Raw genomic sequence first — 121,896 nt, forward strand, 5'->3', positions numbered from 1 at the left:
AACAGACTGGGAGGAGTGTGCAGTGAGTCAGTATCACTGTGTAACAGACTGGGAGGAGTCTGCAGTGAGTCAGTATCACGGTGTAACAGACTGGGGGAGTGTGCGGTGAGTCAGTATCACGGTGTTACTGACTGGGAGGAGTGTGCGGTGAGTCAGTATCGCTGTGTAACAGACTGGGAGGAGTGTGCGGTGAGTCAGTATCGCCGTGTAACACACTAGGAGGAGTGTGCGGTGAGTCAGTATCGCTGTGTAACAGACTGGGAGGAGTGTGCGGTGAGTCAGTATCGCTGTGTAACAGACTGGGAGGAGTGTGCGGTGAGTCAGTATCGCGGTGTAACAGACTGGGAGGAGTGTGCGGTGAGTCAGTATCGCTGTGTAACAGACTGGGAGGAGTGTGCGGTGAGTCAGTATCGCCGTGTAACAGACTGGGAGGAGTGTGCAGTGAGTCAGTATCACTGTGTAACAGACTGGGAGGAGTCTGCAGTGAGTCAGTATCACGGTGTAATTGACTGGGGGAGTGTGCAGTGAGTCAGTATCACGGTGTAACAGACTGGGGGAGTGTGCAGTGAGTCAGTATCGCTGTTTAACAGACTTGGAGGAGTGTGCAGTGAGTCAGTTTCGCAGTGTACCAGACTGAGAGGAGTGTGCAGTGAGTCAGTATCGCTGTGTGACAGACTAGGGGAGTGTGCGGTGAGTCAGTATCACTGTGTAACAGACTGGGAGGAGTCTGCAGTGAGTCAGTATCACTGTGTAACAGACTGGGGGAGTGTGCGGTGAGTCAGTATCGCCGTGTAACAGACTAGGAGGAGTGTGCGGTGAGTCAGTATCGCGGTGTAACAGACTGGGGAGTGTGCGGTGAGTTAGTATCACGGTCTAACAGACTGGGGGAGTGTGCGGTGAGTCAGTATCACGGTGTAACAGACTGGGGGAGCGTGCAGTGAGTCAGTATCGCTGTGTAACAGACTGAGAGGAGTGTGCGGTGAGTCAGTATCACGGTGTAACAGACTGGGTGAGTGCGCGGTGAGTCAGTATCACGGTGTAACAGACTGGGGGAGTGTGCAGTGAGTCAGTATCGCGGTGTAACAGACTGGGGAGTGTGCGGTGAGTCAGTATCACTGTGTAACAGACTGGGAGGAGTGTGCGGGGAGTCAGTATCGCTGTGTAACAGACTGGGAGGAGTCTGCAGTGAGTCAGTATCACGGTGTAACAGACTGGGGGAGTGTGCGGTGAGTCAGTATCGCCGTGTAACAGACTAGGAGGACTGTGCGGTGAGTCAGTATCGCGGTGTAACAGACTGGGGAGTGTGCGGTGAATCAGTATCGCTATGTATCAGACTGGGAGGAGTGTGCGGTGAGTCAGTAACACTGTGTAACAGACTGGGAGGAGTCTGCAGTGAGTCAGTATCACGGTGTAACAGACTGGGGGAGTGTGCGGTGAGTCAGTATCGCCGTGTAACAGACTAGGAGGTGTGTGCGGTGAGTCAGTATCGCGGTGTAACAGACTGGGGAGTGTGCGGTGAGTCAGTATCGCTATGTATCAGACTGGGAGGAGTGTGCGGTGAGTCAGTATCACTGTGTAACAGACTGGGAGGAGTCTGCAGTGAGTCAGTTTCACGGTGTAACAGACTGGGGGAGTGTGCGGTGAGTCAGTATCACGGTGTAACAGACTGCGAGGAGTGTGCAGTGAGTCAGTTTCACTGTGTAACAGACTGGGAGGAGTGTGCGGTGAGTCAGTATCATTGTGTACCAGACTGGGGGAGTGCGCGGTGAGTCAGTATCGCTGTGTAACAGACTGGGAGGAGTGTGCGGTGAGTCAGTATCGCTGTGTAACAGACTGGGAGGAGTGTGCGGTGAATCCGTATCGCTGTGTAACAGACTGGGAGGAGTGTGCGGTGAGTCAGTATCGCGGTGTAACAGACTGGGAGGAGTGTGCGGTGAGTCAGTATCGCTGTGTAACAGACTGGGAGGAGTGTGCGGTGAGTCAGTATCGCCGTGTAACAGACTAGGAGGAGTGTGCAGTGAGTCAGTATCACTGTGTAACCGACTGGGAGGAGTCTGCAGTGAGTCAGTATCACGGTGTAACAGACTCGGGGAGTGTGCGGTGAGTCAGTATCACGGTGTAACAGACTGGGAGGAGTGTGCAGTGAGTCAGTATCACTGTGTAACCGACTGGGAGGAGTGTGCGGTGAGTCAGTATCACGGTGTAACAGACTGGGGGAGTGTGCAGTGAGTCAGTATCGCTGTTTAACAGACTTGGAGGAGTGTGCAGTGAGTCAGTTTCGCTGTGTACCAGACTGAGAGGAGTGTGCAGTGAGTCAGTATCGCTGTGTAACAGACTAGGGAATGTGCGGTGAGTCAGTATCACTGTGTAACAGACTGGGAGGAGTCTGCAGTGAGTCAGTATCACTGTGTAACAGACTGGGGGAGTGTGCGGTGAGTCAGTATCGCCGTGTAACAGACTAGGAGGAGTGTGCGGTGAGTCAGTATCGCGGTGTAACAGACTGGGGAGTGTGCGGTGAGTCAGTATCGCTATGTATCAGACTGGGAGGAGTGTGCGGTGAGTCAGTATCACTGTGTAACAGACTGTGGGAGCGTGCAGTGAGTCAGTATCGCTGTGTAACAGACTGAGAGGAGTGTGCGGTGAGTCAGTATCACGGTGTAACTGACTGGGGGAGTGTGCAGTGAGTCAGTATCACGGTGTAATTGACTGGGGGAGTGTGCGGTGAGTCAGTATCACGGTGTAACAGACTGGGGGAGTGTGCAGTGAGTCAGTATCGCTGTTTAACAGACTTGGAGGAGTGTGCAGTGAGTCAGTTTCGCAGTGTACCAGACTGAGAGGAGTGTGCAGTGAGTCAGTATCGCTGTGTGACAGACTAGGGGAGTGTGCGGTGAGTCAGTATCACTGTGTAACAGACTGGGAGGAGTCTGCAGTGAGTCAGTATCACTGTGTAACAGACTCGGGGAGTGTGCGGTGAGTCAGTATCGCCGTGTAACAGACTAGGAGGAGTGTGCGGTGAGTCAGTATCGCGGTGTAACAGACTGGGGAGTGTGCGGTGAGTCAGTATCACTGTGTAACAGACTGGGGGAGCGTGCAGTGAGTCAGTATCGCTGTGTAACAGACTGAGAGGAGTGTGCGGTGAGTCAGTATCACGGTGTAACAGACTGGGTGAGTGCGCGGTGAGTCAGTATCACGGTGTAACAGACTGGGGGAGTGTGCAGTGAGTCAGTATCGCGGTGTAACAGACTGGGGAGTGTGCGGTGAGTCAGTATCACTGTGTAACAGACTGGGAGGAGTGTGCGGGGAGTCAGTATCGCTGTGTAACAAATTGGAAGAGTCTGCAGTGAGTCAGTATCACGGTGTAACAGACTGGGGGAGTGTGCGGTGAGTCAGTATCGCCGTGTAACAGACTAGGAGGTGTGTGTGGTGAGTCAGTATCGCGGTGTAACAGACTGGGGACTGTGCGGTGAATCAGTATCGCTATGTATCAGACTGGGAGGAGTGTGCGGTGAGTCAGTAACACTGTGTAACAGACTGGGAGGAGTCTGCAGTGAGTCAGTATCACGGTGTAACAGACTGGGGGAGTGTGCGGTGAGTCAGTATCGCCGTGTAACAGACTAGGAGGTGTGTGCGGTGAGTCAGTATCGCGGTGTAACAGACTGGGGAGTGTGCGGTGAGTCAGTATCGCTATGTATCAGACTGGGAGGAGTGTGCGGTGAGTCAGTATCACTGTGTAACAGACTGGGAGGAGTCTGCAGTGAGTCAGTATCACGGTGTAACAGACTGGGGGAGTGTGCGGTGAGTCAGTATCACGGTGTAACAGACTGCGAGGAGTGTGCAGTGAGTCAGTTTCACTGTGTAACAGACTGGGAGGAGTGTGCGGTGAGTCAGTATCATTGTGTACCAGACTGGGGGAGTGCGCGGTGAGTCAGTATCGCTGTGTAACAGACTGGGAGGAGTGTGCGGTGAGTCAGTATCGCTGTGTAACAGACTGGGAGGAGTGTGCGGTGAATCCGTATCGCTGTGTAACAGACTGGGAGGAGTGTGCGGTGAGTCAGTATCGCGGTGTAACAGACTGGGAGGAGTGTGCGGTGAGTCAGTATCGCTGTGTAACAGACTGGGAGGAGTGTGCGGTGAGTCAGTATCGCCGTGTAACAGACTAGGAGGAGTGTGCAGTGAGTCAGTATCACTGTGTAACCGACTGGGAGGAGTCTGCAGTGAGTCAGTATCACGGTGTAACAGACTCGGGGAGTGTGCGGTGAGTCAGTATCACGGTGTAACAGACTGGGAGGAGTGTGCAGTGAGTCAGTATCACTGTGTAACCGACTGGGAGGAGTGTGCGGTGAGTCAGTATCACGGTGTAACAGACTGGGGGAGTGTGCAGTGAGTCAGTATCGCTGTTTAACAGACTTGGAGGAGTGTGCAGTGAGTCAGTTTCGCTGTGTACCAGACTGAGAGGAGTGTGCAGTGAGTCAGTATCGCTGTGTAACAGACTAGGGAATGTGCGGTGAGTCAGTATCACTGTGTAACAGACTGGGAGGAGTCTGCAGTGAGTCAGTATCACTGTGTAACAGACTGGGGGAGTGTGCGGTGAGTCAGTATCGCGGTGTAACAGACTGAGGAGTGTGCGGTGAGTTAGTATCACGGTCTAACAGACTGGGGGAGTGTGCGGTGAGTCAGTATCACGGTGTAACAGACTGTGGGAGCGTGCAGTGAGTCAGTATCGCTGTGTAACAGACTGAGAGGAGTGTGCGGTGAGTCAGTATCACGGTGTAACAGACTGGGTGAGTGCGCGGTGAGTCAGTATCACGGTGTAACTGACTGGGGGAGTGTGCAGTGAGTCAGTATCGCGGTGTAACAGACTGGGGAGTGTGCGGTGAGTCAGTATCACTGTGTAACAGACTGGGAGGAGTGTGCGGTGAGTCAGTATCGCTGTGTAACAGACTGGGAGGAGTCTGCGGTGAGTCAGTATCACGGTGTAACAGACTGGGGGAGTGTGCGGTGAGTCAGTATCGCCGTGTAACAGACTAGGAGGTGTGTGTGGTGAGTCAGTATCGCGGTGTAACAGACTGGGGAGTGTGCGGTGAGTCAGTATCACTGTGTAACAGACTGGGAGGAGTCTGCAGTGAGTCAGTTTCACTGTGTAACAGACTGGGAGGAGTGTGCGGTGAGTCAGTATCATTGTGTACCAGACTGGGGGAGTGCGGGGTGAGTCAGTATCGCTGTGTAACAGACTGGGAGGAGTGTGTGGTGAGTCAGTATCACTGTGTAACAGACTGGGAGGAGTCTGCAGTGAGTCAGTATCACGGTGTAACAGACTGGGGGAGTGTGCGGTGAGTCATTATCGCCGTGTAACAGACTAGGAGGTGTGTGCGGTGAGTCAGTATCGCGGTGTAACAGACTGGGGAGTGTGCGGTGAGTCAGTATCGCTATGTATCAGACTGGGAGGAGTGTGCGGTGAGTCAGTATCACTGTGTAACAGACTGGGAGGAGTGTGCAGTGAGTCAGTATCACTGTGTAACAGACTGGGAGGAGTCTGCAGTGAGTCAGTATCACGGTGTAACAGACTGGGGGAGTGTGCGGTGAGTCAGTATCACGGTGTAACAGACTGGGAGGAGTGTGCAGTGAGTCAGTTTTACTGTGTAACAGACTGGGAGGAGTATGCGGTGAGTCAGTATCGCTGTGTAACAGACTGGGAGGAGTGTGCGGTGAGTCAGTATCGCTGTGTAACAGACTGGGAGGAGTGTGCGGTGAGTCAGTATCACGGTGTAACAGACTGGGAGGAGTGTGCGGTGAGTCAGTATCGCTGTGTAACAGACTGGGAGGAGTGTGCGGTGAGTCAGTATCGCGGTGTAACAGACTGGGAGGAGTGTGCGGTGAGTCAGTATCGCTGTGTAACAGACTGGGAGGAGTGTGCGGTGAGTCAGTATCGCCGTGTAACAGACTAGGAGGAGTGTGCGGTGAGTCAGTATCACAGTGTAACAGACTGGGAGGAGTCTGCAGTGAGTCAGTATCACGGTGTAACAGACTGGGGGAGTGTGCGGTGAGTCAGTATCACGGTGTAACAGACTGGGGGAGTGTGCAGTGAGTCAGTATCGCTGTTTAACAGAGTTGGAGGAGTGTGCAGTGAGTCAGTTTCGCTGTGTACCAGACTGAGAGGAGTCTGCAGTGAGTCAGTATCACTGTGTGACAGACTGGGGGAGTGTGCGGTGAGTCAGTATCACTATGTAACAGACTGGGGGAGTGTGCAGTGAGTCAGTATCGCTGTTTAACAGACTTGGAGGAGTGTGCAGTGAGTCAGTTTCGCTGTGTACCAGACTGAGATGACTGTGCAGTGAGTCAGTATCGCTGTGTGACAGACTAGGGGAGTGTGCGGTGAGTCAGTATCACTGTGTAACAGACTGGGAGGAGTCTGCAGTGAGTCAGTATCACTGTGTAACAGACTGGGGGAGTGTGCGGTGAGTCAGTATCGCCGTGTAACAGACTAGGAGGAGTGTGCGGTGAGTCAGTATCGCGGTGTAACAGACTGGGGAGTGTGCGGTGAGTTAGTATCATGGTCTAACAGACTGGGGGAGTGTGCGGTGAGTCAGTATCACGGTGTAACAGACTGGGGGAGCGTGCAGTGAGTCAGTATCGCTGTGTAACAGACTGAGAGGAGCGTGCGGTGAGTCAGTATCACGGTTTAACAGACTGGGTGAGTGCGCGGTGAGTCAGTATCACGGTGTAACAGACTGGGGGAGTGTGCAGTGAGTCAGTATCACTGTGTAACAGACTGGGAGGAGTGTGCGGTGAGTCAGTATCGCTGTGTAACAGACTGGCAGGAGTCTGCAGTGAGTCAGTATCACGGTGTAACAGACTGGGGGAGTGTGCGGTGAGTCAGTATCGCCGTGTAACAGACTAGGAGGTGTGTGTGGTGAGTCAGTATCGCGGTGTAACAGACTGGGGAGTATGCGGTGAGTCAGTATCGCTATGTATCAGACTGGGAGGAGTGTGCGGTGAGTCAGTATCACTGTGTAACAGACTGGGAGGAGTGTGCAGTGAGTCAGTATCACTGTGTAACAGACTGGGAGGAGTCTGCAGTGAGTCAGTGTCACTGTGTAACAGACTGGGAGGAGAGTGCAGTGAGTCAGTATCACGGTGTAACAGACTGGGGGAGTGTGCGGTGAGTCAGAATCACGGTGTAACAGACTGGGAGGAGTGTGCAGTGAGTCAGTTTCACTGTGTAACAGACTGGGAGGAGTGTGCAGTGAGTCAGTATCATTGTGTACCAGACTGGGGGAGTGCGCGGTGAGTCAGTATCGCTGTGTAACAGACTGGGAGGAGTGTGCGGTGAGTCAGTATCGCTGTGTAACAGACTGGGAGGAGTGTGCGGTGAGTCAGTATCGCTGTGTAACAGACTGGGAGGAGTGTGCGGTGAGTCAGTATCGCCGTGTAACAGACTGGGAGGAGTGTGCGGTGAGTCAGTATCGCTGTGTAACAGACTGGGAGGAGTGTGCGGTGAGTCAGTATCGCCGTGTAACAGACTAGGAGGAGTGTGCGGTGAGTCAGTATCGCTGTGTAACAGACTGGGAGGAGTGTGCGGTGAGTCAGTATCGCCGTGTAACAGACTAGGAGGAGTGTGCGGTGAGTCAGTATCGCTATGTAACAGACTGGGGGAGTGTGCGGTGAGTCAGTATCGCCGTGTAACAGACTAGGAGGAGTGTGCGGTGAGTCAGTATCGCGGTGTAACAGACTGAGGAGTGTGCGGTGAGTTAGTATCACGGTCTAACAGACTGGGGGAGTGTGCGGTGAGTCAGTATCACGGTGTAACAGACTGGGGGAGCGTGCAGTGAGTCAGTATCGCTGTGTAACAGACTGAGAGGAGCGTGCGGTGAGTCAGTATCACGGTTTAACAGACTGGGTGAGTGCGCGGTGAGTCAGTATCACGGTGTAACAGACTGGGGGAGTGTGCAGTGAGTCAGTATCACTGTGTAACAGACTGGGAGGAGTGTGCGGTGAGTCAGTATCGCTGTGTAACAGACTGGCAGGAGTCTGCAGTGAGTCAGTATCACGGTGTAACAGACTGGGGGAGTGTGCGGTGAGTCAGTATCGCCGTGTAACAGACTAGGAGGTGTGTGTGGTGAGTCAGTATCGCGGTGTAACAGACTGGGGAGTATGCGGTGAGTCAGTATCGCTATGTATCAGACTGGGAGGAGTGTGCGGTGAGTCAGTATCACTGTGTAACAGACTGGGAGGAGTGTGCAGTGAGTCAGTATCACTGTGTAACAGACTGGGAGGAGTCTGCAGTGAGTCAGTGTCACTGTGTAACAGACTGGGAGGAGAGTGCAGTGAGTCAGTATCACGGTGTAACAGACTGGGGGAGTGTGCGGTGAGTCAGAATCACGGTGTAACAGACTGGGAGGAGTGTGCAGTGAGTCAGTTTCACTGTGTAACAGACTGGGAGGAGTGTGCAGTGAGTCAGTATCATTGTGTACCAGACTGGGGGAGTGCGCGGTGAGTCAGTATCGCTGTGTAACAGACTGGGAGGAGTGTGCGGTGAGTCAGTATCGCTGTGTAACAGACTGGGAGGAGTGTGCGGTGAGTCAGTATCGCTGTGTAACAGACTGGGAGGAGTGTGCGGTGAGTCAGTATCGCCGTGTAACAGACTGGGAGGAGTGTGCGGTGAGTCAGTATCGCTGTGTAACAGACTGGGAGGAGTGTGCGGTGAGTCAGTATCGCCGTGTAACAGACTAGGAGGAGTGTGCGGTGAGTCAGTATCGCTGTGTAACAGACTGGGAGGAGTGTGCGGTGAGTCAGTATCGCCGTGTAACAGACTAGGAGGAGTGTGCGGTGAGTCAGTATCGCTATGTAACAGACTGGGGGAGTGTGCAGTGAGTCAGTATCGCTGTTTAACAGACTTGGAGGAGTGTGCAGTGAGTCAGTTTCGCTGTGTACCAGACTGAGATGACTGTGCAGTGAGTCAGTATCGCTGTGTAACAGACTAGGGGAGTGTGCGGTGAGTCAGTATCACTGTGGAACAGACTGGGAGGAGTCTGCAGTGAGTCAGTATCACTGTGTAACAGACTGGGGGAGTGTGCGGTGAGTCAGTATCGCCGTGTAACAGACTAGGAGGAGTGTGCGGTGAGTCAGTATCGCGGTGTAACAGACTGGGGAGTGTGCGGTGAGTTAGTATCATGGTCTAACAGACTGGGGGAGTGTGCGGTGAGTCAGTATCACGGTGTAACAGACTGGGGGAGCGTGCAGTGAGTCAGTATCGCTGCGTAACAGACTGAGAGGAGTGTGCGGTGAGTCAGTATCACGGTTTAACAGACTGGGTGAGTGCGCGGTGAGTCAGTATCACGGTGTTACAGACTGGGGGAGTGTGCAGTGAGTCAGTATCACTGTGTAACAGACTGGGAGGAGTCTGCAGTGAGTCAGTATCACGGTGTAACAGACTGGGGGAGTGTGCGGTGAGTCAGTATCGCCGTGTAACAGACTAGGAGGTGTGTGTGGTGAGTCAGTATCGCGGTGTAACAGACTGGGGAGTAAGCGGTGAGTCAGTATCGCTATGTATCAGACTGGGAGGAGTGTGCGGTGAGTCAGTATCACTGTGTAACAGACTGGGAGGAGTGTGCAGTGAGTCAGTATCACTGTGTAACAGACTGGGAGGAGTCTGCAGTGAGTCAGTGTCACTGTGTAACAGACTGGGAGGAGTCTGCAGTGAGTCAGTATCACGGTGTAACAGACTGGGGAGTGTGCGGTGAGTCAGTATCGCTATGTATCAGACTGGGAGGAGTGTGCGGTGAGTCAGTATCACTGTGTAACAGACTGGGAGGAGTCTGCAGTGAGTCAGTATCACGGTGTAACAGACTGGGGGAGTGTGCGGTGAGTCAGTATCACGGTGTAACAGACTGCGAGGAGTGTGCAGTGAGTCAGTTTCACTGTGTAACAGACTGGGAGGAGTGTGCGGTGAGTCAGTATCATTGTGTACCAGACTGGGGGAGTGTGCGGTGAGTCAGTATCGCTGTGTAACAGACTGGGAGGAGTGTGCGGTGAATCCGTATCGCTGTGTAACAGACTGGGAGGAGTGTGCGGTGAGTCAGTATCGCGGTGTAACAGACTGGGAGGAGTGTGCGGTGAGTCAGTATCGCTGTGTAACAGACTGGGAGGAGTGTGCGGTGAGTCAGTATCGCTGTGTAACAGACTGGGAGGAGTGTGCGGTGAATCCGTATCGCTGTGTAACAGACTGGGAGGAGTGTGCGGTGAGTCAGTATCGCGGTGTAACAGACTGGGAGGAGTGTGCGGTGAGTCAGTATCGCTGTGTAACAGACTGGGAGGAGTGTGCGGTGAGTCAGTATCGCCGTGTAACAGACTAGGAGGAGTGTGCAGTGAGTCAGTATCACTGTGTAACCGACTGGGAGGAGTCTGCAGTGAGTCAGTATCACGGTGTAACAGACTCGGGGAGTGTGCGGTGAGTCAGTATCACGGTGTAACAGACTGGGAGGAGTGTGCAGTGAGTCAGTATCACTGTGTAACCGACTGGGAGGAGTGTGCGGTGAGTCAGTATCACGGTGTAACAGACTGGGGGAGTGTGCAGTGAGTCAGTATCGCTGTTTAACAGACTTGGAGGAGTGTGCAGTGAGTCAGTTTCGCTGTGTACCAGACTGAGAGGAGTGTGCAGTGAGTCAGTATCGCTGTGTAACAGACTAGGGAATGTGCGGTGAGTCAGTATCACTGTGTAACAGACTGGGAGGAGTCTGCAGTGAGTCAGTATCACTGTGTAACAGACTGGGGGAGTGTGCGGTGAGTCAGTATCGCCGTGTAACAGACTAGGAGGAGTGTGCGGTGAGTCAGTATCGCGGTGTAACAGACTGAGGAGTGTGCGGTGAGTTAGTATCACGGTCTAACAGACTGGGGGAGTGTGCGGTGAGTCAGTATCACGGTGTAACAGACTGTGGGAGCGTGCAGTGAGTCAGTATCGCTGTGTAACAGACTGAGAGGAGTGTGCGGTGAGTCAGTATCACGGTGTAACTGACTGGGGGAGTGTGCAGTGAGTCAGTATCACGGTGTAATTGACTGGGGGAGTGTGCGGTGAGTCAGTATCACGGTGTAACAGACTGGGGGAGTGTGCAGTGAGTCAGTATCGCTGTTTAACAGACTTGGAGGAGTGTGCAGTGAGTCAGTTTCGCAGTGTACCAGACTGAGAGGAGTGTGCAGTGAGTCAGTATCGCTGTGTGACAGACTAGGGGAGTGTGCGGTGAGTCAGTATCACTGTGTAACAGACTGGGAGGAGTCTGCAGTGAGTCAGTATCACTGTGTAACAGACTGGGGGAGTGTGCGGTGAGTCAGTATCGCCGTGTAACAGACTAGGAGGAGTGTGCGGTGAGTCAGTATCGCGGTGTAACAGACTGGGGAGTGTGCGGTGAGTTAGTATCACGGTCTAACAGACTGGGGGAGTGTGCGGTGAGTCAGTATCACGGTGTAACAGACTGGGGGAGCGTGCAGTGAGTCAGTATCGCTGTGTAACAGACTGAGAGGAGTGTGCGGTGAGTCAGTATCACGGTGTAACAGACTGGGTGAGTGCGCGGTGAGTCAGTATCACGGTGTAACAGACTGGGGGAGTGTGCAGTGAGTCAGTATCGCGGTGTAACAGACTGGGGAGTGTGCGGTGAGTCAGTATCACTGTGTAACAGACTGGGAGGAGTGTGCGGGGAGTCAGTATCGCTGTGTAACAGACTGGGAGGAGTCTGCAGTGAGTCAGTATCACGGTGTAACAGACTGGGGGAGTGTGCGGTGAGTCAGTATCGCCGTGTAACAGACTAGGAGGTGTGTGTGGTGAGTCAGTATCGCGGTGTAACAGACTGGGGAGTGTGCGGTGAATCAGTATCGCTATGTATCAGACTGGGAGGAGTGTGCGGTGAGTCAGTAACACTGTGTAACAGACTGGGAGGAGTCTGCAGTGAGTCAGTATCACGGTGTAACAGACTGGGGGAGTGTGCGGTGAGTCAGTATCGCCGTGTAACAGACTAGGAGGTGTGTGCGGTGAGTCAGTATCACGGTGTAACAGACTGGGGAGTGTGCGGTGAGTCAGTATCGCTATGTATCAGACTGGGAGGAGTGTGCGGTGAGTCAGTATCACTGTGTAACAGACTGGGAGGAGTCTGCAGTGAGTCAGTATCACGGTGTAACAGACTGGGGGAGTGTGCGGTGAGTCAGTATCACGGTGTAACAGATTGCGAGGAGTGTGCAGTGAGTCAGTTTCACTGTGTAACAGACTGGGAGGAGTGTGCGGTGAGTCAGTATCATTGTGTACCAGACTGGGGGAGTGCGCGGTGAGTCAGTATCGCTGTGTAACAGACTGGGAGGAGTGTGCGGTGAATCCGTATCGCTGTGTAACAGACTGGGAGGAGTGTGCGGTGAGTCAGTATCGCGGTGTAACAGACTGGGAGGAGTGTGCGGTGAGTCAGTATCGCTGTGTAACAGACTGGGAGGAGTGTGCGGTGAGTCAGTATCGCCGTGTAACAGACTAGGAGGAGTGTGCAGTGAGTCAGTATCACTGTGTAACCGACTGGGAGGAGTCTGCAGTGAGTCAGTATCACGGTGTAACAGACTCGGGGAGTGTGCGGTGAGTCAGTATCACGGTGTAACAGACTGGGAGGAGTGTGCAGTGAGTCAGTATCACTGTGTAACCGACTGGGAGGAGTGTGCGGTGAGTCAGTATCACGGTGTAACAGACTGGGGGAGTGTGCAGTGAGTCAGTATCGCTGTTTAACAGACTTGGAGGAGTGTGCAGTGAGTCAGTTTCGCTGTGTACCAGACTGAGAGGAGTGTGCAGTGAGTCAGTATCGCTGTGTAACAGACTAGGGAATGTGCGGTGAGTCAGTATCACTGTGTAACAGACTGGGAGGAGTCTGCAGTGAGTCAGTATCACTGTGTAACAGACTGGGGGAGTGTGCGGTGAGTCAGTATCGCCGTGTAACAGACTAGGAGGAGTGTGCAGTGAGTCAGTATCGCGGTGTAACAGACTGAGGAGTGTGCGGTGAGTTAGTATCACGGTCTAACAGACTGGGGGAGTGTGCGGTGAGTCAGTATCACGGTGTAACAGACTGTGGGAGCGTGCAGTGAGTCAGTATCGCTGTGTAACAGACTGAGAGGAGTGTGCGGTGAGTCAGTATCACGGTGTAACAGACTGGGTGAGTGCGCGGTGAGTCAGTATCACGGTGTAACTGACTGGGGGAGTGTGCAGTGAGTCAGTATCGCGGTGTAACAGACTGGGGAGTGTGCGGTGAGTCAGTATCACTGTGTAACAGACTGGGAGGAGTGTGCGGTGAGTCAGTATCGCTGTGTAACAGACTGGGAGGAGTCTGCGGTGAGTCAGTATCACGGTGTAACAGACTGGGGGAGTGTGCGGTGAGTCAGTATCGCCGTGTAACAGACTAGGAGGTGTGTGTGGTGAGTCAGTATCGCGGTTTAACAGACTGGGGAGTGTGCGGTGAGTCAGTATCACTGTGTAACAGACTGGGAGGAGTCTGCAGTGAGTCAGTATCACGGTGTAACAGACTGGGGGAGTGTGCGGTGAGTCATTATCGCCGTGTAACAGACTAGGAGGTGTGTGCGGTGAGTCAGTATCGCGGTGTAACAGACTGGGGAGTGTGCGGTGAGTCAGTATCGCTATGTGTCAGACTGGGAGGAGTGTGCGGTGAGTCAGTATCACTGTGTAACAGACTGGGAGGAGTGTGCAGTGAGTCAGTATCACTGTGTAACAGACTGGGAGGAGTCTGCAGTGAGTCAGTATCACGGTGTAACAGACTGGGGGAGTGTGCGGTGAGTCAGTATCACGGTGTTACAGACTGGGAGGAGTGTGCAGTGAGTCAGTTTCACTGTGTAGCAGACTGGGAGGAGTGTGCGGTGAGTCAGTATCATTGTGTACCAGACTGGGGGAGTGCGGGGTGAGTCAGTATCGCTGTGTAACAGACTGGGAGGAGTGTGCGGTGAGTCAGTATCGCCGTGTAACAGACTAGGAGGTGTGTGCGGTGAGTCAGTATCGCTGTGTAACAGACTGGGAGGAGTGTGTGGTGAGTCAGTATCACTGTGTAACAGACTGGGAGGAGTCTGCAGTGAGTCAGTATCACGGTGTAACAGACTGGGGGAGTGTGCGGTGAGTCATTATCGCCGTGTAACAGACTAGGAGGTGTGTGCGGTGAGTCAGTATCGCGGTGTAACAGACTGGGGAGTGTGCGGTGAGTCAGTATCGCTATGTATCAGACTGGGAGGAGTGTGCGGTGAGTCAGTATCACTGTGTAACAGACTGGGAGGAGTGTGCAGTGAGTCAGTATCACTGTGTAACAGACTGGGAGGAGTCTGCAGTGAGTCAGTATCACGGTGTAACAGACTGGGGGAGTGTGCGGTGAGTCAGTATCGCTGTGTAACAGACTGGGAGGAGTGTGCGGTGAGTCAGTATCGCCGTGTAACAGACTAGGAGGAGTGTGCGGTGAGTCAGTATCACAGTGTAACAGACTGGGAGGAGTCTGCAGTGAGTCAGTATCACGGTGTAACAGACTGGGGGAGTGTGCGGTGAGTCAGTATCACGGTGTAACAGACTGGGGGAGTGTGCAGTGAGTCAGTATCGCTGTTTAACAGACTTGGAGGAGTGTGCAGTGAGTCAGTTTCGCTGTGTACCAGACTGAGAGGAGTCTGCAGTGAGTCAGTATCACTGTGTAACAGACTGGGGGAGTGTGCGGTGAGTCAGTATCACTATGTAACAGACTGGGGGAGTGTGCAGTGAGTCAGTATCGCTGTTTAACAGACTTGGAGGAGTGTGCAGTGAGTCAGTTTCGCTGTGTACCAGACTGAGATGACTGTGCAGTGAGTCAGTATCGCTGTGTAACAGACTAGGGGAGTGTGCGGTGAGTCAGTATCACTGTGTAACAGACTGGGAGGAGTCTGCAGTGAGTCAGTATCACTGTGTAACAGACTGGGGGAGTGTGCGGTGAGTCAGTATCGCCGTGTAACAGACTAGGAGGAGTGTGCGGTGAGTCAGTATCGCGGTGTAACAGACTGGGGAGTGTGCGGTGAGTTAGTATCATGGTCTAACAGACTGGGGGAGTGTGCGGTGAGTCAGTATCACGGTGTAACAGACTGGGGGAGCGTGCAGTGAGTCAGTATCGCTGTGTAACAGACTGAGAGGAGTGTGCGGTGAGTCAGTATCACGGTTTAACAGACTGGGTGAGTGCGCGGTGAGTCAGTATCACGGTGTAACAGACTGGGGGAGTGTGCAGTGAGTCAGTATCACTGTGTAACAGACTGGGAGGAGTGTGCGGTGAGTCAGTATCGCTGTGTAACAGACTGGGAGGAGTCTGCAGTGAGTCAGTATCACGGTGTAACAGACTGGGGGAGTGTGCGGTGAGTCAGTATCGCCGTGTAACAGACTAGGAGGTGTGTGTGGTGAGTCAGTATCGCGGTGTAACAGACTGGGGAGTATGCGGTGAGTCAGTATCGCTATGTATCAGACTGGGAGGAGTGTGCGGTGAGTCAGTATCACTGTGTAACAGACTGGGAGGAGTGTGCAGTGAGTCAGTATCACTGTGTAACAGACTGGGAGGAGTCTGCAGTGAGTCAGTGTCACTGTGTAACAGACTGGGAGGAGAGTGCAGTGAGTCAGTATCACGGTGTAACAGACTGGGGGAGTGTGCGGTGAGTCAGAATCACGGTGTAACAGACTGGGAGGAGTGTGCAGTGAGTCAGTTTCACTGTGTAACAGACTGGGAGGAGTGTGCGGTGAGTCAGTATCATTGTGTACCAGACTGGGGGAGTGCGCGGTGAGTCAGTATCGCTGTGTAACAGACTGGGAGGAGTGTGCGGTGAGTCAGTATCGCTGTGTAACAGACTGGGAGGAGTGTGCGGTGAGTCAGTATCGCTGTGTAACAGACTGGGAGGAGTGTGCGGTGAGTCAGTATCGCCGTGTAACAGACTGGGAGGAGTGTGCGGTGAGTCAGTATCGCTGTGTAACAGACTGGGAGGAGTGTGCGGTGAGTCAGTATCGCCGTGTAACAGACTAGGAGGAGTGTGCGGTGAGTCAGTATCGCTGTGTAACAGACTGGGAGGAGTGTGCGGTGAGTCAGTATCGCCGTGTAACAGACTAGGAGGAGTGTGCGGTGAGTCAGTATCGCTATGTAACAGACTGGGGGAGTGTGCAGTGAGTCAGTATCGCTGTTTAACAGACTTGGAGGAGTGTGCAGTGAGTCAGTTTCGCTGTGTACCAGACTGAGATGACTGTGCAGTGAGTCAGTATCGCTGTGTAACAGACTAGGGGAGTGTGCGGTGAGTCAGTATCACTGTGGAACAGACTGGGGGAGTGTGCGGTGAGTCAGTATCGCCGTGTAACAGACTAGGAGGAGTGTGCGGTGAGTCAGTATCGCTATGTAACAGACTGGAGGAGTCTGCAGTGAGTCAGTATCACTGTGTAACAGACTGGGGGAGTGTGCGGTGAGTCAGTATCGCCGTGTAACAGACTAGGAGGAGTGTGCGGTGAGTCAGTATCGCGGTGTAACAGACTGGGGAGTGTGCGGTGAGTTAGTATCATGGTCTAACAGACTGGGGGAGTGTGCGGTGAGTCAGTATCACGGTGTAACAGACTGGGGGAGCGTGCAGTGAGTCAGTATCGCTGTGTAACAGACTGAGAGGAGTGTGCGGTGAGTCAGTATCACGGTTTAACAGACTGGGTGAGTGCGCGGTGAGTCAGTATCACTGTGTAACAGACTGGGAGGAGTGTGCGGTGAGTCAGTATCGCTGTGTAACAGACTGGGAGGAGTCTGCAGTGAGTCAGTATCACGGTGTAACAGACTGGGGGAGTGTGCGGTGAGTCAGTATCGACGTGTAACAGACTAGGAGGTGTGTGTGGTGAGTCAGTATCGCGGTGTAACAGACTGGGGAGTATGCGGTGAGTCAGTATCGCTATGTATCAGACTGGGAGGAGTGTGCGGTGAGTCAGTATCACTGTGTAACAGACTGGGAGGAGTGTGCAGTGAGTCAGTATCACGGTGTAACAGACTGGGGAGTATGCGGTGAGTCAGTATCGCTATGTATCAGACTGGGAGGAGTGTGCGGTGAGTCAGTATCACTGTGTAACAGACTGGGAGGAGTGTGCAGTGAGTCAGTATCGCGGTGTAACAGACTGGGGAGTATGCGGTGAGTCAGTATCGCTATGTATCAGACTGGGAGGAGTGTGCGGTGAGTCAGTATCACTGTGTAACAGACTGGGAGGAGTCTGCAGTGAGTCAGTGTCACTGTGTAACAGACTGGGAGGAGTCTGCAGTGAGTCAGTATCACGGTGTAACAGACTGGGGGAGTGTGCGGTGAGTCAGAATCACGGTGTAACAGACTGGGAGGAGTGTGCAGTGAGTCAGTATCATTGTGTACCAGACTGGGGGAGTGCGCGGTGAGTCAGTATCGCTGTGTAACAGACTGGGAGGAGTGTGCGGTGAGTCAGTATCGCTGTGTAACAGACTGGGAGGAGTGTGCGGTGAGTCAGTATCGCTGTGTAACAGACTGGGAGGAGTGTGCGGTGAGTCAGTATCGCCGTGTAACAGACTGGGAGGAGTGTGCGGTGAGTCAGTATCGCTGTGTAACAGACTGGGAGGAGTGTGCGGTGAGTCAGTATCGCCGTGTACCAGACTGGGAGGAGTGTGCGGTGAGTCAGTATCGCCGTGTAACAGACTAGGAGGAGTGTGCGGTGAGTCAGTATCGCCGTGTAACAGACTGGGAGGAGTGTGCGGTGAGTCAGTATCGCTGTGTAACAGACTGGGAGGAGTGTGCGGTGAGTCAGTATCGCCGTGTACCAGACTGGGAGGAGTGTGCGGTGAGTCAGTATCGCCGTGTAACAGACTAGGAGGAGTGTGCGGTGAGTCAGTATCGCTGTGTAACAGACTGGGAGGAGTGTGCGGTGAGTCAGTATCGCCGTGTAACAGACTAGGAGGAGTGTGCGGTGAGTCAGTATCACGGTGTAACAGATTGGGGGAGTGTGCGGTGAGTCAGTATCACGGTGTAACAGACTGGGGGAGTGTGCAGTGAGTCAGTATCGCTGTTTAACAGACTTGGAGGAGTGTGCAGTGAGTCAGTTTCGCAGTGTACCAGACTGAGAGGAGTGTGCAGTGAGTCAGTATCGCTGTGTAACAGACTAGCGGAGTGTGCGGTGAGTCAGTATCACTGTGTAACAGACTGGGAGGAGTCTGCAGTGAGTCAGTATCACTGTGTAACAGACTGGGGGAGTGTGCGGTGAGTCAGTATCGCCGTGTAACAGACTGGGAGGAGTGTGCGTTGAGTCCGTATCGTGGTGTAACAGACTGGGGAGTGTGCGGTGAGTCAGTATCACGGTGTAACAGACTGGGGGAGCGTGCAGTGAGTCAGTATCGCTGTGTAACAGACTGGGTGAGTGCGCGGTGAGTCAGTATCACGGTGTAACAGACTGGGGGAGTGTGCAGTGAGTCAGTATCGCGGTGTAACAGACTGGGTGAGTGCGCGGTGAGTCAGTATCACGGTGTAACAGACTGGGGGAGTGTGCAGTGAGTCAGTATCGCGGTGTAACAGACTGGGGAGTGTGCGGTGAGTCAGTATCACTGTGTAACAGACTGGGAGGAGTGTGCGGGGAGTCAGTATCGCTGTGTAACAGACTGGGAGGAGTCTGCAGTGAGTCAGTATCACGGTGTAACAGACTGGGGGAGTGTGCGGTGAGTCAGTATCGCCGTGTAACAGACTAGGAGGTGTGTGTGGTGAGTCAGTATCGCGGTGTAACAGACTGGGGAGTGTGCGGTGAATCAGTATCGCTATGTATCAGACTGGGAGGAGTGTGCGGTGAGTCAGTATCACTGTGTAACAGACTGGGAGGAGTCTGCAGTGAGTCAGTATCACGGTGTAACAGACTGGGGGAGTGTGCGGTGAGTCAGTATCGCCGTGTAACAGACTAGGAGGTGTGTGCGGTGAGTCAGTATCGCGGTGTAACAGACTGGGGAGTGTGCGGTGAGTCAGTATCGCTATGTATCAGACTGGGAGGAGTGTGCGGTGAGTCAGTATCACTGTGTAACAGACTGGGAGGAGTCTGCAGTGAGTCAGTATCACGGTGTAACAGACTGGGGGAGTGTGCGGTGAGTCAGTATCACGGTGTAACAGACTGGGAGGAGTGTGCAGTGAGTCAGTTTCACTGTGTAACAGACTGGGAGGAGTGTGCGGTGAGTCAGTATCATTGTGTACCAGACTGGGGGAGTGTGCGGTGAGTCAGTATCGCTGTGTAACAGACTGGGAGGAGTGTGCGGTGAGTCAGTATCGCTGTGTAACAGACTGGGAGGAGTGTGCGGTGAGTCAGTATCGCTGTGTAACAGACTGGGAGGAGTGTGCGGTGAGTCAGTATCGCGGTGTAACAGACTGGGAGGAGTGTGCGGTGAGTCAGTATCGCTGTGTAACAGACTGGGAGGAGTGTGCGGTGAGTCAGTATCGCCGTGTAACAGACTAGGAGGAGTGTGCAGTGAGTCAGTATCGCTGTGTAACCGACTGGGAGGAGTCTGCAGTGAGTCAGTATCACGGTGTAACAGACTGGGGGAGTGTGCGGTGAGTCAGTATCGCTATGTAACAGACTGGGAGGTGTGTGCAGTGAGTCAGTATCACTGTGTAACAGACAGGGGGAGTGTGCGGTGAGTCAGTATCACGGTGTAACAGACTGGGGGAGTGTGCAGTGAGTCAGTATCGCTGTTTAACAGACTTGGAGGAGTGTGCGGTGAGTCAGTATCATTGTGTACCAGACTGGGGGAGTGCGGGGTGAGTCAGTATCGCTGTGTAACAGACTGGGAGGAGTGTGCGGTGAGTCAGTATCTCTGTGTAACAGACTGGGAGGAGTGTGCGGTGAGTCAGTATCGCTGTGTAACAGACTGGGAGGAGTGTGCGGTGAGTCAGTATCGCGGTGTAACAGACTGGGAGGAGTGTGCGGTGAGTCAGTATCGCTGTGTACCAGACTGGGAGGAGTGTGCGGTGAGTCAGTATCGCCGTGTAACAGACTGGGAGGAGTCTGCAGTGAGTCAGTATCACGGTGTAACAGACTGGGAGGAGTCTGCAGTGAGTCAGTATCACGGTGTAACAGACTGGGAGGAGTCTGCGGTGAGTCAGTATCACGGTGTAACAGACTGGGGGAGTGTGCAGTGAGTCAGTATCGCTGTTTAACAGACTTGGAGGAGTGTGCAGTGAGTCAGTTTCGCTGTGTACCAGACTGAGAGGAGTCTGCAGTGAGTCAGTATCACTGTGTAACAGACTGGGGGAGTGTGCGGTGAGTCAGTATCACGGTGTAACAGACTGGGGGAGTGTGCAGTGAGTCAGTATCGCTGTTTAACAGACTTGGAGGAGTGTGCAGTGAGTCAGTTTCGCTGTGTACCAGACTGAGATGAGTGTGCAGTGAGTCAGTATCGCTGTGTAACAGACTCGGGGAGTGTGCGGTGAGTCAGTATCACTGTGTAACAGACTGGGAGGAGTCTGCAGTGAGTCAGTATCACTGTGTAACAGACTGGGGGAGTGTGCGGTGAGTCAGTATCGCCGTGTAACAGACTAGGAGGAGTGTGCGGTGAGTCAGTATCGCGGTGTAACAGACTGGGGAGTGTGCGGTGAGTTAGTATCATGGTCTAACAGACTGGGGGAGCGTGCAGTGAGTCAGTATCGCTGTGTAACAGACTGGGGGAGTGTGCGGTGAGTCAGTATCACGGTGTAACAGACTGGGGGAGCGTGCAGTGAGTCAGTATCGCTGTGTAACAGACTGAGAGGAGTGTGCGGTGAGTCAGTATCACGGTTTAACAGACTGGGTGAGTGCGCGGTGAGTCAGTATCACGGTGTAACAGACTGGGGGAGTGTGCAGTGAGTCAGTATCGCGGTGTAACAGACTGGGGAGTGTGCGGTGAGTCAGTATCACTGTGTAACAGACTGGGAGGAGTGTGCGGGGAGTCAGTATCGCTGTGTAACAGACTGGGAGGAGTCTGCAGTGAGTCAGTATCACGGTGTAACAGACTGGGGGAGTGTGCGGTGAGTCAGTATCGCCGTGTAACAGACTAGGAGGTGTGTGTGGTGAGTCAGTATCGCGGTGTAACAGACTGGGGAGTATGCGGTGAGTCAGTATCGCTATGTATCAGACTGGGAGGAGTGTGCGGTGAGTCAGTATCACTGTGTAACAGACTGGGAGGAGTGTGCAGTGAGTCAGTATCACTGTGTAACAGACTGGGAGGAGTCTGCAGTGAGTCAGTATCACGGTGTAACAGACTGGGGGAGTGTGCGGTGAGTCAGAATCACGGTGTAACAGACTGGGAGGAGTGTGCAGTGAGTCAGTTTCACTGTGTAACAGACTGGGAGGAGTGTGCGGTGAGTCAGTATCATTGTGTACCAGACTGGGGGAGTGCGCGGCGAGTCAGTATCGCTGTGTAACAGACTGGGAGGAGTGTGCGGTGAGTCAGTATCGCTGTGTAACAGACTGGGAGGAGTGTGCGGTGAGTCAGTATCGCTGTGTAACAGACTGGGAGGAGTGTGCGGTGAGTCAGTATCGCCGTGTAACAGACTAGGAGGAGTGTGCGGTGAGTCAGTATCGCTATGTAACAGACTGGGAGGAGTGTGCAGTGAGTCAGTATCGCCGTGTAACAGACTGGGAGGAGTGTGCGGTGAGTCAGTATCGCTGTGTAACAGACTGGGAGGAGTGTGCGGTGAGTCAGTATCGCTGTGTAACAGACTGGGAGGAGTGTGCGGTGAGTCAGTATCGCTGTGTAACAGACTGGGAGGAGTGTGCGGTGAGTCAGTATCGCCGTGTAACAGACTAGGAGGATTGTGCGGTGAGTCAGTATCGCTATGTAACAGACTGGGAGGAGTGTGCAGTGAGTCAGTATCACTGTGTAACAGACTGGGAGGAGTCTGCAGTGAGTCAGTATCACGGTGTAACAGACTTGGGGAGTGTGCGGTGAGTCAGTATCACGGTGTAACAGACTGGGGGAGTGTGCAGTGAGTCAGTATCGCTGTTTAACAGACTTGGAGGAGTGTGCAGTGAGTCAGTTTCGCTGTGTACCAGAATGAGAGGAGTGTGCAGTGAGTCAGTATCGCTGTGTAACAGACTGGGAGGAGTCTGCAGTGAGTCAGTATCACTGTGTAACAGACTGGGAGGAGTCTGCAGTGAGTCAGTATCACTGTGTAACAGACTGGGGGAGTGTGCGATGAGTCAGTATCGCCGTGTAACAGACTGGGAGGAGTGTGCGGTGAGTCCGTATCGCGGTGTAACAGACTGGGGAGTGTGCGGTGAGTTAGTATCACGGTCTAACAGACTGGGGGAGTGTGCGGTGAGTCAGTATCACGGTGTAACAGACTGGGGGAGCGTGCAGTGAGTCAGTATCGCTGTGTAACAGACTGAGAGGAGTGTGCGGTGAGTCAGTATCACGGTGTAACAGACTGGGTGAGTGCGCGGTGAGTCAGTATCACGGTGTAACAGACTGGGGGAGTGTGCAGTGAGTCAGTATCGCAGTGTAACAGACTGGGGAGTGTGCGGTGAGTCAGTATCACTGTGTAACAAACTGGGAGGAGTGTGCGGGGAGTCAGTATCGCTGTGTAACAGACTGGGAGGAGTCTGCAGTGAGTCAGTATCACGGTGTAACAGACTGGGGGAGTGTGCGGTGAGTCAGTATCGCCGTGTAACAGACTAGGAGGTGTGTGTCGTGAGTCAGTATCGCGGTGTAACAGACTGGGGAGTGTGCGGTGAGTCAGTATCGCTATGTATCAGACTGGGAGGAGTGTGCGGTGAGTCAGTATCACTGTGTAACAGACTGGGAGGAGTCTGCAGTGAGTCAGTATCACGGTGTAACAGACTGGGGGAGTGTGCGGTGAGTCAGTATCGCCGTGTAACAGACTAGGAGGTGTGTGCGGTGAGTCAGTATCGCTATGTAACAGACTGGGGAGTGTGCGGTGAGTCAGTATCGCTATGTATCAGACTGGGAGGAGTGTGCGGTGAGTCAGTATCACTGTGTAACAGACTGGGAGGAGTGTGCAGTGAGTCAGTATCACGGTGTAACAGACTGGGGAGTGTGCGGTGAGTCAGTATCGCCGTGTAACAGACTAGGAGGTGTGTGCGGTGAGTCAGTATCGCTATGTAACAGACTGGGGAGTGTGCGGTGAGTCAGTATCGCTATGTATCAGACTGGGAGGAGTGTGCGGTGAGTCAGTATCACTGTGTAACAGACTGGGAGGAGTGTGCAGTGAGTCAGTATCACGGTGTAACAGACTGGGGAGTGTGCGGTGAGTTTGTATCGCGGTGTAACAGACTGGGGAGTGTGCGGTGAGTCAGTATCACTGTGTAACAGACTGGGGGAGTGTGCGGTGAGTCAGTATCACGGTGTAACAGACTGGGGGAGTGTGCGGTGAGTCAGTATCACGGTGTAACAGACTGAGAGGATTGTGCAGTGAGTCAGTATCGCTGTGTAACAGACAGAGGAGTGTGCGGTGAGTCAGTATCACGGTGTAACAGACTGGGAGAGTGCGCGGTGAGTCAGTATCACGGTGTAACAGACTGGCGGAGTGTGCAGTGAGTCAGTATCGCTGTTTAACAGACTGGGAGGAGTGTGCAGTGAGTCAGTTTCGCGGTGTAACAGACTGAGAGGAGTGTGCAGTGAGTCAGTGTCGCTCTGTAACAGACTAGGGGAGTGTGCGGTGAGTCAGTATCACTGTGTAACAGACTGAGAGGATTGTGCAGTGAGTCAGTATCGCTGTGTAACAGACAGAGGAGTGTGCGGTGAGTCAGTATCATGGTGTAACAGACTGGGAGAGTGCGCGCTGAGTCAGTATCACTGTGTAACAGACTGGGGGAGTGTGCAGTGAGTCAGTATCGCGGTGTAACAGAATGGGGAGTGTGCGATGAGTCAGTATCGCCGTGTAACAGACTGGGAGGAGTGTGCGGTGAGTCCGTATCGCGGTGTAACAGACTGGGGAGTGTGCGGTGAGTTAGTATCACGGTCTAACAGACTGGGGGAGTGTGCGGTGAGTCAGTATCACGGTGTAACAGACTGGGGGAGCGTGCAGTGAGTCAGTATCGCTGTGTAACAGACTGAGAGGAGTGTGCGGTGAGTCAGTATCACGGTGTAACAGACTGGGGGAGTGTGCGGTGAGTCAGTATCACTGTGTAACAGACTGGGAGGAGTGTGCGGGGAGTCAGTATCGCTGTGTAACAGACTGGGAGGAGTCTGCAGTGAGTCAGTATCACGGTGTAACAGACTGGGGGAGTGTGCGGTGAGTCAGTATCGCCGTGTAACAGACTAGGAGGTGTGTGTCGTGAGTCAGTATCGCGGTGTAACAGACTGGGGAGTGTGCGGTGAGTCAGTATCGCTATGTATCAGACTGGGAGGAGTGTGCGGTGAGTCAGTATCACTGTGTAACAGACTGGGAGGAGTCTGCAGTGAGTCAGTATCACGGTGTAACAGACTGGGGGAGTGTGCGGTGAGTCAGTATCGCCGTGTAACAGACTAGGAGGTGTGTGCGGTGAGTCAGTATCGCGGTGTAACAGACTGGGGAGTGTGCGGTGAGTCAGTATCGCTATGTATCAGACTGGGAGGAGTGTGCGGTGAGTCAGTATCACTGTGTAACAGACTGGGAGGAGTGTGCAGTGAGTCAGTATCACGGTGTAACAGACTGGGGAGTGTGCGGTGAGTTTGTATCGCGGTGTAACAGACTGGGGAGTGTGCGGTGAGTCAGTATCACTGTGTAACAGACTGGGGGAGTGTGCGGTGAGTCAGTATCACGGTGTAACAGACTGGGGGAGTGTGCGGTGAGTCAGTATCACGGTGTAACAGACTGAGAGGATTGTGCAGTGAGTCAGTATCGCTGTGTAACAGACAGAGGAGTGTGCGGTGAGTCAGTATCACGGTGTAACAGACTGGGAGAGTGCGCGGTGAGTCAGTATCACGGTGTAACAGACTGGCGGAGTGTGCAGTGAGTCAGTATCGCTGTTTAACAGACTGGGAGGAGTGTGCAGTGAGTCAGTTTCGCGGTGTAACAGACTGAGAGGAGTGTGCAGTGAGTCAGTGTCGCTCTGTAACAGACTAGGGGAGTGTGCGGTGAGTCAGTATCACTGTGTAACAGACTGAGAGGATTGTGCAGTGAGTCAGTATCGCTGTGTAACAGACAGAGGAGTGTGCGGTGAGTCAGTATCATGGTGTAACAGACTGGGAGAGTGCGCGCTGAGTCAGTATCACTGTGTAACAGACTGGGGGAGTGTGCAGTGAGTCAGTATCGCGGTGTAACAGAATGGGGAGTGTGCGGTGAGTCAGTATCACTGTGTAACAGACTGGGAGGAGTGTGCGGTGAGTCATTATCGCTATGTAACAGACTGGGAGGAGTGTGCAGTGAGTCAGTATCGCTGTGTAACAGACTGGGAGGAGTGTGCAGTGAGTCAGTATCACTGTGTAACAGACTGGGAGGAGTCTGCAGTGAGTCAGTCTCACGGTGTAACAGACTGGGGAGTGTGCGGTGAGTCAGTATCACGGTGTAACAGACTGGGGGAGTGTGCGGTGAGTCAGTATCACGGTGTAACAGACTGGAGGAGTGTGCAGTGAGTCAGTATCACGGTGTTACAGACTGGGAGGAGTGGGCGATGAGTCTGTATCGCTGTGAAACAGACTGGGTGGAGTATGCGGTGAGTCAGTATCACGGTGTAACAGACTGGGTGGAGTGTGCGGTGAGTCAGTATCACTGTGTAACAGACTGGGAGGAGTGTGCGGTGAGTCAGTATCGCTGTGTAACAGACTGGGAGGAGTGTGTGGTGAGTCAGTATCGCTGTGTAACAGACTGGGAGGAGTGTGTGGTGAGTCAGTATCGCTGTGTAACAGACTGGGAGGAGTGTGCGGTGAGTCAGTATCACGGTGTAACAGACTAGGTGGAGTGGGCGGTGAGTCAGTATCGCTGTGTAACAGACTGGGAGGAGTTATCGGTGAGTCAATATCACGGTGTAACAGACTGGGGGAGTGTGCGGTGAGTCAGTATCGCTGTGTAACAGACTGGGAGGAGTGTGCAGTGAGTCAGTTTCACTGTGTAACAGACTGGGAGGAGTGTGCGGTGAGTCAGTATCATTGTGTAACAGACTGGGGGAGTGCGCGGTGAGTCAGTATCGCTGTGTAACAGACTGGGAGGAGTGTGCGGTGAGTCAGTATCGCTGTGTAACAGACTGGGAGGAGTGTGCGGTGAGTCAGTATCGCTGTGTAACAGACTGGGAGGAGTGTGCGGTGAGTCAGTATCGCTGTGTAACAGACTGGGAGGAGTGTGCGGTGAGTCAGTATCGCTGCTAACAGACTGGGAGGAGTGTGCAGTGAGTCAGTATCACGGTGTAACAGACTGGGGGAGTGTGCGGTGAGTCAGTATCGCTGTGTAACAGACTGGGAGGAGTGTGCAGTGAGTCAGTATCGCTGTGTAACAGACTGGGGGAGTGTGCAGTGTGTCAGTATCGCCGTGTAACAGACTGGCAGGAGTGTGCGGTGAGTCAGTATCACTTTGTAACAAACTGGGGGAGTGTGCGGTGAGTCAGTATCACGGTGTAGCAGACTGGGGGAGTGTGCGGTGAGTCAGTATCACGGTGTAACAGACTGGGAGGAGTGTGCGGTGAGTCAGAATCGCTGTGTAACAGACTGGGAGGTGTGTGCAGTGAGTCAGTATCACGGTGTAACAGACTGGGGGAGTGTGCGGTGAGTCAGTATCGCCGTGTAACGGACTGGGAGGAGTGTGCGGTGAGTCAGTATCACGGTGTAACAGACTGGGGGAGTGTGCGGTGAGTCAGTATCACGGTGTAGCAGACTGGGGGAGTGTGCAGTGAGTCAGTATCGCGGTGTAACAGACTGGGGAGTGTGCGGTGAGTCAGTATCACTGTGTAACAGACTGGGGAAGTGTGCGGTGAGTCAGTATCGCCGTGTAACAGACTGGGAGGAGTGTCCGGTGAGTTAGTATCGCGGTGTAACAGACTGGGGAGTGTGCGGTGAGTCAGTATCACTGTGTAACAGACTGGGGGAGTGTGCGGTGAGTCTATCGCTGTGTAACAGACTGAGAGGAGTGTGCGGTGAGTCAGTATCACGGTGTAACAGACTGGGAGGATTGTGCGGTGAGTTAGTATCGCTGTGTAACAGACTGAGTGGAGTGTGCGGTGAGTCAGCATCACTGTGTAACAGACTGGGAGGAATGTGCAGTGAGTCAGTATCACTGTGTAACAGAATGGAAGGAGTGTGCAGTGAGTCAGTATCACTGTGTAACAGACTGGAAGGAGTGTGCAGTGAGTCAGTATCACTGTGCGACAGGCTGGGAGGTGTGTGCAGTGAGTCAGTATCACTAACAGACTGGAAGGATTGTGTAGTGAGTCAGTATCGCTGTGTAACAGACTGGGAGGAGTGTGCAGTGAGTCAGTATCACTGTGTAACAGAATGGAAGGAGTGTGCAGTGAGTCAGTATCGCTGTGTAACAGACTGGGAGGAGTGTGCGGTGAGTCAGTATCACGGTGTAACAGACTGGAAGGAGTGTGCAGTGAGTCAGTATCACTGTGTAACAGACTGGGAGGAGTGTGCGGTGAGTCAGTATCACTGTGTAACAGACTGGAAGGAGTGTGCAGTGAGTCAGTATCACTGTGTAACAGACTGGAAGGAGTGTGCAGTGAGTCAGTATCACTGTGCGACAGGCTGGGAGGTGTGTGCAGTGAGTCAGTATCACTAACAGACTGGAAGGATTGTGTAGTGAGTCAGTATCACTGTGTAACAGACTGGAAGGAGTGTGCAGTGAGTTAGTATCACTACCAGACTCGGGGGAGTGTACAATGTGTTAGCATTGCTGTGAAACAGACTGAGCATGAAGGAGCTTGTGTTTCTGTCGTGAGATAAGCAATGTCATAACAAGCAGAGGAGAAAATGGAGTCAGTAGCTTCTGAAACAACCTGCAGCACAGATCAACAGTTTCCTAGAATGGACTTATGTCCGAAGGTCATTATAAGGCACACTCATTTAAAACTGAGGATGTGAATTAATCTCTTCTTCCAGACGGTCATGGAAGTTTGGAATTCCCTAGCCCAGAGTGTTGTGGGGGCTAGATCACTGGAGGTATTTACAGAGAGGATAGATCGATTTTCTGAAGTACCAGGGGATGGCTGTGCTGAAAGAGGAATTGGAGTCTGCAGCAAATCAGGTGTGATCTTGTTAAATGGCAGGACAGTTTTGAGGGGCCAAATAACCTACTCCTTCTTTTTTTCATGTCTTTATAATCTTACATCATTTAAGTTCAAAAATCAAAGATGATGGAAACAGGATATGTAAAAAAGCCTTAACATATGAAGGTAAAGAGAGTCTGCCAACATCTTGCACTTAGGGCAGCTCGATGATGATGGAAATAAACTTATTTTTCTACAGAGACATAGGTTACTAGCTGTTACCTCCAAACCCCACCAAGAGAGTTTCTACCCATTCCTATCTATAGAACACAAGTGAATCCCCAATTAATGCCCACCACTTGAATACAATTTAATACCCAATTTATACACAATTTTCAAATTTACAATCTGGCGTACCCCATCTGTACATGAAAGCAGAGGCAGATGGGGCATAACGGATACAAAAGTTTATCCTTTTGTCTTTGGGAGTTTTACCTTCTCACCAAATGATTCATTAGCTTCCCCAGCTCTGAAGTGATAATGGTTTCTATTCCTGTCACTTCCCAGGACAGGGTTTGAAGGACAGTTCCTTCTCGAGGTACAACTTACATTGATTCACTTTGAACCGCCTGTGAACTGAAACTTTTTATGTAATCATGCTGCTCAAGAAGACAGAAAAGCAAGTTACATCATTGAAGTAATATCAGGCACTTTACCGATGAATGAATACAGGCACACAGTCCAACACTGTACAAATTACACATAATTTTCTTTATTACAGCATTGCTTACAAACAGATCACTTATCCTAGTGTGAGTAGTCAAAGAACATGCTATTGCCTATGCAGTAATCTGTACATCTATTTGGTTGATTGTGTGATGGGAAGATTGTTGTATTTAGCAATCAATGATCTAAGTTAATTCTTTCATTGAGGTGATGCTTTTGATAAATCACTGTATTCTTCTTCATTTGTCCATCCATTGAGAAATTGCTGTAGATTTTATTTATTTTATTGACCGCAATAGTTTTGATTTTCTGATAAATGCAGATGTTGCTTTGGTACTAGATTAGATATAATATGGTGATTTTCTTGCTACATATTTTGTGATAGTCTCAAATGCAGCTCTTTCAAGCATTTTCTTGAATGTTACGAGTTCCCTCAGTATTACTTTCATTATTATATAAGGTGGGATATTTCTGAACTTGAGAAAAATTATTTTCTGCATAAACACTTGTGCGTTTTACAGGTTTGGTTTCACAGTGCACTATGTATAAAATATATGTAGCTAGCCTAACAATTATATTGTATATTTAGGGTCATAGCGCTTCAATGACAACAATATGTTGTGGTTCTGTTCGCTGAGCTGGGAATTTGTGTTGCAGACATTTCGTCCCCTGTCTAGGTGACATCCTCAGTGCTTGAGAGCCTCCTGTGAAGCGCTTCTGTGATGTTTCCTCCGGCATTTATCGTGGTTTGTCTCTGCCGCTTCCGGTTGTCAGTTCCAGCTGTCCGTTGCAGTGGTCGGTATATTGGGTCCAGGTCGATGTGTTTGTTGATAGAATCTGTGGATGAGTGCCATGCCTCTAGGAATTCCCTAGCTGTTCTCTGTTTGGCTTGTCCTATAATAGTAGTGTTGTCCCAGTCGAACTCATGTTGCTTGTCATCTGTGTGTGTGGCTACTAAGGATAGCTGGTCGTGTCGCTTTGTGGCTAGTTAGTGTTCGTGGATGCGGATCGTAAACTGTCTTCCTGTTTGTCCTATGTAGTGTTTTGTGCAGTCCTTGTATGGGATTTTGTACACTACATTGGTTTTGCTCATGCTGGGTATCAGGTCCTTTGTCCTGGTGAGTTGTTGTCTGAGGGTGGCTGTTGGTTTGTGTGCTGTTATGAGTCCTAGTGGTCGCAGTAGTCTGGCTGTCAGTTCAGAAATGTTTTTGATGTATGGTAATGTGGCTAGTCCTTTGGATTGCGGCATGTCCTCATTCCGTTGTCTTTCCCTTAGGCATCTGTTGATGAAATTGCACGGGTATCCGTTTTTGGCAAATACATTGTATAGGTGTTCTTCTTCCTCTTTTTGCAGTTCTGGTGTGCTGCAGTGTGTTGTGGCCCTTTTGAATAGTGTCTTGATGCAACTTCTTTTGTGTGTGTTGGGGTGGTTGCTTTCGTAGTTTAGGACTTGGTCTGTGTGTGTGGCTTTCCTGTATACCTTTGTGGTGAATTCTCCGTTCGGTGTTCTCTGCACCATCACGTCTAGAAATGGGAGTTGGTTGTCCTTTTCTTCCTCTCTCGTGAATCGGATTCCTGTGAGTGTGGCGTTGATGATCTGGTGTGTGTTCTCTATTTCTGTGTTTTTAATTATTACAAAGGTGTCATCAACATATCTGACCCAGACTTTGGGTTGAATTTGCGGTAAGACTGTTTGTTCTAATCTTTGCATTGCAGCTTCTGCTATGAGTCCAGAGATGGGTGAGCCCATGGGTGTGCCGTTGATTTGTTCATATATTTGGTTGTTGAATGTGAAGTGTGTTGTGAGGCACAGGTCCAGTAGTTTGAGTATGCCGTCTTTGTTGATAAGGTTCCCCGTCTGGTTGTCTGTTCTGTATGTCCAGCAGGTTGGCTATCGTTTCTCTGGGTAGGGTTTTGTCGATAGAGGTGAACAGTGCCATGACATCGAATTAGACCATGGTTTCTTCTTGTCTATGTGCATATTTCTGATGATGTCCAAGAATTCCTGTGTTGACTGTATAGAGTGTCTGGATCCGCTGATCAGGTGTTTCAGTTTCTGTTGTAGTTCTTTAGCCAGTTTGTGTGATGGTGTCCCTGGTAGCGATACACCTGGAGAGGTAACGAGTTAAATGGATAGGAATGTATGAAAGCTCAGAACTAATGGGATCACTCTGCAAAGTGTACCCTTTATTCCTTTCTATCCTCTGTGAACCACCAATGTGCACTGGAAATGTAAAATGGCTGCCAACACACCTGGAGCAGATGGAGAAAATGTGTTTTTTTCCCCTGTTTGAGCACACAGTCTCTACTTGTGAGTGATAGGAGGACCTTCGAGGGGCAATTGCATTAGTCAGTACACAATACAGGATGAAGACATCTGTAATCATAGTAACCTGCATGTGAAATGCATACAGCATCTAACTGCATGTGGGACACAAATCCTGGTCACAAACAGTCTTGACACATTGACAGATTGATCACAGTTATCTCTGTGAAGCAAACGTAATCACAGGTGCCTTGGGCCACAATTCACAAAGACAATCCAAGGTCTCTGAAGACCTGGAGCTGATTTCCTCTCTCCATGAACTGTAAGTATTTTCCAATTGCTCTACCTGCCATGTTGCCATTTTTGGGTGATGGGGGGAGGGGAGAGGGATGGGAGTTGGGCGGGTGGAGGTGCAAGGTATCAGCCATCTGACCACATTTACAATCTCTTCCTGTATTTCTAAGAAATTGCTTGTGCTTCTTATATCAGAATAAAAGTCTACTCTGTCTGAGGTCCAGTGGGCCAAGATGTTGCTTTCTGTCACCTAACTATTTCCAATCCCCTTTCCCACTTGGCTCAGCCTTGTATATCTTGGTATCACAAGTGAACATCTAAATACTCCTTAAATATGATGAGGGGTTTCTGCCCCGAGCAGCCTTATAGGCAGTGAGTTGCAGATTCCCACCCTTCTCCAGTGAAAAGATTTTCCACATATCTCCTGTAAACCTCCTGCCCCTTCCCCTGGTCATCGATTCCCCCATCAAGGGGAAAGGTTTCTTTTTAACTGCCCATCTATTTCCCTCATAATTTCAATCCCGCCGCCTCTCAATCTCCCAAGGTGGAAGATGAGGTGTTCTTCTCCAGTCGTCGGCTGGCCAACTTGCAGAACGTTTCAGGAAACACCTGCGGGACACACACACACCAAACAACCCCACCACCCTGTGGCTGACCACTTCAACTCCCCCTTCCATTTCACCAATGACATGCAAGTTCTGGGTCTCCTCCACCCCCAAATCCAAACCACCCGATGCCTGGAGGAAGAATGCCTCATCTTCCACCTTGGGACTCTCCAACCACACGGCATCAACGTTGATTTCACCAGTTTCCTCATCTCCCGTCTCCTCACCTCATCCCAGATCCAACCTTCCAACTCGGCACCGCCCACTTGAACTGTCCTACCTGTCCACTTTCCTTCTCACCTATCCGCTCCACCCTCCACTCTGACCTATCACCTTCACCATCCCCCTGCACCCATCTATTGCCTTCCCAGCTACCTTCCCTCCAGCCCCATCCTCATCCTTCTATTTATCTCACAGCCCCCTTAGCTGCCCGCCACCGCGACATTCCTGATGCCCGAAATGTTGACTCTCCTGCTCCTCGGATGCTTCCTGACCTTCTGTGCTTTTCCAGCGCCACAATTTTGACTCTAAGGAAAACAACCCCAGTCTGTCCAATCTCTCTTCATCACCGAAACTCTCCAGTCCAGACAACACCCTGGTAAATCTCCCCTGCCCCCTCTCCAGTGCCATCACATCTTTCATATAATGTGGATTCCAAAACTGCACACAGTACTCTCGCTGGGACCTAACCACCATTTTGTACCTTTCCAGCCTTGCCTCCCTGCTCTCAAACTCTATGCCTCACTGAATAAAGACAAGCATTCCATATACTTTCTTAATCACTTTATTTATCTGTCCCACTACCTTAAAGGATAGGCATGCATGCACACTGAGCTTCGTCTGATCCTTGCTGCTTCCCAGAGTCAGTATAGATGAATGTTTAATTCACGTAACATCCCACCTTCCAAAAGGATTCAGTCATCAGTAAATGTGGCAGCAGTACTTGGCAACAGAGGCCACTCTGAGTTCTCGTCATTATGATTTACTTATTCCAAACCCAAGCAGTGTGGTCTAAGCTCATTGCTGTAATCCCTGGACTAGATGTCATAGCATGCCATGAAAATAAAAGCTGAACTAAAAATATGTTGAATACTCCAGTTAGAGGAAGCTCATAAAATACATGTATTTCAAAGTGCAATTTCTAAAGTGAAATATTTCCTGTACATTTTCTTTTCTCTTTTGGAGGAGTTATATCCTGTAATGGAGACACCAACACATTGCCAATGAAAGCTGGCTGCAATTTATTGGATGGATGCGGAGAGAAATTTAAAATAAAGAGTATCATATGAAGTGGGAGTGAAACAGCAGAAATACATTGAAAGAAAATGGGAGAAAGAGGCACATGAGGACTGTTCTTTAAGCTTTCTGACTCAGACTCAGAAAGCACAGACATTGCGAGTTATCTAAGACCAGGTGTAATGACTGAGTCAATTCCAGATGTCAGCAGTTTTATTTCTAATGCAACCAACTGAAACCCTCCTTTACTGAACACAGCTGTTAAGGTCTACAACGGACTGTTAGCCAGTGATGGCCTTCTGTCAGACGTTTGGCGGGACCTCAGCCAAACAGCAGGTGGCATAAGTCAGAGGTCATCTGTTTATTACACAGTAGTGTCAACTCCAATTATCCTTTTTGTATCACAAACCCTCACTTAACAAAGCCTGAGGAATAATTTCTTTCCAAACCACATGTCAGCTCCTTTGTCATTACACATAAGGCTTAAGCATTAAGCTTTTGTTGAACAGTCAAGTGTTTGTGTTTTAAAATAGGACAATCCCAGGAAACTACATTTTAAAAATCAGATGAATTATTTAACCCTTGATGAGCTGTGTTTCATTTTAATAAAAACCAACACAAGCAGATTTCCTACTGCTTTAATTGTGAGTATTAAGGTAAACTCTCCTCTATACTTATCCCATCTACTTTCTTTTCTGCAGGTGAAAAGGTGGTGAGAAACCTCGACAGAGATTTTCTGTTGATTCAGTTTCACTGCTGTGATTAATCAGTGTGGAAGACATTTCAAATATCTAGTAGCAAACTGGCCAGGAAACAAGTGGACAGGTTATCCTCAACCCCTCAGCACCGTGGGCAGTGCTGGGTCCATTGGGAAGCAATGGCAAGGGGCAAATGTTAGGTGTCCTGAAGATGAAATTTCAGTGTGTGGTCAGCCTATCCAGAGTGTGCCTCAATACCTCAGTGTGCTATGATACACACAAATGAGCAGGAAAACAGGGGGATGTGAGGGATGCTAAAGAGCTGGGAGGCTTCTAGGGAGGACGGTAAGGACATTGGAGGAACATCACCTTCCCCTTGATTCAGTGCTGCAGCATTGGGTGCTACCTGCCAGACAGGGCCTGATTGATACTTGGTTTGGGGAGTCCAAAACTAGAGGGCATAGGTTTAGGGTGAGAGGGGAAACATTTAAAAGGGACCTAAGGGGCAACTTTTTCACATAGAAGGTGGTTTGTGTATGGAATGAGCTGCAAGAGGTGGAGACTGGTACAATTACAGCCTTTAAGGGGCATCTGGATGGGTATATGCAGGGTTTAGAGGGATATGGGCCAGGTGCTAGCAAATGAGACTAGATTAATTTAGGATATCAGGTTGGCAATATATTTATTGATATGGTATTCTATTTACAATGCCATCTATGTGCCCTCTGAGGCATTCTTTTATTGTTTCCCTTGTACCACGTTCACTGTAAAGGGCTATTCCTGGCTGGCAGCATTTAACCTGGCACACAGCTGGACCGTAACAATGGTGCCGGAAACACGGAAAGTCCTGCAAAGGTGAGGAGAGTGTAAGAGAACATGAGAATGGCACTAAGAGCTGTGATGTACACAGGGTGATGTCAGAAATAACTTCCTAGATCTCATGGGGAGAGACTTTCAGTGATGCACCCTGCAATTGACACTTAGTTGGTTTTTGGGAAAATGGGCTAAGGGATAAATAAATATATAGTTAAACTGCAGAAATAATTTTATGCGTTAATTCTCCATATGCTCCCACATCTCGAATACTGTTTGTAGTTTTGGTTTATTTATTTGAGAGAATGTAAATGTGCTGGAGGAGGTTTTTCTGGAACGAGCTGGTTGTCTTTTGAGGTTGGGTAGGCTGGCTTTGTTTCCATGACAGTTTTGAAGAGTGGGGGATGATTTAATTGAAGGATATAAGATCCTAAATGGTCCTGAAAAGGTGGAATAGAAAGAATATCTCTTCTTGAGGCTAAGTTCAAAACTAGGGGGGCACTGTTTGGAAATGAAGGTTTGTCTGTTTACAACAGAGAGAAGGTGAGGTTTTTAATGTCAGTGGGTTGTGTGACTCTGCCTCAGAAGACAGTGAAGATGGGTCACTGAGTAGTTTTGAGATGAAAGTGGATAGATTATTGTTAAACAAGGACTATCAGGAGAAGGATGAGAATGTGGAGCTTGAAACACAAACCTCATAACCATGATCCTATTGAAACGTAGAGCCTGTAATTTGTAAGTCTGTAGGTAATGGGTAAAGCTCTGAACTGGGAACACAAAGTCAGGTATTTATAACTTTAAAAATATCTTTAATTAACCTGTTCAAACACATCTCTGAGCAAGGTGGGCACTGAATCTGGACCCCAAGAGCCCCTCAATATTTATGACACCGAGATAAAGCTTTGGCAGTTTGATCTTTATTTAAGGAGCACAGGTGGTCTTCTTTAGAGGTAGATTCCACTGCATTCCTCAAAGTGAAACATTCTGGAAGCTGAGAAAATAAACTGCTGTTGGAAGAATTCATTCTATCCTTCAACAATATTTTGAAACGTACCATAACTAAGAGGTTGGATTACAGGATCACTTTATCTATCTCTCCATGAGTTTTTTTTTTAACAAGGGAAAAATAACGCTCAAAGACTTTAGGAAAAGAAAGAACTGCTAAATTAAACCTAGACCGAAGTTCAACTGATCAGTTACCGAATGGAGAACTGCTGTAGCAGAAGGCAACATGACATCATCAGCAAATACCCCAAAAAAGAGACGTTATTTCCCCAACTTTAGAGTTGAATTCTAATGATTAGACTTTGTGTCACTTTGTCAACATTTTTGACTCACAATGATCCTGCAAAATATGTTTGTCCCTTCAGTCCTGTCCATTGTAAATGTGGATGAACACCTGTGTGGTTGGATTGAAAGCAATGATAGTTTAAGTTTGCATATTTGTAATTCATCTATTTTTGCTGCATGATGGAGGATAATTTGTTACAATAAATACCTTTATTTTATTTGTTGATGAGAGCTGGTGTGAGTTTCTTTCTCATGGATAGTGGTCAGAGTCAGGCATTAACCAATCCTAGAGATGACATTGGTCTGATTTTACATTTGGGATGACTCAGGAGCAGTGGGCATGATTTTGTGTACGCTATCCCCAGCAAGACCCTTTAAGGGCATCATGACTGTCACCCTTTCACCGTCCGGCAGTTTCCAGGATCCACCTGAGATTTGTGTGATCTGTCGATATGCGTCTCATGGATACATCGAGGAGGTGACCAATGCAATATTCGAGAAGGGTTTGGCCATTCTGTGTTACCAATTGTGACAGTTAGCTGTCAGGGTACAGCAGACTACAATGACGTTGGCATGTAGTGCAACACTCCATTTAACTGATCCCTTAAGTGGGACCTGAATTCAACAATCCTGATGGTCTGTTCTGTCACTGCCCACACTGAGGCATGGCCTGTACTATATTCTGCTCTCCTGGATTTTAAGACTATTCCTCATTTGTTCAGTTGGTGCTACACTGTTGAGCTCAGCTCTGAGAATAAACACTTGCTGTTTTGTAGTAATATAGAGCCTGTTCTCAAATGAATTTAATCTGTAATTTTCCTCCTTCATTTTGGCACGCAATCCTTGCTTCTATTTCATAAAATTAAATTCAGTAAATGAAAGCTTTCAGAAATCTCTGTCCAGGCAAAGGGTTTAACCCAAAATGTTGACCTCTTGATGCTGCCTGACTTGCTGTGATCTTCCAGCCTCCTGTCTGTCTACCTTGGAATCCAGCATCTGCAGGTTTTTTTGACTCTAACCAGGAATAACAATGAGCAACAATTCTAGCTGTGCAGCTAAGAACTCTTCCTTCCTCAATCTTCAACCTACCTTGTTTGTTTTAACACTGTGAAATGGACAAGACCTTTGTTCAAGTTAAGCAGCCTTTTGGTATTTTGTAGAGGCACAAAACAGAAGTTGCTGGAAAAGTTCAGCAAATCTGGCAGTATCTGAGGAGAGAAATCAGAGTTAACGTCTTGGATCGAGCGATTAGGTAGCAGTTTACTGTGTTGTACTGTATAAAGTGAGCGATATAGAGGGCTGGGAATAGTGACAGAGAAAAAATTTAAAATACCATATTGGGAAATGCAATTCCTTTCATGGAATTCAGTTCAAACTAAATATGATCCAAATGTGACCACCAACCTTTGCTGACTTGAGAGATTTTTTCAGGGTGTTGATAGAAATTAACGTTTACTCAGCTATTTCATGCACACGGCACTCAGTGCCAAAGACAACTCCTGTAAGGAAATCCATGTTGCTGGTGGACCAGAGTGAGATTTTATATGTTCACCATCTGGTAACACAGGTCATCCACAGAGCGACCTGAATGTCACAAGAATTGATATAAACCTTCTTAAATACTTCCGTCCTTTAGACAGCAGAAAATGAAACATTGTTCTATTTAATTTATTTACTCCAATTTATCGAAAAATATTATTAAAAATGCAAAGTTGACTGTTGAAGAAAATCAAAATAGTCATCTTGCCATGACAACGGAAATGTTCAGCTTGGTGCACCTTTGCTCAAATAATGGCAAGTCTGAAGCAGTCTGGCAATGCCCATAGATAGACCCTGGTATAGTGTTACATGCATTAGGTTTGAAGGCAGATGTCTTCAGGGGTGACCTCCACCATCTTCCCACCAACGAGACAGCTTGCTTGATAAAGCTGTGATCAAGCACTTCAGAGCTGAGCTCAACAGTGAAGGCCAGAGATTATACAGAAAATTAGGATTGAAGGAAGAGATAGAAATTATGGTGTGTGGTGAGAGCAGGGCTGAGGCTAATTTAAAATGGAACAAATTGGGTTGTTACTTGATTGTGTGCAATGATCTGCAGCCACTGTGATGATTTCTTGGTGAGAGAATAAACACTTGCTGTTTTGTAGTAATATAGAGCCTGTTCTCATAGCTGTAGTAGTTGATTCATACAATCCTAAAGTGTGGGAGCAGGCCATTCAGCCCATTGAGTCCACAGCAACCCTCCAAAGAGCATCTCACCCAGACCCACCACCCTGCCCTATCCCTGTAGCTCTGCATTTACCATGGTTAAGCCACCTAGCATGCACATCCCTGGACACTGTGGGCAACTTAACGTGGTCAATTCACCTAACCAGCACATCTTTGGACTGTGGGAGGAAACCGGAGAACCCAGAAAAAGCCCACGCAGACAAACTCCACACAGACAGTCACCCGAGGCTGGAATCGAACCCACATCCCCAGTGCTGTAAAGTAGCAGTGAACTACTGTGCCACCCTTGAAGGGCTGCAATAAGCTACATCTTCTATACTCTATAACACCCCTCTCATTAGACCAAAAGGCAAACACCCGTGCACACTTTAATTCATGTAAGCTCCTAAAACCTCCATAGATGTGGAAGCTCCGGATGACAGAACATACAACGTGGTGATCAGCGTGAGATCCGAACATTTAATTTAGCAGCATCAATCCCAACAAGGCAATAGGCTGGTAGCCCAGAAAACTTCAAAGAAAGATCACTGCTGATTTATGGAGACAGCAAGCATTACAAAAAACTGACAGCAACACTCAATGCTGAAGAAAACTTCAAAGAATGACAGAAGGAGCTTCAGACACTATAGCACACTGATACTATAAGATACTATAAGATACCATAAGATGCAGCAACAATGAAGGAACAAGGTTAATAAAGGAACTGACAAAATCTGGGAGCAGAGAGTTCAGGAAGTTGCAAACTCAGTCTTTTAAACCATATAAACACTGAGTGACTTAAAGAAGTGAGCAATTCTGGTCTAAGACCGAAATATTTTTGGGAATCCTCCATTATATTGGTGAAAGATGAGAAATCTTGCAAGATAGCAAGAGGCAAACACCAACATTAAAGCTGCAAAAGCAGGAAATTACTCCAGAAAAGTGCAGGAGAGCTAGTAATACCAAAAACTGAAAGTATTTAAAGAAAGTAAAATACCAAATCACATCAGGAAACCACGGCATCAGAAAAAGTATTGCCAGGAGGATTTAATTTCAGAGACGGGCCAAATAGAATAGAAAATTTGACATCCTGGAGAAAACAATTCTTGAGATATGGAATTGCCTCTGAGCTGGATATGAGGCTAGAAGTTGAACAAATAAATGCACTTTTGAATTGTGCATAATTATGAGCAGAGAAAATTATGTTACTGTTCACCAAGGGTCAAAGAAGCATCAGGCACATTTGAAAATATACTGAATACTTCTGATAATTATTTAAGCTCAGAACGAATAAAACTCTTGAAACAGCAAGATCTTACAAAAGAATAAAGAGTTCAAGGACTTTGAATGTATTCAAGAGGCGGTTAGGTATAACAATTGGGACGAATGAAATCAAAGGTGATGGGATGAAAACAAGATTAGGCTATTGAGTTGGACAATCGGCCATGATCGTGATGAATGGCACAGCAGGCTTGAAGGGCTGAATGGCCTCCTCCTGCTCCTATCTTCGATGTTTTTATGTTCAGGAAATTCGATAGGAGACTTTCCACTGACGAGTAGAAAGATAAAACTAAGGTGTTTTAAAGCTGGAGTTCGTACAAGATCAAATTGATCTAACCAATCTGCTCAGAGTTGTTATTACATATCCCTGGAGCAGGTGAGACTTGAACCAGGGTATCCTGGGCCAGAGTTAGGAATGCCACCACTCTACCACAAGAACTCCTCCCAAACACTTAGAAGATACACGTGGAGCACGTGCAGTTAGAACAGAGAACATTGAGCAATGTTGTGCTGACCTTTTATCCTACTCTGCGATCAGACTAACCGATATACCCTTCATTTTACTATCATCCATGTGCCTATCCAAGAGTTGTTTAAATGTCTCTAATGTCTCTGACTCTATAACCACCGCTGGCAGTGCATTCCACACAGCCACCACTCTTTGTGAAAAGTACTTAACTCTGACTCTCCCCTAAACCTTCCTCCAATCATCTTAAAATTATGTCCCCCAATGATTACTGCCCTGGGAAAAAGTCTGTGGCCATCCACTCTATCTATGCCTCTCACCATCTTTTACCTCTAGCAAGCCACCTCACAACCTTCTTTGCTCCAAAGAAAAAAGCCCTAGCTCCCTCAACCTTTCTTCATAAGACATGCCCTCCAATCCAGGCAACATCCTGGTAAATCTCCTCTGCACTCTCTCTAAAGCTTCCACATCCTTCCTATAATAAGGTGACCAGAATTGAACACAGTATTCCAAGTATGGTCTAACCAGGGCTCTATAGAGCTGCAGCATAACCTCACGGCTCTTAAACTCAATCCCCCTGTTAATGAAAGTCAACACACCATGTGCCTTCTGGACAACCCTATCAACCTGGGTGGCAACTTTGAGGGATCTATGAATGTGGACCTCAAGCCTAAGAGTGGTGGGCCTGTGGAATTCATTGTCACAGAGCGCAGTGGAGGCTGGGACATTAAATGTCTTCAAGGCGGAGATTGACAAATTCTTGATCTCGCAAGGAATTAAGGGAAACAGGGAGAATGTGGGTAAGTGGCATTCAAATGCCCATCAGCCATGGTTGAATAGCGGAGTGGACTCAATGGGCCGAATGGCCTTACTTCCACTACTATGTCTTATGGTCTTACTCCAGTGCACAGTGAGAGCGCAAAGAATATCACCAAAGGCGCAACAATCTCTTGCCTCACTTCCTGTTATGACTTAGGGTATATCCTGTCTGACCCAGGGGATTTATCTATCTTCATGTTATTCAAAACTTCCAGCACATCCTCCTACTTAACATCAATCTGTTCAAGCATATCAGTCTGTTTCACGCTGTCTTCACTAGTGAATACTGACCTCCCCTATCTCTCCAATTCCAGGCACAAGTTCCATCCACTATCCCTGATTGGCCCTACTCTCACTCTGAAAATGTGTTGCTGGAAAAGCGCAGCAGGTCAGGCAGCATCCAAGGAACAGGAGAATCGACGTTTCGGGCATAAGCCCTTCTTCAGGAATGAGGAAAATGTGTCCTGCAGGCTAAGATAAAAGGTAGGGAGGAGGGACTTGGGGGAGGGGCGTTGGAAATGCGATAGGTGGAAGGAGGTCAAGGTGAGGGTGATAGGCCGGAGTGGGGTGGGGGCGGAGAGGTCAGGAAGAAGATTGCAGGTTAGGAAGGCGGTGCTGAGTTCGAGGGATTTGACTGAGACAGGGTGGGGGGAGGGGAAATGAGGAAACTGGAGAAATCTGAGTTCTTCCCTTGTGGTTGGAGGGTTCCTAGGCGGAAGATGAGGCACTCTTCCTCCAATCGTCGTGTTGCTATGGTCCAGCGATGGAGGAGTCCAAGGACCTGCATGTCCTTGGTGGAGTGGGAAGGGGAGTTGAAGTGTTGAGCCATGGGGTGGTTGGGTTGGTTGGTCCGGGAGTCCCAGAGGTGTTCTCTGAACCGTTCCGCAAGTAGGCGGCCTGTCTCCCCAATATAGAGGAGGCCACATCGGGTGCAGCGGGTGCAATAGATGATGTGTGTGGAGGTGCAGGTGAATTTGTGGCGGTTATGGAAGTATCCCTTGGGGCCTTGGAGGGAAGTAAGGGGGAGGTGTGGGCGCAAGTTTTGCATTTCTTGCGTTTGCAGGGGAAGGTGCCGGGAGTGGAGGTTGGGTTGGTGGGGGGGTGTGGACCTAACGAGGAAGTCACGGAGGGAGTGGTCTTTTCGGAACAATGATAGGGGAGGGGAGGGAAATATATCCCTGGTGGTGGGGTCCGTTTGGAGGTGGCGGAAATGACGGCGGATGATCCGTTGTACATGGAGGTTGGTGGGGTGGTAGGTGAGGACCAGTGGGGTTCTGTCCTGGTGGCGGTTGGAGGGGCGGGGCTCAAGGACGGAGGAGCAGGAAGTGGAAGAGATGCGGTGGAGGGCATCGTCGACCACGTCTGGGGGGAAATTGCGGTCCTTGAAGAAGGAGGCCATCTGGGTTGTACAGATTTGGAACTGGTCCTCCTGGGAGCAGATGCGGCGGAGACGAAGGAATTGGGAATATGGGATGGCGTTTTTACCCGGGGCAGGGTGGGAGGAGGTGTAGTCTCGGTAGCTGTGGGAGTCGGTCGGTTTATAGTAAATGTCCGTGTTGATTCGGTCGCCTGAGATAGAAATAGAGAGGTCTAGGAAGGGGAGGGAGGAGTCTGAGACGGTCCAGGTAAACTTGAGGTCGGGGTGGAAGGTGTTGGTAAAGTGGATGAACTGTTCAACTTCCTCGTGGGAGCACGAGGCAGCGCCGATACAGTCATCGATGTAGCGGAGGAAAAGGTGGGGGGTGGTGCCAGTGTAAAAACGCCATCCCATATTCCCAATTCCTTCGTCTCCGCCGCATCTGCTCCCAGGAGGACACTGGCACCACCCCCCACCTTTTCCTCCGCTACATCGAAGACTGTATCGGCGCGACCTCGTGCTCCCACGAGGAAGTTGAACAGTTCATCCATTTTACCAACACCTTCCACCCCGACCTCAAATTCACCTGGACCGTCTCAGACTCCTCCCTCCCCTTCCTAGACCTCTCCATTTCTATCTCAGGCGACCGAATCAACACGGACATCTACTACAAACCGACCGAGTCCCACAGCTACCTAGACCACACCTCCTCCCACCCTGCCCCCTGTAAAAACGCCATCCCATATTCCCAATTCCTTCGTCTCCGCCGCATCTGCTCCCAGGAGGACCAGTTCCAAATCTGTACAACCCAGATGACCTCCTTCTTCAAGGACCGCAATTTCCCCCCAGACGTGGTCGACGATGCCCTCCACCGCATCTCTTCCACTTCCTGCTCCTCCACCCTTGAGCCCTGCCCCTCCAACCGCCACCAGGTCAGAACCCCACTGGTCCTCACCTACCACCCCACCAACCTCCATGTACAGCAGATCATCCGCCGTCATTTCTGCCACCTCCAAACGGACCCCACCACCAGGGATATATTTCCCTCCCCTCCCCTATCAGCGTTCCGAAAAGACCACTGCCTCTGTGACTCCCTCGTCAGGTCCACACCCCCCACCAACACAACCTCCACTCCCGGCACCTTCCCCTGCAACCGCAAGAAATGCAAAACTTGCGCCCACACCTCCCCCCTTACTTCCCTCCAAGGCCCCAAGGGATACTTCCATATTCGCCACACCTTCACCTGCACCTCCACACACATCATCTATTGCATCCGCTGCACCCGATGTGGCCTCCTCTATATTGGGGAGACAGGCCACCTACTTGCGGAACAGAGAACACCTCTGCGACACCCGGACCAACTAACCCAACCACCCCGTGGCTCAACACTTCAACTCCCCCTCCCACTCCACCAAGGACATGCAAGTCCTTGGACTCCTCCTTTGCTAGACCATAGCAACACGACGGTTGGAGGAAGAGCGCCTCATCTTCCGCCTAGGAACCCTCCAACCACAAGGGATGAACTCAGATTTCTCCAGTTTCCTCATTTCCCCTCTCCCCACCTTGTCTCAGTCAAATCCCTTGAACTTAGCACCGCCTTCCTAACCTGCAATCTTCTTCCTGACCTCTCCGCCCCCACCCCACTCCGGCCTATTACCCTCACCTTGACCTCCTTCCACCTATCGCATTTCCAACGCCCCTCCCCCAAGTCCCTCCTCCCTACCTTTTATCTTAGCCTGCTGGACACACTTTCCTCATTCCTGAAGAAGGGCTTATGCCCGAAACGTCGATTCTCCTGTTCCCTGGATGCTGCCTGACCTGCTGCGCTTTTCCAGCAACACATTTTCAGCTCTGATCTCCAGCATCTGCAGCCCTCACTTCCTACTCTCACTCTGGCCATTCTCATGTTCCTCATATAAGTGTAGAGCACCTTAGAGTTTTCCTTAATCCTACCCACTAAAGCTTTTTCATGCCCCCATCTAGATCTCCTAAGTCCATTCTTCAGTTCCTTGGCTACCTTGTAACCCTCTAAAGCTCTGTCTGATCCTTGCCTCCTCAACCTTAAGTCAACTTTCTTCTTCCTTCTGATTAAATGGTCCACATGTCCTGTTATCCAAGGTTCCTTCACCCTGCCATCCCTTTCTTGCCTCAGTGGGATAAACCTATCCAGCACTCACAGCAAGTGCTCCCTCAACAACCTCCATATTTCTGTCGTGCATTTCCCTGAGAATATCTATTCCCAATTTATGCTCTATAATTCCTGCCTAATAGCATTGTAATTCCCCCTACTCCAATTAAATATTTTCCCATACTGTCTGCTCCTATCCCTCTCCACGACTATAGCAAAGGTCAGGGAGTAGTGATCACTATTACTGGAATGCTCTCCCACCGAGAGATCTGACACCTGACCTGGTTCGTTGCCAAGCACCAAATCCAATATGGCCTCCTCTCTAGTCAACCTATCTACATATTGAGTCAGGAATCCTGTTACTTCTGCACCTTTCCAAAATCTGTCTCCCAATCTGCTCCTCCGTGTCTCTGTTGCTATTGGGGGGGGGGTTATAGAAATCTCCCAACAAAGTGACTGCCCCTTTCCTGTTTCTGACTTCCACCCAGACTGACTCAGTAGACAAACCCTGCTCGACGACCTCCCTTTCTGCAGCTATGATACTATCCTTGATTAGCAATTCCACTCCCCCACCTCTGTTATTCCCCTCCTATTCCTTTTGAAACATCTAAACCCCAGAACATCCAACAACCATTCCTACCCCTGTGATATCCAAATCTCCATCATGGCCACAACACCATAGCTCCAAGTACTGATCCATGTTCTAAGATCATCACCTTTGTTCTGACTCTTATTGCGTTAAAATGGACACACTTCAACCTGAAACACTGCAACATTTCCCTATCAACTGTCTATCCTTCCTCACAGACTCTCTGCATGCTGTATCTGCCTGTTCACCAGTTACCCCATCCTCTGATCCGTAGCTCCGGTTCCCATCCCCTTTAAACCCTTCCGAAGAGCTCTAGCAAACCTCTGTCCAAGAATATTGATGTCCCTCCAGCTCAGGTGCAACCCGTCCTTCTTGTATAGCTCCCACCTTCCCCAATTGTGAGAGGCTTTAATGAAACATTTTGAATCTATAACTTGTTTAATGAGACCTGAATATAATAAGAACATTCATTCCAAGTTAGTTCACTAATGAGAAGCACAAAGCAGCATCAGACAATGAACTGGAGCCTTGTTACACTATTTGAATTCTGTCAGTAAATAGATGTAGTTTTCACTTTTACAGAGTTGGGTCATTTCACTTTTGAAACACTGTCTTCACACCACAACTGTTCGCATTAAAAGAAACATATCTAAATGTTTCTGTCATTTTGATCTTCGTGTTTTTAAAATTAAAATCCTTTATTTATTGACAAAAATCTCCAGTTCCGTTATTCACAGTGAAGTCAAATGTTCACACTCTACTGCTCTTCATTAAAATATGCAAATTAAAATGATCCATTTCTGTGGTGAGATCACTGTAGACTCAGTCCAATTTTCAGATATTCATATGTTACATAGCAACAAACCACAAACAGCAATTCAGAATGAGATCACCCTAAGCAATGCTTAAGTTCTGAATCAAAAGTATTTTCCTAAAGGTGGCTCCTATTTTAGATTTTGATTTTGCAATTTACTCGAAACCAGGAGTAGCTGAATTAAATAGAGTGCCTAATGTTGAAGAGGGGCCAGTTGTTCACTTAACAAATTAATCAGTAACCCTTGCTTCTCCAGCAAATAAGTGAAGCAGTGGACTTTTGCAAGTGTCTGCCAGATGATCCCCTTTTCACCTTGGTAACTGACTTCCATCTGGTGTCTGATTTAAACAAAGATTCCTATTGTGACAGATGGAGGAGGACATCAAGCTGTCTTCATTTATCAAGCTCCACCACATGGTGCTCTGGATCTGCTTTGGTCTATTTCAGCTGGTTTTATTAATGTGTTAATTCTCAGCTTTTGATTCCTTCAGAACATCAGTTCTCAGCCTATTGCCATTCTCGCTGTCGGTCTTTTTACACACCTAGCAGGATAAAAGTTGTATTCTGGAGAATTCTGACAAATAAACACAGATTTACCTGCATGGCAGTTTCTCTGTGGACTGGTGAACAATAAAAGCCCATTGTTTAACTCGCAGGTCGCCAGTGAATTTGGTCATTTCCTGGCCTGGAGCAAGTTGTCTGGTTCATGAATATTACAGAGGAGACACATTTTTCGGGGGTGATCTAACTTCCTCACACGCTCTCTATTTTCATTGCTCACCATCTCTAAATGGCACGTGCTTGGAGCAGTTTGAAAATTTTGTTGTCGGCACAATTTTATGTTTCTAGCAACAATCCTAACCTGCTGACATGGTTTGTTACAAAACTTTGATGAAATATTAACTCTGTTTCCTTTCTCCACAGATGCTGCCAGACCTACTGAGTTTCTCCAGCAATTTCTGACTTTGTTTTTAATTTCTAACATCTACAGTTCTTTGGTTTTTCTGAACAAGTCGTGCTGGTCTTGGAAGGTAGGGTTGAATCTTACATTGTTTTAACTAAAGTGTGAGTTTCGTTCAGTTATCTGTAGGGATTCTCACCATGATGCCTAGTTTGTCTTCTTTCTAAATCTTATCAAACTGACTTCATTAACTACTTATTCTCTGATTCTATCCCCATCTTTACCACACAGCGTTTTCTGAAGAACTGCCCACTGCTGGGACAGGCCAGAACTCCCCCTTTCTGAGGCCACTGAGCACTTGGACAACACTGTCAATCCTGCACAATTCCTCACATTGTCTTGAAAATGGCAGATAGGGTGTATTGGTGCCCCACTGTGTGGGCAGGGATCTGGGGGTCTGTTAGAGGGGGTGTATAGATCTGAAGGGGAGAACACCACAATACCAGTCTCTGTCAGTCTGGCTGAGGTTTCCATCAGCATCAGTGTGGTCTCTGCCACTTGGAGAAAGAAGGTCAAAGTTCTTCTCCATTGTGCCAGTGAATGTGCCACCATCTTCTCTCAGGTACCTCACTCTATCTCTGCTCCTATACCCACCTTCCCCTCTAGGCCTCATGCTCTATCACTCTCACCATTGCCTGTGACATCTTCCCTCACTCACCCTCGCCCATGCCAACCCAGTCACATACCCTTGTGCTGCCTACTCACTCACTCAGGACAGCTCGCCACCCACTTGCGTCTCTTGGAATGAAAGCGGTCTGCAATGGGGCAGAGGAAGGGTCATCAATCAGCTTCTGATCCCGCATGAGGAGAGCATCCTGACAGGGACCACTCTGAGTGGTTTGCTGACTGTGCCCTTGCCTCACTGGGCTGGGAACCCCTGAGTGAAGGCTATCCCCTCTTGACTGTACTGAAGCACTCAGCAAACCATGGCCGGCATCCTAGCTTTGAATCTGCACAAGATGGAAGGATATGAGCCCAGTATCTCTGGCTGAGAGGGAAAAACTCAAAAAGAGAAGGCAGAGCAATGCCAGGAAAGTTCACACCCAGTCACACAGTCATACAGCACAGAAAGTTCACACCCAGTCACACAGTCAGTCACACAGTCATACAGCACAGAAAGTTCACAGTCAGTCACACAGTCATACAGCAGAGAAAGTTCACAGTCAGTCACACAGTCATACAGCACAGAAAGTTCACAGTCAGTCACACAGTCATACAGCAGAGAAAGTTCACAGTCAGTCACACAGTCATACAGCAGAGAAAGTTCACAGTCAGTCACACAGTCATACAGCACAGAAAGTTCACAGTCAGTCACACAGTCATACAGCAGAGAAAGTTCACAGTCAGTCACACAGTCATACAGCAGAGAAAGTTCACAGTCAGTCACACAGTAATACAGCAGAGAAAGAGCCCTTCCGATCCAATTCATCCATGTCAACCAGTTTTTCCAAATTGAACTACATGTGGCCCATATCCCTCTAAAGCTTTCACTATCACCTGATGAAGGAGCAATGCTCCGAAAGCTAGTGTGCTTCCAATTATACCTGTTGGACTATAACCTGGTGTTGTGTGATTTTTAACTTTGTACACCCCAGTCCAACACCGACATCTCCAAATCATAAATATTTCCTGTTCATGTACATGTCTCTTAAATGTTTTAACTGTATCTGCATCTATCACTTCCTCTGACAGCTAGTTCCATACAAGGACCACCCCTCTGTGTAAACAGGTTACCCCTTAGGTCTCCTTTAAATCTTTCCCCTCTCACCTTAAACCTATGCCCCTCCAGTTCTGGATTCCCCTACCCTGGGGAAAAGACCCTAGCTATTCACCATATCCATGTCCCTCATGATTTTATAAACCTCTATAAGGTCACCCCATCAGTACCCAGGCTCCAAGGATAAAAGGCCCCAGCCTATCCAGCCCCTCCCTGACCCTCCCATTCCAGTAACATCCTTGTAAATCTTTTTTGCACCCTTTCCAGTTTAATATCATCCTTCCTGTAGTAGGGCAACCAGAATTGTACGTAGTATACCAAATGTGGCATTGTAAATATCCTGTACAGCTGTAACATGACATCCCAACTCCTATACTCAATACACTGAGTGAAGAAGGCAATCAGTGCTGTGAGAGCAAGCAAAGAACTCAGAGATACAGCCTGGGGCTGTAGCATTGCAGTGAGAGTTACTGGGGCATCGCATGGGGCAGCACTGAAGTGCAGAAACATCCTGTAAGTGGATGTTAGATGTCCATGTGGATTTGTAGGGATTGGCACATGTAATGCCAATGCCTGTGAATGTGGGCTTTGTGTGCCAGTGCCTGATATATTGGTGCCTGGTGTCCAACGTGAAAGTCACAAGGTAGCAGGGAGGTGATAGCCTACTGGTATTTTCAATAGACCATTAATCCGGAGACTGAGGTAATACTTGGGGGTCCTGGAATTGAATCCCACCACAGCAGATAGAGGAATTTAAACTCAATAATAAAAGATCTGGAATTAAGAATTCACTGTTAGCCACAAACTATTGTGGATTATTGGGAAAACCCATCTGGTTCACTCTTTCAGGGTAGTAAACCTGTCACCATTACCTGGTCTGGCCTATGTGTGATTTCAGACCTTCAGTAATGTGGTTTACTCTAAACTGCCCTTTGAAAGGGCCTAGCAAACCATTCACTTGTTTCAATCAGTATAAAGTATCAATGAAGAAATGAAACTGGACTGATCACCTCACATTGACCTAGGCACCAGAAAAGACCACAGAAACAGCCCCGTCAACCCCTGACTAACCCTCACTAACATCTGGGGTCTCATGCCAAACTTGGGAGGGGTGTCTCACAGACAAGCCAAGCAACAGCCTGACATAGTCTTCGTCACAAAATCATACCTTACAGGCAATGTCCCGGACACCATCATCACCATCCCTGGATATGTCCTGACACACTGGCTGAGGTGGCTGCACCATGGGATACAGTTGGGAGGGAGTTCCTTGACAGCCCTTAACATTGACTCCAACGAAGTCTCTTGGCTTCAAGTTAAACATGGGTAAGGAAACCTCCGGCTGATTATCCTGTACCATCCTTCCTTGACTGATGAATCTGTACTCCTCCATGTTGAACAGCACTTGAAGGATGTCCTGAGGATTGCAAGGACACAGAATGTATTCTGGATGGGGGACTTCAATTGAGCTGGTCTTGTCCTAAAGGACATAGCTGCTAGTCTGGGTCTGCAAAAGGTGATGAGGGAACCAACAAGAGGGAAAAACACACTTGACCTCATCCTCACCAATCTGCCAACTGCAGATGCATCTGTCCATGACAGTATCAATATGAGTGACCACTGCACAGTCTTCATGGAGACAAAGTCCTGCTTTCACATTGAGAATACCCTCCATCGTGTTGTGTGGCACTATCACCATGTTAAATGGGACAGACTTCAAACAGATCGAGCAACTCAAGGCTGGGCATCCATGAGGCGCTGTGGGCCATCAACAGCAGCAGAACTGTACTCCAGCACAATCTGTAACCTCATGGCCTGGTATCCCCTACTCAACCATTACTTTCAAGCCTGGGGTTCACTGGAGAGTGCAGGAGGGCATGCCAGGAGCAGCACCAGGCAGACCTGAAGATGAGATGTCAACCTGGTGAAGCTACCAACTTGGAGAAAGTGAGGACTGCAGATGCTGGAGATCAGAGCTGAAAATGTGTTGCTGGAAATGTGTTGCTGGAATTCCTGAAGAAGGGCTCATGCCCGAAACGTTGACTCTCCTGCTCCTTGGATGCTGCCTGACCTGCTGCGCTTTTCCAGAAGCTACCAACATGCCAAACAATATAAACAGCAAGTGACAGAGGTAAGCAATCCCATAACCAGCAGATCAGATTTAAGCTCTGCAGTCCTGTCACATCCAGTTATGAATGGTGGGTGGGCAATTAAACAACTCACTGGAGGAGGAAGAAGCTTCACAAATATCCCCATCCTCAATGATGGAAGAGCCCAACACATCAGTGCAAAAGATAAGGCTGAAGTTTTCAAAGCAATCTTCAGCCAAACGTGCTGAGTCGATGATCCATTTCAGCCTCCTGTAGCAGTCCTCAGCATTACAGATATCAGTCTTCAGCCAATTTGATTCACTCCAAGTGATATCAGAAACGGCTGGAGACACTGGATACTGCAAAGGCTACGGGCCCTGACAACATTCCGACAATAATACTGAAGACTTGTGCTCCAAAACTTGCTGCTTCCTTGACAAGCTGTTCCAGTACAGGCATCTATCTGAAGTGTTAACTTCACTTTTTCTCCACAGTTGCTCATAGACCTGCTGAGTTTCCCCAGAAATTTCTGTTCTTGTTTCTAATCTTCAATATTCACATTTCTTTGTTTTATTCTGCGTACATTATGCACATTGGAACTCCCCATTCCCAGGTTGGCTTCGTTTATCCAGAGTGTACATATTAATACATAACAACTTAAGAAAGAGGAGCAGAAGTAAGCCATTTTGCCCCTTGACTCTGTTCCACCATTTGATATGATCATAACTGATCTCATCTCAGCCTCAACTCCACTTTCCACTTTTCATAATCCTTCAACCTGTTATGAATTGAAAATATGTTTATCTCCTCCTTAAATTTACTCAATGTCCCAGCAACCACTGCACTCCTGGGAATGAATTCCACAGATTCATGACTGGCTGAGAGAAGTAATTTCTCCCCATCTCGGTTTTAAATCTGCCCTTTATCCTAAAACTATGACCTCTCATTCCAGATTGTTCCACGTGAAGAAACATCCTCTCGACGTCTACTTTGTCAATCCCCTTTAGCATCTTCTTAACCTCAATTCGATCTCCTCTCATTCTTCTAAACTCTGGGGAAATCGGCCTAATCTGATCAATCTTTCTTGAAAAGCCCTTCATCTCTGGAATCAATCTAGTGAATGGAAACATCAGATTTGTTGACTTAAATTATAATTTATTTCATGAATAATTTTATTACCTTTATATATACAGGTCCTTGACAAAACTCTTTTACCGAAAGAAGTCCCAATATTGGTTGAAATCTGAAACATCAGGCCACATAGTGCTAATTAGAATATAGAATATCCTTTATTGTCATATGTATCCAATGTGAAACGTACTGTCATTGTCTATAGGCACCATTCACATTAATTTACAATAAAATTTTAAAAATAATTTAAACAGAGCCAAACTTTTACTTCTCCACTGCTGCAACGTGCTGCACCCAGAGTCCCCTTCTGGCATTCCCATCCCCACCATACCCCACAGAGAGAGTGTCCCGCTCCCGCATTCCCACCCCCACCATACCCCACAGAGAGAGTGTCCCGCTCCCACATTCCCACCCCCACCATGCCCCACAGAGAGAGTGTCCCGCTCCCGCATTCCCACCCACACCATGCCCCACAGAGAGAGTGTCCCGCTCCCGCATTCCCACCCACACCATGCCCCACAGAGAGAGTGTCCCGCTCCTGCATTCCCACCCACACCATGCCCCACAGAGAGAGTGTCCCGCTCCTGCATTCCCACCCCCACCATGCCCCACAGAGAGACTGCCCTCCCCCGGCATTCCCACCCCCACCATGCCCCACAGAGAGAGTGTCCCGCTCCCGCATTCTCACCCCCACCATGCTCCACAGAAAGACTGCCCTCCCCCGGCATTCCCACCCCCACCATGCCCCACAGAGAGAGTGTCCCGCTCCGGTATTCCTTCTCACACCATACCCCACAGAGAGAGTGTCCCGTTCCCGCATTCCCACCCCCACCATACCCCACAGAGAGAGTGTCCCGCTCCCGCATTCCCACCCACACCATGCCCCACAGAGAGAGTGTCCCGCTCCCGCATTCCCACCCCCACCATGCTCCACAGAGAGAGTGTCCCGCTCCGGTATTCCTTCTCACACCATACCCCACAGAGAGAGTGTCCCGCTCCCGCATTCCCACCCACACCATGCTCCACAGAGAGAGTGTCCCGCTCCCGCATTCCCACCCCCACCATACCCCACAGAGAGAGTGTCCCGCTCCGGTATTTCTACCCACACCATACCCCACAGAGAGAGTGCCCTCCCCCGGCATTCCCACCCACACCATACCCCACAGAGAGAGTGTCCCACTCCGGTATTCCTACCCCCACCATGCTCCACAGAGAGAGTGTCCCACTCCGGTATTCCTACCCACACCATGCTCCACAGAGAGAGTGTCCCACTCCGGCATTCCCACCCCCACCATACCCCACAGAGAGAGTGTCCCACTCCGGTATTCCTACCCACACCATGCTCCACAGAGAGAGTGTCCCGCTCCGGCATTCCCACCCACACCATGCTCCACAGAAAGACTGCCCTCCCCCGGCATTCCCACCCCCACCATACCCCACAGAGAGAGTGTCCCGCTCCGCTATTCCTACCCACACCATGCTCCACAGAGAGAGTGTCCCGCTCCCGCATTCCTACCCACACCATACCCCACAGAGAGAGTGTCCCACTCCGGTATTCCTACCCACACCATACTGCACAGAGAGAGTGTCCCACTCCAGCATTCCCACTCACACTATGCTCCACAGAGAGAGTGCCCTCCCCTGGCATTCCCACCCAAACCATAGCCCACAGGGAGAGTGTCCCACTCTGGTATTCCTACCCACACCAGGCCCCACAGAGGGAGTGTCCCGGTCTAACCACCGCACTCTGGGGTAGTGAATTCCACAGGAATGAAATGTGTTAAGCAAACTATAAAAGGAAGAATTTGCACTCCTTTGGTGCCTTTCATCACCTCTCTAAGACCCAAAGCTTTTCCAGACAATTCAAAATGTAATCACTATTTAATACAGTGAAACACAACATGAATTTGTGCAATGTCCCATAAACAAAACGAAAGAAATAAATAACTAGGAAAGATGTTTTAGTGGTAACGAATAAGGGATGACTGTTGGTTAGGATACCAAACCGATTGTAGAATCTTTTAGATCCACTTGGGGTCTCAGTGTCTAAAAGATTGTCCGTCTGACGGTGAAGAATTATGAAAAGTCAATCAAGTCCCAAAGTCCCAGAGGTGAACCTTGAAATCATGACATTCTGACTCAGATGCTCAAAAATACATCAACCTCATGTACATTTTTTGTAAGATGCTTCAATATTTTTCTCAACTCTTCCTTTTATGTAAAGGTTTGCAATATGCACTTGCCTCAATAAAGTGTATTGAGTGACTTGTATATTATATTCCTTATCTAAACTGTCTCCGTCAATTAACTTTATTTTCACATTCAGAAAACCTACAGTTAAATCAATACTTTCTACATTGTATTGTTAATAGCTCATGAACAGTTCCATGGAGAGAAGTCTGGGAACAGATCACTTTCTTGGTTGATAGTATTAAATATGTCACCATTAAGTAAAGGAAAACTAAGGAAATTTACAGGAAAACAACAATATTGAAATCAATATCTAGACTTTCTTGGGTGTGAATTAACACAGATCTTTGTTTTTTTTGTAATACTAAACATATTTTAAGACGATAAACTCATCCATTAATTTGTACACCAAGCTGTTGATTAAATAACTTTTAAGAAGCTATGCCAAAACCCACAGCATGATGTGAGGCAGATTGACAGGCAGCAGCTGAATCTTTCCATTAAGGTAACGGACTGGCTGAACAATAGGTCACTCAAATGCATCACTTTACGGTACATATAACTGCTTTTCACTTGTCCATAAGTAACCATATGTGATCTTCTCATTCAAAAAAGCCACAATTTAAATACTGAATCTGAACAGAGTAACATTTGGCCTCTTTGTTTGAACTTGCCAAATTTAAACGTATGACCAAAATAAACTCGCTGACATGGGAAGTGCTGGGGTTTTGTAAGATCCTCCTCATTGTCTGATTGCACCAGTTTTCCAACCATGGTTTGTTATTCATTTACATCATTTAAATTCACTTAGTCTTTCTTTTACATTGAATTAGAAGTTAATGGTCACTTTATTTCCTAGGGAGAGAGAGGATTCTGACCCATTGACAATTGGGAACATTTCTATTCTTAAAATCATAAATACGGCATTTATGTGAACAAAGTGAGTTAAATGTTTTATTAAACTGTAATCATGTGACATTAGAACTGATCTAAAATATAATTTAATTAAGTTTGATTCACTATTAAGCAATAGATTAATAATTATTAAACTGCAATTCTTTTACCTTATATTGTACCCTTTGAATGAAAATTCTTACAGCCAGTTTGATATTCCTGTCTGTTACATTACATATTTTACAATAATTCATGTCTCATGAGTCATTCATTTACAGGGAGATTACTAATTTATTGGAGGGAAGTACGTAATTCTTTTAAGTATGGAATACTTTTGTCAAGTTTTAAATAACTTTTTTTCTGCGTAATAGATATTTACAATATCAAATAATATGTGGCTTAGACATAAGAGAAAAGTAATCATTACAGTGTAATCCCAATTAATGTTTAAGGTTAGGCAATGCTTGGTAGATAAATTTCGAAATAGGTTCTACCCTACAGTTGTTCGAATACTGAATGGACTCAAACTCTTAACATTCGCCTGTACCTGTGTTTTTGTTTTTGCCATTGTTTACCTATTATTTACTACCTATGCTACTTAACTCTGTGATCTGCCTGTATTGCTCGCAAGACAAAGCTTTTCACTGTGCCTCGGTACATGTGACAATAAATTCAATTCAATACATCACAAAGACAGAGAATAAAGCAGTACTTCTGTCTCTTTTTCATATTTTGACAGAGGGCACAATATCCAAAACCAAATCACCTATTTCAGGGTTAAGCATAACATTGTTGAAATGTTTTGCCAATATTTCAGTGACACCCACCTCCTTGATAGTGCCATGTAAGTTCAACTCTAACTTATTTGCCAATTCCAACAGTCTAATGTTAGTTACTTCCTGTAAACCCAAGAAGGATACCTGTTCCAATTGCAGGATGGTTTCCTACTTATATTGGTGTCAGGATTCACATATATTTGGAAAGGCAAGGACTGATTAGGGATAGTTAACATGGCTTTGTGCATGCAAAATTGTGTCTCACTCACTTGTTTGAGTATTTTTGATGTGGAGGTGCTGGTGTTGGATTGGGGTGGACACTATAACCTGGTGTTGTGTGATTTTTTACAGAGTTTTTTGAAGAAGTTATAGTCATAGAGATGTACAGCATGGAAACAGACTCTTCGGTCCAATCCGTCCCTGCCGCCCAGACACTCCAACCCAATCTAGTGCCACCTGCCAGCACCTGGCTCATATTCCTCCAAACCCTTCCTATTCATATACCCATCCAAATGCCTTTTAAATGTTGCAAATATACCAGCGTCCACCACTTCCTGTGGCAGCTCATTCCATACACAAGAAGTGATAAAGAATATTGATGAAGTAGAGCAGGAGACGTTGTCTATGTGGACTTACAGTAAGGCATTCAACAAGGTTCCACATGGTAGACTGGTTAGCAATGTTAGATCACATGGAATCCCAGGAGACCTAGCCATTTTGATACAAAATTGGCTTGAAAATAGGTGACAGAGGGAATGGAGGGTTGTTTTTCAGACTGGAGGCCTGTCACCAGCTGTGTACCGCAAGGATCAGTGCTGGGTGCACTGCTTTCTGCCATGTCTATCAATGATTTGGATGCAAATAAAGGTGGTATTAGTAAGTTTGCAGATGACACCAAAATAGGTGATATAGTGAACAATAAAGGCGATTATCTCAAAGTACAACAAGACCATGATCAGATGGGCCGTGGAGTGGCAGATGGAATTTAATTTGAATAAATGTGAAGTATTGCATTTTGATAAGGTAAATGAGGACAGGACTTATACACATAATTTCAGGGTCCTGAGTGTGTTGCCAAAGAAAGAGATCTTGGGACACAGGTTCATAGTTCTTTTGAAAGTGGAGTCACAGGTAGACAGGGTCACAGGTAGACAGGGTAGTGAAGGAGATATTTGGTACACATGCCTTTATTGTTTAGCGCTTGGAGTATACGAGTTGGGATGTCATGTTGCAGCTGTACAGGAAATTGGTGAGACCACATTTGGAATATCACATTTAATTCTGATCTCCCTGCTATACAAAAGAGCTCAGAAAAGATTTACAAGGATGCTGCTGGGGTTTGAGCTATGGGGAGAGTCTGATTAGGCTGGGCTTATTTTCCCTGGAGCATCTGAGGCTGAGGGGTGGCCTTATAGAGGTTTATAAAATCATGAGGAGCATGGATAGGATAAATAGCCAATGTCTTTTTCACAGGGTAGGAGAGTCCAAAACATAGGTTTGAGGTGAGAGGAGAAAGATTTAAAACAGACCTAAGGGACAACTTTGTCTACAGAGGGTGGTGTGTGTATGGAATGAGCTGCTAGAGGAAGTAGCAGCATCTGGTACAGTTACAACATTTAAAAAGTGCCTGGTGGGTAAATGAATAGGAAGGGTTTAGAGGGATAGAGACCAAATGTTGGCAAATGGAACTAGATTCATTTAGGATATCTGGTAGCCATGGACAAGTTGGACCAAAGGGTCTGTTTCCATGCTGTACAACTCTAACTCTAATTAACCTAGAGTGATGAACTAAAAACAAATGAATAACCAAGAGAAACCAGTTCCTTCTTCCTCATCTGGGAGTTTAACAATTTCCCATCTAACAAATTGGGATCCTTGCCAAAAACTGGTCATAACAATTACACTTACGTAGTGTCAAATTTGAACCATTATGTCATACACCTATAGAAATTTTTTTTAATAAAGTATTATTTTGGAAGAAACCCGAAGTCATTAAAACTAGTTATGCCTTCACTATACATGTCAAAATAAAGAAATTCAAGTGAGATCAGGAAATAAATCTGGAAATTTCTGGTCTGTGGTTAATTTCAGACAGAAGTGATGGCTCAAGCTGTAAGTTTTAAAATGATTTAACATTAGCTCCAGTTTTGTAATCTATTTAGAGTCATAGAGATGTACAGCATGGAAACAGACCCTTCAGTCCAACCTGTCCACACCGACCAGATATCCCAACCCAATCTAGTTCCACCTGCCAGCACCCGGCCCATATCCCTCCAAACCCTTCCTATTCATATACCCATCCAAATGCCTCTTAAATGTTGCAATTGTACCAGCCTCCACCACACCCTCTGGCAGCTCATTCCATACACATACCACCATCTGCGTGAAAAAGTTGCCCTGTAGGTCTCTTTTAGATTTTCTTGCACTTTTTTGATTGACCACAGCTGGAAACAGTAATGTGGTGAGGATGGCAATGGACAAGTTATTCAGACACCCAGGCCAAAGTTCTGGGGATATAGGTTTGAATTCCATCAAAATAAATGGTGAAATTTGAATTCAAACACAATCGAGGATAAAATTGAGATGTAACCACTGCAGATTATTGTAAAAAAAAATGCACTGGATTCACTAATACATTTCCTTTAGGGAAAGAACGCTGCCATCCGTACCTAGTCTGCCCTACAGGTGGCACCAGACTCTCATAACATGGCTGACAGGTAATGGTCTTCTGGGCAATGAGGGATAGGCAAACATTGCTGGCCTATTACACATCCTGGCATTAAACTGAAAACACCATGCTCAATTTGACTTTTTACATGGCCGATTGTTCGGCTGTCACTTAATTTTTTAAATTTATACACAGGACGCAGGCATCACTGGCCAGGCCACCATTTATTGCCCATTCCTAATTGGCCAGAGGCCAGTTAAAAATCAACCACATTGCTGAGAGTCTGGAGTTAAATATAGGCCACACTGGATAAGGATGGCAGCTCCCCTCCCTTTATTGGCATTAGGGAACCAGACGGGTACCTCACTGTCAAGTCCAGTAAAATGAAATTTCCCTTTAAATGGTAAAAATCCAGTCGAATAATTGCAGTAGATATGGAACCTGTTTGATTCTCAGAGGGGGAAGCCCTCATGTGATTAGTGAATCAGCACTGGGTCCGTGATCTCATCACTAACAGTTTAATTACATTCCTTTTGTGCTGATTGCAGCTATTTTTCAGTTCATTTTTCTTGAAATAAAGCTTTAAATCAGAAACACAACTACATGATAGCACAGAGCAATTTAATTTGACAACATAAATATGTTCTACATGGACAGTTGGTGCTCCACTTTTTGATCCTGGCAAGGAAAGAACAAGCACCAGTACAATAAAATACATGTGACAGATCACTGCAGAAGCTTAACCCAGATGGCAGTATAATGGCATAACTAAACAACCATTCAGTATTTATGCAGCATTGTGAATAATGCAAGACTGATAATCAAAATTGTATTACGTAAATCTGTAGAGACTACACAAATCAGAGCAACTGCAGGATTTATACAACTGCTACATGTATGACATTCAACACTTCAACCCTGCAGAAACAAAACCAGCTAAAGAAAACAAAAATTAAAAAAAAACAAAAAAAAACCTTCAAAAAGTGTCCAATTAAAATGTGCTTAGCCAACACAGCATGCAAGATAGAACCTTCACACATAAAATAGCTGTTAAATGTTACAGAATCACTGTTTCCATCATACAAACTATGTACATTCTATACACAGTGCATCAGATGCTCCCTTGTCCATCTCTCATTAGCAGCAAGCATACCCTGCTATTACACATAGCAGTATGACTCAGGAGAGGAAAGTGTCTAAATATTTTATAGCTATTTAAGAACTATGTACTTTTTTTTACATGTCAGTGCTACATTTCCATGCACACATTTTTACTCTGCAGATCCACATAACTAAAACCTTTCTACAAAGAAAAACATACACACATTTCTTTAAAGTAAAAGTGCAAATATCTTCAGATTAGGCAAGTTGAAGCCAATGTTTTACATCCGCATGAAATCAAAAGTTCTTAGATTTGGGAAATCATTTATTTAACATTCAGTAGGTCTAATACAATTTATTTCTCTCTTCAGATATTTTTAAGATTAGGTGGTTTAGCTTTATGCTTATCTTTTTAAAAAGTATACAAACTGATTTTTAAAAAAATGATACTGAGCTTGAATGGCAGGTGTTTTTGCCCTCCAATTTGCTGCAATATGGTTAGACTATGAATTGAGTTTAGAAAATATAAGCTTTATGGAGATGACTGGTCATTATAGCTGCATGACTACAATAAGGGGAGGCAATATGAACATATAACTTAAAATTAATAGAAAAGGGCAATTTAACTAGCTTTGTAAAAGCATGCAAAAGATAATTAAAATGAATTGATCTGATATTGAATTCAGCAGACAATCTTTTATCGCTGAAGTTGTAGCACAGTATAGACTGGAAACTAGTTAATGTGTCGTTCAGTATAATTCATAAATTCACTTTTAGCACATGGATTTCATGGCTCCCAAGAGAGGCAAATATTTATTCAAAACTTCCTTTTGTTAGTTGAAAATAAAGCTCTTATTAACATGGTTCAGCTATAATGCAATTTGATTTTTTGGACTCCAATATTCACAATATAACTGACCACCCAATATTGAATTTTACTACTGCTTTAAAGTTGCTAAAAAGCTTCCCTCTCACCACAATTTATAAACATATGATGCATTGAGAATTAGATCATTATGCCATGAAAATATTAATCAGACGTGATGTTATGAAAAGAAAAATAACTAACAATTTTTCATAAATTGTAGATTGCAATTGTAGTTAATGCTTCTTGTATTAAATAGAACATCTTTGCTTAAAGTACATTTATGGAAGCATATATATATTTTATGAAAACTGGTTAAACATATGAATTGCAATATTAAGGTGCAACTGACTAATAATGGAATTGCATGCAATATCTTGCTAAAAAAAAACATGAACAGCAGACCAGATCAAGAACAAAACATTTCATGTCCTTTGGTTGTTTAGTCAATTCTCAATTTAACAAGCTAGCATTTGTGCACATCCATTATTGATGAAACATATAAGTGCAGAATATAAATGATATTGCAATTGTGGCTAGGTTTGGAAGTGGAATGGTATTATTTATATTTACAGAGGCAGGATATGCTACTGTAAAATGCTTAAGATGCAAGTTGTGCACAGTTGGCATTCTGCTTCAGCCACCTCTCCTGGAAGCTATGATGAGGAGTGGGGTAGCAATGCAAGAGTAGTTTTAAACAGGAGCATTAATCAGCAGTTACCTTATGCAAAGAAAGATGAGGAAAGTTTTCTTTCCTCTGCCCATGTCTTGGATCCAAGTACTCAATGGAATAAGGAGACAACTGAAAGTGAATACCAGCTCCTACCCCTCAATAAACCAGTCCACTTTAAATGGTTATACCTCAAGATATTTGCATTTCTTTTAAGTATCTAAATATGAAGAAAATTCATCTAATAAGTGTGCATTTTTTGGAATTTGTGACGAATAGAAATCTTTTCTTATAAACAGGAATCAACATTGTCTCCCAGGTGCTCGATCCATACACATAAATACTATTAAGCTGAAAATAATTTAAGAAAATGTACACTTTCCTCCCAATTAATAACTTTTCCCTGCTTCTACATACAATACATTCAAGACGCTACCTCACGTTTCAGAAACTTATGTTAAATACTGGTATTTCACTAAAGTGAAATAAAAAAGAATTCTTCATCCTGTCTACATACATTATAAAAACACTTGGTCTTATGCTTCACTTACATTTATTTGATCATATATTAACATATGCTCAAAATAAAGCATACCATACAACAGGAAATTATCTTAGTTTCGTCAATTGCCAAATATCTGATATCAGTTGGTTTAATTTTTAATGCTTGATTCCAAGCAACAAATCCTAATTGGTCAATATATTTGGTTAAGAATTTGGATCAGTTGCAAAAATATAACTACATGACAATTACCCATTATATGGCATTATATCCATCAATAGCATTTAGTCTGTTCTTTTTACAGCATATTCAAGACAAAAGAGTGCAACTCAAGACAGTACTCATCTCCACCTTTCCATCCATTGTGTTTCATTTGGCTTTAAATATAAGCACACATTACATTTAGCAAAAGCAGCTTCATTTTAGTTTTGGTTAGCTTTTTTTTAAGAAAAAATGTCAGAATTTTTAACCAACTTAAGCCTCTTGACAGAAATCATGCCTTAGGTGGGTTAGGAGTTAGGTTTACGATTAAACACTTCCGCTCCAAATAATCTGGATCATTTTTAGTGTAAATTGATAGGGCTCCTTCAGCAGTGAGCAGTTATAGGATCAGGCTCCTGCTTGTGTTGCTGCCATTAAATGCATTCAGGTATCTCCGAGCCTGTTCAGTCATTATCAGCTGATCTTCCGTCTTCCCACAAGCTACAGCTTCCCATTCACTGCTCATCTGTGTATCATACAAAATAAAATGCATCATAAATAAGAAAAATATCCTCAAAGTTCCTCCAAAGTAATACTAGAGACTTGTGGTAATTACAAAGAAAGCAGAGTAGTCATCAATTAACTTGCTTATTAATTTTCTTCCAATACTACCTTATAGCTTTTGAAAAACTTGATTCAAATGTCTCCAGAACATTCCACCCTCATAAAACTTGTCAAGGCACAGATTCCATTCTTGAGGGATAGATGATCGTCATTTAGTTACAAATGTTTGCTCATGTTGAGAGGAACCAGTACCTTCCTTAAGTGGATCCCACAAGCTTTGAATTTGGGAATGGACGGAGTCCTGATATCTATATATGTGTACAGATTGCGTTAACAAGATTTTAACCACAAAGTTTGAACTAATAGCAGAGAAATTTAAATTTTTACCATGAATGTTTGAAGATTTGTATTCAAAAAAGAAGAACGGCTTACATTCATACAACATTTTTCAAAAGCACTGGATGTTTTGAAGTGCTTTAAAGCCACCGAAACATTTCTAAACTTTGGTGGCTGTTGTAAGGAGAAGATGATGCAATGATAATGTCACTCTGGTAATCTAGAGCCACAGGCAATACTCTCAGGACATCAGTGGATGAGAGTTTTATTTTTATAATCATTCACTCAATCGGAGCCAGACCACAAAAAAACCTCAAAATTCTAATAAACCCTGAACAAATCTCTAAAGCTCATTTGCTGTTTTGTACACCAGCTTATATCAACCTATACACCTACCACTCTGATAACTTTTGAGACTAGATGATTCCATTGTTCTTTTTGCTGACCTCCCAGTCACCTTAAAGACCTATTAGTTGAAACCTCAGCAGCTTGTGTTCTAGTGCTTAAGCAACCCTTATTTGCTCATCACCCAATCATCAATGGCCAATGATGGTTTTCTTTTCCCATTATTAAGTTTCTCTTTTTTAAATAAAAGTTTCTATCACCCCCAACTATCTTTAATTTATGTACACTACCAATGATGGCCAAATAGTCTACAAATGGTCTAACTAATTCAATCTCAAATATTTTGAAGTTGTCACAACTGGATCCAGAGTAACTTTACTGCAAGATAACCATTCCACAGAGGTGAATTTGTGTGACATTCTTGCTCAGAGGCCATGCTAATTTACTCTATTGTTCCAAGTGAAACATTCTGTCACATGACTTTAATTAGTGTCCCAAATGGTATCAGTAACTTTTTAGCTACCGTATACACTCATGTAAAAGTCAAATTTTTAAAAATATTTTTAAAGGTTCAATTTATATGATTGACTAATAAACGGCCACTAGCTTGAAGGAGCTGAAATTCATGCTGCAGTTCAAAATATCGTATTATCAGCAGAAGTCAATTTGGTCGCCCAACTAATCCCAGGTAAAGAAGATAAACACAATGGTAAAGATAAAGGTAATTACTACATAAAAGGAAGAAAAACATGAATGAATTACTGGTGGTAAAATTTTATTTATACATAACAGTACAAAAATTTAACATGACAAAGACTAATTGAAATCCTTGTTCAACATCATTATGGCCTGGTATAACGGCATACTTAAAATGAAACATTTATTAAATTCTGAATGTGTAAACATCTTGAACTTTCCTGCCAAATTCTTCCATTTCCCTCCCATTTACTTTCATATGAAATGAACCTTAGTAGTATTAACAAATTTGTCAAAGAATTAAAGATATATGTAGCTAATACACCTTACTTTTATTCAGATATAATGGCACAATTAAAATGATTAACTTTTTAATAATATTAACTTTTCGATGTATAGTGAACAAAGTGCAATAAGTGCCGATAGACTTAGTACTGACAGACTTAGTACAGTCTGAATGAATGAATCAAAACGTGCTGTCGTAAAGTGGGCTAAGTAGAGTTATAACTGAATGAATAGAGACATAATATAGTAAATAAAGAGTGATGAGTAGAGTTACTGGTATGAATGAATGAATGCAAACGGGAACGTACAGTTTCCTTTGTAAGAGGTTGGCTTTTACACGAGTATATATGGTATTGGCTTGTTTAATATACATTAGAAAATGACATTTGTCACAAGTATTCAGAGCTCAGGGTCCTTTTTAATTGGGTTGCATGTGTCCACTGCTGTCCGACATTGATTGGTCCATCATTATAATAGCATAAGTCAGCTAGGCAAAAGTGAGGACTGCAGATGCTGGAGATTAGAGTCAAGGTTAGAGTAGTGCTGGAAACGCACAGCAGGTCAGGCAGCATCCGAGGATCAGGAAAATCGATGTTCTGGGCAGGAACCTTTCATCAGGAGCCGCAGGAAAATCCATGTTTTGAGCAGGAGCCCTACATCCTGATGAACGGCTTTTGCCCGAAATGTCGATTTTCCTGCTCCTCGGACGCTGCCTGACCTGCTGTGCATTTCCAGCACCACTCTAACCTTGCTCCAGAGTACACACCTGCTGTTGCTAAGCATGTAGGCTCAAATATTGTACCGTTAAGATCCAAATAATTTTATTCTTCCCTCTCCAATACCAATAAAAGACTAAACAAAAGCATCGTGTCCCAATTCCTTTAATAAATTATTAAAATTTGAGATTCATTTACACTTTGTACCTCCTCATTTTCAATTTGTTTGTTTCAAGCTATTCAGGTAATTAATGATGATATTATTCTCCTACTGACCTCCCATGGTAAATAAACAGTTATGGCTGATTCCCCTCACCGGCCCATAAGGACAAACCCTCATTTTAACGGAGTCCCCTATTTCTGCACATGTCAATAAGTGGAAACATCATTTCCATGTTCAGTTTGTCAAGACCATTCAGGGTCTTATCAACTTCAAACAAATTTCCTTTCACAATTGAGCTCTAGGAAAATAAGCCCTGCCTGTCCAATCTTTCCTCATAAGAGAACCTGCTCATTCTTGGTGTCAATCGAGTAAGCTTCCTCTGAACCGCTTCCAATGCATTTCCATCCTTCCTCAAAAGAAACCAACACTGATCTCCCCAATACCCTGCATAACAGAAGTGTAACATTCTTAATGTTGAGTTCCTCACATAATAAAGGCTAACATCCAATTAGCTTTCTTGATTATCCACTGTACTGCATGCTAACCTTTTGTGACTTCCGTATGAGAACACTTAGATCTTTCTGTACCTCAGATTAAGAACATAATAAATATGAACAGGTGTAAGCCATTCAGCCCTTCAAACCTGCCCCAGCATTCGACAAGATTTTGCCCCAGGCCTCAAATCCTCTTTCATGCCAGCTCAGTGGTCAACTTTAAAATCTCTCTCACTCCTCTAAATTCTTCCAGTGATCTAGCCTCCACGGATCCATGGTAAAGAATTCCAGACATTCATTACTCTCAAGCTAAGAGATTCCTTTGCATCTCAGTTTTTAATAAGTGTCCCCTTATTTTATAACTAACTTTGCCATTTGAGAGCCCCCATTAGCGGAAAGATCACTGTCATTCTTCTAAACTCTAATCAATAAAGGCCTAATCTGTTTCACTAATCACATGAAGTCAATCACTACATTCAAGAATCAGCCTATTGAACCGCTTTTGAATGCCTCCAATGCTGATATAGTCTTTCTTAAATACAGAGACCAAATCTGTACACAGTACCCCTGACATGACCTCAAAGCTTACATAATCATATCAAGACTTCCCTTTTCTCCTTGAACTGCCTCCAATGCTGTTATATATAAAGCAGAAGATACCTAGCAAAATAACCCAGGTCAAATGTGGTATCAGGGTATGCAGCCTGCCTCCAGCACAGGGCTTCCACATCACTGTCATCTAAAGCACAGCACTCACAAACACCCCCAAATAAAAACACAAGACAGACACTGAAGGGCCATCACAGGTGTTGTGTAATCCATCTGTCAAAGGTAAGATACAGCTGCAGTCTCTTACTCTCCAGCATAATCCTCTGATTCTCATTCTTATCCAGCCAAGTGCCCTTTGGACCACCCTGCCAATAATCCCGTTCATCGATGTAGCCCTTGCAACTATTAAACCACACCTGCTGTGTAAAATACCAAGAAATTAGCAATGTAATTGTCGCAAGGCTTTGAGAATTGGCCCAGTATGGAAGACAAGCAAACTTCTCACTTTCAGGTTTGCTTGCCATTGTCATATTGGGATAAAGCATAATATTGTTAATGTTCGACTCAACATCATTTCCCAATTTATTTTAGATTGTGAGGACAGTCCCTCTCTTCTTAAATACCAAATGCCGCCTGCTATAGGCATGTTGGATCCAAGTAGCTAGAATGAAAACTATGTGGAATTAAACTGTAGTTTTACAGAAAGATTAAAAACGATAAATGCTATTTCTGATTCATAAAATCTATAGAGTGTGGAAACAGGCCATTCGGCCCAACGAGTCCACACCAACTCTCCGAAGAGATCTCATTCAGACCCACCCCCCCCAACCTATCCCTGTAAACCTGCATTTCCCATGACTAATGCACCTAATCTACACATCCCTGAACACTATGGGTAATTTAGCATGGCCAATCCGTACAATTTATACATGTCTGGACTGTGGAAGAAAACCAGAGCACTCAGCAGAAACTCACGCAGACATGGGGAGAATGTGCAAACTCCAGACAGTTTCCCAAGGATGGAATCTAACCCAGGTCCCTGGTGCTGTGAGGCTGCAGTGCCAACCACTGAGCCACTGTGCCGCTTCCCCATCACCTGCCTCTGCCTTTCAAGTTAGTGAGCAAGCAACCATGGATGTAAAAAATTGAAAGTTACACTCATGAATCAATTCATCAACAAGCAGGTGACATGGCAGGAACAGAAGGTGTTGTCAAAAATGAAAATTTAAGCCAAGAGTTAAATCAGATTATCTCATTTGTTCTGTTTGATTATTGCTGTGAAAAGTGAATAATGTTAAATTAATAATTTTTATTTATCATACAATGGAAACTTTCAAAAAGACCAATGCCACAGCTTACCTGAATTGGAGTTTCAAATCGTACAGCTTTTGAAGTATTTCGTTGCTTTATCTCGGAAAAGACAACATTTCTGCTCCATGTACTTGTGGCGATGTCTGATTTTTCAGGCAAAAATGTCCTCAGTAATGAGCTGGTCAACAGGCTTTCAGACTGTAACACAGAGGCAATTTATTTCCCGGATTTATATTTTCTCCTTTTATTCTTACATTCTCTTTCTTAACAAAAAGGGCATGTAAGCAAGCAACTTGTATCCTCACACAATGGCTGAAGTCAACTACCAGCAGGCATACAAGGCCAATCTAGACAGGCCAACCAAATTTTTTTTACCGTCCCTTTGAAAAGCAAGTGACCTCAAACTGCAAGACTTAAAATATGCATATTTTGACTAGAACAATACTTACTTTGATAATTTTATCCTTTACCACTTTAAAAAAAAAAATCATTCTCTCCTGAAGGTGTTGGCTCTTGCTAGATGCCAAAAGGCCACACATACAAACATGAGTCACTTGACATGAGTCAAGCAAGTGTCATTAATAAACTACGAAAAGCAACCTTACCCGACTTTCCCTCTCACTATATGTAGGAACAAGGTCTAGTCAGACGATGTATGCCAAATTTCTTTCAAAGAAAAGTATAGCCTGCTTAATATGCACAAAACATTCTGCAATTTATGTATACCATCATTATCTTGCTGTTTTCCTTTGGCTCTTTCCTTTAAATTTTGCAAATAAATTTGGTAATTAATTTAATCAAACCCATGTTTCATGCATTTTTAATTTCTCCAATCAGGTTTTTGTACTTGCTACATCACTAAATCTACCTTTCTTAAAAAGGTCACAAATACCTTCATTGGTGTTCATACCTCCTCAAATTCACTGCCTCAAAAATACTATCCTTTTCCAATGCTTCGACTTTGTTGTCCAGTTCAGTGGAATGTCCTACCTCACACATCTACAGCACCTTCCAGATGGTGTCCTATTGCTATTGGAATTTCTCCAACCCCACTGCATCTGGAACAGCAGTGGGAGTCGCTGTGGAGCATCAATATGCTGACAACTTTGTGGGATAGCACAGGCTGTGAAGCTATCACACCACTGATAAAGAGTACACAGGCAAAGGAAACGTATGATCACCAGAGTAAAAACTCTTGGCTGCATCTGTAGGCATTGTTTTTACCAAGATAGTACAGAAATCACTGGGCCCATTGCCCTCTCAGTAACACTCGATACTCCTGGGACAATTTCAATGGATTGGAGGATGGCAAATGTAGCCCTACTATTTAAGAAAAAAGCAGCATTGAGAAGGAAAGGAATTACAGATTAATTCGCTAAAATCAGTAGAAAGCAAAAGGCAGGAATCTATTCCAAAAGAATGAGATAATGGGGCACAACGGGATTAGACATGGATCTATGAAAAGGAAGTCATGCTTCATAAGCCTACTAGAGTTTTTTTTTTTAATAGTATCACTAGTAGAATAGTGAAGGCAGAACCAGTGGATATGGTGTATTTGGATTTTAAGAAAACCTTCGATAAAGTCCCAATAAGAGTTGGTATGCAAATTAAAGCACATGGGGTTACGGGTGATATCCAAGCATGGATTCAGAGCTGATTAGCAGGTAAGGAGAACAAAGGAGTAGGAATAACTAGGTCTCTTTGGAGTGAAAGGTGCTGGCTAGTGGGGAATGACAAAGGTCTGAGCTTGGGTCCCAGCTATTTACAATATATACCAACAATTTGAATGAGGAAATCAAATGTAATATTTCCATGTTTGCGGACGACACAAACTAGGCAGGACTATGAGCACTGAGGAGAATATAAAAAGGCTCCTAGGCAATTTAGACAAGTTGAATGGTGGGCAAATATATGGCTGTCACAGTATAACATGGATAAGTGTGAAGTTACTAACATTGGTTTGTAAACCAAAACAGCATAGTATTACTTAATTGGCAAGGGAGTGTGAAATGTTGATGTACGAAGGGACCTGGATATCCTTATACATTAGTCACTGAAAGCAAGTATGCAAGTGTAGTAAGCAAAGGGGAAGTGACTGTTAATCCAGAGACCCAGGGAATGTTCTGAGGACTTGGGTTCGAATCCCACCATAGCAGATGGTGAAATTTGAATTCAATAAAAATCTGGAATTAAGATGGCAACAGTGAATCTATTATCAATTGTTGGGAAAACCATCTAGTTCACTAATGCTCCTTTTAGGGAAATAAACTGCCATCCTTTATCTGATCTAGTCTACATATGACTCCAGAATCACAGCAATGTGATTGACTCTTAAGACCATAAGACATAGGAGCGGAAGTAAGGCCATTCGGCCCATCGAGTCCACTCCGCCATTCAATCATGGCTGATGGGCATTTCAACCCCACTTACCCGCATTCTCCCCGTAGCCCTTAATTCCTTGTGACATCAATTTATGCCTTGAAGACATTTAGCGTCCCAGCTTCCACTGCACACTGCGGCAATGAATTCCACAGGCCCACCACTCTCTGGCTGAAGAAATGTCTCCGCATTTCTGTTCTGAATTTACCCCCTCTAATTCTAAGGCTGTGTCCACGGGTCCTAGTCTCCTCGCCTAATGGAAACAATTTCCTAGCGTCCACCCTCTCCAAGCCATGTATTATCTTGTAAGTTTCTATTAGATCTCCCCTTAATCTTCTAAACTTCAATGAATACAATCCCAGGATCCTCAGCCGTTCCTCATATGTTAGACCTACCATTCCAGGGATCATCCGTGTGAATCTCCGCTGGACACGCTCCAGTGCCAGTATGTCCTTCCTGAGGTGTGGGGACCAAAACTGGACACAGTACTCCAAATGGGGCCTAACCAGAGCTTTATAAAGTCTCAGTAGCACAACGGTGCTTTTACATTCCAACCCTCTTGAGATAAATGACAACATTGCATTCGCTTTCTTAATCACGGACTCAACCTGCATGTTTACCTTTAGAGAATCCTCGACTAGCACTCCCAGATCCCTTTGTATTTTGGCTTTACAAATATTCTCACCGTTTAGAAAGTAGTCCATGCTTGTATTCTTTTTTCTAAAGTGCAAGACCTCGTATTTGCTCACATTGAATTCCATCAGCCATTTCCTGGACCACTCCTCCAAACTGTCGAGATCCTTCTGCAGCCTCCCCACTTCCTCAGTACTACCTGCCTGTCCACCTAACTTTGTATCATCGGCAAACTTCGCTAGAATGCCCCCAGTCGCTTCATCCAGATCATTAATATACAATGTGAAAGGCTGCGGCCCCAACACTGAACCCTGCGGGACACCACTTGTCACAGGCTGCCATTCTGAAAAAGAACCTTTTATCCCAACTCTCTGCCTTCTGTCAGACAGCCAATCCTCAATCCATACCAGTAGCTCACCTCGAACACCATGGGCCCTCACCTTGCTCAGCAGCCTCCCATGTGGCACCTTATCAAAGGCCTTTTGGAAGTCTAGGTAGACCACATCCACTGGGTTTCCCCGGTCTAACCTACTTGTCACCTTTTCAAAGAACTCCAACAGGTTTGTCAGGCACGACCTCCCCATACTAAATCCATGTTGACTTGTTCTAATCCGACCCTGCTCTTCCAAGAATTTAGAAACCTCATCCTTAATGATGGATTCTAGAATTTTACCAACAACCGAAGTTAGGCTAATTGGCCTATAATTTTCCATCTTTTGTCTTGATCCTTTCTTGAACAAGGGGGTTACAACAGCGATCTTCCAATCATCCGGGACTTTCCCTGACTCCAGTGACTTAATGGCAATAAGTGCAGGCCTAGCTGGCAATGCCCATGTGGTCAACTCTTAACTGCCCTCTGGGATAGGCAATAAGTGCTGGCCTAGTTGGTGATGCCTCAACCCATTAATGAATAAATTTTTTTAAAAAGTTGAGTACAGGAGCAATGATGTACAGGGCCTTGGTGAGACCTACACAGAGTATTGTGTGCACTTTGGTCTCCTTACCCAAGAAAGCATATATTTGTCATAGAGGGTGTGCAGCAAAAGTTCATCAGACTGAGAGGATTGTCATACAAGGAGAGCTTGAGTCAACTAGGCCTGGATTCAGTAGAGGTCAGAAAAGGGGATATCGTTGAAAGGTTTAAAATTCTGACAGACCTGAACAGATTGGATGCAGGGATGATGTTGTCCTGTCTATGGATCTAGAATAAGGGGTTACAGATACAGAATAAGCCAGTTAGGACTGAGCTGAAGGGAAATTTCTTCACTTAGAGGATAGTGAACCTGTGGTGGGCAAGTTATTGAATATATTTAAGAAAGAAATACAGATTTCTGGACATAAAGCGTCAAGGATTATGGGGAGAGTGTCTATGATGTTGAGGTAGAGGATCAGCCATGATCACATTAAATGATGGAGCAGGATCAAAAGGTCAAATGGCCTGTTCCTATATTCTGTGTCTAAGTAAGTTTTTTTTAATTTTGTACTATCACTCCCATATAGCGTACAGTTGTTCAGAACAAAGAGCATGTAAAGTAACAATTACAATGGTCACATACTGGGTGAAAAACTTTAAAAAGAGAAAAGTGAGCTGTTCCATTTGTCTGGAGTAGCTGAGTTAAACAGTTAGTCTCTAAATAAAAAACAATTTACTACTGGAAGTAAGTTAAACTCTACTATGATACTAGATGTGAGTAAACTTCTTCAAAAATAATTTATTGTAAAAAACAGAAACTTACTTTCAGCTCCACGACAAAGTAATATTACAGTACGTAATATCAAATTTTTCAATAGTTGTTGAAACTGTTATTTTTCATGATATTCCAGATACTGAGAACTTGATCATAAATATTTCATTCTGATAGCTCAGCTAATTCTAAATCACATTGTAATCAATGTTAATATAAAAAATAACTAAATCAGGTGCAGGAAGTACAAATATTATAAGTTGTTTTTATAAATTCTGAGCAGACCCAGTTAAATTTAGTTAAATATAAACAAAGCTTCAGTTCACTGTTCTGCACCAAATCCAATGCTCTAATCCATACTGTGCACAAGGAGGTCTGGAAGTGATTAATAAGATCAATGACTGGTTGTCCTGTTTTTGACAGCATTCTTAAAAGAAAAAATATTTCCTGAACCACTGGGAAAATTCAATGCTTTTTTCAAATTACATAGATCTTTTATGTTTAAAGAGAGAACATCTAATCTGAAAGCTAGCTCCTCTCAGGAGAAATGAACTTCCTTCCATGTAGTAAATGTCTGAGAGTCTATAAGCAGCATCCTCTCAGAACTGTGCAAAAACAATCAGCTTAGTTCATATGGACTATCCCTAATCAGTCCTTGCCTTTCCAAACACGTGCAAATCCTGTCCCTCAGGATTCCCTTTAACAACTTACCCAACACCGATGTCAAGCTCACCAGTCTATAGTTCCCTGGCTTGTCCTTACCATCTTTCTTAAATAGTGGCACCACATTAGCCAACCTCCAGTCTTTCAGCAACTCATCTGTGACTATCGATGATACAAATATTCCAGCAAGGGGCCCAGCAATCACTTCCCTAGCTTCCCACAGAGTTCTAGGGTAAACCTGATCAGGTCCTGGGAATTTATCCACCTTTATGCGTTTCAAGACATCCAGCACTTCCTCCTCTGTAATATGGACATTTTTCAAGATGTCATCATGTATTTCCCCACATTCTACATCTTCCATGTCCTTCTCCACAGTAACCACTGATGCAAAATACTTGCTTAGTATCTCTAAAGTAGTAAAGCAGCAATCCTAAAGAATCTAATTCAGAAACCAAGTTCTGAAGAAGGGCCACTGACCCAAAACTGACTTCTCTCCACAGATGCCTTCAGACTTGTTGAGTTTACCCAGCAATGTTTGTTTTTGTTTGAGAACAAATGCTTGTTTACACAGAACCATACAGGAGGAGCAATGCCAATAAACTCTGAAGCTTTTTGCAATAAGCTTTCATACTAATTCTTTCTTAGATACACTCATATACACAATTAATTTGCTTCTAAAAATGACTACTTTGCAAAGTTTCCAATAAGCATTGATGAACTCACCTGTACATCTGAAACAGAGGTCTGTGTGAACTTTTGAGTACCAATTTCATCCTTAATCCATGTGTCTAAAACAAGAGATTTTCGTACTTTCTTGAATGGAACAGTGTGCTGCAATTTGTTAGGTTTGGGGAAAACGAACAGAAGAGGCATACCACAAAATTACACAGCAGTCAGAATCACCGTAATCAGAACTATTCAGGTTAAAAGAACAAGGAGAAACTTTATTAGCACCTCTTGCTCACAGATTTTGAAGATGGGATCCATTCCTTCCCCAAGTAATATGTCAGTACCAGTCTCTTTCTTTAAGACCTCTCGAATATCCTCTTCTAAGTGTGCAAGTGACTGAGGCTAGGATGACAAAGAAATGATTACATTTTCTGCAATTCAAAATGATATGTTATATTTATACTTAATGTTAACTGAAGGGAGAAACAACAACTGAAGGGGGAATTAACAACTATTTGGACATTCCCTGGTTTGAAATGTATTTTATCAAGTGAATTCTTGGAGCCAAAGCCACCAGCTGAGGTGGCGAGGGTCGAGTGTCAAGTTCCTAGGAGTGACAATAACTGAAATCTGTTCTAGATCTCCTACTTCGTTGCAACAAATCCTCTTCCTCAGATGTCTTAAGAAATTCGGCATGTCCATAAGAACCCTCACCAACTTCTACAGATGCTCCACTGAAAGCATTTGATCTGGGTGCATAACTTCCTGGTATGGAAACTGCTCCGCCCAGGACATTAAGAAACTTGAAAAGGTTGTGGGTACAGCCCAGACCATCACAGAATCTATTTACACTTCTAACTGTTGCTGAAAGGCTGCCATCAAAGACCCCTCCCACCTCTTCCGTCAGGCAGAAGATATAGAAGCTTGAACATACGCACCGACAGATTCAAGAACAGCTACTTCTTTACCATTATTAAACTGCTGAATGGACCTCTCTAACTTCAAATAATGTTGACCTTGCTAATGTTGATCTTGTTTTGTGCAACTCCTGTGCAGCCATAACTTTGTACTAATGCCTTGCTCTAAGTGCTCCATGATTTGCACGTCTTTGTTTGCTATGATCTGCCTCTACTGCTTGCAAAACAAAGCTTTTCACTGTACTTAGCAATAAATCAAATCAAAAAATCAGTTTAATGTGTACTGTGGATTACTTGTTTGATTACCGTAAATCAAGTGACTGGAGAAATAGCCAAGCAAAGCTTTCGAGGAAAGAGAAGAGATGGGGGTTCAGTGATTTAATTATTAAACAATACCTGTTTTTTGACAGGACTAGGGGCCCTACACTAATGGTTGCCCACAACAGTCTTTGAACGTAGGATTCTGTTGTATAGTAGCTGAAATCAGTACAGTAAAGATAATGTTCCTGGAGCTAAACGACTCTCTTCTGAAATTCTGATTCTTAGAAGTTGTTCTTGGAAACCTGACAGATGGAAATACTGGTCAAACTGAAGGAATGACCAATTATCAAAGACTAGAACTAAAATTGATTGCAAACATAACTGGAAATTGATCAATTTATGGTTGTCAGTAATTTGACTTTGTCAACAAGAAAAAGTGGACAAGAAGAATATATTATGTCTTGTTTTCAGCCCCTTGACCCACAGGTGTTGTTGCCCTTTTGTCTTTCTTTAAACAAAAACATTTTTGCAGAAACTTGTCTTTTTATATTGTGTGAAGGTGTGTGAGGGATTAAGAGGACACCTTTAATTTTAGATCATAGCTTTGGTGTTAACGAGAGTGTGCCACTTGTTTCAAGAATAAGTTTTGTTCATAATGAAATAAAATTTATTAAACAAGGCTGGTGGATGCTTCTTTAATTTCTGACAGTAACGGTAAAGTAACCACAGCCCCAAAGTACCACAGGCTGTTCTCTCATTAGAGAGAGAGATGACGAGTGATGAGTTTAACTGGAGGCGGGTGTGAGGTTGAGGAGGACGACATTAGTTGTTACCTTAGCCAACTGGGGAAACTGACCCTGCATTGCTGGTGTCATTCTGCATTGCAAATCAGCCATCCAGCTAACTGAGCTAACCTACCCCAAAGTTTCTGCTAGTAGTTGTAAACAGGAGCATTTGGCCATTATGGTAAATTATCAACATGTGTTTGTACTGATGACGTGATGATGGAGTAGGGGGACTTGCTCTCAGTGCAATCCTCCTATCATTGTTGTAACAGCAGACATTTGAATTTTTTTAAACTATTTGGAACTATAGTTTAGAATAATTTTAAAACTTCATTTTATATGTTAAAATTCACTGATTTCTTGATAAAAGATAATTCTTGTTGTAAAAATTAATTTCAAGTTTAACAATTTTAACAATGCAAGTTCTCAAAAGCCAATTATTTTGGAAACATCCGCAGCTCCACAGAATCATTATTTGGAAGATAAATTCAGCAATGAGCCAAACTAAAGAAATTGGCAGGAAAATAGCTAAACTCTCATTCCATGTCTTTGTTACCTCAAGATTTATTTATTCCAATAAATATTTATCCAGCCTCCCATATTCCATATGCTGCTAACCAGGGGCATCCAAATCCTGCTATTCATGTGCTTACTTGCACCAAATTTCAGGCAACTATCATCCCTGTTCTTAGTGACCTACAACTGCCACCTGGTTAAGCAATGCTTCAATTCGTTCTGAGAATGGCAAAAGACTGGAAAGTTATATAATTATTTCACTTTTTATGGTGTGAGGCAAATGCAAATGTTTTTAGGCCAGGGTCTTTCAAGCCTGGCTCAAGAGCAGCTCAGGAGGGCATGCCAGGAGCAGCACTAGGCATGAGGTGTCAACTTAGTGAAGCTGCAATACATGATGACATACATGCCAAACTATGCCATACAGGTGTTTTTGTTGGTGGGATTTAGAACTAGGGAACAAAGTCTCAGAATAAAAGACAAACCATTTTGGACTGAAAGCAGCAGGAACATCTTCACTTTGTGGTGATAGAACTTTGGAATTCTCTACCCCACTGGGTTGTGGAGGCTTCGTCATTAGGTTCAACACAGATTGATTTCTAGTTACTAATAACATAAAACAATATGGGGATAGCAAGGGATAGATATGAGGGAGACATCAGCTATAACCTAGAACGATGGAATAATTTTAAAGAGCTGACAGACTTGTCCTTGCTCTTATGTTCCTATACCACTAACAACAGGTTAGATCAAAGCTCTCCAGTCCAGCTACATGAATTATCGTCCTACATTCACAATTCAAGCAACTCACCGAGGAAATGGCGCCACAAATATCCCCATTCTCAACAATTAGATTACATTACAGTGTGGAAACAGGGCCTTCGACCCAACAAGTCCACACCGACCCGCCGAAGCGAAACCCACCCATACCCCTACATTTACCCCTTACCTAACACTACGGGCAATTTACCATGGCCAATTCACCTGACCCTGCACATCTTTGGACTGTGGGAGGAAACCGGAGCACCCGGAGGAAACCCACGCAGACATGGGGAGAACGTGCAAACTCCACACAGTCAGTTGCCTGAGGCGGGAATTGAACCCGGGTCTCAGGCGCTGTGAGGCAGCAGTGCTAACCACTGTGCCACCGTGCCGCCCACAATGAAGGAGCCCAGAATATTAGTGCAAAAGACAAGACTGAAGCATTTGCGACACTTTTCAGCCAGAGGTGTCAACTAGGTGTCAGTCTCATTCTGAAGTCCCTACTCCTCAAATGTCAGTCTTTAGCCAATTTAATTCACTCCAACCAATATACCACCAGACACCGCAAACGCTACAGGCTCTGACAATAGTCCAGCAACTGTAACAAAGACATGTCCGAGGCTGCAGGCTCTCCTAGCCAAGCTGCAGCACTGGTATATACCTAGCAGTGTGGAAAGTTATCTAGGTATGTCCTGCACACAAAAAACAGCCAATTACCATCCCATCAGTCGACTGTTGATCATCAGTAAAGTGATCAAAGGGTCATAAAAACTGCTATCAAGCTACATCTGTTTAAGAGGACCTGCTCACTAACACTCATTTTGGGTTCTTCCAGATTTACTCAGCTCTTGACCTCATTATAGCCATGGTTCAAATATAGACAAAATGGATGAATTCCAGAGGCATGGCAAAGGGAGAAATTCTCACTGGTTCAAGCTATACCAAGCACAAAGGAAGATGGTTGTGGCTGCTGCAAGTTAGTCATCTAAGCTGCAGGACATCATTGCAGGAGTTCCTCCAGTGGAATAAACTAGGCACAACAATCATCAGGTGGCCGACATTTCTGCCACCTCCAAACGGACCTCACCACCAAGGATATATTTCCCTCCTCACCCCTTTCCACCTTCCGCAAAGACCGTTCCCTCCGTGACTACCTGGTCAGGTCCATGCCCCCCCAAACAACCCACCCTCCCGTCCTGGCACCTTCCCCTGCCACCGCAGACATTGCAAAACCTGTGCCCACACCTCCTCCCTCAGCTCCATCCAAGGCCCCAAAGGAGCCTTTCACATCCAAAGTTTTACCTGCACATTCACCAATATCATTTATTGTATCTGTTGCTCCCGATGCGGTCTCCTCTACATTGGGGAGACTGGACCCCTCCTAGCACAGCGCTTTAGGGAACATCTCCGGGACACCCGCACCAATCTACCACACCGCCCTGTGGCTCAACATTTCAACTCCCCTTCCCACTCTGCCAAGGATATGGAGGTCCTGGGCCTCCTTCACCGCCGCTCCCTCACCACCAGACGCCTGGAGGAAGAACGCCTCATCTTCCACCTCGGAACACTTCAACCCCAGGGCATCAATGTGGACTTCAACAGTTTCCTCATTGCCCCTCCCTCCACCTCACCCCAGTTCCAAACTTCCAGCTCAGCACTGTCTCCATGACTTGTCCTACCTGCCTATCTTCTTTTCCACCTATCCACTCCACCCTCCCCCTGACCTATCACCTTCATCCCCTCCCCCACTCACCTATTGTACTCTATGCTACTTTCTCCCCACCCCCACCCTCCTCTCATTTATCTCACCACCCTTCAGGCTCTCTGCCTGTATTCCTGATGAAGGGCTTTTGCCCGAAATGTCAATTTTACTGCTCCTCGGACGCTGACTGAACTGCTGTGCTTTTCCAGCACCACTCTAATCACAACCATCATCATCTGCTTCATCAATGACTTTTCCTCCAGGGAAAGGTCAGAAGTGGGAATGTTCATTGTGCAATCATCACTGTTCAGCTCTGTTTGCACCGCCTCAGAAAACGAAGCAGTCTATCAAGCTTGGACTTATTCCTGAAGAAGGGCTTATGCCCGAAACATCGATTCTCCTGCTCCTTGGATGCTGCCTGACCTGCTGCGCTTTTCCAGCAACACAATTTTCAGCTCTAGACAACTATCAGGCTTGGACTGTCAAGCAACATTTGGGTTATGCAATGGCTATCTCCAAAATGGAGAAACCTTATTGGGGATGGGTATGTATCAAGGGTAGCATATCCATGGTGAAGAGGAGGCAGTGGGACTAAGATTCTGGACATTTTGATAACTGTTGAATCTTGTTAGTCAAGAATCTGACTATCTTGGTCTTAAAAATATTCAATGACTGCCTTCATCGTTGTCTGAGGTGAAGAGTTCGCAAAACTCAAGCCTCTGCAAGAAAACAATTCTCCTCTTTTCTATGTTAAATGGCACCTTCTTATTTTTAAACTCTGTCCTCACATTTTAATCCCTCCCATAAGAGGAAATACCTTTTCTGCACCCACCCTGTGAAATCCCCACAAAATCCTATGTATTTCAATTAGGTCATCTATCATTTTTTCAAACACCAATGGATGCAAAATCAATGTGTCAAACCTGCTTTTCCACAAGATAATCACCCTACCTCCCCATTCCAAATATAAACAAAACACCAATAAAGCAGCAGTATGTAGTTAAAATTTGCATATATTAGATCAGTATATAATCATAATAATATTAATCTGATGTGTTCTGCCCTGATTCACGTCCTTAGGTGAATGTCCAGTGCTGCTTTTGACCTGGGTTTGTCTTCCTTGTAGTTTCTGTTAATGGTGGTTTACTGCTGCCTTCCAGTCTCTGGGATAGGGCAAGAAAGTAGGTTCCAAAGTTTACCTCAGTTGGAACAGGACCAAAACTGGCTGGTCATATTCTAAACTACCCACCTCATTCAGTAATCTCTCTTGCTAATCATCTAGCCAATTGGTCCCAACATATAACACATTATGAAAGTTTGAAAAACTGTGTTTTAAAATTATTTGATAGAAGTTTTCTTTTATATAATGAGATTTCAGGCAAATCTCTACATTTGCCCTGGTGACAGAAGACTAAGTAAAACCTCTCTTCCATACTCCCCCATTTCTGTACACATATATTGCAACATATAACCCTCTTTGCAACTCTGCTTCCCTCTTACACACTTCACAGCCCCTCATCCCAAATCCCCAGGCACACACTAACCCAGCAAGCCCCTCTCCGACCCCATACACGCAACAATCCCACATTCCAAACTGAGGCACAGTCTCATTCAACAAGCCATGTCCCCAAACCCTCACAAGCTCACAAGACAGCTTCTCAAATGCTCACACATTCAGCAGCACTCCATGCTCAACCATCATACTGTCCACTTACTAGCAGCCCTTCTGTCCAAACCCACCTCATTCAGTAACCTCTCTTGCTAATCACGCAATCCCATTCCCCCTATGTGGGCGAGTGTTTAATTGGCTCAATGTTCCTGTGAAGTGTCTTGAGACATCTTATTACATTAAAAACATTAACTGATAAAGTGGCTGCTCTGAACCAGTTGAAACAAACAGCAAACAATATACTGACCAAATCATTAAGTGCAGTTTTCAGTTATCCATATATAATTTATACTATATAATATATACTATATAACATATGTATACACAATTATAAACATACAAACAAGAAAGATGAGTAGGCCACTTTCTTTTAAGCCTACTCTGCCATTTATGATGATCATGGCTGATCTGATTTTAACTTCAACTCCCCATATCCTCAACAATGTGTCATTCCTCTTGGTAATCAAGAGTCTACTTACCTTTGCCTTAAAAATCTTTAATATTAAAGTTCTAAATTTACTTTGAAGGAAATAGTTTTAGCTGCTGTATCTTGTCATAATTACTGAGGTTGATAGGGTTTGTGCTGTATTCCAATTGATGATGGTCATATTGGACAGACCCAAGGATGCTAATATTCAGACATATACACAAAGATGCTCCATGAAGTGGATAAAAATGGACAGCAGAATGGAACAACAAAAGACAAAAATCTCAAGACAGACAAACTGTTGCCCAGAATTAAGCCAGCAACCCCTGATATGCAATACTGCACTTACCACCATTTTCAGAGGCCCATATTTCTTTTCTTGAGCAGCCAGTGCATTCTTAAAGGGTGTAGGCGTCCTTGGTGTGCTGTCCAAAACCGTTCGTCTTATTGTGGGAGTCCTGAAACTACAAGAAACAAAGTACAGTGTGAAGTATGGAGCAAAATTCAGTAGGATATTTGATTTTATTTCTAATCAAATAAGAACAATCATACACCTTCTCCCCCCTCCTCCTAAGCAGTGTCCAAATATTGCTCTATGTCTGCTCAAGGGAGAACCCACTAAAGCCTCCATCTACATTATAAATGAAACACAATGTGTTGGTCCCAATCCCTATAGCAAAAATAAAACCTTAGGCTGATACTCCAATGCAGTACTGAGGGAATGGCTCACTTGCCGATATTGCAAGGGTCCATTGCCTGCAGTTAATTATTTATTTTGAAAGGATAATTAGATTTTCTAATGATAACATCAAGCATCTTATACATTGCTGGTAATTATTTCCACTTCAGCAGAACATATTACTTTAAAACCAACAATACAAACAAAAAAAAACTATATATATATCCTGGTCCAGAGGTGGGGACACTGGAAATGTGACAACTGCATCATTCTACAATTTTACCAAGAGTTTACATGTATTAATTACACCTAATCAGATGGATTAAATTTCTCCCCAGTTGGTGGGTTTTTAATCAGGATAATGTTGAGGCCCAATGTAAAACCCTAGTAATGCATGACAATTCTTTCCCAGAACACTTCCTGGTAATGTAGGCGGTTTGGAGATTGCTGATCTCAAAAAGTAAGGTTAAGGTTTAGCATAAACAATATTTGCTTCTCGCAGCTGAGAAAAATTGGAGCACAGAGAAATTGAGTGGAAGATTATGTGAAGCTGGCTGTTGATAAAAGCTGAAATTGGATAGGTAATTAGATGTTTGGGAGCAGATTCAGCAGTCCTGGTGATCTCTCTCCAGGGAACAGATTGCACTACCAAGATGTTGAGGCAATCAAGTCAGTGAGGCTTTGGGGGCTTTCCAAGGCTATATCATCGAAAGTAAAAAATAGGAATCCTTTGCCTCCTTTGGAGGGATTTGGTAACCCAAATGTTAACAATCCAGCTGGAAACTGTCTTGATCACATCAGCTATTTACAATGCAGTTAACCCATTAGCTGAAAGATATTTGCCTCCAGTTAAATCCTGAATGTTAGAGTCTAAGTGATTACATATGTAAATAAAAGGATGAGAGAGCAAGAGCTTGCGTGAGAGCAGTAAAGTTAATTTTTTGGATGCTTCAAGTTAACCCTGGAATTGTTCATCCACGCACTCCAATCCTCAGAAGATAATCAAACCGGATCATAAAGAACCAACTTTTATCAGTATTCTCATAACCAGGGATCATATCCTTGAATATTATTCATATGTTCTAAAGATCATATGATTACTTATATACAGCATTAAACTACGATTGCAAGGTTTTACAGAAGACTGTTTGATGTAGACATAACCTTTAACAGGTATAGTTTTCCCAAATATTACTTATTTATTTGGAAGAGGGATAGACTGTAACCACTCACCCTGCATTTTCCTTTTGAACCCGAGGTGTTTGGTCTTTGCGTAGCGGAGTTGTGACCAGAACTTTTTGTCCACAGACGGGAGTTGAAGTAAGTGCTGGATTATCAAGACTCAGATGATCATTGCCGGAGCAGATGTTAAAAAACTGTTTTCAGAGCAGGAAATAAAACAATAAATTTGATACAGAGGTTTAGTGATTTAATATTTACAAAATGCCCCAATTATGACACAATTACAGATTAAAATCAGGAACAAATGCTGGAAGTGTGCAGCAGTTAAATCAGGATCTATGAATATTAAAACAGGTTTATTAACAAAGTTAAAGTTTCCAGTTTAAATGTTTCCAGTGCAGAAGTATTTCCAGAAATTTTTATTTTTTTAAATTGCAATAAAATCAAGTTTCAAGTAAAAGGATATCTAGCCTACAGGCTTTTTGAATTAATGTTGCAGTCAAAAGTCACAAATTCATTTTCTAAAGCCTTTGACCTGATAACATTCATCTAGTTCTTTTTGCAAAATTCTGAAGATTAAACATTCATTACATCTGACAGCAATCTCTCAAGTATTAGTAAACATGCATAATCTTTTTTCCTTACTTGGCTAAAGATTTCCTAATCTTAAAAGCTGCCTCTGCATAACAAGAACAATGCAAAAAAAACTAAAACAACAAAAAAGGTTGGTGGATATAGATATACATCGCAAAAGGATATGGCAGCAACGCAGGGCAGCTGTTGAATAATGAGATCCAAAGTGTGGCAGGAACTGATACAGAATATGAACATAGAGAAACAGCAGTAATAAGGATCAAAAGTGGTTAAGAAAAAGCAAATTAAATTTCTTTTCCCTGAAATGCACCTAGTATTCGGAACAAAATAAACAAAATGTATCATTGGCACAAATAACGAATATTAGGTGTAATCTCACAGCCATTAGAGACATGGTTCCAAGGAGATCAAAGCTGGGAAATAAATATTCAGGGGTATTAAACTTCAAAAAGACAGACAGTGTTTAGCAGAAAAGATGGTTGATTAACACTCGCAGACATTTAAAAGAATAGTTCATTGCTCATAACAAAGACATATCCCAGTGAGGAAGAAGGATTCTTGGAAGGCTTCAAACAAATCATGGTTAACCAAGAAAGTTAAGGATAGAATCAATTTGAGGAAACTAAGAAAAAATGTACTGGTATTGGAAACAATGCAGAAGGTTCACTAGATTGATCCTGGGTATGGAGGGATTTTATGAGGAGGAGTTGAGTAGGTTGGGCCTTTGCTTACTTGAGTCTAAAAGAATGAGGGGAAAACTTACTGAAAGAAGCAAGATTCTTAGGGGGCTTGACAGGCTGGATGCTGAGTGGTTGTTTCCCTTTGCGGGTAAATCTAGGACCAGAGGACATAATTTCAAAGTAAACAGTCCCACATTTAGGACAGGAGTTTCTTCTCTCAGAATAGTGAATCTGTAGAATTCTTTACCGCAGAAAGCTTAAGAAGCTGGGCGGTTAGGTTTACCCAAGGCTGAGCTAGACAGATTTTTAATACAGTGAAGGAACCAATGGTTATGGAGAAAAGACAAGGAAGCGGAGTTGGTGATTAGCAAATTAGCCATGAGCGTACTGAAAGATAGAGGAGACTTGGCAAGTCAAATGGCTTACTTCTATTCCTACTTCTCATATTAAGATAATTTCTGCTTAGTAAAATAGTTCTGAGATTTTTACCTGAGAAGGAGAAAAGGGCAGTGTTTTTACTGGAGTACTTTTTGGGCTTGTTGTGCTATTGTCCATGAAAGAAACACTGTTACAGTCACTGGACGGAGATGGGCCAAGCCGAAGTCTCCTTTTCCTCCTCAGTATGGTTGGTGGTGTACTGAATTTAGCAACGATAGGGGATGTTATCGGAATGAGTTCACCCTGCCCACTGCTGTTACTGCAGGTACTTCTGCTCAGATCTGAAATGGCATGGCCATCAAAGCGATAACCTATTCCACTTCTGTGCTGTAAACGTTCAAATTTAGCTGGAGTCTGCTTAGCAGGTGTCTTTTCATTTGCTTCAGAGAAGTCAAAGTTTGTTAACTCATTCCACACTACAGAATCCTGAAAGAAAGGGAAAACGAACTTGTTACTAGCAAAATTTACAATAAAAGAAATCATTATAATTCAAGTGTAGACATCAGCACTATGATGATCAAATATGGTGCAGGATATACAATCTTTATTTAGTTAGCATTCCTAAAACCTACAACTTTATGGATCAGCCAAGTCCTTTTATTGGTAGATGTGAACTGGAGAGAAAGAAGGTTGATGCAGTTTGAATACAAGTAGATTGATGTCATCATATTCTATTGTTATGGTTACAGTAGTTGTTTAGTTCTACATTAGTACTGAAGACGGAAGTCTGTTGGTGATAAAATAAAGTTAAAGTCAGTATATCCAAATTTAGAATCTTCAGGTTGCATATACAATTGATCACAACAATAAAACTCTTAAAAGGAAAATAGAAGTACAATAAAGCAAGTATAAAATTTATTTCCGAAAAGAAGTGTCAGTCATTGGAGTTTAATATATATGAACGGCAACAAGATTACACCTTTATTTGAATCTATTGCTGTGATAGCCAGCTTACCTACTTTAAAATGAGTGCTTATCGGACACTGTAAATGGTTCAATCTTTATTTCACAGTTTGCCTCATACTTTTCTAACATTAGTGTAATTTTAGTTTTTCAGGTGTAAGACCAGCAGGAGGTAGGGGAGCAAGGGAAACAGTTGCCCGAGTGAATGAATTTGTCAGAAACAAACACACAGGATGCTGGAGAAACCTCAGCAGGTCTGGCAACATTTGTGGAATGAGAAACAGTTAAATCCAGTCCAACTCTTATTCAGAGCCAAAATAGACTCAAGGGACACAAAATGTTAACTCTTATTCTTTCTGTAGAGGCTTCTTGCCAACTAGGTTTCTCCAGCATTCTCAGTTTGGTTCAGATTTCCAATATTTGGAGTTATTTTGATTTCGTTCGACTGAATTAATCAGGTTTCTCATGAATTGCATGCATCAGCTAGGCTGGCAGTATTAAAATTTCCTCTTGTAGGCCAATCACGAGATGAGAAATCTGGCACTTCTGCAAGAGAAGATTCTGCAGCAACTTAAATGGGCAAGTCTCATTTGTGTTGAACCAGTAAAACTGCAGTTATCTAGGGGAATCAAGAAGAATTCCATCGATGGTGACAGAGTAATTTCATGACAAAATGACTTCTTTCCCTCTTGTAAAGTGGTTTTAAAGAAATCATGGTAAGAAATGGTACAACATATGAATGAACAGAATTCTTACAGCTTTTCAGAATTTTTGGCAGCTATGCATCAGAAAATGTAACTCTCTCAACAACCGAGTTAAGACAAATTCTCCTTTACAGCTCATTGTTCCTGCACTGGAAGGAGCCTTCACTTATCGCCAAGTAATCATCACCCCTCCCTTCCCTAGTTTCTTTAGTTTCTATCGGTTTGAAACAGGTTGTCACTACATCTCTTCACTCAGCTGCTGCCACCTCTCCGTGGCTACAATTGTGGTTTCATCCCATCATCAGGTATCCGAGGAACTGACTTCTAAATTCTTAGGATTCAAATCCTTGCCTAGTTCATGCAATAACCTGGTCACTCTTGTTGCTTGTACACAATAACCAGCACAAAATGCCTTGTCACTTTAGAAAACCTCACTTTTACTGAAGAGATCGCCATTGACATAATAGGAACACACAAAGCTGCCAATATTGGCAGTGATACAATAATGGCTATAACTTCTCTGGCTGTAACTTTAAAGCTTCTACTAAACTAATTCAGGCTATAAGATTGTTCATAAAATACCATAAAAAGAAGATTAGCAAGTAAACACCCCAACCTCAAGAATACAGAAAACAATGAAAACTAAACATAAAATACAATTAAAAAAAAACTCTAAATGAAGAAAATTTTGAAGAAAGATTTAAGTAGATAGTGCTATTTTAATGCAGACATGGGAACTAAAAAAAATCTACACAAGCTAAACAATCTATGCATTATGTATATGGAAATGGTAAATTAAAACTTAAATGGGCAAACCATTGATAAGTACCATTATTAATTATATACCAAAGTGAATTTTTTTTTAGTACATGTAATGATAAGAGGTGACAAACTTACCGCTTCAATTAGCTCAAACGTCTTAGTAAAGTCAGGAATTGAATGCAGTGTATTGAGGACTGAATTCTCCTCCTGTACAAGAAAACGGTTCAGGGATGCCTGTTGTACAGGTGTGCTAGTCTCCTGGAGCTGCTCCTTCGTACAGATTTCACTTGCTTTATCCTCCAGGCTACTCAACGTACTAGATAAACTTTCATCACCAAAAAGACTTCTTGACCAGCAGGTGAAATCAGCAGTTTCTTGTGACTAAAAACAATTAAACAAAAAGCAGTTTACTCTAAAGTAAACACACTGAAGTTCAGAACCCTATTTAAACCAAATTGCTCTTAGATTTTGTAGAAACAGTTATTGATGTATTATGGCCAAGTCACCAAAATAGATTTCATCACGCCAAAATACTCCATATTTAATAGAGTTAAAAACAGCCATCAAAATCTGACAGATTAATGACACACTGTTGATAGAATTAATGCAAATCCTAAACACTTCTATTTCATTACAAAGCACGGTTTTGCTCACAAATATTTAGTTAGAATGACCACTGAAACCATAAAGCTGAATTTCAATAAATATAATTTGAATGTGATACAGTTGAACATAAACTATTTTAAGTCCTTAACAGCTGCCTCCATGACATTTGAAATGTTCTAATGTTTCGCTGGTCACAATTTCAGACAGACCTGTAGAAATATTAAACATACACTGAAATAATTTTTAAAGCCACATGAACCTCTCCTTTCATAACAATTTTTTCTTAAATTAAAGACGAAAAATTTCTTAACTGAGATTTTAACTGTGTAATATAGCTTGACGACAATTCTAATATTCAGGCACAATGATTGGTTCCAATTTCCCAAGTTTGAATTGAAAACTAATAAATAAACAAACTCTACACATTCATTTCAGGATAAACCAAAATGATCTTTTAAGCACATCTAACAAATCTCCAAAAGCAGCTATCAAATATACAGGATAAAATTGCCAATAAATACTAACAAGCATTGTATAATATTTTGTCTTATTCTTTTTGTAGTATAGAGTGTCAGAGTCCTTCATGAGCATTCCTCATTGATTCATATAACATCAACCAGCCTTGCCAAGGGTGCAGTTGCCAAGTGTAATCTTTGAAGAGTCATCTGCATTTCCACAAATGTGTGAAAGATGCAACACTTGGCATACGCTGTTTTTCAGTTTTACATTCAAATTATAACATCTGAAAGCAGGCACTTTTAAGTGGCCACTTAGCTGATTATCAAAAGACAATCAGTTTCTAAAAAGCATCTGTAATTACAGCAAGTTCAATCTTACGTGAAGACCTGTACATCCAATTACATAATGTGAACATATTGATATGATGTCCAAATCGTAAATCTGTCATTTTTCCCCTTTGAATTACTTACTTCAGAATTTAGAACATACAATTTGTTTAAGTAATCATCATCACTACTAGCAAACAGCATGTAACTATGACAAAGGTTAATTTGCCTCCCTCCTCCTCCTCCACTTGGCTGTAGTCTTTAATATGACTGACCACACCATACTCCACCACTGACTTCTCTACCATCATCCAGCAAGATGGGACTGCACATACCTGGTTCTAACAACAGTAGTCAGAGTATCATCTGCAATGGTTTGTTTGTCCTGCACTCAATTGAGATTTTAATTGTACAATATGGCTTGACTACTATTCTAATATTTAGGCACAATGAATGAAGGTTCCAATTTCCCAAGTTTGAATCTTGGTCCCCCAAGATTCCATCATTGATCCCTTCTATTTCCCACCAAATGCTGCCCCTCATCAACATTATCAAAACCCAAATTTTCACATGTTTGACATTCTGCTCTATCTCACCAACTCCATTGCTTCTCCAGCATCCAGTACTGGATGAGCTGAAATTTCCTCCAATTTTTTTGTCTTCAGCCTCCACTAAAAATGCCACATATGTCATTCTTTCAGTTGTTTTAAAATAAATTCTTGGATAGGCTGTGGGCATTGCTTGCAGAGGCAGCAAATTGCTGCCTGTCACAATGAATTTCTGTCTTCTGGTGATCCAACACTATCCTCGTCCTAGTTCACAATATTTGCATCTATTAAAATTGTGCCTGCCCCATCAAGTCAATAATACAGTTCAAGAAAAGCAGTTTTCCGAGTATAGAATCCTGAGGAACCCATTGCCTACCTTCCTCCAGTTGGAAAAACAAATCATTCACTATTACCCATTTTCTTGTATCATAGCTAACATCACTACCACACTGCCACTATCCTTCTTTTGGTAACTTTAAATCTATAAATATAGCCTAACTCTATCACATCATCTCTACCACATTTTAGCCCATTCAGTAATCTCAACAAACTACCACCTCATTTTGATTTTGGCAACATCTTGCTCCTTGGTAATGAAAGATGATTCCACAATAGCTCCCCTCATTTATTCCTAAACAGCACAGCCCTGCTATTACTGCCCTTTTAATCTCTATACATCTATATAAGACATGCATTTCCTTTTATGTTAGTTGTCAGTATTAAGACATCATCACTTTTCTCACATCCCAACAGAACTTCCGACATTGAGCCCATGGTTCTCTTTGGCTTATTTACTGAACATCTGTGGAATACACTATTTTTTAGCTCCATCTTGCTCAACATCTCTTTTAGCATTCACGGAGCTCGAGCTTTGGTTTCCTACATTTTCCCCTTGTTGGGACATTCCCTGACTGCATCAACTTCATCACTGTCAACTTCTTAAAGGCAGCACATAATTCCATCATAGCTCTGCCTAACGATCTCCAATTTCAATTTACGAGAGACGGATCAGTTCTTACTAGAAATTGGAGCTCCAATAATTCAGTATTTTTCCTTGTACTTTTTCATCACTAAACTAACCATGTAATTATGATTACTGTTTCCTAAATGCTTTGCTTACTATCACTTGATCCAATCATTTCCCCAGATTCAGAATGGGCAATGTTTCTTTACTCATTAGGCTGGAAATATACTAATTAAGAATATTCTCCTGAACACATTAGAAAGTCTTTCCCCTTTCTGCCCTTTACATTGGTACTATCCCAGTCTACATTAGAATAGTTGAATATAACTATGCAGTTCTAATGTTGGGTATTACATTTTTGTAACTTTCCTGCAAATTTGTTCCTAAACAATAAGACATACGAGCAGAATTAGGCCATTCAGTCCATTGAGTCTGTATTGTCAATCAATCAGATCATGGCTGACCTGATAATCCTCAACTCCACTTTCCTGCCTTTTCCCCATAAACTTTCATTCTCTTACTAATTAAAAATTTGTCTAGCTCAACCTTGAATATACTCAAAAACACAGCCTCAAAAGCCCTCTATGATAAAGAATTCCACAGATTCACAATACTTATAAGAAATTCCTCATCAGTCTCTTAAATGTGAGATTCCTTAGTCTGAGGTTATGCCCTCTGGTCCTTGACCGACCCACAAGGGGAAACAACCTTTCCACATCTACTCTGTGAAGTTTTCAAAGAACGCTGTATGCTTCAATTAGATACCCTCTCATTCTTCTATATTCCAAATAAAGGCCCAATCTACTCAACCTCTCTTCATAAGATACTCCCTGGTATCAACCTAGTGAACCTTTTCTGGACTGCCTCCAAAGCAAATATATGTCTTTCCTTAGACGATTGTTCACAGTATTCCAAAACTATTCACAGCATTCCAGCTGTGGTTCTACTAGCGCTTTGTATGGCTTTATCAAAACCTCCCTGCTTTTGTATTCCATTCCCTTCAGAATAAATGCCAACATTCCATTTGTCTTCCCTATGACCGGCTGAACTTGGATGCTAGCTTTGACAGATTCATGGACTCCCAAATCCCTCTCTTCAATAGTTTTCTGCAGGCATTCTCCATTTAAATAATATTCAGTTCCTCTATTCTTCCTGCCAAAATGCAAATGTCATACTTCACCACATTACATTCCATCTGACGAGTGTTTTGGCTACGCACTTAACCTATCTATATCCCTCTGCAGACTATGTCATCTTTACCACTTGCCTTTCCACCTATCTTTGTGTCATCCTCAAACTTGGTTTTAGTAAATTTACTTTCCTCATCCATGTCATTAGTACATATTACAAATAATTGTGGTCTAAGAAAATGATCCTTATGATAAAGTACTAATAATAGGTTGCCAGGCTGTAAATGCTCTCCTTATCCCAACTCAGTCTTTTATTCGTAGCCAACCTTCTAATTGTGCTAACACAACCTACAACACCTTGGACCGATCTTATGAAGCAGCCTGATATGTGTTACCTTATCAAACACCTTCTGAAAATCCAAACATATTACACTCACTGCTTCCCCCTCAACTATCCAGCTTGTTACCTCCAAGAACTTTAGTAAATTTGTCATGTTGACATCGCTTGATCAGACTATTTATTTCTAAATGTTCTGCTATTAAATCCTTTCGAATAGATTCTAACATTTTCCCCAATAACAGATGTGGGCCTAACTGGCCTACAGTTACCCATTCTCTTTGTCTACATTTCTTTTTAGTGAAAGATATTACTTTGGCACTGACAGTATTCCAATTCTCTGGAACTTCTCCACACCCTAAGGATTCCTGGAAGATTACTACCAGTGTATCCTCTACCTCTGTAACTTCTTTGTTTAATATCTTAGGATGCATTCCACCAGGTTCAGGGAACTTATTGGTCTTTAGTCCTTTTAGCTTCTCTTGCACTTTTTCTCCAGTATTAGTTGTTATCGTATTTATTTCCTGTCCTTTTGTCACTTGAATGTTCAGCAATTTTGGGATGCTGTGAAGACTGATGCAAAGTATTGAATCAATTCCTCTGCCATTTCCTGGTGCCCCATTATTATTTCCCCAGCCTCATTTTCTCAGGGGCCAATTTCACTTCAGCTTCTCCCTTTTTTTTTCCAATCTGATGCTATCATTAACTTCCCTGGTTTCTCTATACCTTTCCCACTCATTGGTGGTGTTAAGACGCATGCAGTAGTGTAATGGCGCCTTCAAGTGTTCCTTAACTTTCATCAAATTGATTATGACCCTGAGCACTCAAGGACAACCACCTTTTCCAAAATGAGGATGGTCTTTAGTCAATAACATAATTTTCTTCTTCCTTCTTTCCTGAACACTTCACACTCACATTTAGTACACAGTATGAAGCCGCACAGTGACCCAGTGGTTTCCACTGCTGCCTCACAGCACCAGGGAGTCGGGTTAGATTTCAGCCTCGGGCGACTGCCTATGTGGAATTTACACATTCTCCATGCGTCCGTGTGAGTTTCTTCTGGGTGCTTCGGTTTCTTCCCACAGTCCAAAGATGTGCAGATTAGAGGAATTGGCCACATTAAATTGCCAATTGTTTCCAGGACGTTAAGGTTAGGTGGATTAGCCACGGAAAATTCAGGGTTGCAAGGATAGGATGGGCAGTGAGTGCTCTTCAGAGGGTTGGTATGGACTAGATGGGCCAAGTAGCCCGCTTCCACATGGTAGAGAGTCAATGAGTCTATTCTATGATTCTGTATTTTTTTTAAATTGTACTCTGTCTCAGGTTTCATCACATCAAATTTCAATATGGATGCTTAGTTATATTTTAAAGATGCTGCTGTGGTACCCTTCCTCCATTCTCAAATCAAAAAGTTAACTTCCAGAGCTCAAGAACAAATTACCTTAACCTCCAAACATGCATTTTTCTCAGCATCGGCATAACCAAGAAATTGGACTGAGCATTGTTTAATTAAAAAACATATTGTTTTCAAGCAATACAAGTCAATAGGAACTCTCAAACTCAATTCAAATAATTTTAGAAAAATTAAGCCACTTCAGTTAAAGAAACCTGCACTGAATCATAAATCCTAAAGGATGTATATTTATCAAAACAAAAAGCTTCTAACTGCATTATGGCATAAATATGCTATTTTTCGAAGTATGCTAATTTCTAAAATATGACTCTAGATGTTAGTGGAATCATAGCAGCACAATGAAAAGCTAAAATAAAAAAAAAGCAGAGATGGAATGGCAAGTCTAAGATGAAAAAGCTAAGCAATCTAAAAGTTGTCAGTGCACAGAATCCTTACAGCTCCTGCTCGTTTTCTTCTGACTTCACTCTCGGCTGACATTAGGAGGAGTTCAAGTTCCCTTATTCTTTGTTCTTTATCAGGATCGTCATCAACATATGGTTGCTGAAATGAACATGTAACAGGAGAACAAAAAAAGGAAAAGAACAAAACAAGGAGTGACAGGAAAAGAGACACGAAGATATGAGGTTTACTCTTTCATTCAAGTGCATGAACTATTGCAAGGTTATCAATGATAACACACCTGTTAAATTCTGGTATCACACATGAACACAATTTTTTAACATGATTAACCAATCAAATGGCAATAAAATATTTTTTACTGTGGACATTTATTTCAATTATTGGACAGCCTCAGTGCCCCGCTCAACAAAACAGCAACAGCAACATTGTGCAGATGCAAATTATTTTGATCATTAAAAGAAACCAGAAATCGCAAAATGTTCCAGGTTGATAGAAGTGTAATTAAAGCAGATGCTGAGTTTTTCCAGCACGTTTTGTTCTTATTTCAGATCTCTAGTATCCTCAGTAAATTGCTTATATGAAAGTAGAAAAAGTGAGCTTTGAAAATACATTTCTGAATTCATAAACATAGCATGAGTTATCATGGATAACCAATACAGAACAGGATACAATTTGAATAGATAAAGCACAATGCATTGTTACATGACAAACAGAACAGAAATATATTTTTTTAAAATGTCTAAGGTTAAATCATAGAATATGTTTTGACAATGCCTGAATACCGACAGAAGTACACAAACTAAGTACCAGACAGCTCCAAAAGTATGTATTCTTGAACCTCATTTAGATCACATGAAAGAAAAAAGTCAGTTTCTTACTTGAGTAAAACCTGTTGTGGTATTTTCTGTGCAAGATTCTTCTGTACCTAAGTACTGGTGTCTAAGGGCCTTAACAAAGACAATATATCTCAATTTCAAGTCTATTCAAGAATCAAAATTAAAGCCAGCATTAAATAATACCATTTAATTTGAATAGATTTATTGCTCAAGTTTATAAAAAAAAAATTACTTGTGTAGACACAGGAATGAAAAACTGGTTCTGGAACTGCACTGTGTTCAGAGGTGTCCGAGATGCTACTTTCTGTTGCTGGATGCTTGGAAGCAAGTCACATTTGGGTGCCTCCTGCAGGTATCCTTCCTGCTCAACTTTCCTTCGCATTGTGGAATTCCAATGGTTCTTGATTGAATTATCTGTCCTACACAATACAAAGCTGAACTTGTGATACTGAACAAAATATTCAATGTGGGGGGACAAAAAAACTTTAAAATATAAAGATCTTCTTGGGAATGATTTTTGAGCATTAATCCTAAATACTTTTAAAATGATAGTTCATCAGGTGTTTGTGATTTATTGTTGTCACAGGTACCTAAGTATAGTGAAAAGTTTTGTTTTGCATGCAGATCATACCATACAAAGTGCATAAGGGTAACAGAACAGAATGAGGAATACAATGTTACGGCTATAGAGAGAGTGCACAAAGAACAAGATCAACATTAAATTTAAAGTTTGAGAACTCCATTCAGAAGTCTAATAATAGAAAGGAAGATGTTCTTCAATCTGTTCATATGTGTGTTTAACTTCTGTATCTTCTGACAGAAGAGGGCAGATGAGAGTTTAACTAGGGTGAGGGTAGGGGTGTCTGATTATGTTGGCTGCCTTCTCGAGGCAACGAGAAGAGTAGATGGAGTCAGTGGATTGAAGGTTGATTTGCATGATGAATCACTTTATTGCAGATATTCTGCACAAGCTATTAACTAGCAGTCATTTGTTGAAATGATACTCATGCTTTAGGCCACTAGCATTTTTAGAAGGCAGGGACAAGCACGGCAGCATACGGAAAACTCAGTAAACAACAGCCACGGATACGATGGGTGAAGGGCTTCTGACTGTGCTGTAAAAATGTTATGATTCTAAGAAAAGGCCATGATGATGTAATCAGAAGGGTCTCATTTAAACATACTGCAATCTCTTAAACAACTTGGCCAGCAGGTGAGATTGCAAACAAATGGTAGAATTTAGTTAGTTGAGGAAAGGAAGGGATGAGATGGGACACATGTGGAATTCCCTGCCATAGAAAGCAGTTGAGGCCAACACAATAAATGTTTTCAAGAGAAAGTTAGATATAGCTGTTAGGGCTAAAGCAATTAGATAGCATGGGGAGAAAGGAGAAACGGCGGACTCAGTTGGATGATCAGCCAGTCCCCATTCAATATGATTTTTATTGAATTGTGGAGTTGGCTCGAAGGGCTGAATGGCCTACTCCTGCTCCATGGGTGGGGAAGGTGAGACAGAAGGTTTCAATTGAAGGATGTTTAAAAATAATTCAAAAATAAACAGAGAGCAGAGGTAGTAAAGACAGAAGCAATAATCAAAGTGTAATTGAAGGGGTAGAAAATATATGCAGAAGATTGCAGCAGACATTTGGGCTAGAGGTAGTAATAATGGTTATAAAAAATTCAAAGCTTAAGGCCTTTGACCTGAATGCACATAGAATTTGTAGCAAGATACATGACTTGACAGAACCAAATGAAATAAATGAATATGACTTGATGACTAATACAGGGACGCAGTCACCAAGGCTGGTAACTTAATATTCAAAAAGGTATTTGATATCCCAGAAGAATAGGTAAAAAGAAAAAGGAGGTGGGTGACTTTGTTAATAAAAGATGTCCATGAGTGCTCTGGTGAATAATGATACAGGCACAATAGATCATAATGTGGAATCAGGAATTCCAAGGGAAAGACTGATGGGTGAGAATCATGTACAGACTCCCAAAGAGTTGCCACACTATAGGATAAAGTATAAGTCAGCAAATAATGTAAGAAGAGCATAACAATGGTCATAGGTGATTTTTATCTGCATATTGACTGGACAATTCATATGTGTAAGGGTGGCGTCAAAGTCAAATTTCTAGTCTCAGGGATTGCTTCTTAGAGAATATATTGCAGAAGCTAACCAGGAACAGGATATTTTAGATCCACTAATGTATAATGAGATATAATGTGGTAGAACTATTAAGAGATCTTATAGTTAAGGATTCTCCAGACAATAGCGTTCACAACATCACACAATTTCAAAAGCAGTTTGAGGAAGATTAACTCTAATCTCAAACCAATGTTCTCAACTAAAATAGAGGCCATTACAGAGGTATGAAGGAAGAGTTGTCCAAAACAGGCTAAAAGAATAACTAAGGGGAAAGTCAGTGGCTGACCAATGGCAGACAATTGAGCAGATATTTCATAAAGCTCAGTAAAAATTTATTCCAGTCAAAAAAAAAAAGGATGAACCACCTGTGGTTAATAAAAGGTGGTCAAGAAAAGTATCCGAACCAAAACTAATGTATGAAGTAGCAAAAACGCATGGTAGGCCAGAGGATTGGGAATATTTTAGGATCCAGCAGCAGGTGACTAAAAAGCCTATAAAGCTAGAATTAAATTGATAATAAAAGTAAATTGGCAAGAAATAAAAACAAACAATAAGAGCTTCAACAGTAAACCAGAGAGAGAGAGAGAGAGAGAGAGTAGCTGACCTTGTCAAAAATATTCTATAAGTATTTGATTCCAGTCAAAAATATTGCATTCTTCAGCTCATTTACATCACCAATGTAAAAAGAAAAATAATTTCATTAAATTCTGCCAAAATAAGGAATTTAAAAATTGTAAAATGTAGATTAAACATACCTTCCAGGAAGTAACTTTGCAATCTCAGCCCAGCGATTTCCCAAACGCTTATGTGCTTCATAAATGATCTTGTCTTCCTCTTCTGTCCAAGATGATTTTTTAACTTCGGGATTTAAATGATTGTGCCATCTTTCCCGGCATTGTTTACCAATCCTGCCTTTCAGGTATTTGGCAATTAGAGACCATCGCTTTGGACCATATTTCTGAACTAACTCAATTACCTATGTGAGATGGCAGAGAAAATCAATTCAAAACTTTTAACACTTCACAAGTATCTGATTCCTTATGTCATTCACTAAATGTTTAAAAAAAGCCAATTAGTCCTTGCAAAAATCCTAGTACTTGTGCAAAAAAAATTGGAGGTCAACCTAATGATTGGTCGCCAACTCAAAATGTGAACTCTCTGTCTTCACAGGCGCTGCCTGATCTGTTGAGTATTTTCAAAATTTTCTGCTTTCACTACACAGTAATGTATGATGATACTATGATTTTAAGAGGTGTATTTTGACCTTTTTTTGACATAGGTTTAAGACAGAGATGGTGAGCTGACTCTACAAAACCAATAAATTAAACTAAACAGTTTGAGAGGGCCTGGGGTTCAGATTTTAAAAAGTTAGAATAATAGAAGCAGCATGGATGGGTGACATCAGGGTTAAGTTTAGATTTCAGCAGTTGTTGATGTTTTGAAATTGGTTGTGCAAGCTGTTATACTTTTTTTTATTAATCATCCACCATTTGGGCAGCATGTTGGCTCAGTGGTGAGCTCAGTGCTGCCTCACATGCCAGGAACCCTGGGTTTGTGTGTCAGTGTCTGTCTGTGTGTAGCTTGCACATTCTCTGCATGTCTGTGTGAGTTTCCTCCAGGTACTCTGGTTTTCTCCCACAGTCCACAGATGTGCAGGCCAAGTGGATTAGCCATGCTAAATTGCCCATAGTGTCCAGGGGATGCGCAGGCTAGGAGAATTGGTCATGGGAAATGCAAGATTACAGGGATAAGGTGTGGGAGATGATCTTCGGAGGGTCAGTGTGGACTCGATAGGCCGAATGCTTCCACATTGTAGGGACTCTACAATTCTCAGCTTCTTACAATGTAATAACGAGAGTTCAGAGACAGTATGTTCGTGTTAGTGTAAAGGGCAAGGCTGGAATGCATGAGGAATGCTAGATGACTAGAGAAATTGAGGGTCTGGTCAAGACAAAGGAGGAGGCATACATCAGGTGCAGATAGCTAGGATTGAGTGAATGTCTAGAACACCAAAAGGGCAGAATGAGTATTCTTAAGAGGGAAATCAGAAGGGCAAAAATGGGATACGAGATATCTTTGGCAAATAGAGTGAAGGAGAATCCAAAGAGATTCTATAAGTACATTAAGGGTAAAGGAGTAACTAGGGAGAGAACAGGTCCCCTTAAAGATCAACGTGGCCATCCATGTGCGGAGCCACAGGAGATGGATTCTATATAAACATTTTGATCAGTATTTACAGAGAAGGACATGGAAGCTACAGAACATGGAGGAAATATGAAAATTGTTCATATACAGAATAGAAGCTGATGAAGGTCTTAAAATACACAAAGGTAGATAAACCACCTGACCTGATCGGGTACTTTCGAGAACCTTGTGAGAAGCCAGGGAAGAGATTGCTGGGGCCCTCGCTGAGATATTTGTATCAGTGACGGCTAGGGGTGAGGTGCCGGAAACTAGAGGTTGGCTAATATGAAATTATTTATGAACGGTTGTAAGGAAAATCCAGGGAACTATAGATCGGTGAATCTTACATTAGTGCTGGGTAGGTTATTGGAGGGGATTCTAAGGGATAGGATTTACACGCAATTGGAAAGGCAAGGTCTGGTTAGGGACAGTCAACATGGCTTTGTGCATGGGAAATTTTGTCTCACTAACCCAACTGAGTTTTTTTTTAAGAGGTTACAAAGAAGATTGATGCAGGCAGAGTGGTGGATGTCATCTATATGGACTTATGCTAAGAAGTTGACAAAGTCAGATCACATGGGATTGAGGAGAGCTAGCAAATTGGATACAAAATTGGCTTGAAGGTAAGATACGGAGTGTGATGGTAGAGAGTAGCTTTTCATACTGGAGAGCCAAGACCAGTAGTGTGTGCCACAAGATCAATTGTCCACTGCTTTTTGTCATTTATATAAATGATTTGGATGTGAATATAGGAGGTGTGGTTAGTAAGTTTGCATCAAAGTAGGTGGTGCATTGGACGGTAAAAGTGGTTATCTCAGAGTACAACGGGACTGAGAGTAGATGGGCCGAGTGGGAGATGAAATTTAATTTAGATAAATGTGAAGTGTTGCATTTTGACAAGGCAAATGAGGACAGGACCTATACACTCAATGGTAGGGTCATGGTGACTGTTGCTGAACAAAGAGACCTTAGGGAGCAGGTGCATAGCTCCTGGAAAGTAGAGTCGCAGGTAGACAGGGTGGGAAAGGTTGCGTTAGGCACACTTGCCTTCAGTGGTCAGACCATTGAGTATAAGCTGCATGACTGCATGAAACAGTTACTCCTCAGGTCCTTTTTAGTTCTTTCCCCTTTCACTGTAAAGCTAGGCCCTCTAGTTTTGGACTCTGCCTCCCTGGGGAAAAAGACATTGGCTATTCACCCTATCCACATCCTCTATGATTTTCTAAATCTCTATAAAGTAATCCCTCAGGCTGAATAGGTTGGGGCTATTTTCCCTGGAGCATGGTAGGCTGAGGGGTGACCTTATAGAGGTTTATAAAATCATGGATAGGGTTCTTTTTCTTACCAAGAATCTTTTCCCAGGGTAGGGGAGCCCAGAACTCAAGGGTATAGGTTTAAGGTGAGAGGGAAAGATTTAAAAGGGAGCTATGGAGCAACGTTTTCGCACAAGGAGCGGTGGTGTGTGGAATGAGCTGTCAAAGGAAGTGGTGGAGGCTGGTGCAATTACAACATTTAAAAGGCATCTGGATGGGTACAGTAATAGGAAGGGTTTAGAGGGATTTGAGCCAAATGCTAGCAAGTGGGACTAGATTAATTTAGGATATCTAGTCAGCATGGATGAGTTGGACAAAAGGGTCTATTTCTGTGCTGTACAACTCTATTTCAATTTTGTGTGCTTGGTTTCCATTCAATTCAATAGAAAAGATATAAACATGTTTATAATAAAGAATCAGATTTTAATATTTTGTTTTTTTTAAAAAGTTTATTATTACTAACAGCATTTTGTAAAAACGTTTTGGGTTATTATCTTACCTTTTGATCTTCCTCCTTAGTCCATGGTCCTTTTATTAGCTCTGGATTCAAAACTTTTTGCCACCTATGCTGGCATTGAACATCTGTTCGGTTCTGCAATATTTCAAAAGTTCTTGATTAGCAATATTGTCGGAGAAATGTGCTGAATTAGAAGTTTCATTAACCAAGAGGTTTCCTCAATGTTTTGCAGCTAGAAATCCAATTCACTAAAGCATAATGGAATTCAACAACATACTCGTGGAACTCTTGTGGAATTGTTGCCTCCATGGCTTCTTCCTCCCCATCTCGGTCATCCTCCCCAGTCCCAGAACCCTTCGCTATTTCTGGTACCCAGTGCATCTCTACTACTCTAATATTGGTGACAACATCTTCTGATGCCAGCAGATCTCAATCTCTCTCTCTCTCTCACTTTTCTTTTTGAAGGTACCACTGAAAACCTACTTTAACAATGCCCATATAGACCAATAATCTAAAAAGAAAGGAATCCCCAAACCATACTTATTAAAGGAACCAACGGACAAAATTTCACTTTTTAAAAGTTTACTGGAACAGAAAAGCTCGATTCATTGGTGGTAATCTCCTGGATGCTGGCAGCAGAACAAGCCAGAAAAACTGCTCCAGCTCATGCAATCAGTTTCCCTCTCTTTCCTCCTCCTACCCACTCAGGAACAGATTGTCTCTCTGGTAGAGCAGTAAGAGCAGGTGGCAGGGAACCTGTAACTGGAGGAGCCAATGCTACCAGTACCAGGAACAGAATCAGAGATTGGAGGAGCAGCTCTATTACTCCCGAACTGACTGTTCCCCCAATTACAGCTGAGGTCTGAAAATGACTGACAAAAGAGCTGCAACTCTTTTTTTAAAAGCTTTCTAACAACCCAAACATAGGAATGAATGTTTAAAATGGTAGATTTCTGAAATGCCAATGTTGGAAATCTGCCAAACAGCAGAAATATTTTATTGCTGCAGAAGTCTAACACCTCAGTTAAGAATTTTGATTATCCCTTTTTATAGAACTCTCGTTTTACTTTCGTGGTCATGTTTTGTTTTGTAATGTTTCTGTTAAGCTCCTATGAATATTTAATTACGACAATGTTTTCCTTAGTTCTAGACTTCTCCTACAACCCAGGCAGGACAGAGATCCTTCCTGATTCTCTCTTGTGCTTTACAACCTGTTTTTGCTGTTGATTTTGGGGTTTAAAACAAAATGGCAGGCACTGCCAGATGTGTACTGCCCATCATATTGGGAAAGGACCAGGGAGAGGCATCCTCCACTCGAATTAAAAATCAACCTTATGTTCATTACCAATATCCAAGTCAGGTCTTTGCTTCAACAGTGAGTGTAACCCATGACGCAGCAAGCACTAGCTGCCTCAGAAAATTAACTCTAAACATAGCTTTTTGAAAGAAAAATGAAGTACTTCACAGTATCACAGGATTGTTATAGGCTAAGAGAAGGCCATGTGACCATCATGCCTGCACAAGATTTCTGAATGAGCATCATAACTTTGTGCCAGTCTCCTACCTTTTCTCCCCACAATCCTGAATATTGTTTCTCTTTAAGTGATCTTCTAATACTCTTCTCAAATGCCTCAATTGAACACCCACTTCCAGACGCGTTCTAGGCCTTAACTATTTGTGGTTTGAAACAATAGTTTCTCTCATTGCATTTGCTTCCTTTTGCAAATTACCTTTAGGGACCTCTCATTCTTGATCCTTTTAAGGGGAACAGCTCTCTCTATCTACTCTGTCAAACTTCCTCATGATTTTGAAAACTTCGATCAAATCTCCTCTTATCCTTGCCTTTCTAACAAAAACAAAATACCAATTTCTCCGTGACTAAGGATTTTCTTCCCTGGAACTATTCTCAGAAACATCTTTTGCAGTAAGGCGTTCACATCCTTCCTAAGATGTGACAACCAGAATAGTACAGAATACTCCTGGTGAGGTACAGCTAGTGTCTTCTACAATTTTATCATCAATTTTAGTACAATTTCAGCTACCCCTAGTCCCAATCTTCCTTTTGACTTCGACACTGCCCTCCAATCTGCGATGACTCTTCACTGACAATTCAGCTGCCCTTGATTGTTAAAACAATTTAAGTTCCTCAGACATTCGATAATTCTTTCAGAAAGCATTCCTAGCCCCGAAACAGCACTGTCAAGTCCATAAAACTGCTCATCAGTTAACCATTGCACTAGCTGCAGCACAAACAAGATCTGATGTTGCTTCCAAACTTTGCAGTGGCTTCACAATGAAATTTGACCTCACATATCCAACATCACCATTTGTGAGCAGGTTAAGAAGCTATCTGAAGTTTGTGCTTCCAAATTGAACACCTTCATACGTAAAAGAATGGTCATAATTTCTTGTCAAACTAAAGGCGAATTTAATACACCATTACGAGTGTGCAAATTACCCAACAAGTTGTGGTAAGGAAGGATTAAACCATGAGTTGGATAACTTTAATTGCTGCTAGCTCAATGTCAACTTTCCTTAGAGTTTTAAGGAATTAGATTTGTGCATTAAGTATCAATGGAGACGTCATTTCATCTTTAATAACTGGCTTCACCAATCAGAAATATGCAGTTTTCAACGCAGAAAACATAAAATATCTTTTTCTCCCACTTACAAGAAAATGACTAGCAATGAAATTCCAATCTTCTGTACCATGTTCCTCTACCAACTTCTTTAACTTCTCATCCTGTATAGTACAAACAAGAGAAAATACACAGCATTCGTGTTAGTCGATTAAAACTGCAAAGGTCTTAACTGAAACTAACAGTCAAACATTTTAACTTATTTGGCCAAAAACATCCATTAATTGGCTCATCCATGAAAATATAAATGATTATCACATTAAAACTTTTAGTACCTCAATGATTTATCTTGACTGTAAAATTAGATTTGAACAAATAAATTATTTCTATTGGAAGTTTGATCCTATAATTAAACATGACCATCATATTTAGCATTGAGTGAGTTAAATGGGATATCATAAAAGAAAGTACAGTGCTCATATTCTGAAAGGACCATTCAGATTTACCTCATCAGGTATCCATTTAACTTTGTTACAGAGCTTCTTTGTACCTTTCTGTTGAGGCATATCATAGTCACGATCTTGGAACAGATGTTCATCATCATCATCTTCACTGTTTTCAAAAGATAGATGTTTTTGCATTATTATTTTACACATTGTTATTAGAACATTCAAGCCTATTCAGGTGCGTATTAACAATAATTAAAATTAAAAGTACTCAGTTTCACCTTCCATCCCAAAAACTGTATTTATAAAAGAAGAAAAATGTGAATAAAAAAAGTCTTCAAAAAAAATCTTCATAAAAAGGTTTAACACAAAATCGTTCAAGATTTTTGTCTAAGCCACGCAAGTATGTGCCTTAAAGCCAGGTATAACGTTTACATCCCTGACTCTATTAATTTGCAAATATCTTAACTCCCTGATACTAAATATGTGTTAATTTAGGTTTTATCCATAAACAATGCAAACTGTGAAATCTTTCTAACCTCCAGTCAAATACAATTCAAATAGGACAAACTAGGAAATAAGAAATCAATATAATCTACTCAAGAAAAAAAATGCTTCGTTCAAATTATCCACATTATGCACTAAATTCTTTCCTAACATTGCTTACTTCAGATGCCTAGATAATTCACTTATGTGAGGCACAGAAAGAACTGAACTGTTAGTAGTAGATCGTAAATAAAGTTTCTTAGAGCGCAATTTTCCACTTTTGAAACTGTGCAGGGACAGCCATACTAAGTGGCAAGTAACACATCATCCCCATTGTCAGCGGAAGCTAACCTACTGAGCAGCAATCGACTTGTTAAGGGTTGACAGGCAGAATTTAGGTATATTTCTCTACTATAGGCCTCAACATTGGGATGCTGGATTGCCAGAAGCTGCAATCTGGAGGCTAATCAAAGCTCACAAAAGGAGTAAGTGACAAAAAAAGTAAGCATTTTTTTTCCCCATGTCGCAGAGTCAGAGGTCACCCCTTGCCTGCCATCTGTGCCTCCGATAACCTTCACATTGGGATAAATGAAGTACTTCCCCAACTCCCAAGTCAGGTCATCCTAACAGAAAACTAGTCATCTTTCTGAGCTGCCAGGAAGGTAACCGGAAAGGTCACAAGATGAGGCAGTTAAGTAGCTATTCATTAACCACAAGGGTCTTACTTTGTGGTGGGACTTTATCACTTATTCAGTCCATCAAATCCACACTGACCTTCTGAACAGCATCCCATCCAGACCCACCCCAGCAATACCCTGTCCCTGTAACCCTGCATTAACCATGGCCAATCCATCTAACCTACACATCATTGGACTATGGGACACAGGGAGAATGTGCAAACTCCACACAGTCACCCAAGGTGGAATCAAACCCAGGTCCCTGACGCTGAGGCAGCAGTGTTAATCACTGAGCTGCCAAGCCTGATGGCACAGTGTCAGGGTATAACTGCAGACTGAGATTTGGCTGGCAAACAAATCTTTCACAGGAATGACAAATCAAGTTTATCCAACCTACCCTCATAAATTTCAACTGATCAATCCACTCTGCAATTCCCTTATAAACCTAGTTCCTAAAGTGCTTTGCTTGAAACTGAAAGTGTTACGCCAGGGGCAGCATGTTGGCCCAGTGGTTAGCACTGCTGCCTCACAGCACCAGGGTCTCAGGTTCGATTCCAGCCTTGGGTGACATTCTCCCAGTGCCTGCGTGGATTTCCTCCCAAAGTCCAAAGATGTGCAGGTCAGGTGAATTGGCCATATTAAGTTGCCCATAACGTTTGGTGCATTAGTCAGAGGGAAATGGGTCTGGGAAGGTTACTCTTCGGAGGGTCGGTGTGGACTTGTTGGGCCACAGGGCCTGTTTCCACACTGTAGGGAATCTAATCAAATAGATGGGGACAAAACAGCATAACTAGAGCATAACACATTTGTATTCCAGCCTTCTTGAAATTAATGTCAGCCTTTATTAGCTTTGCAATTTGTCCGCCAGGACAACTAAAACTCTGCTCCTGCATGGTTCTCAATTCCTTTCCATTAAGAGCATATGTTGAACTCCATGTCATAATTTTAACTTTGGAATCAAAATATATCCCTTTGGAATTCCTAGTTCCAATCTACACAACTTGTTGTGCCTCCAAATTAGTGCTACTGACAAACTTGGACAAGCAACTCCTTATTCCTTCTACCAAGTCATTAATACACATTATGAGAAATGAAGGCTCCAACTTGTAACCCCAGGGAATAATGACTGTTCACACCATTCAGGGAATACTTTTTTCACCCCCATTCAGTTTCCATATTATATATTTTTAAAATACACAGAGCAATCTCCAGGCGCAGTCTACCCTACACAGCGTAAAAGATCGGTGGGCACGTGATAACATCTGGGCACTTGTCTTATTTGCATGTTGAGCTCTTAAGAGATACCATTCAAAGGTGATAACACAACATCAACTCCCAACCCCCCTACAAAAAGATAGTTGTTGTATGCTATAGGTGGAAATACAACCATTGGGTAATAGCAAAATTAGAGTTAGAGATAGCAAAATTTACAAGTACAGGAATCTCAGTTCATAAATTATTTCAATGCTCTGACAACTCCTCCAGATTGTGTAACCTTCTGGATATGTGGATTTGCTTCTTGGCTTGCAGATGTTTCACCAGTAGATTGTTCGATGTCCTGATATTCCATCTCATTATCATCTGGGTTTGTTCTTGTGCGATCTCAATGCACAGATCAGTATATTGTACACTTCCCTTAGATGGCTACTGTTCTTCCATTGCTGTTTGATAGTGACTTTGTATGACCTGACCACTCTATGCATATGAGGAACCTCTGCAAATAACTATACCCCCATTATGGGGTATGTCACTCTGACGTATTGTCCTATGCAAAGTTGAAGTGGTTCTGCATTGCCTGCCAGTCATGCACCAACCTCCCTTCATCGAGCAGGATGTCCTGCACCTCAAGAGAATTTGAATAAGTGATGCTTTCACTTATCCTCTGAACAAGATCTCTGCTGATGAAAGTAACTCTACATCCAGAGGTGTAGCTCTGAGGTGTAATGAGACAACGTAAGTCTTAGTTTAACTGTCCTACACTTCAATAAAAGTGATTTAACAACACAAACCATTTGCTGCTTGATCAAGGATAACAATTTTAATAGGGAGAGCCCATGATTCACACCCCATCTAGTGCACCTATTCCTGAAAAGGTCTTTATTATGCTGAGGTGCATTGTCAGAAGTTATTTCTCTAGGTGCACCAAACAGACTGAATTGGCTGCCATAGACATGACTGAAGTGCTCCTTACCTGTCTGAAAATTGGAAATGTGGAGAGATAATCAGTGTCTAAAATTATGTTGTCCCCATTTATGGTAAATAGGTCAGTCGCTACTTTGGAATCAGGAACTGATGGAATCTCACAACTTGTGGAGGTTCTCCATATTACTGCGGCTAGTGTCTGTGACTTGCCTCACAGTTAAAGATTTCTTGTATGTGAACACTGCATCTTCTGAGGTACAATAAAGCGTCACCTTTGAAATTTCCTTTGGCATACCTGGAAGGGTTCAGGTACAATCCTGGATAAACGAAATGCATGTATTCTTAGTCTCTTCTGCTGCCACCAAGTGATCTAATAGACGATCACCAAGATGAAATTGTGACTTGGTCGTCCTGCCTCTGCTGATCCACTTCTGACTACCAGTTCAAGTATGTTATTTTAATGCCAAATTGCCATGACTGCATTACATCGGTACACTAACAATTCAAGGAATTGATCACACATTGTAGACAATTATCGGTTTTATCTATGAGTTCCAATAGCATTGCTGCACATTTGCCAGAATTTGTACTGGTAGGATATTTACTGTCGTACCAATCTTGGTTTTGAGCGTGGATTTGCCAATTTACTTTGGGCAAGTAATGTTGAATGTGGCAAAAGTTTCCAGTTGGTTGACTTTGTCCATTATTCATAATGTGGAAAGCCTGATCATCTGGTTGGAAGTTGCTCCACTCTGGGTTTTGACTTGGGTCTGGATTTCTTTTCTGTGAATTGTATGTATCAGCTTATCTTTATATAGGTCTGCGGTGCATTCCATGCTCCTACTATGATACCACCGTGTCAGTCTTATGTTTGGTTGTACCCTGTAGCAGGCTCAAGTTGCATCTTTAGACCCAAGTCAAAACCCAGAGTGGAGCAACTTCCAACCAGGTGATCAGGCTTTCCACATTATGAATAATGGACAAAGTCAACCAACTGGAAACTTTTGCCACATTCAACATTACTTGCCCAAAGTAAATTGGCAAATGCACGCTCAAAACCAAGATTGGTACGACAGTAAATATCCTACCAGTACAAACTCTGCTATCCAATGTTCTTGTAAGTGGAATGCCTTGCCTGGAATGCAGGAAAGCTTTGCGATGGGTGCAATAGACCGCACTTGTCACACAATTTACTTGTTTTGTACATCTGGACTGCAATAATCAATAATGTGTGCAGTACCCAAGTGTTGCAAGTGTTGTTTTCTGACTATGATGGCTTCAAATTTCATGCCATCTGCTTGCATTGAATCATTGCAATTACCTTTCTACTACTTTTTGGTCCTTTTAGAAGTATGAGGTATCAGATTTGTTCTGTTTTCTGTGCACAGGACAAATCTGGGCAATTTACCGTTGTTGGATAGATGCCAGTGTTGTAGCTCTATTGGAACAGCTCCGACAGAGGCATGGCTAGGTCTGAGCACATGCCTTCAATAGTATTGCTGGAACAGTCTCAGCCACTTCAGCATCAGCCCAGGCCTTGTTTGTTTATAAAAACCCACATGTATGCATGGCATATTTTATTTTTAATTTATTTTTCAACAATCCTTATCATAGAATTTGATCCAACTTACTAAATACTGTATACCATCTAAAGTTCAAAATGGCTACTGTTATTGCAGTTTATGCTAATTGTGAGGAAAAGATAAAAAAAACCCAGACTTTCTGGATAGCAGTGCAGCAGATACACCACCACTGACAGACTTACACTGCATTCTTATGAAAACAACTTCACAGACGCTGGTGAACAGCCCTTGACTTTAGTATTGCCTCTTCAGAGTCAGCTATCAGAGTGCCATTATACTTGCCTTTTACAATGAGGCATTTTCATCTTCCAGTCTTAACTCCAGCAGGGATCCAACTAACACCAAGCATGTCTCATTGCCAGGGAGTGACTATGGCTCTGGAGTTCTTGGACATATCAGTCACTACTTTAAGCTGGATGCCTGTCAGGAAAAGACCTCACAGGAATTTCTTCATGTGAACTGGGCATCACTGATTGGGTCAGCACTTGTTGCTCATCCCCTGGTAAGTGGTAGTGAGCTACCTTCTTAAAGTCCAAAGTGTAAAGCCATATATTCTCACTGGATTAGAGAATTATAGAACAATCTTGGCAAGGTTAAACTAACTATCAGATATTAAAATTTCCCGTATAGACATTACACAAGGAGGCTTCCTAATAATCCCAAAAGTGAAATAAGTTATTTGCCATCTTCCATGTCAGAAAAGTCTGGCAAATATTTCAATTATAAGAACAGATTTCATTACCCATTTATGTGGTAAGTTTCGAAAATAAGTCATCACATAACTATTTGTATTACAGAATGCATTCTCTAAGCATAGCCTGTTCACTTACATACTTCAACTAAACAGGATGCATGCTGTCTGCCAAAAAAACCTGGCAACACTGAATAACATGGCACGAAGCACTTTTCATCCTAAAAAGTGAGAAGAAAAAATTCTTTATTTTTCGCCAATTACTTGTCTTCAAAGAAAATCAAAATTTTCCAAATTATTATAAAAATTAAAAATTTGATAAAAATAACTGCCAGCCTCTGTATGAATGCTATACACTGAAAATGAGGTTACAGTTTACACATTGTGACATTGAAACATTTTTTCTACAAGTAGCAGTGTCTTCCAAACAAGCAGTGCAAGTATCCAGCACATCCAAGAACAGGAGGCTAACCAAATTTCAATAGGCAGGGATCATTAACATAAAACAGAATCATAGAAATGTACATCACGGAAACACATTCTTCAATCTAACTTGTCCATGCCGACCAGATATCCGAAATTAATCTAGTCCCATTTGCCAGCACTCGGCCCATATCCCTCTAAACCCTTCCTAATTATATACACATCCAGGTGCCTTTTAAATGTTGTAATTGTCCCAGCCCCCACCACTTCCTCTGCCAGCTGATTCCATACATGCATCAAGCTCTGCATGACAAAGTTACCCCGCAGCTCCCTTTTAAATCTTTCGCCTCTCATCCTAAGTCTAGTTCTGGAATCCCACCCCAGGGAAAGACCTGGTCTATCCATGCCCCTCATGCTTTTACAAACCTCTATAAGGTCCCCCCTTCAGCCTCTGACACTCAAGGGAAAACAGCCCAGCCTATTCAATCTCTCCCTATAGCTCAAACCTTCCAACCCTGGCACCATCCTTGTAAGTCTTTTCTGAACCCTTTCAAGTTTCACAACATCCTTCCGAGAGGAGGGAGACCAGAATTGCACACAGTATTCCAAAAGTGGCCTAACCAATGCCCTATACTGCAGCCAGACCGTCTGCTGCAAACAGCAGAAATTCAGCAAGTCTACAGGTTGCTGTCTTTGTTCCAAGGTAAAAAGGTGGGAAAAGGCCAGGCATGGTTGATTTGAACTGCACTTGCTAACTCTACAGGAGCACTCCTGTTCCTGTTAGCCCCACAAAGCTTGCTTGTCAGTAGTCTGGCTAGGTCATTGTGAGAATGTGTATAGGGTATAAGCAAGTAGGGAAAGAGTTAAGTTCTGAGTTTTGTGAAACAGGAGGTTCAGCTGAGCATGACTCAGATCAGATAAGAATGTGCAGTTAACAATGGGGTGCTGGAGGCAAGGATAATGGGTTAACAAGGTGGACAAGCATTAATTATGTAGAAGTATTTAACAATATTGGAATCATTCAGTATGTAAGGTCAGTTTAACAAGGTTGAAAAGTATTAATTATGTGAAGCCAGTTAAGGTTAAGAACATTCATTGTGCAACAGCAGATGATTTAAACTTTACGACTGACACTCGCTGATTGTAATGGTCACCCAATCAATATGCATGTTGCCTTATCTGGATGCTCCGCCCTGTAAAATGACTATATAATTCATTACGAATCTGCTGTTCCAGAGAAGACTGAGAATTCACGTCTTTGTGGACAGGGCAATTGTTGTCTCTCCCTCCAGGGCCTGGAATAAAGATGAAGGAGGTAAAACTTTACTGTGTCTCTGAGCGTTTTGCTTAGACTGAGGTGGGATCGGGATGACAATTGTAATTAGGACAATTTTGACAGTTGTGACACTGCTTTCCTGGTTAAAATATAAACATAGTTTCATGGCTAAATAGGAGCAGGAATAGGTCGATTTGCCCTGAAAGCTGTGTATCATGGCTGATTTTGACTGTGGCTTGACCTCTACTTTCCTGCTTATTTCCATGTAACCGTTTAACTTCTCATGAGGGAACAACTAGTTATCACCTACTGTCAAGTTCCCTCAGAATCATCATTAGATCACCTTTCAGGCTTCTAAACTCTAATGGGCACAGGCTAAATCTGTTTCAAAAGTCAAAAAAAAGACATCCCTTCATCCCCGGAGTCATTCCAATGAACTTTCTCTGAACTGCCTTAATACAAATAATCTCACCTCAAGTATAGAGACCAAACTTACACACAATACTCCAAGTGCAGTTTCACCAACATCCTGTCAAGTTGGAGCAAGATGCCCTCTTGCAAAAGAGAGCAAACAATCCAATTGCCTTCCTAATTACGTGCACGCTATCTTTTTGAAATTCTTTCACAGGGACACCCAGATCTGTTGATACTACAAAATTATGCAGTCTTTTTCATTTAAAGAATATTTCTATTTTTTTCTGCAAAAGTGGATAAGATCATATCTTCCCAATATGACAAAATTTTCAACTATTCATTGATACTACTTATTATCCCTAACTGGATCATTTTTAGTCCCCTCATGACTTGCTTTCCTATGGATCTTTGTATCAGCAGCAAATTTGGCTAAAATACAATCAGTCCCTTCACCAAGTCATCAATGTAGATTATAAATAGATGAGGTCCAAGTACTGAACCCTCTGGAACAGCATGAGATTTGCCTACCTGAAAATGAGTGTGGTGCTGGAAAAGCACAGCCGGTCAGGCATCAGAGGAGCAGGAATCTTCATGATGAAGAACTTATGCTTGAAATGCCGACTCTCCTGCTTTTCCAGCACCACAGTCTTCGACTCTGATCTCCAGCATCTGCAGTCCTCACTTTCTCCTATCTGAAAATGTCCCATTTATTCCAAATGTCAATCTTCTATCTGTACTAAATTATCCCCAACACCATGAATTTTTGTTGTGCCATATGCAAGGTATGACATGAAATGAAATGCCTTTTGGAAATCCTAATACAGTACATCTATTGATTTCCCACCTTGCTCATAACACATCCTCAAGGATGAAATTGGTCAAATGATATTTCACTTTCAGAATATCATGCTGATTTTGCTGTATTGCATTATGATTTTCTAAACATCTTGTTATTTCCTTAATTTTAGTTACTGATAAATAATTTGATAATCACTTCCTTAATAACTGATTCTAGCATTTTCCTGATAACTGATGGTCAGGATAAGTGACTTGTAGTTTCCTGCATTCTGTTTGTTCTATTATTCAAGAAAATCAAAGAACAAAGAAAGTTTACAGCCCAGGAACAGGCCCTTCGGCCCTCCAAGCCTGAGCCGATCCAAATGTACCGTCACTACTAAATATAATGATGCTATATTTGCAGTTTCCAATCCAATGGAACTTTCACAGATCTACAGAATTTAGGAAACTTACAACTAATACATCAACACACACTGCAATAATTTATCTTAAGGTCACAAGTTCAGACCGTCAGGCCCAGGCAACTTGTCAGCCTCTAGTTCCATTAGTTTTTCCCAAGTACTTATTTTCCAGTGATCATTGTTTTAAAATGCCTGCTCCCCTGTTGCCTATTGATTTTCTATTAATAAGGATATCTTGGGTGTCTTCTACAGTGAAATCAGATACAAAATACATTTTCTATTGTAATCCCCTAGTTTCATCTTCTAAGGGACTAACGTCCATTCAGCTACTCTTTTCGTTTTTATGCACTTGTTTGCTAGTTGTCCCTCATACTCCAATTTTCTACTGTACATCATTTATTTCAAATTCATACTATTGTTAATTTCTTTAGTTAGCTAAAGGGATAATAAATCCATTTTGAAGGGTCTATTTCCTTGCTCAGCATTATAAAATAACTCCTTAAGAATTTGTCATTGCTCTGTACCAGGCTTGTCCAGCAGGGACAACAGTCCTGTTGGTCCAGACTGCCCCACCGAGGAATGCTACACAGACTGCGAATGCTTCCAAGTGAGGTCATGTGGAAAATTTTGCAAAGTGATGCTCCACCAATTAAAGGCCATTTCACACTCACATTTGCTGCTGACAGGTTCACTGTGCAAATATCCTGGCCTTCATTCAGTCTGAGGCCTGAGAATGGCAGCGAGTCTGTGGGACGAGAGAGGGAAGACTGTTAGGGACAGCATGCCTCATGGGACGGCGATGGGTCAGGGAACACTGATGCAAGTGGGAGGCAATGAGCAAGCATCTATTCATTCATGAAGGAATCAGTAAACATGCGTGCATGCACAAACGGGCAGGCATGCCTGAGGAAGTAAGAACAGTGTGCACTCATGGGGCTGGATTACGCAACCTGCAAGTGCATGGGGAGGTATCAGTGTTGTACATATAGAGGGCAGTGGTTGCACACATGGCGTGGGAGGAAAGGAAATGAAGTGTAGGCAGGAAGGACAGATCCAAAAGGGCCCATATGTGGGAGGGGGAAGCAGGTGTGAATATAGGCGTTAGGGAGAGGAGGAGAAGTGAAAGCAACATTTGCTTGAGGGACGAAGGGAAGAAGAGTGGTATACAAAGAAATGAGAGGGGTGGGAGCCATTGAGGGCGCAAGTTCCTGGGCAAGGGAGGAGAGGGCAGAGAGGATATGTGTAGTCGTGCCATTGTGCCAGGGATGGAAGGAGGAGAAGACTGCAGCAGAGATGGGGGTGGGAGGGGTGTGCATGAACAAGAGGAGGGGATGATGAGTATGGACATGTCGGAAAGGTGGAAGGTAGGCACGTGTGGGAAGGTCACACGGTGGGGGTGCGCACACACAGTTGGGAATCAGAGGACTACCCACTTGAGAAGAGGGTGTAGTTTGGATATGAGCATAACAGGTAGTGGGAGGGCACACAGGAGGGAAGTGAGCTCGGGAAGAGTGGGGAAGCACCAGGGGGTGGAGGATGGTAAAAAAGGCCAAGGCATGAGGCCAGCAAACTCGCAACACCTTAACGAGGCAAGATAGTGGTAATGTCACTGGCCTAGTAATCCAGAGGACTGGTCTATTTTGCTGGGAAAATGGCTCTGAATCTCACTTTTGCAAATGGTAAAACCTGAATTCAATAGAAATATGAAATTAAAAGATAATCTAATGGCGACCACTGTTACCATTTTGATGCCCTTTTAGGTATTAACATAACTCCACCCACAACTGCCCTCTGAAATGACTCTAACAAGCCAGTCAGTTCAAAAGCAATTATGGATGGACAATAAATGCTGGACCAGCAGTGATGCCCACATCCCAAGAATTAAAATAAAAGAAAATACTTCACCAACATTTTTTCCTCCTATCACCTTTGCCTCTTTTGCTAATTACTTTAAATCTATGTCCTTTCTTACTTGATCCTTTTAGGAGTGCTCTGAACAGACACCTCATGGCTTTGAATACCTCTATCAAATCTCTTTTCAAGATTCTCTCCGAGGATAACAGTCCTAACTTTTACATCCAACCTCACTTGCTGTTGAAATCAAGCAAAAATGAGCAAGCATTATGTAACATGTATGTGGCATAGATATGATTCTGCTAACAGATGGTGAGGTGTCCACAGTTCAGAAGATCAAAGACATTTGAGACACCACTGATCGTTCGGTTTCTAACTCTCCAGTTGTGAGTTACTATCTCTGTGAAAAACCCAATCACCTTTTGTTTTCTCCATATTTAGTACTCTCTTGTCTCACAATAAGGGAAAGAGCATTCATTTGATGGATAGAGTGCATTGGATGAGGATGATTATCAGGAAGATGCAAGATATTGCATAGGGCTGAGGGAGAGTGGTGGTGGAGAGAAAGATGGGGATGTGAGGAAGAAGTGCAAAGAAAAGGTAAGATAGTGAGACTATTCACATTCACTTGAAAAAACAGTGGGAAAGACTCTGGGTGTTGATGCACAGCACATGTTGGTGAACATGCAATTATACACATTTTCTGACTGATTAGGTATTAGAATGTTTACGGCACTGAAAACAAAGGAAAACACTATACCCCTACTGATGTTCCAAATTACCTCTAGTCATGACTGCTTTGTAGAATTGTTAGAGAAAGAGTATTTGGCTCACACTGCTCCCATAAATGTGTCGAAGGAAGATACTATTAAAAATGGAGTGCTTGGGCAGCATGGTGGCTCAGTGGTTAGCCCTATTGCCTCAGCGCCAGTGAGCTGGGTTCAATTCCATCCTCGGGTGGAAATTCCAAACAGGCATTCTCCCTGCAACTGCGTGGGTTTCTACTAGGTGCTCTGATTTCCTTCCAGAGTCAAAAATGTGCAGGTTAGGTGGATTGGTCATGCTACAGGTCCAGGATGTGCAGGCTAGATGGATAAACCATGGGAAATGCAGGGTTACAGGGGTAGGGTAGAGGGGTGAGAGCCTGGGTGGGATGGTCTTCAGAGGGTCAGTGCAGACTCTATGGACTGAATGGCCTGCTGATAGAATTATAGAACCCTACAGTCTATGACAGCCTTGAATCTACCTTGACAGTTTTCTCTAAACTGTCTTTGGATTGGATGACCACATTACATAACATCTTAGCCACCACTCATTTTCAGGTTTCCAACCCTATCCAGTATCATAGTCATTCCTCACTTACCTCAGTAACATTAGTCATAACTTAAACAATATTCAAATAGATACAAATACACAAACTTCAATATAAATTGTCCGTTACTTAACACATTGAATACTTTAAGCTAGTTTCTCAAGCACCATCTGCAAGTTCCCCTCCAACCTACTCAACATCCCAACTCAGAAACAAATCACAGTTGGGTCAAAATACTGTAACTCTCATAATAAGTGCTGTTGGAGTATCTACACCATTATGGCTGCAGCGATTGAAAGTACCTTACTAACATCTTCTCAAAAGACAACTGGGGATGTGCAATATATACTGGCCCAACCAGTGAAGCCCACATCACATGAATCAATCAATTTAACAAAAAAACGTTGTTCTTTCCTAAAGTTGCCATGCCTACTTTATGTTAAGCCTAGATCAATACTTAATATGCTAACTTTGAAACAAACTTCATTATTTTTGTTTAAACACTATGTAAACATTATTTACTGCGGAAGCAATGATTTATATTAAGTGCAACTTCAAAGACACAAAAAAAATCTCCAATGCATATTCAGGCTTTCAGAAATCAAAATTCATAACTTTGCTCCATTCAGGATGCAAAAATGGTTTATTGTTTTCAGGAATGTTACTAATATTTTCCAGAGTTGTTAACTAGAAATTATGTCTCCACTCAAAATTTCTATGCGGTTTTGTTCTGTTGCACAAATTAAATGATGGGTAAGATGTAGAACCTTTGAAATGGGTTAGGAAAAATAATCTACATAATGGTAATCGAAACAAAAAGTTTTGAAATTTTCAAAAAAAAATTTCAATAGATTTCACTTTATTGGTGCTCCTGATCATGTGCAGTCCTTGTCTTCTGATAGCTGTTCTATGGAGTAGCTCCCTCATCTTTACTGATTCTGTGGCTTGGCATTTCACCCATCTACGATTGACTTGGCTTCACTACCCACAGACATTAGCTTTCCCCTACTCCTTGTAAACTGCTGATATACGGTTTCTTAGTTCTGACTTCATGGAAGAATCCATGTGTGTCGTGGCTATCAGCAAGTTGCTGGATATCCTGTGCTCTCTCCATGCTCTGTCTGTTCTTTAGACAATGGGGATTTTGTTGGACTTGTCTGTATTCTTGCATTCTTCAGCTTTTGGTGGTGTTTCAGCCTTGTGCTTGCAACTTAGTAGTTCTAGGACCTCCTGATCATTCTTGTCAAACTAGTCTTGATATTTTCTGGTAGAGAAATCTAGAGTCTTCTTGCAGGTGCTGTTACAATGAATTTGAGGAGGAACTGCGTGCTGTGCACATTCTGTTATTCCTGTCGACTGACTGTCACCACATTGGCTGTGAAGTACCGACTCCTCAGTCAGTGAAAGCACTAAAACTCTAAATGGTGATTGTACTTATACAGCATAGCACCATCTGGTGACTTCACAAAGTTTAAAATTACATAGCACAGCAAATTTTCTGAGACACTTCAGATGATAGACTTGAGTAATATGACAAACATTGTTTGGTTCAAGCAATAATCAAGCATAGGAACAGGCTCTTCAGCACTCCAAGCCTTACCGAGACCTGCTTATTGGCCCATACGCAGTTTCTATCCCTCTGATTGCCTCCCATTTCATGTGTCTTAAACATTGCTAATGTGCCTGCTTCCACCATCTCCACTGGCAATACATTCCAGGCACCCACCACCCTGTATAAAAACCTATTCCTGCACTTCTCCCCTAAACTTTCCCCCTTCACTTGAACCTGTGCTCTCTTGTAGTTGACCTTTTCACCTAGGGAAAAGGCCTCTGACAATGCACTTTATCTATGCCTCTCAATTTTGTAGACCTCTATCAGATCACTCCTCAGTCTCCCTCTTTCCAGTGAAAACAATCCAAGTTTATCCAACCTCTCCTCTTAACTAAAACCCTCCAGATCTGACAACATCCTGGTTTACCTTCTCTACAGAGAATCCACGGCAATCTGGTAGTATGGCAACCAGAAATGCTTGTAATATTTCAAATGTGGCCGAACTAAAGTTTTATACAGCTACAACATAACTTGCCAAATTTTATATTCGATGCCCCAGCTGATGAGGGCAAGTGTGCTGTATGCCTTCTTGACTATCTGATCAACCAGTTTGCCACATTAAGTAAATATTCACTGATTGCTTGGTATCTTGAGAGCAATTAAAAATATAATAAACTTAAGAAATTATAGCAACACTGAGGAAAAACAACAGAAAATGAGGAAAGGAAAAGAACAGACAACACTAGATCAGAAGATATGCATCACAAAGTGCTAAATTGCTCTGATGGGTTTTGATAAACCTTGAAACAATGTCTTCAGCATGCTAGATTTTTAAAATTCCTTCTTGGAATATGGGTCTCTGTCAAGTTTAGCATTCCTCAATTGTCCTTGGAATTATGGGACTAATCAAAGGTGTGTACACACACTTAATTTCTAGTGACAAGAGCTTACGGAATTAGAGATCATTGGTAATTTACCAGAACTTGCACAAGTATGAACTGATCAGAAAGCCATTATTTATTTATAAACGACAAGACATGTCTAAGTAACCTGATTTAATTGAGATTATTAATATAGCAGGATAAATGCAATATACTGTGCACTCTAGAAATTTGAAATAAAAAATAGAAAATGTTAAAGAAATCAGCAGGTCTGGCTGCATCTGTGAAGACAGAAAGATAGTTAATTTTGAGTCTGATGTGATAAGTCAGAACTCTGAGGAGTTATATCAGACTCGAAACATTAACCCTAGTTTTCTCTCCATACATGTTGCTAAACTGACATGGCTATAGAATTAGTTACATGATTGGACACAGTAGGAATAATACAAAGTGACATGATATGACATATGCCATCCATCTAGCATCATTAGCTTTTCATTATATTTACCCACAATCAGGAGAAGAAACAGTTTAATTATGTCAATTTGGATGCAAACAATAAATAGCACAGCGGCATAACAATGTAAAGGTCTTTATGATTAAAGATGTATAATTTATCTTTTTTTTAGGTTGGATTGCAAAAGTATGGCATATAAGCATTTTTTAATGACAAAATCCTTCATAAAAGCAAACAAGGTCATGGTCTTTCCATGACAGTGATTTAATCCAGTACGTGACTACAAGTAAATAACTGAAAACCCAAGGTGTTAAATGGAAAAATATTTATGTAATATATGCGGTTTATGACACAGAGTTAACATACAAAGCAGTTGGATTTATTTACATTTCAGAAGAATCTAGGATGAGCAAGTCTTTTTTTAAAAAAAACAAAAAGTTCAGAAGACACTAGTTTTGAGTTTACAAACCAGTTTAGTTCCTCTTCTAGAAACACATCAGAAAACAAGCTCCTTCTAAAATTTGGTTTAAGGTATTTCAAACGCAGGAGAGAGTTTAGTTAAGAACCTGCAGGTTATTAGAGTTGAGAAAGTTTAAGCTATCAAATTTGTAGAAAAGTTCAGATCAACAGACTTGAAAGGACTTATTAAAACTGTCTCCACAGACTATGGAAAAGTATGTGGGAGGATTCAGGTAAGTGGACTCCTAAAGAACTGAGATCGGACACAGGTAAATTAGAAACCCACCGATATTGGTAGACAAAGCAATGAGCCTGAAAATGGTCTCTCATGCAGAAAAAGTTGAACGTAAGCCAAAGTAAAGTCTCATGAAGGGAAAGTTAGGGCACAAACAACCAAATGATGGGAGAAAATAAGATGAAGCAGTGAAAGTGGATGTGAGTTCAGAATACAAATGAGATCCAAGCTAAATACTGAAATTTCAGACAGATGTGAAAAGGTGGCATAGGGTGTATGAGAAGAGGTTTGCTGTTAACATAAAAAAGGTAGCAAGAAGAGTGATGGATCCCATCCTGACACATTCATGGAGACAGAAGGTGTTGTTACCTAATGATTCCCTAACATCTATCGTCACCAGGGAAGATTTTATGCAAGCCATATTGAAAGAGGAAGCTGAAAGACTCAAGGGCTAAAAGTTGACGAAGGTATTAATAAAAGTTGCTGTACTTAACTGATAACTCAGTGGATGAGATACATGAGGATGTTGGGTGAAGTAAAAAAAATGGAAATTACATAAGCACTGATCATAATCTTTCAATCCTCTTTTAATATGTGACTGTCCAAGAGGACTGAAGCATTTCAAATATTATAGATATTTTCAAACCAGCCTGTTCAGAGATGCAATTACACAGTTCTGGAGTAGGTGGGACTTGAACTCGGGACACTACCACACGCACCTGTTCAAACATTATACACTTCTTTAAAAGTAAGAGGGTGAGGATCAAAGCAGCAACTACAGGCCAGTCAGTTTAATATCAGTATTGAGAAATGTTTTACAAATTATCATTCTGGACAAAATTAACAGTTACTTGCTCAAGTGTGGATTAATTAAGGAAAATCAGTCTGGATATATCAAGGGCAAATCATATTTAACTGTTAAAAGCTGCAAAGACCGGATCATCAAGTAACATGCATGGAGAGAAGCAGAATTACCTCATCGGTTGAGTAGTTCTGGCATTGTGTTTGATTTTCACATCTTTTTTTAAAACTGAATCAAATTAGTTAAAGGTAACAGAGAGGATTGAGGTTAACACAGTTAATATGGTAGGCGGAGGTGGGTACTGCAGATGCTGAAGATTAGAGTCAAGGTTAGAGTGGTGCTGGAAAAGCACGGCAGTTCAGGCAACATCTGAGGAGCAGAAAAATCGATGTTTTGGGCAAAAGCCCTTCTTCAGCCCTGATGAAAGGTTTTTGCACGAAACGTAGATTTTCCTGCTCCTCGGATGCTGCCTGACCTGCTATGCTTTTCCAGCACCACTCTAATCTTGACGTTTAATATGGTGTACATAGACTTCCAAAAGACATAAAATGTGATGTAACAGGTTTGCCAACCAAGTTAAATCCATGAGTAATGGATACAAAGTTTGTTGAAAGACTGGAAGCAATTGATACTGGGTTCCCCAAGACCCAGTGCTATAAACCTAGTTTTCCTTGATTGAAATTAATGACAGATTTGCGTGGGTGGCACAATTTCAAAATTTAGTTGACAACTTGCTCATAGTGTGAACTGTCAGGAGGACAGAAATCACTTCAAGAGGTCAAAAGCAAGTTGATGGAGTGGGCAGATTAAACTTAACTAAAAGTGAAACTTACATTCTGTTATGAAATTCAAGAAAGGGCATGAAAATTAAGGCATAATCCTTAAAGTGGTGCAAGAAGAGAGAGACCTTGGGTGTATGTATGCATGCATTGTTCACACTGGTAGGGTTGATTGAGAAAACAATTAACAAATCCTTGGTTTACAAATATGGGCAGAGTAAAAATTCAATCAATCAATCACTAATCCTCAACTGGAATTTTGTCTCCAAGGGAGTGAAAGCTTCAGAGTAGGAACAAAAAACATTCAGAGCAATTCTAGGAATGAGACACCTCATTGTCCTTAGACAACGTTCAGAGGTTTTTGATAGAGGTGTTCAAAATCATTAGGGAGGTGCCGGTTTTGGACCGAGGTGGACAAAGTTAAAAATCACACAACACCAGGTTATAGTCCAACAGGTTTATTTGTAAGCACTATTTTTCGGAGCACCGTTCCTTCATCAAACGGTTGTAGTCTAGATAGCATAGTGGGATCCGGATCGGAAGAAGCTATTTGAGAGCCAGAGGACACCATGTTAAGGTGAACGATAAAACAACAAACAGCACAAGGAAAAACAATTTTTTCAAAATAACAATCAAGTGGCTGGGATCTGGCATGCACCACCTAAGTGTGGTGTGGTGGCAAATTCAATCGTGGCTTTCAAAAGAGAATTGGATAAATGTCCAAAGACGAAAAAAATAGACTACAGAAAAAGGTCAAGGGGAATGGCACTAGGCAAACTGCTCTTATAGAGACACAGCTTGGGCAAAAGGCTGAATAGCTTCATTCCACATTGTAACCAATCTAAAAATCTGTTTGGTTAACTGGTCATTTCAGATAAAATTATTCACTTGAAGACAAGAGTACCAAGAATAAATATCTCAGAGAAAAGTAACTTATCTCTGGTTTACGTGAAATGGACTTGACTTCTGTAATTTATTATAGAGAAAAATAAGCAAGTAAACCCAAGTCCTACTTAGCTGGTACTCAATAAAACTACTCTGAAGATCCTAGTTAACGATTTCAATATAAACGGTGGAAGCCCCGTGAGATTCAAGGACAGAAGAAACCTCGGACTTCAATTGAAAATAGTTGGTCGTGTTCCTCTCCCCTCAAATTCTAACCCAGCAGATAAAACAAAACCTGGGTAATGTTATTCTATCGATTTATTCAAGGATAAGCCTACAATCGACTTGACAACTAAAGACGGCAGTGATTTTTGGACTGAATCCCAGCAACTGCTAGTGGCCAACTGCTGCCAATGTTACTTCTGGCCAGGTTCTGAGATCAGTTTCACAACGATATTGCACGCCCAGCTGTGATGTGGCGTGTTATACCTCCCAACAACACATGAATGACAACTCAACGGGTTGTAATCTGTCACGTTATATCTGATGCACATTTCACTTTGAAGTTTAGCGGCTCCCCAATAAGCTTTCCTGGATGGAAGCAAACACACGCCTTTTGCAAAACTAGCCATAACGTGACAACGATCCGTAGGCACTCCAATAAGCCCGGCTTTGATAACACATTTGTGCAGGAGCAGCTGCAAACATCGCAGGTTGTGTGTGACCTGCTGCGGGCAGCTGACAGCCGCAACAACTTTGAAATAATAAAAAAAGAGAGCTCAGTGTCCCACACTAGCAACCCAGAATCAGTGAGAAACCATCCGCTGAGCACTCACCTCCGAGCTCGCTTGGCCATCACTGTCAAGGACGGTTACCTCCCTCTTCTTCCTTCTCAGTCACTCACTCGCTCGGGGGCTTCAGGATGGTCAATCTCCGATCATTAATACATGGACTGAAGGTCGCTGTTGGCTGACTGAGTACCAACGGTAGGGTCACCATATCCCCAGGCAGCCGGGTGAGAGACAGCGTCTGTATGTATATGTGTGTGTATGTATGTCTGGCTTATAGGGGACCTCAGCTCTCCGCTGCTGCCTCTCAGCCACTCTCCTGCTCCGTTTCTATATCCCGCCAAATCTCGCGCCCAGCCTTCCCTCTCAAACACTCACCAACAACATTTGAATGTGCGCACGCGTCCTGACCGTTCATAGGGCCCGCCGCGGGAGGGGGGCGGCGCGAGCGGCCGCGCGGGCGGGCGACAAGCACTCTGGGAATTGCAGTCCGCATCGAAGCCCGTGCGCCTTGACAGCGAGCGTCGACTGCGCGTGCGGGCGACAGGCCCTCTGGGAATTGTAGTCCACATTGAAGCCCGTGCGCCTTGACAGCAAACGTCGACTGCGCCATCTTGTGTGGATTTCAAACACCGCGGCTGCTGCTGGCCGGCGATCGGCAAATCTCTCACTGTTAAGTGCTTGTTGCAAAAAAAAACTAACCATACCTTGGCACTTTATTTTAATTAGTTACTGTTTTTGTTAAAACGTTTGCAACAGGAATAGCCAGGGTCTGGTGGTATGATGCTAGTGTCCCTACCTCTGAGCCAGGAGGCTCGAGTTTAAGTGTCACTTTGCCCCAAGGTGGATTATAACTTCTCCGAACAGGTTGATCAAAGAATATCTGTAGCAGT

The 121,896-nt window shown here is 43.7% G+C and overlaps 1 protein-coding gene across 2 annotated transcripts; it reads right to left on the reverse strand.

The window, feature by feature from the left end:
- Positions 1 to 58,762: 58,762 nt before the first annotated feature.
- On the reverse strand, positions 58,763 to 121,320 carry mybl1 (MYB proto-oncogene like 1). Of its 2 annotated transcripts, XM_043689268.2 has the most exons (16): positions 121,052 to 121,320; positions 102,169 to 102,274; positions 101,755 to 101,826; positions 99,126 to 99,218; positions 95,885 to 96,105; positions 93,212 to 93,398; positions 93,022 to 93,090; positions 92,180 to 92,284; positions 86,096 to 86,341; positions 83,643 to 84,017; positions 81,931 to 82,073; positions 80,368 to 80,482; positions 73,268 to 73,384; positions 73,037 to 73,144; positions 67,002 to 67,151; positions 58,763 to 62,020 (listed from the first exon to the last, which is right to left on the reverse strand). In XM_043689268.2, exons 1-16 carry the CDS (start codon positions 121,069 to 121,071, stop codon positions 61,895 to 61,897), a joined length of 2,253 nt encoding a protein of 750 aa, XP_043545203.1. In that variant the 5' UTR covers positions 121,072 to 121,320; the 3' UTR covers positions 58,763 to 61,894. The 2 variants fall into 2 exon arrangements, with proteins under 2 accessions (XP_043545203.1, XP_087842069.1); XM_087985943.1 differs by lacking the exon at positions 92,180 to 92,284.
- Positions 121,321 to 121,896: the final 576 nt, after the last annotated feature.

Source organism: Chiloscyllium plagiosum, unplaced genomic scaffold (genome assembly GCF_037043375.1).
Source record: "Chiloscyllium plagiosum isolate Xiang-an unplaced genomic scaffold, Cpla_swu_hap1 HiC_scaffold_4, whole genome shotgun sequence".
In the NCBI taxonomy this organism is placed as follows: domain Eukaryota; kingdom Metazoa; phylum Chordata; class Chondrichthyes; order Orectolobiformes; family Hemiscylliidae; genus Chiloscyllium; species Chiloscyllium plagiosum.

What these genes read in the sequence shown, in the direction of transcription:
- mybl1 (XM_043689268.2), bottom strand. Translation starts at nt 121,071, where the DNA reads ATGGCCAAGCGAGCTCGGAG. An exon ending in GTTCAAAAGGAAAATGCAGG is followed by an intron (nt 80,483 to 81,930) that starts GTGAGTGGTTAC and finishes TGTTTCTTGTAG; the next exon opens with TTTCAGGACTCCCACAATAA. An exon ending in ATGGGCCTCTGAAAATGGTG is followed by an intron (nt 73,385 to 80,367) that starts GTAAGTGCAGTA and finishes TTGTCATCCTAG; the next exon opens with CCTCAGTCACTTGCACACTT.